The sequence below is a fragment of the Leuciscus leuciscus genome, assembly GCF_965113295.1.
Source record: "Leuciscus leuciscus genome assembly, chromosome: 12".
Taxonomy (NCBI): Eukaryota; Metazoa; Chordata; class Actinopteri; order Cypriniformes; family Leuciscidae; genus Leuciscus; species Leuciscus leuciscus.
The window spans coordinates 18,732,707-18,876,885 of NC_138736.1; the positions used below are offsets into that span (position 1 = coordinate 18,732,707).

The following is a 144,179-nucleotide window of genomic DNA, read 5'->3' on the forward strand; positions in this document are numbered from 1 at the left end:
CATTCAGAAGCTCTCAGGAATGCACTGCTCCTCTGCACTTTGACACCTTATGCTCCATAAGACTTTCCTGACCAAAACTGGGAGAGAGAGAGAGAGAGAAGGAGAGTCAGAGCAGCAAATAATGACATGCAAAATTGTTAAACAATGCAGGAATAATGATGTCATTGTTGCAACTTAGCTTTGGAATTGTGAAGTGTGCCATTCCACATAGACCCATTTTAAGACATCACATACATCAGTGACATATTAAAGGTATAGTTCACCCTTCACATGAAAATTCAGTAATAATTTTCTTCCATGGAGTCTATACCTCAAAGTAAATTGGTTTCCAACTGACCCTTCGCATGGAGTTTGATTGACAGGCGATCTGACCAATCATAATCCGCCATCCGCCATTTTTGTCCGACAAAGCAGTCAGGAGAGTTAGTAGATTAACGTTGGAGGAGTGTTAGGCCAACTGATGTCTTTCCGCAGTTAAAACAACATTCCTTCCTATGTTCATCCATGTTTATTTGATGCTACAAATTAACTAGATGGAAGAGATGATCGGATCACGAGCAGCTTTAACTGAGGCTGTACAGCGATCTGTCAGACACATTAAAGAGCCACAAAACGATATTTATTATTTAAATTTCTTTAAAAACATGACCAAATTTGAAAGTTGAGACTTTGTTTCATATCAAAAATAAGTTCCATGTCCTGTCTGTCAGCACGCTATCAGTGTCCTCTTTGCTCCGCAATGTATTTTTCACTGCGTGAGAACATGGTGTGTGGCGTGAGAGCGGCGTGGCTTGTCGGACATACCAACAGTAACTAAAGGTGGCGGGTCTTTGCGAACGGGGTCAATTGGGGTTCTTTTGCACCCCACTGACTTTCATTAAATGGACAAAAAGACTAAATTACTTTGTTTGACTTTATCACCGAATAAAGATTTGGAATGACCTGAAGGAGTAAATGATGACAGAATTTGTATTAGACTGAACTATCCCTTGTGAAAAAGAAGTGTTCTTAATTGTAGCCTCTTCGTTGTGCACAAGTGTACTTCAAATTTTAAGTTTAAAGGTATAGCGGAGGATGTTTTACTTCCTGGTGGGTAGTCTAAACTATTGGTCCTCCTAATTGTCAATCATTCTGGTGAATCAATCAAACTTTTCAAAAAGTGGAGAGGGCGGGTCTTATCTAAAATTTGGAAAGATCCTCCGCTATACCTTTAAGTTTTTTTTGGAAAACTATACTTGCAGATAACACTTTCAAGAATTGCACTTAATAGTGTTAATTTAAAACATTTACTTAGTGTATACATTTTAAATCATTATGTTGTGATGTTGACTATGACTAACATAGGCTACAAAGGACAAAGTACTTGTTTATAATTTTAGCTGTTTAATTTTATCCAATATTACATTTAAAGTTATTATATTTTTAATTGACTAAGTTGCAACTTCACCATTATCTGTAATTTCAAGTTTTGATAGAAATTAAGTTGAAGTATGTTGTAGTTTACCATAAATGCTTGTCAGTACATCTAACCACATTTTAAAAAATAAGAGGCGTAATATTAAATTACATATTCATATCTGAGTCCTTTTTAAATGGATAGTTCATCCAAAAATAGCCCATGATTTACTCACTCTGAAGCCATAGGTGTATGACATTCTTCTTTCAGATGAATACAATCAGAGGTATGCCGGAAGCTATTTTAGTCTAAAGTTTTAAATATGGATATGTTTCTTACACGAACGCAACGCTTCACTTCAGAAGCACTTTATTAACTCCCCAGAGCCGTGTGGAGCACTTTAATCATGGATAGATGCACTTTGATGGACTTCCAAAATCATATACCCATTCACTCCCATTATAAAGCTTGGAAAAGCCAGGACTTTTTTTTATATATAACTCCTATTGTATTCGTCTGAAAGAAGAATGTCATATACACCTAGGATGGCTTCAGGGTGAGTAAATCGTGGGCCAATTTTCATTTTTGGGTGAACTATCCCTTTAAGTGAGTCATTAAAGCACTCTTAAGTTCAGCTAGCTGCATTTAAACTGAAATCATTACATTCAATACACAGTATACAATTAAATAAGTAGTTTTTAAATAAATAAACATTGTTTTTCACAAGGGATCCCTTTACAAATCCCTTTTACAGAAATGTTAAAAATAAATGTTTTAAAAAAATTAAGATTGTTGTGGGAGGTTTCCAATGTGTTGTTATGTAGTTGCTAGGGCATTGCTAATGCAGTAGATGGTTGCTTAAGTGTAACGGTGCAGGATGAGCAATAGTTATGCTATTAATCTAGGTGTTTTAGAACACACCCTCAAAATTGCGAAATTCACCCTTATCACAGGCTACCTGAAGGTATAATCGCTTTGATGTTTATGCCCCCAGTAACAGAGGTGTTTGAGGAATTCCAAACAATGACAAATGGAATCACTTTCTTGGAATCCTGATTGAGATTATCCATTATCTTTTACCAATGACTATGAAGGCAATGACGGATAGGGTAGCCACAAACACGTCCATTTCCGTTTCCTGTACATTCCTCTGGTGTGAGCTATGACCTGCATCACAGTAAAGAACGCAAACATTTCATGATCTGCGTCTGGAAATCAAGCGCCATACGGGCCTGACTGAAAAACCCTCACTGTCTTATTGCAACATACATTCTAAATAAACATCAGTAATCAAATGTCAATGCTGATACCTAAACTCGTAACCAATGGTTGCTGAGCTCTGTGTGTGTGTGTGTGTGTGTGTGTGTGTGTGTGTGTGTGTGTGTGTTGTGGTTCAGGTAAACCCTACATTATGGGGACAAATTGTCTCCATGAAGATGGCAATCTCCGAAATCCTTGTCCTTCCCATTTGGAAAACAGCTTATAAATCTTACCGTTAGAGCATATAGAGTTTGTACAGTATAAAAAGCATTATGTCTGTATTCCGTGTATGCAATATACTGTTATAGGATTATATTGTAATTATTTTTAATTGAAAAATGGATCAGATCATTTAGTTCGTTTATCTGTACTGTACTATGTAGAGTCTATTTAGCTATCGATAACACTTTGAACACGTTGTCAACACGTTGACTTTAAGCATGAGAACCTTTCATTTAAGTTTCAGCGCATTTACAGCTCCCTCTAGTGACGAACTGAGAGTAGACACTCCATTTATTACATTAGCATTCTCAGTTCCTTAAGAAAAAAGAACGCTACAAATTAATGAGTGAAAAAGTAAAATAATAGTTATTAATGAAGCCTGATGTTCTAATATAAATATAGGGAGGCTGGGGTCATGTTGAGGCAATTATATCACACTTTATGGGATAAGTTGTCATTTTTCGGCATTTATAAATATATTCTTAAATAATAAACAAATTCTATAAAACACATGTGACGGTACAATTTGACAACTTTAGTGTGGTTTTATTGTGTTCACTTGTTTTTCAACAGCTATGACAATAATTATAAATAATGATGATATTGTGATATTAGTTTGTTAGTAAAATTCATTTAAAAAAAAAAAAATCTGATTTATGACTTAAATTAAATAAATAAAAACAGAACAACTATTCAATCAATCACGGAGCCATTCATTAAGCATGATATAAAGAATCAAAGTACATTATTTAGAAGTATTATCATGTGCCAGTAGGGGGCGTTATCACCAAAGTTCTATGGTATCCTCTAAGCATATTCATAAGGTCACACACTATACTGCCTTCAAGTGGAGTCAACAATTCATTATTTTAAGGTTAAGTGTACAGTTAAGGTTTTCCTGGTTAGCAGCATGACACTCTGCTGAAATATGCTGGTGTTATACAAGAACCTGCTCTCCCATTAAACACCAAGCCATTCCACTAGCGGAGACAATTTTCTAGCTACTCTATCCAGAAATGATAGAATATTGCTGTACATTGAACTTACCCTTGTGAAAAAGAAGTCAACTTTAACATACTTTTAATATATATAGAGTATTTATTACAGCTATAATATACTTTAATGACTATGTACTAAAGAATACTTAAATACTAAAGAATGTAATGTTTTCAGACTGCATAATTGTTTAAATTATTGACATGAAAATGTGGTTAAAATGATTGTCAATATCAATTAAATTAAATTTAAATGTTTGTAAATTATTATACTGTATAAATGCAATCAGTTAAAATTAAAAGAGCTTTTTAAAGCCTTTTAAATAAGACTTAAGTGCATTTAAATAAGACTGAAGTACTTAACATCTTTATTTGTCATTTCATAATTACTTCTAAATTAATTATTTGGTTAAAGTGTGCTGCCAAATTACAAGCTTAAACTAAAATACACTTTTATGTAATTTATATTGAAACCTATAAAGTATTTAAGTGACAATCTAGTACATTATATCATACGATACATAAACTTATTACAAATTAACATGCAGTTTTTAAAAGTGTTAAGTGTGTTAAAACAAAATCTAAGTAACATTTAAGATTTGTGACTTTTAAGATTTGAAGTAAACCACAAGTGTACAATTCAATAAAATTCAAGAAAAAAAGTTTTCTGTTTTCAGTTGAAAACTGTGTCGTGTAAAATGAATCAATTAAAACCGTACTTAAGCTGGACAATGACTTTCTTCTAGATCTGCTGTACAGCCAAAACCAATCTTTGTTGCGTTCATTTCCTGTTATCACTGTAAAGCTGTTTTGAAACAATCTGTATTGTAAAAAAGGGCTATATAAATTAAGGTGACTTGACTTGACTATATAGGTTAGGGTTAGGATTGGGGTTTAGTTTAGGGTTAGTTGCATGTAATTATGCATCATTTATAGTTATTACTACCGTAATTACATGTAGAATAGAATAGAATGAGCCATTTATATAGCGCTTTCATATTGTACACCCAAAGCGCTTTACAATCATATCAGGGGATCTCTCCTCAACCACCACCAGTGTGCAGCATCCACTTGGATGATGCGACGGCAGCCACAGTACAACGGCGCCAGTGCGCTCACCACACACCAGATATATTTATGTAACATGTGTAACAAGTCAAGTCACCTTCATTTATATAGCGCTTTTAACAATATAGATTGTTTCAAAGCAGCTTTACAGTGATAATAGGAAATTACAGTAACTGAGATTGTTTTGGCTTTACAGCAGCTCTAGAATAAAGTTATTGTCCAGCTAAAGTTAGTTTTGATTGATTGATTCACTTCTGTTGCAAAGATAATTAGTTAACACAACACAACACCATTCTAACAGGAAACACTCAACGCGCTCCGGCCCGCTCATCCGCACACAAACAGTGCCTGTTGGCTCGAGAACACAAACCCTGAAATAGATTCCAAGGTGCAAGCCTTGACATTTTTTGAAAAAAAGGTTATCTCTGTGTGCAAACTTCAAAAACGCAAACCTTTGTAAACGCTGAGGAGTGATGGAACGCTGTGGAAACACTTGTGAAAACAAGGACACTGCAAAATAGTGTTACCAGATTGTATGATTGTATTTAATTAAAATGACATCAGATTTTCATGAATATACATGAGTATAAAAATGCTATTAATAGCATTAGTTATCAGAATCCATACATTAACAATATCTTTGCATATAGTTTGAAATACAAGTATGACAGAACACATAATCATTTTGTGCATAGATTATCGAATAAATAAACATGGCCAAAGCAACAGCAGACTCTTGTAACATCATTTAATTTAAATTCATGTTACTCTTATATTTCTGATAATACTTTGTCCTGTCTGTAAGATTACACAAGAGATCTCCGTCTATCTGGATACATCACAACGGGAGGAACACCATACTGACATCTTCCCACATCTAAATAATCAACACCACAAGAACATCTGAACCATCAACCAGAGCTGCTCATCTTCTGGGTTTGACCATATTCTAGACTATTCACTGGAAATGCATGAGTGTTTAAAATGCTGGCCAAAAATATTCTACCGACCATCACATACAACAAAGAAAAACACATATACACTGCAATGCCATATAATATAGTATAAATGCATATAAAAACATACATTTGTACAGTAGGATTTCTATTAAGATTTACAGTAGGATATAGATATATTTTTAATGAGAGGATTTTTTTTCGTTCAATGGTTCCATGCAGTAACACAATAAAACGTGAAAATGGGAGTTGAATTTTATTGGCACCTTATATATAATTTTGTTAAATATATGTAATAAATGTTTTCATTTTATTACACACTGATCAAACACACATATTTGTGTGTTTGGTGTTTATGTAGAATGCAGACAAGAAAATATACATAGATAAGGAACATAATGTATCTACATAAGGTTAAACAAAGCAAAAACGACTCCGGTTATTCAGCAAAGATTTAGTCCCAGTGACTTGAATCATGACCTGTGACATTTTCTGTGGTACACAGAATCTGACAGACCTATAAAAGGATAGTTCACCCAAAAATAAAGTTCTGTCATCATTTTCTCACCCTCATATCCAAACCGGCATGCAAAGCAGAATGTTTAAGCAACAAAAAGGCATCTTAAAAATACCCTTAAGTGATCCATACAACACATGCCCTTTAAACCATGCCATTGTCATGAACTGCATTTTTGTTTTACATTTTATGTTTCCTGAGGTGCACTTATAATGTTATTTTTACATTAAAACTGTTATAATTTAGAAATATAAGGGCAATATGTGACCCTGGATCACAAAACCAGTCTTATGTTGCACGGGTATATTTGTGGCAATAGCCGGGTCAAAATGATAGATTTTTCTTTTATGCCAAAAATCATTAGGATATTAAGTAAAGATCATGTTCCATGAAGATTTTGTAAATTTCCCACCTTAAATATATAAAACATTTATTTTTGTGAATGGATGCAGCACTAATAGAAATGGACAACTTTAAAGGCGATTTTCTCAATATTTTGATTTTTCTGTACCCTCAGATTCCAGATTTACAAATAGTTGTATCTCGGCCAAATATTGTCCTATCCTAACAAACCATACATCAATGGAAATATTATGTATTCAGCTTTCAGATGATGTATAAATCTCAATTAAAAAAAATTACCCATAAGACTGGTTTTGTGGTCCAGGGTCACATATAAGCAATATGATTTGAACGCTCTGTTTTAAGGGGCATGTCTCCCTTAAATCTTTAATGTAAACGCCCACTGCTGTGATTGGGTAACATGAAATAACAAAAAATGGTAACACTTTAAAATTAAGGTTCAATTTTTCCACTACATTAAAGTGAACTAACAATAAATAAAAAAAAAGAAAAAAAAAATGTTTCCTTCTGAAGCATTTCTTGATCCTTGTTTATGCAAATTTCAGCATTTACTAATGTATTAATTAAATTAAAAGTTGTGTCTGTTAATATTAAATAATGGACCTGCAGTTGCCATAACCTAACAATGAACTTGAATGAATACTTTTTTATTAACTAACATTAACAAAGATTAATAAATAGTCTAACAAATGTATTGCTCGTTGTTTGTTAATAGTATTGAATGCTTCAACTAATGTTAACTATTGAAACCTTACTGTAAATTGTTACTGGAATACTGTAAGTATATGGAACTCTTTAGAATTTTTTTTAGTATACAGCTGCTGTTAAGGGAAAATCGAATTGCGATTTACAATTTAAAATGTTAATTAAAAACAGGGTTGCTTTGCTTGTTTTTAAGGGATGCACAATTTGGCCAAGATTTTGTGATTATATAATAATAATAATTATTATTATTATTAAGTTACAAGTAATTAATACAATTACTGAATAAATCAAAATAAGAAATGTTATATTTCACTGTAAAATTTAAATGAGTAGGGGGGAGTGGGGCAAGATGAGCCAGTGGGTAAGTTGACCCACCCCCTTTATCTTGGCAACCGTACACTTTTATTGTCATTTGACCATATATTTTGGAACCACCCATCATTTCTGACAGACTGTGAAAAGGAGAAGCACACGGGAGGAGTGGAAGGCACCCATTTACTTTAAAAACTGTTTTTGGCTTGTCAAAGTAAAAATGTAGCATAACAGATGTGGCCGTTACATCAAAGCAAGTTTATCCAGGTCTAAAAATATTTATGATCCATATTGGTGATTTAGCAATGTATAAAACTATGCAAATCATTTAGCTAAATATTAGTCTGAATTGGTAAGCTAGCTAGTTTTGCCCAAAATTGCAGCTATGGGGCAAAGTGAGTCAAATGTTGTGGGAGCCGGCGTTTTAACTTACCCCACCATAAGGCACAAGTTAAGTTGAAGTATAAACTGGTATAATTTCAATGTAATATTACACAAAATGGCTTAGTTTATACTTTTTAATTTATTTTTAGTTTGAGCTTATTTGATAGGAACAATGCAAGTACACCAAATCCTTCTCTGATAAGAACCAGAAGTTTCTTAATCATTAGGGATGCACCGATATTGATTCCTGATACTGAGCTCATGTACTCGTACTCGTAAAAATGCTCCTATACCAACAACAGCCATAAATAAATCAATTTTCGCCCCATTTTTAGGTATAAAATTTTGTATAAATCAGAATCTGAATGATATATGAACAAACCCCTCTGTAAAAACCTTAAGAATATAGATAGGAATACAACTAGAAAGTTTGGTGTATGTAAGTGCTGCTGAAGTGGATACAGAGAAAAAAATAAAAACATTTTTTGAGAAAACAGCCTTTAAAGATTTGTATTGTAAAAATGCATACTTTTTTAGTGGAAACAACTATTTATAGACACAATATCTTATCAAATCATAAGAGAGAGAGAGAGAGAGAGAGAGAGAGAGAGAGAGAGAGAGAGAGAGAGAGAGAGAGAGAGAGAGAGAGAGAGAGAGAGAATGCTCTGATTGCTAATCGTTCACTCAGCACGTGTTATTTGGATTAAAACTAAATCGTATATGTAAGTAAAACATGAACTGTTACCTGATTTATGTATAATGGGTGGTTCCCTACATTATTACAGGACGTTTGCAGGTCAAGAAGTTCCATGAACGAAACATACAAAGTGACCGCTCTGAAAACCTACGTCTTGATAGACAGCGCGCAAATACTGAACTGAATTGTCTTTCACGTCTTATTCACACTAGTTTATGTAGAAAGTAACAGAAGCTCATACAATGCATTTTAGCAGGCTTAATTAAGCATGAAAATAACTTTGATTAAAGTAAATATGAACATGAAAATAATTATGGACAAATTAAGCAGACTAATATGATTTATATTATTTTGGTTTATCTTTTAAATACAATTAGAAATGTTAGGAATGCAGTGAAAATACAGGTATCGGTTTTCAGTATCGGTATCTGACTCGTTCTGAAAAAGTGGTATTGGTGCATCCCAATTATATCTTTCCACCCGTAGTCCCTAACATTTAGGTAACATTGCAGAAAAACTACCATGCCAAGAACCTTTTGTTTTGACTAAAATGTTTATTAGTTTCAGTGACATTTATTCATTAATTCTAATTCAGTTTTTGTTTAATTTTACTCAACAAACTCTCTGTTTGGTCTGTTTTTTGGGAAGTTACAACTCTGATGTTAAACATACTATTTCAGAAATATAAACAATTAAAGATATTGAAATTACAACTTAATTTGGTTGGTTTTATGTTGTTTAAGTTAGCTTTAGAAAAGAAATATGACTTTGTAAAAGCAAATTTGATTTTTAAATTAGTTTTTATAATAGGTAAATGATCTTTAAAATTTCACATGGGGTTGATTAACATTCAGTTAGATGGTCAGTTTACACCCAGATGGTGCACCCTCTGACTCAGATCAACTTACCCCTATCCTGGGGTAAATTGAGCCACAGCAATACTTTTTAATAAGCAGCCATATTTTTAGAACCCTTTGTCATAGATGTATTCTAATTATTTAAAATTAGGAAAAAAATTGTTTACTTCTGCCTAATTTTCTCTTATCTTGAGGAACACACAAGTAAAAAAATGGCTCATCTTACCCCACTCTCCCCTATTTAAGAAAAAAAAACGTATTATTTTATCTAATTGTGAAAAGGGTTGATTACAGCATTACAGTATATTCATATCTACTCACATTGCATAAAAGGTTGCAGGGATGAGCGTTGTAGCCTATCACAGTAATGCGTAAAGAGCGCAATTTCTGCACTTTCACTGAAGCTTTCAGCATAACTAACACAGTGAAAATACAATGTAAATAATCCTGTTTTTATTTCTCCTGCCTGCATATCAAACACGCCAGAGGGCGGTGATGAAGATGCAGGTGTTGATTTGTGTCTATGCAGGCAGTCTTGTGCATTTTGGTATCATTTTTGCCCCAAGCCCGTTCATTTCTGACAATTAGACAATACCAAATGCCACTGTTTAAAAAGAGCAAAACTGAACATTCTGCCAAACATGCAGGTTTGGAATGACATATTTTACGCATGCATAAATGAAGAAAGAATTGTCATTTTTGACTGAACTTTTTCTTTAACACTTAGTGTCCATGGATGTTCTTGAGCTTTCTACCGGCTGAGCTTTCTTGGGACTTCGAGAATGCTTTCTGTTATTTCTTTGAGAGATACTCTTCCAGGTCGTCATGGGAACGCTGGGAACCTCCTTCTTTTTTGATACTAGCTCCGACTGAATAACTCCCCGGATTTTCTCCTTGTCTTCATCGGAGGAAGTGTTACTCTTAGAGCTCATCTCCACCGTAGGCTCCGTGAACACTATCAGCTGATTTTTACGATGAGGAACTTCAACTGTAGGACTCCCATCTGCCCCTTTCTCCTTTGTCAGTACAGTGACAGTCATCTGGGCCACACTGTGGTTCAGAGAAGCGCTTCGGAGGAGCATATTGGAGCGTGGCTGCACCATCTGGATCCCGCCTATAGGAATCGTGAGGCTGAGATTGGGAATCATCACCTGGGGCTGGGAGTGCAGTGGCAGGTGACTTAACACACGCTGGCCTTCTTTCGGCTGCATGTTCCTGGAGAGACGCCCATGTGGCAGAGGCCAAGACTGTGTCATGTTGGTCTTACTCTTAGGACTGTGTGTTTTCTCCTTGAGGGGAGCCAGAAAGACATTTTTTTAGTGAAATCAGCAAGTGGTCTGTTGGATATTGTAGAGTGACCACTAGTGCAGTCATCTTTATTCTAGGCAAAAGGACGTTATTTCTAAACAGTGTGGTTAATCTTTTTTTTGCAGCTACGGTCTTGACAGCTAAAGATAGTCCTGGTTCTTCCCAAATTTTTACTTCATACAGTAGATGGTAAACAGATGAGTATGCATTCATCATTTCATGGGTTACTATCTAAGGTTTTGGCTTTAATTGTATGTAAAGACCGGTGGCTTGACTTCTATTTGTAATAAAGGTGCGACACAAAAATAACACACAGTGTGCTTTTAGAATCAGGATATGTGTTTTTGGATGTTTATCTTGGATATATTTGGGTGTCTTTTTGTGCACTAATAAAAAAAAAATCTTTCTATAAGTGGAGTAAAACAAACTTAGACAAAGAAAGAAGCATCTACATATTTAGCTATCAAGACTAGAAACCCACAATTTACTCACAATTAAAACAAGGATGAATGGAGTCAGTAAAGCTAGCCAGTATGTGTTCTGCACATCAACACTGTTGTCAAGCGAGAATACTATTTAAATACAGTACATAAAAACAAATAAAAAATTCTATGGGTATAAGGGTAATAAAAGTGTCATTTTCTTTTAGAGAAACTAAACAAAACAGGTTTAAATGGGAAACCATTATTTTTGATCAGGCCAATATAAAAATGCACTAAATAAATGGCATGGTCGTTTAACTTTTTCTTATCAGCATTATGGTCACTTGTTACTTCTTACATTCAGTCAGAAAGATCTACATAAAGACACTTACCGGTTTGGTCTTGAGATTTAATCTGTTGGGTGAGGCTTTTGTAGAATCTCTGGGTCTATCAGCTTGGTACTGAACAGTCACGCTGGCCCCAACAGTCAACGCAAGTGGACAACTGTGAGACGAAGGCTGTATGGGGGACAAGGCTCTAATGGGGGACACGCGTCTCTCTGGGAACGATGAGGCTGGGTGTTCAGAAGGAGACAAAGAGGAAAGGCCAAATGATGGAAAGAGACTATGTCTCGGAGAGGGACAACGTAGAGGGGACATGTCTCGCTGAGGAGACTGCGGTAAAGCAGGGGACATTTGCAGGCCAGGAGACAGGCTGCGGATGGGGGATGAGCATTTCCCTGTAGTGGGTTCGAGGTGTGGAAGGGTTACTATAGACTTCGTGGTCTTCGGAGAGGCAGCTTCTCCATAGTGGCTCGGTTTTCGGGGGCTCATACTGACAGGCAGTTTGGGATGTTGTTCCCAGCCTGGGTTTGAAAAGCCTGAGATGTCACAGGAGCCAGAATTATCTCTGGAGAGAGACCGCTTAGATGATGAAGAGGAGCATGATGCTTGCTCGTCACCCTCATCATTATCATCAGCCTCATCCACATCTGTCTCCTCTGCATCTGAGAACTGGTGCTCCTCCACCAGATCCGTCTCAAGAAAACGCTTATCACTGTCACCTACAGCACAAGAGAGTCACTGTATCTTAATTATGCAAACAAAAAAGACAAATACATTTAACTAATTCAATCACTAGCTAAGTAACCATACTTAATCCAAATGCCACAATAATTCATAGCAAATGCATAATTTATTTCCAAATAATCAGATTAATCGATGTATCATATAATTGGCTTTGATAATTTTTTAAGTCAAATTGACAGACAAAGTTTGAATGCTTTCAACAAGCAGAACTACAAAAATAAGTTATTGAGTAACTAATACTTCAGACAGAATTTGTCTGAATTTATATAAATGATACATGTACATGGCGGCTGAAATTTCAGCTTTGCCATAACAGATATAAATTACAATTAAAACATATACAATTTTATATCGTTTTTTTATATTGTAATAATATTACTGCTTTAGTGTATTTGTGATTAAATAAATGTAGCCTTAGTGAGCAAGAAGAAGAGACTTCTTTCAAAAACAAGTTTCTCACCTCCCTCATCTGTCTCAAGCTCACACTGAACTGGTCCTGGAGCAGTTCCCTCTGGACACCTCTTCCCATGAGCCTTTGACTTCATATGTTTGGTTAAATTCCCTGAGGAAAACAGTATGAGAGCTTCAACATGGGAATGAAAAAAAAGAAACTTATTTATATCAAGTTCGTCCCTGTGAGAATCCAGGTGTAGACTTTGTCCATGTAAACAACCTCCGATGTCATCGAACTAGTGATGCAATAACATCTATTATAAACCTCTATTTTTGTTGTGTTGGCAATATTTCTACTACAGGACAGGGAGCATATTGATGGTCTTGTCCTTATCGTAAATTAGTTTAAATTTGCTTCTTGCAATTACTAGTCAGGGGCAGGTGGAGTTAGGTAGAGTGCCAATCTTATTTCACAGTACATTTTATTTGACCAAATATTTGCATTTGCCCTTGAGCAGGAGATGAAGTATTTTGGAATGTACATTTTAAATGTATATCTGCTAAAAAGTTAATATTGTCTTTTAGGTGTACACTAGCGTATAGTAGATGGGCTCAAAGTTAATATAAATATTAAATGTATATTTTACTTTATCAATAATATTAATATAATATGGACAGACATGAACTAAAAACCACAAATCTCCATTCATCGGTTGTGCAGCATACCTTTGGTTTTGAAGGCAAAGTTACAGTGCTGGCAGACGTAAGGTCGATCGTCCGTGTGTAGTCGAATGTGTTTGCGCAGCATGCTGGGTTTCTTACAGCGTATTCCACACTCTTCACATACATATCGTCCTCTCCCCCGGCCACGTACATACACGTATTCCTCACTTGACCTGTAGCTGGAAAACACAACATTAAAGCTGAAAGAATATGTTGTGTGAACATTCACCGGGCTTTTCCATTGATCAGGAGTCACTGACAGATAACAAACTGACCCTTATAAGTTGAACTACTAAAGGGAAAGACTATAGATAACCCGAAAATGTTGGAAAGAAAAATATTGCAGAATGTCGAGAGTGCTCTTTATCATAATGGGAATTGTGGCTTTCAAACTCTAAAGGTAACAAACCAAGCACCAGAGAAATATCATAAAATAAGTGATGAACCAAATGGAAACTTCATGGCCAAAGCTTAAAAAATCTGGACACACTGGTTTAAGAAACAAAACACAAATTTTGAATTACATACATGTTTAGAATAACTGAAGTTCTATTAATTAAAAAATCATCATCATAACATCACATATCTTGTGAGATCAATATACTGTATAATCACTGATGACAACCATGTGTTTAATTAGCGAATCAAACACATAATTAAATTAGCGAATAATTCACAAAAAATTGTTTTACAAACAAAGCTATCATATGGATTCAGAAGACTCGCACAAGCCGTATGGACTACTTTTGACATTTCTGGAGCTTGACAGTTCTCATTATAAAAATAAATAAAAAATAGTACTCTGGAACCCTTCTGAACCCTTGTGAAAAAGAAGTACTTATTACGGAGATTAAATACTGTAAAAGACTACACACAAGTACAAACTGAATGTAATGTTTTCTGGCACTTAATTGCATGATAATTGTAATTAAATGAAAATGTATTATAGTTTACATGTATGTACTTATAAGCAGTTATAAGCAGGACTTAAGTACATGTTTAAATACAAGTTCATAACTAATTCTTATTGTCTTTGAAATATGGTTAAAAGGTTCTGCTGATTGTATTGTAATTAAATTGATTATTAAAAAGTACACTTAAGCACTTAGTGTGTTAAGAAACAGTCATGAAAGTGCACTTCATTAATAATTTTTTTTATTTTTATTTATGAACTTTTGCTAAATTTGACGTACACTACAGTTGCACATAATTAAGTACACTTCTTTTTCACAAGGGAATCTCATTCTCATTTGGGTTTGGACAAACATGAGGGTGATTAAATAAAGACTTTGAACAAACCCTATAACTGGATGAAATGCGTGCAGCAAAAAGGTGAATCATATCAGACTAGCACTATTTTTTCAATGTTTAATAAGTTAAACAGAATGGAAAAGAAAAGCAGCACATTTACTGTAGGTTGACATTGACACTGCAAGTTCTCAACATCACCTTTAGGTTAATTAAAATACCAGCAAAGCAAAGCAAAGCCTCTGGGCTAAAATATGTGCATAAAGAGGCCTTTACATTGATCTCACAGGTCTGTGTGGGAGATCTGGTCTCCAATCTATAGCACCTGCATGGTATGCTTTTAAAGGTGCTCTAAAACAACTTGGTATGCTTGGCACAGACCCTCTTTCAGACACCACACATGCATATATATCCATACACACCCCTTCCGCCTACCCACAGACACACACACATGGGTAGTCTGGCTGGTTATCCACCCTGTTTGTGTCCAGAAAGTCCCAAAACGGGGCCTCCACTTGACCTCAAACAGAGCGCCATTTATAATGTCAAGAACTAGGGCCCCCCTCCCTTCGACCCCCGTCACCACCACCCCGGCTCAAACATGGGGATCTTGCAATGCCGCTCTGTGCCCAGAGCCCGGGCTTCTGTGCCAATGCAAACAGCTGAAAGGGGGGAACCCTGGACCCAACCAGCAGCTCATAACCAATAACATGAGTACAAATCAAGAACTGTGTTGCCAGCTTTCTTAAAAATAACAGCCATATTAGAGTAAAATTTTGGGCGATTTAGTTTTTTAGATTGACGCTGTACAGCTATTTAGGTTGTGATGCGATATATTCACAGTAACAGACTACTGTTCACCACAAAGTAAAGATGGAATTAATATGATCCAATAAATAACCAATTTCATTCTAAACATACCAGAATTCCCAAAATTTTAATTAAAGTGGGTCCAAAAGGCAGTGCATTATATAATAATTAGATTTAATCTGTTCTGAAGAAAATATGAGTGATGCTTGGGCATGCAAAAAAAAAAAAAAAAAGTATTTCTGAGCGTTTTTTAGCATGTTGCTACATAGTTGCTAAGGTGCTTTGCGTGGTGGTTAAAACATTTACACTTGGTATTAAGATGCATTTCCAATAATCCACAAGTGGTCAGTCAAGACACATTACCGTTTACACCGGGTCTTAAAATGCATTTTTAAATCTTCTGTGACCACTTGTGTTCGGACTTCGTCTAGATCCTGTGACGAGTCTCCAGAGTGCACTTCAGCGTCGCCCTGTAATTATTTCTCATCATTCTGTTACGTAAAGTATACGCGGATGCAAGATGCATGTAAAATATCTCTTTATTGGGAATAAACAACTGTAATCCCTGGTCGGACAGTTCCGAGATGTGTTTTCAGAATTACCAGGGCAGACCAACTTAATTTAGCATGAGATTCGCAATCCCCCTGGAACTATTGTCCGGCAGTGCTCCTACAGGGTCCCAGAGGCTCATCGACAAGCTATTGAGGAAGAAGTCCAGCAGATGTTGAAGGGTCATCGAAGCATCACAGAGCCCATGGTCTAGTCCCATTGTGATGGTCCCAAAGGCTGATGGAACCCTCCGTTTCTGCAATGATTTTCAGAAACTCAACGAAGTTTCCATCTTCAACAGCTACCCAATGCCCCGAGTAGATGAGCTCATAGAGCGTCTGGGTAGAGCCCGATATATTTCCACCTTGGACCTGATAAGGGGATAATGGCAGGTCCCTCTCACAGCTGCATCCCAGGAGAAAACAGCCTTTAGCACCCCTAGTGGCCACTGGCAGTACCGGGTTTTACACTTCGGGGTGCATGGGGCTCCAGCAACCTTCCAGCATATGATGGACATCCTGTTGAGACCTCATCAGGCCTTTCTGGGGATGGCAGTTTACTACAGATGTTTCATCCCTAACTTCTCCGCAATAGCTTGCCCCCTGACAGACCTGACCAAGAAGGGGCAGCCCGAGAGACTAGAATGGACATCAGATGCTGAAGCAGCCTTCCAAGCATTAAAGTCAGCGTTGGCCTCTTCTCCAGTCCTTTATGCCCCTGATTTTAACTGCCCCTTCACACTCCAGACAGATGCTTCCGACTCTGGGCTGGGAGCTGTCCTGTCCCAGATACTGCACGGAGAGGAACATCCGGTGGTGTACCTTAGCCGGAAGCTTACTCCAGCTGAAACCAAGTATGCCACAGTAGAAAAAGAAGCTCTGGCCATAAAGTGGGCAGTTCTGGAGTTGTGGTATTACCTGTTAGGGCAGAGCTTTACTCTGGTGACTGACCATGCTCCATTGCAGTGGATGGCCCGGGCAAAGGGTGCAAAACGAATGCCAGGGTGACTCGCTGGTTCCTCGCCCTCCAAGATTTCCACTTCAAGGTGTAACATCGGGCCGGGGCAGCAAATGGAAATACGGATCGATTGTCAAGGATGTGGGCAGGTTGGTGTGGTCTGTCCAGTGTCACTCCCCACCTACCCCTGTCTTCTCCCCTGTGTTGTTCCAGGATCAGGTCGACGCTTAAGCGGGGGAGTGATGACGAGTCTCCAGAGTGCACTTCAGGGTCACCCTGTAATTATTTCTCATCATTCAATCAGCAGCCAGGAGTAAGTGCTGATTGGCCACACCTGTGCTTCATTAACCCTCTGGGGTCGACAAATGCATCGGCGCATTTTGCTGGATTTTTTTTCACATAGCAGCAAAATAGGCTTAAAATACTCTGTCATTTATGGTCATACAGACTTAAAAAATATAAAACAATAAACTGTTAAATGTCAACTTTTTTATGCGTCCACTTGCAATCGAAACAAAACATTGTGCTTTTGTAAAATAAAGAAAATAAACAGGGTGTGCTTTCTGCCTCTCCGTCGCCGTGAGCGTTTTTTCTGGAGCACGTCTCTAAACTTAACCAAAACTCGGCGAATACTAGTCACACAGGCAAGAGCAATACATCTTTATAATCATTTAAGTGTCTACTTTTAAATGATCAAATTCAAAATGGAAACAAATATTATCTGTTTATGTAATCTGTATGAAAAGAGAGATATCAGTCGTTCTCATGGCAACTCATTATCTGCTAATGTGAACACGCCCACGGAGAACGCGTGCTATTGAAACACAAATGATCTGAGGCGATCCATGCAAACCTGTCAACGCCCACATCAATTCGATAAAACACACCAAGTTTAATCAGATTCATGTACTTTATGTCGCCTTGCGACGCTGTGAGGAATAATAATAGCGTAATAGTAATATAATCCTGGAAAAATATACCTTAAAAGTGCTGGTTTTGGTTTCATTTCGAGGAGCAACGGCTTAGGATTGTGAATAGTAAGGTCTTTATTCTTGAGTGCTTTGTTCTAATTGCAATATAGTGTATGTAAACCGCAAAAAGACTGTTTAAATATGAATCGTGTGTCTATGTGTGAACATGACCACATCTACTAGCAAAAAAAATCTTTTTTTTAAGATGTCTGAAAATTCATTATTTGATTTGAAAATTAGATTTTTCAGTCTCATTCATGTCTGTAGCATGGTGTGGGATGAGTTATGCACTGACATTTAATAACTACATCTAAGTATGAGAAATATTGACAGCTTATTATTAAAAAGGTAAGACATGGCCCGAAGAAAGGGGATCAATCATGACACATAAAGATGTGAAAATTCATGACATATACATTATGTGAGGATGAACTGTGCAGAAACCACATAATTACCATTCACCTGAAATGCTGGCTCAATCCATTTCCCAAACTTTCACGCAAAATCACTCCCCTCATTCATCAACTAAAACCTCAGAGCTTCCATTTTAAGACGCACAAACCACCTTAACCACCTTCAGTGTTCTCATTCTGGAGAGACATAAATGTCTCCTAAACTAAAGACCACACTTGGATGGAGAAACAGCACAGCCAAATTATGAGTCAATTTCATGGCTGCTGTGAAGAGTATGGTGTGTTAAAAATGCTATAATTCTTCAGAAGCGCCACAGGTGGTTGTTTTTAGGAAGACTTGTGTCTGTAAACTGATCTCAGTCACGACAGACTAAGTTACAGACTACATAACCTTGAAGAATTACATTTCTTTCAGTTCAGTTCAGTCAATCAGTTTGTCTGACTTCTTTTGTAGTTAACATAGGGCTTGAAACCAGACTGATTTATAGCTTTAATCCATAGCACAGATTTATTTATCTTTATTATATAGACCTCTCTCTTTTATTAAAAATAACCACTCACTCTAATAAGCATCTCTTAGATCTCAAAAGACGGCGGAGTTGACAAGTGTTTGTGTGAGGGGGTTAAGAGATACATGAAACTCAAGTTTAAACAGGTACAAATTAACGAGTTCACACTTACAAATAACCAGATAGAGTAAAAAGCAGCCAGGAAACGGTACTGACACCCCAAAAAAGATTGCAAAATACAAGGCTGATAGTGCAGTTTTTGCAGGGAGTAGGTTGGCCGCTGAACTGGGAGGGCTCTTGCAGCTTCCGATGGGAGTTCGATGGGTGTTGGGTTAGCCCTGCCGGCAGCTGAATGGAGATGGAGCTTAGCTGCTCGACTGGGAGGCTTTCACAGCATCCGGCAGGATTTCAATACTCACGGTGATCAGATAGGAATGCTCCAGCCGGCATATGGGCAGAAAATAGATTTCGATCGTGGAGGGCTCTCACGACGTCCGACGCAATACTCACAGCGTCAGACGGGTAAGCCTACGCCAGCTGGCAAACGAGGATGGAACTTTAGCCGTTTTGCCTGGGAGGGCTCTCACAGCATCCGACAGGAGCTCAAAACTCACAGTGATCTAATGGGTAAGCCCCAGCCGGAAGACGGGTGGGAAATAGATTTTGACCGGGGAGGGTTCTCATGGCATCAGATGGGTAAGCCCCGCCAACAGTCGAATGGTTACAGGCTTGGCTGTTTGACCTAGAGTTCAATACTGGACTGGAGTTCAATACTCGCAGCAATCGGACGGGTAAGCCCTTGATGGCAGTTAAGCGCAATTAAAGATAGGCAATTAAACAGGGATGTTCGCGTATAGGGGTGAGCTTCTGCTAAAGTCGGGGGATAACGTTGCTGTGGTGGTGAGAAAGGGGTTAAATGTAGAGGCAGGGCTCTTGAAAGCCTCTGATGGCCAACGACTGAGTGCTTGAATCTGTTGCTGGGAGAGGCCTTTTTGAGCAGCTGTGGTTACGGAACCTATGTGAAAAGAGTGACTTGAAAAGTGCTCTGCTAAGAGTAATTTGAGGTGTTTTTGGAACCAGAAACGCGTAACGGGGTGATTTGAATCGTCTGTGAAAAGCGGGTCAGAAGGGTATTTAACCTGTGAGTTTCTAAAATGTAAGTAACGTAGAGGGGTTTGGTACGTTTGGATAGGTGATGGGAGATTGAAAATGTAAATGAAATGGCCTTTTTTCGTCTGATCTGCCTTGCTTTTTTGATGAAGAGATTGTTTCGTTATCTAAGATTGATAAATCTGAAATAGTGGGATGGATTTAGGGTTAAAACTATAGATGAAATGAACATAGCGTTGAGTGCGAGCGGTATTAATGGAATGGTAGCCTAGGCGGAGGGTGGAAATGCATTTGGTGAGTATGTCTAAAGTTAAAGGTTGTCTGGCGTCTGGGTGTTTTTTTTTTTTGAATGCCTTTGATAAGCAGGGAAGTCTGTGAGTTGATTATTTTGGAGGAGGGTGAGCCGAAAGTGAGTTTATGGAAAAATTGGATTCCACTTTAATGTAGCCTTTAATGGAACCAATTTGAAGGCTCTTGACTGTGTTAAGATTGGAGATATACAACGTAATAGTGAGAAGAGAAAAGTCTGGGAAGGGCAGGTTGAATGTGAGTGGAAAAGTTTTAAAACATCTCTATGCTGTTAGGTAAGATTGGAGGGTTCTATGAGAAAAGGCCTGAAATATGGAGTTAAGATAAGAGTCGAGCAATGGACTCAAAGGGTGATTTATGAGAAGATTAACTCAGAATATTGAGGTACTGGGGTCGGGTTGGGGTCCGCTTCTTAAGCCAGCTGCCTGAATTTCTGAAAGGAAAAGCGAGAGAGAGAGTCAGTAATTTGGTTTTTGGACCCAGGAACATGCTTAGCAGTTATAATGAATTGATTGCAGGCTGCAATCCAAATTAGGACTCTTATGAGTGGGATCATTGCTGGGGATTGAGAACGTTTTTCATTGATGCAGTGCACGGTTGCTTCGTTGTTGCAGTAAACTACGATGTTGCTTGTAGACCATTCTTCCCCCATAGAAAGGCTGCTACGATGAGAGGATACAGTTCAAAGCTGGGAACTGCCTTGTGTCTAAAAACTGAGGTGGCCACATAGACACGAACCAGCAGCCTTGATAAAATCCCCTGAAGCCGATGGAGGGATATGCGTTGGTGAAAAGTTGGAGAGCGAGAGAAACCAGGTTGCTGTAGAAGAATGATAGACCGTTCCATTGTTTAAGGAAGGCTATCCATAAATTAAGCTCGTCACGGCACAAATTAGTTAGAGAGATTTGGTCTTCTAACGCGTAAACCGAGGATGCAAGGGAGAGAAGATGTGAGATGAAAGAGCAGCCTTGCAGAATTATGTGCAGTGTGAAGTTTAGGTGGCCGAGCAGAGATGGGAGTTTGCGTTCAGAACAATTTGGGCTGTCTAGTAGGGTGGATGCGACCAGAATTATTCTGTTGATTTTCTCTTTAGGCAATGAGACCTGGAATTTTACAGTGTCTAAGTTAATGCCTAAAAATTCAACGGACGTGGCTGGGCCCCTTATTTTGTTCTGGCCAATTGGAATCACAAGCTCAGTGAAAAAAATTTGGACTGTGAGGAAAATGCGCGGCTGGGATGGCATTGGGAGGCGAGATGAGGTGAATAAGGTAAGGAATTGCATAGTTGTTAGAGAAAATCCAGCAAATGGCTTTGGATAACATGTCAAAAATCTTGGAGCTGCTTTTGCAGTCGAAAGTTAAGCGGAAGGCAAAATAATATTTTTCTTGCCAGCGAACGCCAAATAAATGCCACAAATCCAGGTGGATGGGCATTACTTTAAATGCAGAAGTGATGTCAACTTTGCAAGCCAAGCTCCGCGACCAGCGTCTTTAATTCATATTTTTGCTTGATCAATGCTGTGATAGTGAAGGGAAAATTTTGGGATAAGGCAGTTTATGCTTGGGAACGGAAAATGTATGCAGGGCTGAGAGGTTGATTATTAATCGTTTTTTACCAGAAAAATTGTCTAGTAGCCACTCCAATGGGGCTGATGCGAACATTTTTCGAAGGGAAGAACATAAAATGGGTTGATCATGAAGCCTTAATTAACTTCCTTACTGATCAGGTTGTCTTCTGTGTCAGGTTCTATGAGGGCAAATTGAAGATTATCACAAATAATATTTTGTGAGGGAAGGCTTTCTACTCTGGGTTCAAAACCATGCTTGAGACCAGGCTGAAAATAGTTAGTAAAGTCAGGATTAGGGTGGCAAGACATTTCAGTAGACAAACGGAAAATATTTTCTGGAGTCAACAAGCAATTACATTTTTTTATTTGTATTAATAGATCTCATGACAGGGCATATTAGGCATGAGTGGCGCTGCTGTAGTTGCAGATGTGCAAAAACTGACAATGCTGTCTTGTATATTTCCCTGTATTAAAGTTATTGCAGACCTGTCTGCTGGAAGAAAAAGATGAGGGTCTTCTTCTGGAATCCGTACCAGAAAAGTCGAAGTTGGTGGTTGCTGTGCATGGGATGTAACTGGATGATTTTGTTTGGTTTGGAACAGGACATGGAGGAATTGAGGGATTTACTTGGGGACAAGCCGTGGTGGAATGGGAGACCGATCTACATACTGCACATGAAATGTTCAGACAGTCTAAGAAGAATCTATTGTGGAGGTCTGTGTCCAGCATGCCCCAATAGGGGCACTAATTCCATTGTGAGACTTGAACGGCGCATTTAGCTAAAAACAGCTTGTGACAGGTGTAAAAGTGGGTTCCTCCATATGATAAAACAAGCTCTGCTATTATCGCAAGATTCTCAATTCAATTCTCACCTCCTATGGGGAAAAGCAGCACAAATGATTCCGCTGTATCGACTGAAAGCGATACAGAATTCTGAGAAGGAAAGGATCCGGGATGGGCTATGAGCTGAATTTTTCTAGGTAACTGAAAAATCGTCACAATCAGTTTGGTGACTTGATTCAATAAGGGGAAGCAGGGAGAGTAGGAAGGATAAATCAATGTCTGCACCTGACAAAATCTGTGCTCTGATTTTGCTGGCGACAGGGAGCGGTTCCAAAGCGATGGCATTCGATGGTATGGGCATATGTGTTGCAGAGAAGAGGGAAAATTCTGACCTAGCCTGGGGAAGAGAGTTAGGAGGGAGAAGCTCCTGGGTTGTTTGCAGAGGCAGTCTCACACTTAGGTCGGCCCCTAGGGCTTTGGTAGTAACGGGGAAGGTAAAGGAAGAGGAAAGCTGGGTGGAAAATAGGCTGTCTGGGTCTGCGCCGCTAGCAGAGGCAGCCTCACGCTAGGGCCCGTGGTTGGAGCTGTAGGCAAAGGACAAAAAAAGAGAATTTGAGACTGATGACTGGGCCTGCGCCGCTAGTGGAGTCATCCTCACACTAGGGTCTGAGGGAGAAGCTGTAGGCCACTGGTAGGGGAAAAGGTTAGAGGCAGAGGGAGGAGAGGGAAATGTTATCTGGCCGTGTTTCACTAGCGGAGGCAGCCTCGCGTTAGGAGCTGCAGGCAAAGGACAATGGGGAGGGTTAGAGACAGCAGGATGAAATGGCTAAGATGGCTGAGCTTGCTCACGCTAGGGGGAAGGCATTTGTTGAGAGGAGCAGGCATTGTTGTACTGGGTGCAGCGCCGGGGAAAGCCGCGGTGTGTGGCTGAGCAGAGGGAGGACGAGAGTAGGGCCTGGCAGCGGCGGAATCTGGGGCGCAGCCCAGGCTCGCTGCAGGCCTGCTGCCGCGGCCCGACGCATGGGAGGAAGACTGTGTTTGAAAGAGATGTGGCTTTGGGCACCTACAGTCTTTGTTCACTCTACTGGCAGCCTTAGAGGGTAAAAAGGAGCAAGCTGTCTGCAGGTTTATGTACAACTGATATCACTGTGCTTTATTCATGTCTTAATCCCTACAGTGTCCATTTCTCGATTGCAGATATAGTTGGATGGGCAAGGGTGTACTAAGATGGCAAGGAGGATGGTGGATGTCCTACCTGTAGGAGCATGGCTCTGCATCTTGGGGTGTGGAGAACAAAACGGATGGGCTGGCAACCGCGCAATGGAGCCAGAAGCTCTGAGGCAGCACCCGGCGGAGAGTGGGTGCTGCTTAGTTCGGTGGAGTGCGGCGAATGATTTCGGGAGAAGAGGAATGCGTCATCAGACGGGAACAGCTCAATCTCTGACATAGCTGCAATTGGGCGGGTCCAAATGCAGAAAACTGTCGAGGAAAATAGATGAGTCGGCTATGTATATATAGGCCTCCTCTTGTACTGATTGGATAGGCAATATGAATGGGTTCCTCCCAAATGTTGTCAAGAAAAAATCATGACTTGTTTAATGGTCACAACTGGACACTAGACAAACATAAAAATTTTGAGTGTGTATGTGTCGCTAGTATACTCAGCGCATTTGAGCTTTAGATCAAAGTATTTGGTTTTTATGTGCTTTATGTACTCAAAGTGCTAAAATTTTGTCATCAACACAGCCCAATTTTTCGAACTCTGTAATTGTAATTTTTACATTCGTAAAAGAAATGGATGAGATGGAACAACAACAAACTACTAATGATGGCAACAACAATAGACGGCAACGTTGACGAGTGCTTGCATGAGGGGGTTAAGAGATACCCACAACTTTTAAAAGTTTAAACAAGTTTAAACGAGTACAAAGACATCTTTATCCCTCTTAACTTTTGAAAAGAAGTAGCACAGACATTAAATTAAATAAACATTGAAAGGCTATATATACATTTGTACGCATATGCTAGTGTTCGTGAACAAAACTTTTTAGGATTTATGCGTTCGGCTGTGTGCACACATTAAGCGCTTGAATTAAAACGGAAGTATACTTTGGGAATTACACTAGCGGTTTTCAACTGGTTGGTCGAGACCCAAATTAGGTCACAGGTCTGTTTTGACAGGATAGAGAAATGCTAAATACTTAGCATTGCTTTTTTTTTTTTTTTAAGTAGCTACTATTTGTGCAAAGTAAAAGAGCAAAATAAATAGGCTTATTAACTGGTTGGAAAAAACATTATACTGTACATATCTTTTGTTGCTCATGTTCAAGTCCATGCATCCAATCAAACTACGCCCAAATTCTACATTAAATATGGGTTCAATTGCAACAAGGGTTAAAATAAGCAGTTAAAATGGCCACATTAGGCTTTACCTTCCATTGTCTTTCATTCTTATGCATTCATATGCATTTATACATGTGCATGGCAGACCGGATACGCAACCTAATGCAAAGAAGTTTTGGTGAACTCTGACCTGCAAATGCATATGAAGTGACCAAAATTTGTGACCTACATTTCCAATTCAGCTGTTCATGTAAATAATTGTGGCTTTTCTTGGGCCTATGCAGTTTTCAATAAATATATTATTTACTTTTGTATAACAATCAATTTTGGAACTGTGTTTGGTTGCCACTTATAATTCGGATAATTTGGGTATTAAAGCAAATCCAGCTAAAAACCACTTAAATCTCTTAGATGTTTGTTTTTCATTCATCTGAAAACACCTCAAAATGTGACTCTACTGCCTCTTGGCCATCTCCATATGCCTTCAGCTCAATGACCAAAATCATTGATGCAGTATGGTGTAAATGGGACTCTGTGGGGTTCCACAGGAAGTGACCGCCAGGCTAGGTAGTTTCCTGGCTCGGGCTGTGTAACAGACGGTCCGTGTTGGCTCTGACAGCCAACTGATCTCCTGCAGCGGGGCAAGAACAACACTGCTCAAAATACTGACAAACTAGTGACAGAAAGCCACCACACATACAGTATGAGCAGGATGCACAGTGCAGGAACTACAAAGATTCTAGCTTTCATATGGGTGTGGAGAAGAGGACATTCATAGCTGCTGTATCTATGACAGTATTAAAAACGGCTAAAATGTGCTTAAAAAAAACAGTGCTTGCAAGGCAGCAAAAAAAAAACAAAAAAAAAACATATACATATATATGAAGAGTTCAGATGCAAAAGCCTCTAAGTGCCATCTGAAAATTTCTTCTAGAATGATCATTTTTATAAAGCTTGTATATTTAACATAAGTAATTTCACTTAAATGACAATTAATAGGTCATTTGCATTGCCATTTAAGTGAAGTTATTGAACTTAAATATACGAGCTTGATAAAAATGATCATTCTAGAAGCAAATTTCAGATGGCACTTAGAGGCTTTTGCATCTGAACTCTTCATATATATATATATATATATATATATATATATATATATATATATATATATATATATATATATAGGTTCGTTTCTGGTTTTCAAATGAAATAGTATATAAGAGTATAGCTTGCTTATTATGATGCTCACACACATCTGGTTTTCTTACATCTGTGTACAAGAATCAACAGCTAACCTGACATCATATTTGAAGTGTAAAATAAATAAATAAATGCATGAGAGAAAAGAACGAAGACCACAATTCAGTATGCAAATAAATGCAAAATAGAACATGAATCACAAATAAGTATGCAAATTGTACAATGACATTATCACTCTGTGTTTCATTTTGAATGGCCAAATGCTAATGATATAAGTCAACACTGATTAACTTTAAAGGGGTGGTTGATTATGATTTCACTTTTTTAACTTTAGTTAGTGTGTAATGTTGCTGTTTGAGCATAAACAACATCTGCAAAGTTACAATGCTCAAAGTTCAAAGCAAAGGGAGATATTTGCTTTTAAAGAAATCGCTTTTTACGTACTGCAACAAACGGCTGGTTGGGACCATATATATATATATATATATATATATATATATATATGTGTGTGTGTTTTTTTTTTATGCCAAGGTATCAAAAATATAACTTGCATAGCAAAAATGTGCAAATTACATACAACAAAATAAAGAAAGCAAAGCAGCATATATATATATGTGTATATATATATATATATATATATATATATATATATATATATATATATATATATATACATACACATATAGCCTGTACATATGCTCATAAAAAATAAAATAAGAAACAAAACAGAAAGCTTTAATGAAATAAATTAAAAAGTTGAAACAAGTTTATTGTCTTAAGAGCTTTAAGATTCTTAGATGATGAAATGCTTTGGATGTATTGTTGGACCTCTCTTCTAAAAACAATGAATAAGGGATTCTGCTGAGTGAATTTACTACGGTGAATGTGAAATTTTGCAAGGAACAATAATAGATTAATAATAAAATACTCATTAAATTTTGCTTTTTGTACATTAAAGAAACCAAACAGTACATCCTTTAAAAGCAAAGAGAAATCCGGAAGCACATTGTGCTTAATAAAATTAGAAAATTCAACCCAAAATAACTGTGTGTGAGGACAATCCCAGAAGATACAAAGAGCAGTTTAATCAGGGGCACCACAAAAAGAACAACTTGTGTTTATATCTGATTTAAACCTTTTCAAAAAAGCTTTAGCAGGGTAAAATTTGTGTAATAATTTAAATGAAATTTCTCTAACCTTGTTAGTTATAATGTATTTCAAAGGCAGAGTCCATACTTTCTTCCAATCAATATGATCAAACAAATTCTTCCAATATGAAGCCATATATGGAATTGTTACTAGCGCCTTTTGAAAGAGGGATCTAATTCTATTATTACGTGATAAAGGATGTGACAAAAAGCCCAATTTTCCTATTGGGAGTTCAAATGGGTCTAAAAAAGTAGGAAAAATGTTAGATGATCTAACAGAGTCCTTTAGAAGCATAACAGCTCCTTTAGGGATTGCGTCCATTACAATGGAAAATTCATTGGGAGTTACTGGGAAATTAAATTTACATAACAATTCTTCATAATTTAAAATAAAACCTTCTGAATTAAACGGCTGGTTGGGACTACACAAGCTTCCTCCCGGGTTAGTGACATCATTAACCCTAAAATGTACATAAACCCCGCCCCCGAAAAACGATTTATAGCTTATAAAGACAGAATATGCTAATCAATGACTAGAAGATAACTACACTAAGCTACATAAATTCATCAACTAACCATTCAGAAATGTCCTGTGGCTTCTACATGTTTTCACTTCTTTTTGAGTCTCTCCGTCATTGTCTGAAATCCGGTTTGAACATAAAAGTCTAAAAGTTTTGGACATTTTCAGTGAATGTCTGTGTGAGTGCAAACTGTTGAAGCTCCGCCCTCTGTGCCACAAGCAGCAGGTCATTTGCATTTAAAGGAACAGACACAAAACGGTGCGTTTTTGCTCACCCTTAAAAATTTACAATTTTAACATGCTATATAAAAATATCTGTGAGGTTTTTTGAGCTAAAACTTCACAAACACACTCTGGGGACATCAAAGACTTATTTTACATCTTGTGAAAAGGGCATTATACCACCCCTTTAATTTTACATTTCACAAGTATAATGTTTACAAAAGCAAAACTAGACAGCACTTAGACTACACTGAAGAATAAAACTATCTACAAAGGTATCTATGGAGGTTTAGGCTGAATTTCTTGCAGAAAAGTGTGAGGAAAATAAACAAATATATATTTCTATACAATGCTGCCTTGCAAACACAGTAAGAATTATTTACTGTAAATTGTGTAAAGCATTCATTATGCTTTTACACTTTATTTTCGTTGCATTTATACAAGTGTTATGTATTATTATGACTTACCCTCCCTCACAAATCTGTACCCGTGAGCTGTACTTGGAGGTAGATAGTCGGTCCTCCTTCTCCACTGCGGTTTTCTTTTCTACCTCTGTCAACTCAGCTTGCTGGGCTTCTTTCGGTTCTGTGGGCTGAGTGGCATGTACCTACACTCGAGAGAGACACGGGCAAGTTCACCAACCCTATTCCGGGAGCCCAGGGAGACAGAGATGGGGGGGGGAGTCTCATTCAACATTTTAAGTTGACTTTGTATACTTTTTATAAGTAAAATGTACAAGTTTACATTTATGTTGTCTTGTGAAGATTAAGTTTAATCACATTTTAAAACTGTGGAGTGGGGACTGTAAGTCACTTACCTTAGTATTACTTAAACCCTCATATGCCTTTTAAAATACTGAGCTAAAAAAAACATAATCCCTCAATTTAATAATATCAATGTCAGCTAGCATAACAGTTATTCTCCTAACTGAAAAAAATAGTTTAAAGTGGACAAGCTGTTTTGGGAACATGGTAGCTGGTTAACCAACTAGTGACCAGCTTGGAGAAGCTAGAAACCAGCTACCATGTTATAAAACACAGCTACAAGCTTAAGCAGATTTTCCAAGCAGGGCAGAAATAATTGACGTGATGAATGCAAGAGTTGTTACATTTACCTCAGTCACGTTAGGCTTTTGGGACTCAGGTGTCTCTTGTTTCCTGTCTAGAGGGGGTGACATGGCTGCCATGGTGTAGATGAGTGGTTCTGGTCTCTGCCTGCAGTGCAACAGGGCTAGCATTTCCTTGCTTGTCAGGCCAGGAGGGTTTGGATTGCGGGTACTTGTACACCATGAAGAATAGACTGAGTTTTGTTGTTCACTCTGTATAGATGGATTGGGCTTTATGTAGTTTAGATAGCACCAGGTAAAAGTAAGGTTAGTGTTAAGAGTCAGAAATGGTGGTTCTTTGTGTTCTGTTGGTAAGATGACACTTTGCTCACCCAGTCTTTCATCCTTCTTGCATTCAATCAAAACTTCATCATTTCCCCTTTCATTTTCCTGTTTAATCTCCTCCTCTTTCACACGTTTCTGCTGTTGCTCACTTTCTGGGCTGAGCTCCTCACTGCTTGTCGGGGATAGCACACGTTTGGTTGCTCCAGCACTTACTGATTTGGATCCATCAGATATTGGTTGCTGGTCCATGATTTCAAACTTTGAGGCCACTTGAACTGAACTGACTCCAGAGCAGCAAGGTTCCTGAGGCCTTGAGGCAATTGTTTGTGAAGCTGTAGTATAAATAGAGCCTGTAAGGTGTGGAAGGTGTGAATTAAGACGGACTGGAATTCTCTGAGCTGGTAAAGGTCTCAGTAGTTCTGTGTTTGAAGTAACATCAAAACCAAGATTCTGATGGTGGTGATAATGAGTGAGGTATGGTTGGTTGACCCTTGTATCAGAATTCACCAATTCATTCTCCATTGGAATTTCAAGCTTGAGTCCTGTCGACATTGAAGAATAATGAGCTCTGGCAGCACCTGATGGACAAAGCAGACTTCCCATTGTTGTGGGCTGGTCAGTATGAATCAATGGTGTCAACTGCAATGCATTCTGCTGGGTATTCTCTGATAAAACATCCTGTGATTGAATTATCTGCTTCTCACTAAATGTGTGTACAGTATTGCTTAAAGAGAGAAGATGGGTGGTGGTTGGACTGTAAGAGATTGCTGGGCTATGGCTAGGTGATGTGCTAGTCCTTTGAGTTGGAGAACTGGTGTTGAAGACTTTAGAAGATTGATCCTCCTCCTCAGGTTCCCTCACTGCACTATGCCTCATTAGAAGGCATTTCCGCCTTTCTCTCCATCCTGCAGGGGTCCGATCTGGAGACAAACTGCTGTAGTCAAAAGACTTACTGCGAGCTTCCTTAATAAGGTTAACATGTTGAGGAACATGGGGTGCCTGCTCAGATGCAGAGCGCCTCATTTCTCTGTGAGAATTTGTGGGAATTGTCAAAGTATGAGTGGCTCTTGATCTCCTACTTGGTGTCATATCTGCATCAGCTTTGCAAGCCTCTTCAAATGAAGTTGATCGACTGGAGGTGTGAGATACACAACTGTCTTGACTTGGACTGTGAGGCAGGGACATTGATTCAAAGCTTGAGTCCCCTGATGACTGGGCAGCTTCTGCAAGACGGAGACGTTTCTTTTTAGGCGGTAACTTCTCAATTGGAAGTTGGGCTAAAGTTGGACTTCTTTGGGGCCATTGGAACTCACTGACCTTTTCAGCGTCCTTGATTTTAGGTACAGTTGGGGGGTGTGATGCTGTCAATGTGTTGGTGTTTGAATCTTCAGTGACCAGAATCTCTGGCACTTGGACATTGTGTTGCCGTACAAGTTTACGGAAATATGGTTTAATTGACTGCTCCTTTGATTGTGAGCAAGGAGAACAATGGGAGACATCATGAGGGTGAGAGACTTCATCTGGTCCAGGATTTTTTAAAGTACTATCATGTTTCTCAAATGAACTAGTGTGTTGTATGACAGATATTCCTTTCAAAGCACATTCTGTGCCATGTTCTTGACCTAATTCAATGGTCCCTTTAATAGGCTGTTCACAAGATGACATATATCCTTTGAGTGATATATAAGAAACTGAGGGTAAAGAAGGATCGTCAAGTTCTATACTCTCTTCTTTTCTTCTTTTTCTAAATGCAAAAGCACCAGGACGAGTTGTGAATGTTCTTTTGTGTTCTTCCACTTGATAGACTGGAATTGCAGTTTGTTGAGAAATATGAACCATGCAGTGTGTTTGATATCTCTCCCAGTCATTAAAAACTATACCACATGCATCACACTCAAGTGTATCTTGTTTCTGGCTGGGATCAGGCACTGCAGGAACTGAGGGATGAATTGATGAGCTGGAATAGGGATGTCTGTCTATGGTAATTTCAGCGCCGATGGGCAATTCAATGGCAGGCTGTCGTCTTAGCATACCATGACGCCGATTATGAACTGGTTGCTGGTCATCAAAGGATTGGCTAAGGCGAAGACTAAGAGAAGTTTCAGACACATCACTAACGCTTGCATCTGAGGGCATGGAGTGACTTCTCAGAAGAGGAGCAGTTGATGTTGCGTCAGTTTGTTCCACACTGAGAGAATGGTGCTGAAATTTCTCACAAGGTACACCAAGAGTAATTGAACCACTGCTCTTTGTACTCACATCTATTTCTTTTGGACTGTGAAGGAAAGGCTCTTTAGAAGAGGCTGGCTTCAGTTCTGTGCTGCTTCTCCTAGAGAGTGAGAACCTTCTTGGTTTGACACTGTCAATCTTACTGGTGTCTACCACAGCCTCATTGATGGTGATGAGTTTTGTTATGTGGTCAATAACTTGCTTTTTTGGCACAGAGAATGGAATTCGTTTACTTTCTTGCCCAGCAGGATGGGCATGTTGCTGATGAGCAGTCCTCTGTAACTGACCAAGACGTCCAAACTTTCCCAGGATGACCTCTGCATAGCTTTTGGCACTTGTGTTTGGTGGACTATCTTGAGAGAGTTCTGTGCTCTCAGATCGAGAGAAATAGCCTGACTCTGTGCTACCTTTGCTACTTAGACCAAATGATGAGGATGTTTCATCAGATGATCCTATAGGTGTACGTCTTCCTCTGCTAAGTCTCATTGCAAGTCTCTTTTTAACTGCATGAGAATCTTCTGTACCTTGTAACTGTTTATCAGAGCACTTTTCTGTGGTATTTTGCTTTTGAATGGACATCCTTTGTTTTTCTAAAAAGGAGGATGGTTGGCTTTCATCTTCTGATTCTGTAAGTGGCTCCTCCGAACAACTTATACTTGGTCCTTCCCTGTCTGCAGTCAGACCAGCTTTCACCCTATGAGTATGTGATTTTCTGTGCTTGTACAGGTTACTTTTAGTCTTGAAGGAGAACCCACATGGTGCACATGGGTAAGGTCTCTCTCCAGTGTGGGAACGAATGTGTTTTTGAAGCACACTGGGCTTGGCACAAGCACGACCACAATATGAGCACACATACTTTCCGGGCTTTTGAGGTTTACGCTCACGTTTTTGTCGAGGTGTACTTTCCAGGGCCTCATCCATGGAACAGGATGGTATAGCTGATACTGCTGAGGATGAAGCTCCAGATGGCATTTCACTAGGCTGCCTCATGTTATCATCAAGATATTCAGAACTACCAGATGCCCTTGGTGGCTTTACCTCTTCAACATTGTCTGTCTCCTGAGCAGTTTTCTTCTGTAATCTGAGACGCTTTCTCTCAGGATTAATACGTTTTTGCTTTTGTCCATGATGCTGCAGGGTGCCAACCTTGTTCTGTTCATGATACTGTGGGACTGAATGTGGCTGGGGGCTGTCCACTGGAGTCTCATTCTGCTTTTCTAAACCTCCAGATTGCTCCCCTGTGGTCAACTGGCTATGCAAGGCCTCCATAAAATTTGATGAAAGCCTGAAGTACTGTTTATTCCAGACTACGAATGACCAATTAATTTAATTAATTCAGAGCATCGCTTAATACATTGCTTCATTCAACATATGCATGGATCGTCACAACTGTAGCATTCTGTATACATCATTGCTTGATGTGAGAATAGCTTTTTCAAATTAATTTTGTGGAATACCACTACAACTTTTTCAGTTACAGATAATTCTGCCTCTTCTGTTTCTTGTCCCTTCTTGTCCTTGGAAATCCATGGCAACTATGTTTTTCCATGAGTGCCCTGTCTGGTTTTCAAGTCCCTGTGTTCTGCAGATGTTTTATGTTCTGCCTGGTTCAGATGATGATCCACTTCAAAGATTCAAATTCTGGGAAATACCAGAAGGCAACAGAATTAGTCAGACTGTCAATTCTACATTATAATTGTTGATAGAATATCATACACAATACACCCTATATTCATGTGTGTAGCAATGCTCAAAGCCTCCAGACCACACAGAGCATGCACACAAAATAAATATGTGAGCATTTGAAAGCAGTAGCCTGACAGTCAGACAGATCGAAGTTATCAATCTGAGTTTGTACTTGCTATTTCCAATACTGCAGAAAGACTGGCATGTTACTTTTTCTTTTTTAATTTAGTTGACTTGGTACCAAAGTACAAAAACTTCTGAAATTTCTAAATCACTTAATGAACTACATCTAATGGGATCGTAGCTAACCTTTTTCCAGCTATTAACATACAGTTGTTCAAGTACTGTAAATTGGTCAAATAAAAGCTGTCTAACTGGACTTAAAGTAACACTAAAGTGTCTGTGTACATGTATGTGCATATAAAAAAAGAGTAATGTATGTAGTAACAAAGAGTGAATACTACAGGTTCTTTGGTATTCTTAACAAAAGCACAATTTCGGACAGCACTCACTGAATCTGACACTACTTTCACTAGAACACAATAAGGAATTAGGCATCCCACTCACTGACCAGCTGGTATTGGCACCCACGCTTTGCTTTAGGGGGCGGTTAGGTGTGGAATCACAGGGGATCCTGCTGGTACATATCAAAATCCCTGCCAATTATACATTCCAGCACAATTGATGAGTGTATGATTTAAGAATGCTATATTGTGGAAAGTAGAGAATTTGACAGGTGACAATTATATTCAGTTACCCAAAATATTTGATTCATGGAAAATTAATTGATAGCATTGACATACTAAATAAAACTTTGTTTTAACAAAAGGGCACTGTGATTTGAAGACTTCAAATAAAATAAAATAAATTAAACAATCTGAAAATTTAAACAAAGCAAGATAAAACTGCCTGGGTTGTATTCACATGTCATTCTGTGGCTCATGCTCTTTAGGTTTGATGAGTATATGTAGGTCGGACGGATAGTGTAGGAGGCGTAAAACATGGTGGTTGTCTGGACTTGGATGTGAGTCAAGTAAGCATTCATCTCTCTAGAACCACCTGTTCTGTCCTCCCACTCAAAAACACTGGCGACCTTGAATCACAGACTGCAGTGGCACATCATAATGACTCATTTTAGCTCAAACACAGTTCTATAACTGTTACACAATTCCGTATTAAAACTACACATATTGCTTCTACAAGAGAGACTAAGCTGTTTTTCCAAATATGTTCTTGATTAAGAGAATTAGGGCTGAACGATTAATTGCATTTGCGATAATATCGCGATATGATGAAACACAATTTTGTAACCGCAAAGACTGCGATTATACTCTGATCACGAGACACACGAGAGTAAAGCAGTCCGCAGAGGAAGCATCAACTTGGCACGCTACGCATATAGGCCTGGCCTACAGGAAAGAACAGTTTATGTTTATATTATGTGATATTGTGTTATAGATTCTCTCTCTCCAACGATTCTGGAACGATTCAGAGAATTTCAGAATCGATTCTATAGTTAGTTAACACAGATGCGTGATGACACTGCGTGTGTTTTATAAACACCTGTATTCTGCTTGCTTCCAATTCCTCACACACACCACTCGAACCTTCCGTAAAATAATCATTCATAAAGTTCGGAAAGGTTGAAGCGAATTACGATGACATTCGCGAGCTTAAAGGTGCTCTAAGTAACTTTTTTTACCTTAACTGAACAGCTTCGGTGTCATTGGAATGGTTATATTACTTATTTCGGGTTGAATGGTGGTCGTTTCGCACCCCCCTGGTGCCCGTGAGCGGAAAATACGCACTTGCAACTTTTTCCGGCCGCTGCGTCAGGAAGTCTCGCGTGATATCAGGTCTCGCGATGTAAACAATTGCTTTACGGCCAAAAGAAATCTGCTAAAATGCTGTCATTATTGCGCTCCCTCACGCTGTCCGAACCCAAATGAAGAAGACGTTTTAAAGAACGTCCCATCTGCTTTGATGTCGTTGATCTATAGCCTCTGGTGTCTGAGAATCAACAACGAGTTTTTACAACAGTGTTGTCAAATATCTATTCCGAAGCTGTGGGGGGAGCTCTAGAGAGAAACCTGCGAGCAAAAAGCGAGAATACAGCGAAGAAGTCCCGAAGCTACTGAGTGCTGCTTTAATTGCACAGGATATGCGCTGTGAGAAACTCACGCTTTCCTCTATGTTACTCTTGTAATGCGCGAGTAATGTAATAAAGCTCGCGAAATTATGCTCTACAAAGGCATCATTTATGTCTTTTGGAATGCAGTGGGCTTATATATTAAAAATACGAAACTCACTGACTTCACTACTTTCAATTTCAATTTCAATTATGAAATGAATGTAAACACAGTCAGTTATATCTTAAGGGATTAAACAGACAGGACAAACAATCTTATATTTCAAAAGAGACCTGTGGATTAGTGTGAATGCAGCTTATCGGATCTAAACTGCTAAAGAAAAATCACTCACAGCTCTTGAATGGAAAACGTTCAGATAGCCTACTCTTAAATTGCCTACTGAAAGCACTCTTTGTTTATTGCTTGTAGCCTAATTTTTTTTTTTTTTATTGTTATTTACTAGGTTTTGTTTTGAAGCTATATAGTTTATATAGCCTATTTAAAGTTCTTAACATTGTTTTAATAAAAAAATGTAATGTGTAATTATTTTTAAAAGTACTTATAATTACATGCAATTAAACAAAAAAAGATTTTAAGTTTTATTAATAAGATTAACAAGAAAAGTAGATCAAGAATCGGTTTAGGAATCGGATCATGAGGTGCCTAAAGATTCCCATCCCTACTGTACAATGATTTATTACTTGTCTTTTTTGAATAATACAGAAGATAAAGAGCTTAAAAAATAATTGCATATTAAATCACAATCGCAATATTGGTAAAAAAAAAAAATATATATATATATATTTTAGATTATATATTAGATTATTTTCCAAAATCGTTTAGCCCTAATTAGAATTTAACTTGAAACACACAATAAAGTATTTTGGGGAGAACTCATAAGATCTCTGCAGGTAGCAGGGTTCTTGCAGGTTTCAGTAAGTCAAATTTAAGACCTTTTTAAGACATTTTAAAACCATAAAGATTGAAATTTAAGACCTACACGACGCATTAACCAGCAAATAACAAATAAAATTAGCATCAATATGCACTTTTTGTTTACATAAACATTAAAATAATAACATTAAAAATGATGGCCAGATTTTAAAGGTGTCTTGCAACATATTATCTACTAACAGTTACAAGTTCAAATAAAGTTTTGACAAAAAAGGTTTAATAAAAAGATAAACCTCACATATTTCAGCCTTTAAATATTTTTTTATAACAAGAATGAGTCAAAAAAAGATAAATTACTGACATTTACAATGCACATTAGCTTATCTTTTATTATTAATAGTCAAATTCGATCCGATTTTCCCGTGGCGTCTGTCGTTGCTATGCAACCAAGCACTGCGCTCTCCACAATGACAAAGAAGTTTTAGTAGCTAATGGATTTCCACCGGCGAGAAACGCTTGCTGTAACTCTGCTACAAGATTTATTTACGGAGAAGAGAAAAACACCTGTAGTGTTTGGGTGCACCCCCATCCTTCATGCTGACTGAGCTTTCAGTGTTGTTACGGAAAGGGTGAAGCTGATCGGTTGGTTCTTGTTCTTGAAAAAAAGTTGAGATTTTTTCATCTCGCTCCGCCTGGAAAAAACGGCCGCATCGCTTCTAAGTTCTATTATGAGCGCGCTTGCCGCCCGCCTACATTTGAAATAACGAACTTGAGCGTGCAAAAGAAGACGCGATATGTGAACGGCCTCTTGGCGAGCGACCTCCAATCAGGCCACAAGCTACTGGTGTCTCGCGAGCGACGTGTTGGTGAGACCCCTGCTCTAGAGCTCCGCTTTGTAGGCTACGACTCCATACTTTTTTGCTACTTTGTAATAACTTTCTACTTTGTTATAACTTTCTGCAGCCCGCGTTTCTGGAAATGAACGAGGGTAAAACCTTTTTTAGACCTGATCTTTTAAGGCCTTAAATTTAAAGTTAAGAATTTTAGACTTTTTAAGACCCCGCGGGAACCATGGGTAGCCTAATCAAGTCAAATGATGTTCTCCTAGACCGCAGACAAAATGTATACTAAAAGGGATTGTGCCAGCAAAAGGGAAGAACTATGGGCAATGTTTGTACTGAAACCATGAGAACATGCAAACATTCAATACTGTATGTGACAAAGAGAATCATCCAGCTGCACTGTGTATGGTCACTGGGCACCTGTGAGCATTTTAAGATATTTTATAACAAGGTCAGTGATGAGTCTTACCAAACCACAGCATAACCCTGCCAGGCTCAGATGGTTAGAAACTGGGAATAAAGCTTCGTCCACTCTGTTAAAACCCCAGCCACACAAAACAGAAGCTTTACACTGTACTTAACCAAATCTAAAATATGTTGTTTAAATACGTTTAAGAAACCTCGCCAAAATTCCCTTTCGCTCACTAATGGGCACCCATGGTGGTTCCTATAGCAACGGCCCTAAACCATGCAATGGCAGATGGAAGCAAAGCTGGAGGGCTAAATTTATCTCCCAGCATCCTCCCTGACTACAGAGTGAGCGCCTGACAAGCCAAGGTGCCCCCCTTCCCTCCAAAAATCCCCATCTCTCAAGACAGGAGGTGATGGACAAGGAAAAACAACTTTTCACTGTTTCCTTTAAATAATCAAATAAAACAAATTTCCAATTCAATTTCAAAAGATGAGTGCAATAATAATAATAATAGGATTACTTTCATTTTAAATTAAATACAAATGATCAGCCCAGGATTAGCAAAGTCATTGCACTATTGTGGCTCTATAAAGTGATAAATAAAGCTTTAAAAATGCTCACAAACATTGCCATTATAAGTTAAAAGGATCAAGACAGATAAAAAGCATATTTTAACAATATTGGAGAAATTCTGAGATATCAGAGCAACATTTGTTCTGTTTGCAGTTACTGCATGCTAATAATGAAATCTCTCTTTCTAACTTTACATTACATAAACATAACTCATGCAGACATAGATAAACTACACAAAGCATATATGCTAAGCAGTCAATCTAAATCTGTTGATGCACTAAACACCTGTGTCAGGCATTCCAGATAAGCAATCTTTTGGCTTTCCAATGCATTTATTCTTCCAAGTTTTTTTCTGTACACCTTACGCTTATCATTAGCAAACAATCAGCCCAATCCCAATGACTTCATCTAGACTGTAGTTCACGTCCATCTCCCGGGATTTAAATTTCCCCTCCCTCCAGTGAAAGAGCCCTGGGCCACCCCCGGCATCCATCCGCCCCGAGTCTCATTCATACGGCAGCAGCGTAGAGGAGGACACATACACAGTACAGTCAGTCCATTCATTCTCTCTTTGCTAGCCTTCTGTACTGGCAGCCATTTGAAACACACACACACACACACACACACACACACACACACACACACACACACACGCACAGCACACTACAGGCAGCACACAGCCTCCCAAACTCAACGTCAGTTGGTACATACTGTACAACCAGACATATGACTCTCACAATTCAGCATAACACATAATACGAACTATACAGATAGCTTAGAGCCCTTTAAGATAAGCAGCATCAAGATCCTGTAAATGTGAGCTCTGCAGAAGTGGAAGTGTGTGAAATCTGGTAATCAAGCAGATTAGACTAGTAATCATCATTGTTTTGGTTTTTACCTGGAAGCTGCAGGTCTCCTCTTCAGCCCTGCTAATATGTGTGAGCAGTCAGGCTTTGAGTGAAGGCTGCGAGGCTGAGAGCGAGTGAGTCATAGCGAGAGAGCCAGGGAGAGAGAGAGGCTGAATGTATGAATGAGCTGCCGTAGTCTAGCACGGTAACCGTGAGGCAAAGGGGAGGTGAGATTATGCTTCATGTACGGTGGATTGACAGTAAAGATTTTCTATGAGTGAGGAGGCACAGATACCACTTATCAATGCCAAAATGTGTCATATATTTTCAGGGAGGGGTGGGGGGGGATTGAAATTTCAATTACAAATTGAAATGGATTAGTAAAAAGACTTTGACTAACCGCAAATATGAACAAAACAAACTGTGATTGGTTGCATTACATGTCAGTCAGTCCTTGGCTGATATTTTATATTCTTAAATACAAGTGAAAGTGTTTTGTCATTTAAGAAACCTTTAAAATGATCATGATTTATGTTAGTTGATGTACAATGGGCGCCACCATGTTAGTATGCACTGCAGTTCAGAGAATTATCTGTCAGATTTAGGCTACAACACATCAATTCATCCACACTCCCGAAATAGGCTACATGAAAGTAAGTGGGCAGTGAAGTGTGAGAAGAATAGAGTAAATTGTATAGTTACCTACACAATGTGTATCTAAATCAATTTATAATTGAAAGGATTGTTAATGCCGCTTCCATAGACATCAGTGTGTATTTTACAAACTATCAAGGTATTTTTTTGCTAGCCTAGTACTTAAGTGTATTTAAATGTCTGAAACCTAAAATAAACCTGGTTGAAAACACTAAATAGTTGTGATTTATGACAGCGCTGAGCATCTGTCTCTGGCTCAGCGCCAGCCAACACGCAAACGCAGATTTGAATTTAGAAGTTGATGATCACGTGATCTGAACGTTTTAATCACTGGTGTGATCGATCTTACAAAGGGTTAACTAGCGATCACATGCGGTGATGATGCTTCTTACGTCCATTTCGGAGAACCAGAGGGCAAATATTTCATCCGACAGCTGAGGCATTTAAGTGGGACCGAAATGAGGCACTGAAATCTGCGTTTTGATTCGGCCGGTTACCGGTTCCATATTAGTACCGGGTTTCGGTACCCAACCCTAGGCGTGACCTAGGAGTAGTCTTTGGTAGAAGGAGGCTGGGTAGGATCAACTGAGAACTAGGAGACTTGGAGCTGGATGGGACCAGTGGAGATAAAGAAGGCTTGGAGCTGGGCGGGACTAGCAGGGACAGGAGACCACAGGGAATAACTTCTTCTGCTTCCTCGCATTATAATTCAAATATTTTTGGTAAAATTATAGTAGAAGCTGAATTTCCCACGCAATCTTCAACAGCACTAACTGAAAGGTAATTTTGTATAATGCATATCTAGTGTCTGTTGACACATTATTTAGAAGCATTTTTAAGGATTCCCTCATTCATTCCGGACAGAACTGGACATTTCTAGTTATTTTTTAAATGTTGCTTTGTGTTTTCTTTTTCTAGTCTGGAGAGAGTGAGGTGACACACTTCAAGCACACTTTCCCATTGAGCTTTCAGCACCCCCTACGAAAAAGAAGTATACTTCAAGTTCATTTTACAAGTAAGTACACATAAGTTTACAAGTTTACAAGTACACGTAAGTAATGTCCAAGTATACTTTATGTAATAAGTATACTAATATCAATGTGTACTTGTAGTAAACTTGTAAGTGTACTATTTCAATACTGCTTGGGACCACTTTTAGTATATAAAAGTATACGTTTAATTGTTCTACAAGTGTAACAGTCGTAAACTTTAAGTACACAACTAGGTTTCTCATTTGTAATGCATCTGTACTACAAGTGAAATTATAAGTATACTAGTAGTTTACTATTTTAATACAAGTAGTTGGCAACATTTTTTAGTTTATGAAAGTACACACTGAAGTGTACTCTCAGTAAACTACTAGTTTAGTAGTTTATACTGCAAGTATACTTGTAAGTTTTCTTTAAGTGAACATAACATTATACTTATAGTTTACTATTTATATATTATTTTTGTACTTGCAGTATACTACTATGTTCAAATGTAGATATTACTTTTTATACTTGAAAAATACATTTAACTGTACTTCAACTCATTTTAAAAACATTTTATTAGCTTCATGCATCCTTTTTTATCAACACTTGAATGTCGGCAAGTTTCATAGAGAAAGGCAACAAAAAAGTTGAGAAAATCCAATTTTTGTCAAAGACTACACCTTGATTAGATTCAGAACGATGATCAAAACACAGATGGAGTAGATTGAGTCCAACAAAGCTTAACAGTCGTTTTCTCGACATTTCATTTGGTAACATTAAGCAGTTTTGATTTACATGCAGTTTAAAGTTTGATGATCACATTATTTTACATTTGCGTGAGCAATCTTCTATCACTTGTTTCAGCTTCTTCTCCTGTGTTTTGATCCAGAGATTCTGTACTAGAAGATGTGTCATAGCGCCCCCTACCGTTTAACAGTGAAAACATGGCTAGCTGAAAAATTCAGTCTATGGTGGGGAAAGAGTAAAGTAGAATTAAAGTAAATTCCTATGTACACTTTCAGTGGACTAGCCTACACAAAAATTCAGATACGCAGAATTAGAAACATATCTGTTTTATATCAATATTCTAATCAATATTTTCAAACAATGTAAGTTTCATAAGACTGTATATGAAAAACTATGTAAAAAAAAGTATATTTAATAGGCTATTCGATCAAAAGAGTTAACACAACTACAAGCCAAGTATACTTTGAATACTTAATTATACTTAAGTCTCAATCAAAAGATTGAGTACAAGTACAGGCCAAATATACTTTGACTTTTCTCTCAGTATAAGTCAAGTACACTTAAGTGTCATTTTAAGAATATTTCTGAGAAGTACATAAAGTATATTTCTGAGAAATAAATAAAATGTAGACTGAAAGTATACTTTCTTATTTTTAGTTTAAAAGAACTATACTAATACAACACTTGAATAAACTTCTTTTTCATAAGGGACAAGATGGAAAGAATGGAAAGAATGGAAAGAATGGAAAAATGGAAAAGAATGGCCGCAGGTGGAAAAAAGGGGGTCCAGTTAGAGTGGCTCTGGAAATTGTCCTCTGCTCCAGCTGAAATAGGATCAGGAGCTCTGACATCACCAAAGTTTTCTGTTTCTTTCCATTCATACAGTTTGAAGGAATCTGAAGCTCAGTGTGCAGTACTTTGTGCAGTACTAAAGGTAATAGGCTGCTGGGTGAGAAAGGGCAAACTTGAAACACATCAGTGCTGAAAAGACCAGCTTAGATGAGAATGAGCTTCAATGCTGCTTCAGGGTGTTTTGCTGCTTGTTTAGCTGTTTGTAAATTATTTTTGTATCTCTGAATACTTTGCATACATTTTGATTTTGATGTTGATTTGAATAGGTCAATGTATGCTCTTTTTAAAGATATCTATCAATGTAAGCAAATATCATTTGGGAATTACCCGTCTTTTGAATATCTGGGTACTGTGTTAAAAGGTGCTCCTCGCATTTTACTTATTATTTACAGGCCTCCAAAATATTCTCCAGCCTTTGCTGAGGACTTTACAGAACTGTTATCAACAATTACCTCAGAGTTTGACTGTTTTGCCATTGCTGGAGATTTTAACATTCACATAGATAATGCAGAAAACAATATGGCAAAAGAAATCAAAACTGTTTTAAAAACTTTTGATCTGACTCAGCATGTACATGGACCCACACACAATCATGGACACACTCTAGATTTACTTATCAGTAAGGGTCTAAACATTTCATCGATTTTTATTAAGGATGTAGCACTGTCTGATCATTTCTGTATTTTCTTTGATATATTGATCTCTCCTGCCACTGAAGCTAAATCTGTGTCTGTCAAGAAGAGATGCTTAAATGAGAACACTAGTGTACTATTTATGAAGGCTATATCCTTAACACCAAGTATATCTGCTGACTCTGTTGATTTTCTCCTTGATTCTTTTAACTCAAAAGTTAAAAATATAATTGATGATATTGCTCCTGTTAAAGTCAGGAAGAAGAGTGGCAGACAAAAAGCACCTTGGAGAAACTCAACAGCAGTGCAACATATGAAAAGACAATGCAGAAAAGCAGAGCGCATGTGGCGGAAGACAAAACTTGTAGTCCATTATAACATCTACAAAGACAGCCTGCATGCTTTCAATATGGAACTAGGCAAAGCTAGACAGACTTTCTTCTCAAATATTATAAACAGCAATTTAAACAACACACGCACTCTTTTTGCTACTGTAGAGAGACTGACAAACCCCCCAAGCCAGATTCCTAGTGAAATGCTCTCAAACAGCAAGTGCAGTGAGTTTGCTTCTTTCTTCTCTGAGAAAATCAATAATATCAGAAAGGTGATCAGCACATCCTTGAGTTGCACTGAGGTCAGACAGATCAGACCACCTGAGAAAGTAGTTACTATGTCTGACTTCAAAGAAATTGATGGCAAAATTTTGGAAGAAACCGTACAACACCTTAAAACATCAACATGCGCCCTTGACACACTTCCCACATCTTTCTTCAAAATTGTGCTAAACAGTTTAGAAGCAGATCTTCTAGAAGTGGTAAATGCCTCACTTCTCTCTGGGAGTTTTCCAAACTCCCTGAAAACTGCAGTTGTCAAGCCCCTCCTGAAAAAGAGCAATCTGGATAAGACCATATTAAGCAACTATAGACCGATCTCAAATCTTCCTTTCATAGGCAAGATCATTGAAAAAGTTGTCTTCAATCAGCTGAACAAATTCTTAAGCTCGAATGGATACTTTGATAATTTTCAATCTGGTTTCCGACCGCATCACAGCACAGAGACAGCGCTCATAAAGATAATAAACGATATTCGCTTAAATACTGATTCAGGCAAATTATCAGTGCTGGTACTACTCGACCTCAGTGCTGCATTTGACACTGTCGATCACAACATACTTCTTGACAGGCTGGAAAACTGGGTGGGGCTTTCTGGGATAGTCCTAAAATGGTTCAGGTCATACTTAGATGGGAGAGGTTATTATGTGAGTATAGGAGACCATAAGTCTGAGTGGACATCCATGACATGCGGAGTCCCTCAAGGCTCAATTCTTGCGCCACTCCTGTTCAACCTGTATATGCTCCCAATGAGCCAAATAATGAGAAATAACCAAATTGCTTACCACAGCTATGCAGACGACACACAGCTGTACTTAGCCCTATCGCCTAACGATTACAGCCCCATTGACTCCCTGTGCCGATGCATTGACGAAGTCAACAGTTGGATGTGTCAAAACTTTCTTCAATTAAACAAAGACAAAACTGAAGTTATTGCGTTTGGAAACAAAGATGAAGTTCTCAAAGTGAACGCATACCTTCACTCTAGGGGTAAAACAACTAAACATCAAGTCAGGAATCTTGGTGTGACACTAGAGTCAGACCTTAGTTTCAGTAGTCATGTCAAAGCAATAACTAAATCAGCATACTATCATCTGAAAAATATTGCAAGAATTAGATGCTTTGTTTCCAGACAAGACTTAGAGAAACTTGTGCATGCTTTCATCACCAGCAGGGTGGATTATTGTAATGGACTCCTCACTGGCCTTCCCAAAAAGACCATAAGACAGTTGCAGCTCATACAGAACGCTGCCGCCAGGATTCTGAGCAGAACCAGAAAATATGAACATATCACACCAGTCCTCAGGTCTTTACACTGGCTCCCAGTTAGATTTAGGATTGATTTCAAAGTATTATTACTGGTATATAAATCATTCAATGGCCTAGGACCTCAATACATTGCAGATATGCTCACTGAATATAAACCCAACAGATCACTCAGATCATTAGGATCATATCAGCTAGAAATACCAAGGGTTCACTCTAAGCATGGTGAGTCTGCTTTTAGCTATTATGCCAGCCACAGCTGGAACCAGCTTCCAGAAGAGATCAGATGTGCTCCTACAGTGGTCACATTCAAATCCAGACTCAAAACACTTCTGTTTAGCTGTGCATTTACTGAATGAGCACTGTGCCGCTGTTCGTCCGACTGTTTGTACTGTACTGTATTTTACTCTATTTTTCTAAACTGTTTTAATTATTCTTATTTCTTTTAATTATTTTAATTTCTCCTATGTCAGCAGGGCATTTAGCCCGAAACTGTAAATGCCCACTCAGAAGGTGATAATGTGAAAGTGATTAATGTGGGTTTGAAAGTAGAACAGTATTTAAATGACGATATTAAAGTTTTCGTCTGAGAAAGAATGTGAACGCAGTGCTAAAGTGCTAAAGAAAGTGAAAAGAACGTGTGAGTAAATGAGGGAGAAAAGAAAGTTAAAGGAAAGTTGATAGATGGAAGTCGTAAGAAGATTGAAGGTTAAAAGAAGGTTGAAAGATTTAAGTCTTAAGGGAATCCTTTGAAAGAAAGATCTATAATAAATATTCTTTTTTATTTTTTAAAAGTACTGTATTTTATTTTATTTTTCTAAACTGTTTTAATTATTCTTATTTCTTTTCATTATTTTAATTTCTTCTATGTAAAGCACTTTGAATTGCCATTGTGTATGAAATGTGCTATATAAATAAACTTGCCTTGCCTTGCCTTGCCTAGGTAACAGCTACAATTTTTCATATTGAGAATTTTAATGAATAGGAAAAGTTTAAAATTAAGTGATGTAAATGGACAACACACTTTCATGTGCTATCCCATTTTCATATGGTTAGAAAAAAATATGACCTCATGAAGGCAAAAATGCCCCCTAATATCATCAGAAAAAGTAAATATCACAATAAAAAAGTTCTGACATTGGTTTAATGTCTTCTCCTTTTTCACTTTTAGTCTTATTTTATTTATTTTTTAACTAGGTGAACATGATTTCACCAAGGAATCTTGACATAAACTGTAAACTTCCCTCAAACCTGATTGGTAAAACGTACTCGGTTACTAACGTAACCTCGGTTCTCTCTAGAAGAGGGAACGAGTACTGCGTAAGATATCTTACGCTAGGGGAAAATCCTTTTTCCGCGAGATATTGAAGCCAAAAATTATCCTTAATTTTGTAATAATGCAAAACGCGTTGCGGCAGCATGCAGACATAGGCGAGGCAGCTCGCACGCCTATTGGCTGCTCTGGGGCAACTGCAGCAGCCTATCGAGCGAGGCGATTTCATCATACAGACAGGGCGGGGTACGGCCTGAACTGATGGGGAAATGTGGGTCTTACACAGTTTGCCCAGGCACATCTCGTGCTGCTGCTTTTCACTGTCGATCATCGAGCTGTGCTCAGTAGACGCAGTATTCTGAGCTGATAGCATCAGGTCAGATAATACTGGTTAACTTAGACCGACAGCAGCCTGGCCTGCAGGGCGGGAACCTCTAGGTTGTGGAACCTTATAAATGTAGACGGGGAGGCCCAGCCTGCCGCCGTACAAATATCTTGCAAGGCAATCCCACCCGACCAGGCCCACGAAGAGGCCATGCCTCTCGTGGAGTGCGCTCTGACACCCAACGGGCACTGCATGCCCTTGGAGGCGTATGCCAGCGCTATAGCATCAACTATCCATCTGGATAGGCTCTGTTTCGACGCGGCTAGTCCCTTAGAACGCCCGTTAAATGAAACAAAGAGCTGCTCCGTATGTCTGAAAACAGACGAGCGAGACACATAAGCTCGTAATGCCCTGACTGGGCAAAGGAGGCCCGCGTCTCTTTCCTCATCAGGGACCGGTAGGGCTGACAGGGAGATAACCTGCGCCCTAAACGGTGTGTTGAGGGATTTTGGAACATAACCGTGCTTAGGTTTGAGTATAACTTTCGAGTCATTAGGCCCAAACTCCATGCACGTCGCGCTCACAGAGAGCGCGTGTAAGTCCCCTATGCGCTTCACTGAAGCGAGAGCCAGCAGAAACACAGTCTTGAAAGACAGATGTTTCAAATCAATTGACTGTAAAGGCTCGAATGGCGCACCTTTCATGGCTTCCAGAACCGTAGAAAGGTCCCATACGGGGACTGCAGGAGGTCTGGGAGGATTCAGTCTCTTAGCCCCTCTAAGGAAGCGGATGACTAAATCGTTCCTTCCTATTGACTGACCAAGCGTTGTTCCTGAGAACGCTGCTATAGCCGCCACATAAACTTTGAGCGTGGCGGGGGCCCTGCCCTTGTCCAACGGCTCTTGTAGGAAGGAAAACACCTCCGTCACTCCACAGTCTGTGGGTGACACGCCACGGGCTGTGCACCAGCCCGAAAACACTGACCATTTCGAGGAGTAGAGCCGTCTCGTAGACGGAGCTCTAGCCTGCGTGATCGTGTTTAATACTCCTTTAGGGAGTCCAACATGTACCCGTTGATGGCCCAGACATGAAGGGACCATAATTCCGGGTGAGGATGCCAGATCGAGCCGTGGGCCTGTGAGAGGAGGTCTCTCCTCACTGGTACTGGCCACGGGGCAGTACTTGCTAACTGCATCACGACTGGGAACCAAGGTTGGTTTTCCCAGAACGGTGCTACTAGCAATACTGAGCATCCTTCTTCCCTGATCCGCTCTATCACCTGAGGCAGGAGAGAGACGGGGGGAAAAGCATAGAGCGGGCGGCGGGGCCACACATGGGCCAGCGCGTCCCTGCTCTTGGAGAAAAATTCCGGACAGTGAGCGTTTTCTTGAGACGCAAACAGGTCTACTTCCGCTCTGCCGAATTTCTTCCACAGCAGTTGGACTGTCTGTGGGTGTAGAGACCATTCGCCTGCCGGAACATTGTTCCTGGACAGTCTGTCTGGTCCTATATTCAGGAGCCCTGGCACGTGCGCTGCTCTGAGCGAGCGCAGGTTGCGCTGAGCCCATACCAGGAGGCGTTCTGCTAGCCTGTACAGGTTCTTGGACCTGAGGCCGCCCTGGCGATTTATGTAGGACACCACAGACATTTTGTCCGAACGAACCAGGACGTGGCGTCCTTTTATTTGGGGACAAAAACGCGTCAGCGCGTTGTTTACTGCCAGCATTTCGAGGCAGTTTATGTGCAGGCGCTTCTCCCGTTCCGACCACTGGCCGAAGAACGGTCTGCCCTCGAGCAGCGCTCCCCATCCCGAGGTGGACGCGTCCGTGGACACCACTTTCACCCTCGAGGAAGTCCCCAGGCTTACACCTGACTGGTACCAGTCGTTCGCTCTCCAAGGTTTCAGAGCTGTGACGCACTTCTGATTGACCCTGAGGCGAAGCAAACCGGATGCCCACGCTCGGCGTGGGACTCGCGCTTTCAGCCAAAACTGCAGCGGGCGCATGCGGAGCAGGCCCAGCTGGAGCACTGATGATGCTGAGGCCATGAGACCCAGCATCTTCTGAAAATTTCTTGAGCGGGACAGACGCGCCGCAGCGGAACGAGTTCGCTGTGCGTTGAATGTCTACCGCGCGCTGTGGTGATAGTCGCGCTATCATGGACAGCGAGTCAAATTCTGTGCCCAGGAAAGATAGCTTCTGACTGGGGGACAGAGAGCTCTTCGCCCAATTGACACTGAGACCCAAATTCTCGAGGTGATCGAGTAAAACGGTCGTGTGTTCTATGAGCACTGAGCGAGATTGCGCTAGAATCAGCCAATCGTCCAAATAGTTCAGTACTCGCATGCCTCTCATTCTGAGGGGTGCGAGTGCCGCATCCATGCACTTCGTAAACGTACGGGGTGCCAGGGACAAACCGAACGGCAGGACTGTGTACTGATATGCCTGGCCCTCGAAGGCGAATCTCAAATATCGCCTGTGACGTGACGCTATCTGTATTTGAAAATACGCGTCTTTCAGATCTATTGACACAAACCAATCTCCTTGGTGAATCTGCACAAGGATTTGTCTGGTCGTGAGCATCCTGAACTGTCGCTTCACAAGCACTCTGTTCAGTTGCCTCAGATCTAGTATGGGTCTGAGACCCCCGTCTTTTTTCGGTACCAGGAAGTATCTGCTGTATAGCCCTCCTTCGCTCTGAACTTGAGAGAGAGGCTCTATGGCCCCTTTGTTCAATAGTTTCGCCACTTCGGCTCAAAGTAAATGTGCTACTTCTGCTTTTACCGTGGTCTCGACACGCGCCGCATAGCGATGAGGGCGTCGGCGAAACTGTAGCGAATAGCCTCTTTTTATAATGTCCAGCACCCACTTCGAAACCCCGCAGCTTTGCCCATGCGTCTGCATGAATAGCTAGGGGTTGAATACGAAGCGCGCTCCGCTCGCTCAGCGATGGAGAAGCTTCGGCGTGCTGTAACACAAGCGTCGCGCTCGTGACATTTGAGGCATGGGGCGCGCTGATAACAGCGGGCAGATTGCCCGCGCTCGACTCCTCTGCGGTGGTCAACCGCGAGGGGGAGGGCTGGGCGGTTCCCGTAGGAACTGTCATGTCTATGTGTGGATGTGGGCGCGGGACAGCGGGCACATTTACCACACCGAAAGCATCGTTCGCTTGAGTGAAGCGAATGCACGTTGGTTTCGTTTTTACAGAAACCGTGAGACATGCATAACGTGGTGTTAGTGGGCACTGGGTAGTGGGCACATTCACCATGTTTGAAGCGCAATCGATCGGAGTCGATTCATGTGCGCGAGCCCTGTGTGACGGGCTGTGCTTGTGTGTAGAGATGGGCACTGGGCAGTGGGCATTCTTTCTACACATAAAACACCATCGGCCGTGGCCGGGACACCAGAAAATTCACACTTATGGGATTTATCTGGGTAGCCGTAAAAGCGGCGTTTGTGTGCAGGCAAGCGTGCTGCGTCGCCGACTTGTTTAATGCAGAATACACTGGAACAGTCACATTTACTGGAACTGAACGAGCGAGAAGTTGCCATAGAAACAGAGAGCGTCAACATGCTGGCGTTTATTGCAGGCCTGCGTGCATTACAACAGGCTCGTTCACTGCAATATTGACATTTCCAGTCGCCTGAATTTCAGAGGGGAATGGGAAATGTATAGGAAAAAGGAGGTCGGTCCGTCCGCAGCGGGACCAGAAAACTCCCTTTTTTCCTTACGCCAGTGACGCACGGAACACCATAGAAACGGTGTTTGGGTGCAGGCGAGCGGGTTGTACAACGCGCTCGTTGGCTGCAAAATACACATCTGCAGTCGCCTTTTCAGGGAACTGACAGAGCGAGCATTGACGGCATAATTAGTATTATCAGAGAGCGTCAACGTGCTGGCGTTTGTTTGCAGGCATGCGTGTATTACAACAGGCTTGCTCACTGCAATACTGACATTTCCAATCGCCCGAACTTCAGAGGGGAATAAGAAATGTACGAGAAAGAGGAGGTCGGTCCTGGGCGGAGGAGCAGTCTCGGAGAAGGATGGCAGGTGAGTCCTCAGAGTCACCATAGGCAGTAACTAGCTCGCAGTGAGGGCAGTCGCCGTCAGCGAGCGCGAGAGCTGCGTGATCAGGAAAAAGGGGCGTCTTCAAAAAGACGCCCAGCTCTTTTAGTGCAATGAGAGTGTGTGTCGCGGCGGCGAGCACACACACACATACAGAAACACAGTAGCAGAGAAAGGATATAACGCAGGATAGCGCAGCAGGAAGGCAAGGAAGGCGGCGCGGCCAGCGACTTCAGTGACTCGTCCCGCTGAAGGTGCTCTCTTTCAGACGGCGCGGCTTCTTCTCCAGCTCCAACGATGCGTGTGCTTCGCTTGAAGGATGAAAAATCAGATAATAGCTGCCTGCGAGCGGTATTTATAGGTCTAGACCACGCCCATTTCGGCGGGACGTGACGCAGCAGGCGCGAAGTGCCCTGATTGGGTCTGGCGTCACGCCAGGCCTCGCTCAATAGGCTGCTGCAGTTGTGGCAGAGCAGCCAATAGGCGCGCGAGCTGCCTCGCCTATGTCTGCATGCTGCCGCAACGCGTTTTGCATTATTACAAAATTATGGATAATTTTTGGCTTCAATATCTCGCGGAAAAAGGATTTTCCCCTAGCGTAAGATATCTTACGCAGTACGAGAGACCTCTCGTAAGAGAACATGTAACACAACATGTTCATTGGTACAACACCAAGTACAAAATGTTCCTGGATCATCTTTGTTGATCCTGAAACAACATTCCAATCAACCAATCCGGTTTGAGGGAAGCTTACAGTTTATGTCAAGTTTTGTCTTACAAGCAGGATTAGTTGTTTCTACATCAGTGTTATTCATCTATCATTTCTCTCTGATTTTAGGGATAAGTTATTGGTAGGGGTAGGTTTAGGGGTAGGTATAGGGATAGCGTTAGGACTAAATTTGCATCCTGAGTAAATATTTACCATTTCCACTCAAATTGTGCTGGTGCTTATTAGGGCTGGGTATTGACACACATTTCACAATTCGATTCGATTTCGATTCACAAGCTTGCAATTCGATTCGATTTCGATTCGATTCGATTCAATATTGATTATTTTGGATATCAGGTACAATACATGGCAAATTCTCTCAAGGAAAACAAATCTCTTAACTAATGCTGTAAACTATGGGAGTCAGTGGTAAACTATGGGAGTCAGTGGTAGCCTACTAGGCTTCATTAGCCTACTATAGTATTGAAGGTAAAAATTTACTGATTTGTATACAAACACTTAAATTACACTTTTATTTATTTTTATAATAATAAAGTTATTTGAAATATAAACATTTAAATGGTGGCTGTCATAAAAACCTGCCAGATTTATTCAAACATGCATAAAAAATGGAAGAATATTAAAAATGATAATGAATATGTAATATGGTGCATATATTTAGCAAAATGCTCCTCTCTACAGTTAATTTTTCTAGCTGACTAACGAGTTTATGGTCACTGAATATGGTTTTTCTGAGGTAAATGTGACGTTACAATACATGACATTGTTTACAAGCTGATTTACTGACGTCTTTCCACGGTTGAAACACTGATTGAGCGATTCCATGTCACATGATACGGATTTCGATAAGTTGTACTCTACCTTTTAACACACTTTCAGATGCTCATTCATGTTTATTTTGCGCGGTAACTGGTATTAAGGCGGAAGAGAAGATCACGTGCGCTCCACGCTGCTGCTGCTCTTGAGCTGAGCTGCGCCAGAGCGATCTCACGCCACAGCGCCAAAACGGTATTTATGTTTTTGAATTTCGTAAGAAAATGGACGTAATTTGAAATCTAAGAATTTGTTTCATATCAATAGTAACAAAGCACAAAGATTATTACGATTTATTGGATGGGATGCGTGCTACAATGTTACATTCATTCATCAACTGAAAACAGGATGACTAATCGATTCTTGGGATTTAAGAATCGATATCGGTTCGTAAAAATGAGAATCGATTAAAATCGAGAAATCAATATGTTTTACCCAGCCCAAGTGCTTATGCTGGTACTGGACTGGGGAAACTACAAACCTCTCTGAATGATGACATGACACAAATAATGTTACTAAACAAGCTTCCCATAAACAAACATGACACATTGTTTACTCTTAATTTTAAGAATACATTTTAACTTTGAAATTAATTTGACTCCGCATAAGAGAGTAGGAGACTTGCAGGCCCTGTCAGTAGCCTCTTCCTGCTTAGACTTTTCTCCAGGAGATGTCAGAGCTATTCTGCACCTCAGACCGGGCTATATTTCAAAAGTTCCTTCTATGGCTGGTCAGCCAGTGGTTCTCACCTGTTATGTCCGGTCTGTGCTCTGAGGATCTATGTCCACAGCTCAGGCCAGTGGCATAAATCCTCTCAGCTTCAGGTCTGCTTTAGGAGCCACAATAGAGGGAACGTAACTCGTATTAGATCACTGATACGATCTCCCTCTCCTATGAGGTGCACGGAATGGCTTCGCCTCTAGGGGTTAGGGCACACTCCACTAGGACTCATTAGGGGTGCATCCTTACAAAATGTTTGTGCTGTAGCAGGATGGTCGGCAGGTTTTATAGTCTGGATGCAGATTTAACCCCAGGATCTCAATTCCTTAAGGGTTGATCTGGGACTAAGCCTGCACTGAACAACTGCCTCTGCAGATCCATAGCCTTGTTGGGCAGGCACTATCCTGAGGCACTGTCACTGAGATATTTTGTTTGCCATTTGGGGAAACCACACCAGCAGCAGCACATTGTTGGTGGAAAGGGGACATGGGGTACCTCAGGGATCTGTCCTGGATCCCCTTTCTTTTTCCCATTACTTTACAGCTACAATAGCTGCTTTCAGACATTAAAATAGGTAAATTGCCTATAATTTCCAGATTCCGGTAAATGCACCATATGCACTGTGTATACACAAGCATTGGCCCATTCACAAAAATACCATTCACACAACAACAACAGCAAAAAAAAAAAACTGTAAACTCTGTGGTACAAATCATTGGAAATCACCTTTAAATACAGCACTTTTTCTTTGAGAAGTGCTTTAGTTTCTGTCTAATCTGACAATGTCGTTTTTAACTTAAAAGTGACAGGCATAAGGAGCCTTTAAAAATGCAAGATGCCAAGCAACTGTATCTTTAGTGAAGAAGGGATTCAAGGCGTGTTTTTAAAAATGTGTGCTCACCTATGAGATGTGGTGCAACGGTCAAATTTACGAGTCATTTTTCAGAAACAACAATATATTTGAAAAACTGAAATGTGCATGAAAGCGTAGTCACTTCACATTAATAAAAAAAAAAAATTATTTATAAGACCTGTACCAGCTCTCTCCAAAGAAAGGATAACAGTACAGCAGATAACTATAGACAGTATGAATGTACCCAGAAATACTCAACATTCAACTTATCCTTGCCTGTCATGTCACATTAGACTAGAATATCAGACACTAGGTGAGTCTCTGTCTTACCAGTGTACTCCAGGTGGGTCTGTCTGAAAGTCCTGTTCTTTGCACCAAACGAGAAAACTCTGGGCTCAATGTCACCTGCAAAACAGAGAGGGACAATCACTCACTCACATATAGTCTAAACCCAGGGTTTTCAATTTTTAGATGTCACTCACTCACATAATCTAAACCAGGGGTCTTACATTTTTAGATGCCATAGACCCCCAATATGATCATCCTTTTGTGAGGGACCCCATTCTAAAAAAGGGGGTTTATAAACTGAAAATATAATAAATCTGATCTATTTTAATTAGGGCTGTCAACGTTAATGCGTTATTGCATGCAATTAATTCAAAATTCTTAACGCATTAAAATTTAATACAAATAACACAAATAAATTACTGAAGCGCGTGGAATTGCATCATTAACGTAATTTACGACACACAGTTAAATGATCTTAGAAGTCAGGAGTTTATCACACTGAGCATTTACAATGCCACAAACACCTTTATCCCTGCTAGTGTAACGGATCCACTGGAGGCAAGCTTATTGAGAACCCAAGTGCAGTTTATTTAAACAAAACAAGATTAAACATAAAACAAAGGCACGGCACGGCCCACAAAACCGTGGACATAAACGCGAACATAGACTTACACAATAGTGGACTACAGGAAACAATACTTGACAAAAGACATGGCAAACATGAGGGCTTAAATACACAAGACTAATGACCTGACAAGGGACAACGGTGAACAATGAACCAATGAACCAATGACAACATGACACATCAGACAAGGGAACACATGGCAGCATCACATGACTTTGAACAGGGGATCACATGACAAAGACATGAAACGTGACCATGACGAGACCAAATCGTGACAGGTAGGCAGAAATTTATATTCTAACCCTTTAACCCAATTCCGCTTCTCTGTTTGCGATCAGATAATTTTAAGCCGCTAAAATACGGGAACATTTTCAACCCAATGATTCAAACAATCAGTCCAAAACAGTGCTAATGTAAAGAAAACTAGGCTTATTACATCAGAGATGGCAGAGAGAACAGTGACTCACATTTCCAGTTTTCAGTTAATTATTCATTCCAGTGTCTGTTTAGCTTTAAAAAACAAGCTTGTCATTGTTACTGAAGAGCGCAATCGTGCTGAGTGAAATACACTCAACGGAACGTCAAAACACCCCACCGATGGCAAGATGATACGCAAACTACGTTCCTCTGCTGGATAAAGCAAACCACTGTATCACTAGTAGTTTTAATGGATGCAGATTGTAATCAAAGTAAAGACGATCAGTGACGTACAGGAGTCGTACAGTAAGCACGCGTGAGTCCATTATATTTGAACCACAAACAAAATGTGTATGTGTGCTTTCGACGCACTGATGCAAGCAAAATGCAAGCAAGACGCACATTCTACTAAAATGCTATTGAAGTTAGAAATGTGTATACCAATGTCGTATGTAACTTTAGAGATGGTCCCTAAATTTGTGAATATCGAACTAAGCATTTTCACATAAAGAAAACTCTTAATGTGGTTTATTGTGATGATAAAATACCAAATTCGGTATAACATACTATGTACAGTTAAGCAGCTTATGCCCAGAATATTAATGCAATGCGTATCCTCTCATAGAAAACCATTATAAAGAAAATGCTAAGCGTGCAGTGTAGCATGTTGCATTGCTCTGGTCTCATCTGCTTGCATGACCAAAATAGCGAGTTTGGTCTTTTTATAGCCTACATGCATTAAGCCAAGTTAAAGTTTTTTGTGTGTGTGTGTGTGTGTGTGTTTTTTTTAAGTGATTTAATTATTTTCTATGGCAAATAACTTTCTGGGCTCATCTGCTTGTTGTATATGGTATATGGTATAAGGTATATAGTGTTGTGTATTGTACATCAACGTGTATACTGAGTTTGATCTTTTATTACTGCATTAGTCTAATAAGCCATGTTAAGCATTTTCTTTATAACAGTAGTATTACAGCACAGCGTTGCACAAGCTATAATATAAGTTAAGAAAACCTAACAACAGAGATGTAATTGTTACAATAGTGGTTGCAGCAGAGACAAAACAGGATCTAAGTGCAGCAGTCTTAATTTACAAATAAACTAAAATCTATACCAAACAAATTCTCAGGATCAGGAACAAGATCGGGAACAGAACAACCAACAAAATGCAATGTTAAGAACTGACAAAGAACAAGACAGAACACAGTGTTTAAACAGACAGAGCAAATTAACAAGACACACCTGAACTGAACTAACAATCAATCAGAAACTATAGAAACAAACAGGCAGGGGGCGGAGGAAGACAGAACTGAACTAATTGACAGATTAACCAAACACAGACCTTTGTTGCCTTTGGCTTGCTCAGTTGGGGATATTTTGGGGATATTTAATTTAATTTGATCAATCAATAAATTCCTCTTGAAACAAACTTTGTTGTATTATTTTAATTTAATACTGTGAAGCTGCTTTGATACAATCTGTATTGTGAAAAGCGCTATACAAATAAACTTGACTTGACTTGACTTGACAGACAAGAACAGAAATCAAAATAAACTGACATCATGACAGAACGCCCCCCTCCCGGAAGGCGTGTCCTCACGCCGCAAAGACTTTATAGGGGTGGGAGGGGGGTAGCCCTGGAGGCCGAAGAGGGTGAGGCCTAGCGGGACAGGGGGCCTCCAGTGGCGGCAGCGGCAGTTCAGGGGGCCAGGGCGGATCCGACAATTCAGGAGGCCAGGGCGAATCCGACAGTTGAGGAGGCCAGGGCGGATCAGACAGTTCAGGAAGCCAGGGAGGATCCGACAGATCAGGAGGCCAAGGCGGATCCGACAGTTCAGGAGGCCAGGGCGGATCCGACAGTTCAGGAGGCCAGGCAGGAATTCGACAGTTCAGGAGGGACCAGGGTGGATCCAACAGTTCAGGAGGCCAGGGCGGATCAGACAGTTCAGGAGGCCAAGGCGGATCCGACAGTTCATTAAGGGCCAAGGCGGATCCGACAGTTCAGGAGGCCAGGAAGGATCCAACAGTTCAGGAGGCCAGGGAGGATCAGACAGTTCAGGAGGCCAGGGCGGATCAGACAGTTCAGGAGGCCAGGGCGGATCAGACAGTTCAGGAGGCCAGGGCGGATCAGACAGTTCAGGAGGCCAGGGAGGATCCGACAGTTCAGGAGGCCAAGGTGGATCCGACGGTTCATGAGGCCAAGGCGGATCCGACAGTTCAGGAGGCCAGTAGCCTGGGTTTCCCCATGCTGCCTTGAGCGCAGCGCGATTTTATTCACGCTGCTAGTCAGCATGGATTCCATGGACCAGATTTTCGCCTCAGCTAGGGAACCAATCACAGAACGGGAAGGGAGCAGCAAGACGATGACGACATCTATGCGACACACCGAAGCAGTTTGTTTATATCTATGGATCCAACATGACAGACGTAAAAATATATGCATATTTTTAGGAACACATAGATCTACAAAAATATGCCTGTATTTCAAGTTGATAAAATAATTTAAAATCCACATCAGTTTATTTGTGTCGACGCGCCACACCCTCCCAGGATCTATAACGTTACCTAGGCTACTTTCAGTTTTAAAAATTCATCATAACCGCGCGCGCGATCTGCTTGCAGTTGTCGAGATGGATGCTGAGGAGTTGAAGAAAAGAATAGCTAGTGGAGATTGTAAAGTTGTCGACAATACGTCATCAAAAATCAAGTCCAGTGTGTGGGAGAAATTTGGAGTTATCTTAAGAAAATATTGTGAAAGGCTTTGCTGCAAACATTTTCGTGTTGGATAGCCGCAAATGTGGAACTTCATCACTGAGGAAGCACGCAGAAACTGGTAACAAAGCAGTTCTATCGAACTGTATTTTTCATATTTAACACTGTTAAGTATGTGTGGTGTGCAGGGCGTGTTTGAACCCAAAATGGTCAGATGTAGGCAAGATGAAATTGCGTGGCATATAGTGTTGTAGCCGCGACTGTTCGATTGGTAAAATGTTATAAGGCTACTCAGTTTTGTGGTAACGTTAGCCATGTTCTTCATGTATCGGCCTTTTGACACCTTCGGCTGAAGTTGTCCTTGTGTTAATTGTCGTGTAATAACTTCTGTATGACCTGGCAATAAACATTTTTGTAAGTGTGTCTATAATGTGATAGTCTAAACTGATTTTATTTCGGGTGCGGGGCGGGTGTCGGTTCTATTTTAAGCGGGTCGGGTGCAGATTTTAATTAGTGCTGCTGTCGGAAAACGGGTCGGGTGCGGTTTTAAGCACTGCGGGTACGGGCGGGTGCGGATTTACAAAATCGGACCCGTGCAGGACTCTGGTGTACACATACTGTAAATCTCTGACCCATCGTCGTCTTCTTCGTTGAATATCTGTCGCTCTACATACGTCATCTGGTATAATTGAAACGATTGGCTATGAGGTATGTACAGGCGCATTTGATAGACATTTGTAGCGCCCAATAAACGGCTCTGGGCATTCGTAAACCACGCCTCAAATACGAGAAAATGAACATGTGGTTCCCAGACCACGTCTCAAAGAGAAAGAGGTCTGACGTTAGCCAGGCTAGGAGGCCAGGGAGAATCCCACAGTTCAGGAGGGACCAGGGAGGATCCGACAGTTCAGGAGGCCAGGGAGGATCCGACAGTTCAGGAGCCCAGGGAGGATCCGACAGTTCAGGAGCCCAGGGAAGATCCGATAGTTCAGGAGGCCAGGGCGGTCCGACATTTTCTGTCGAATTTGAACCACTGAATTTGTGGAAGCACATTTGTGGAAGTGAAATAAAATGGACCGAAAATTTCGTGTAAAATTGACAGAAAATATTATAGGTTGTATTTTTAAACAGACCGAATATTTAGGAAGTGAAATGTGAAAGATGAATATGGTTAATTGAATATTTAATAATGAAAATGTGTTTGAAATGTTTTGAATTTAAATTTTCACAGCTTAAATATATAACCATGTTGAATTTCAGCCCATAAAAATGCAATTCCTAAAAAATACAATGCATTCAAATGTAAGCATGGTTAATGCAATGCATATTTTTTCAATTAGTGTAATTCATCAAGCTTTCTTGTTTCAAATACATTTGGCATTCATTTTCTTCCATATGTTCCTTATCTAGCTGCCTTTGTTTGTATAGTGTATATATACTCCTGTGCTTTAGTCACTCCTTGTTGGTTCTCGTTTATGTATTGTGTGGTTAATGTTACTGTGATAATTGTAGTGTTCTTCTGAGTGTTTAAGTTTAATAAAGACTGTTATTTCTATCGTTGTCTCCTTCATGCACTGCAACCACCTCACATCTAACATAAAGTGACAGCAGCATAATATACTTGTCATGTTAATTAATCAGTAAAAGACAACTGCTCTTGACTGAATAACTTTTGTAGCTTTAATAAGAATCTGTGTATATTTAATTCAGTGTTATTTTTACATTTAATTATTTCATTTCTTACTTTAATACCTAAAAAAAAACATAAATCACAGTTTATTTCATTTGAAGCCTTTATTATTGTATTTTTCCTGTTATTTGTAATTATCAAACTTGAGTTTTCATGTATGCTTGACACTTTTTTGGCAAAAATGACCTTCTTTGTCTTGTCCAAGATCTTGAGAAACATATATTCAGTTTAAAGCAACACTAAGTAAACATTTTTACCTTAAAATAATGTTTCCAAAATGGTTTCAGTGGTTCATCAAGTCGTAACAGGGTGAAAGGCACTTCTGGATTCGCTTTGCAGCCCTATATCTGCTATAACCACACTATGCAAGTTTGCCAAACCGGGTCACCTTTCTGTAGTTCGAATGAGACATAAGAAAACTACAATTTGACTTACTTTACGTCAAGCGTTACAATAGTCATTATTTATTTTTTCTTCGTTTCTGATGTCGAAATACATCATACTTTCATGAAATCATGCAACATACTCTACCTTGTCTGTGGACATCGTTCATTCCAAAGCCGGTGCTAGATAAACAGCGAGTGTGCGTGCGACAGTAGGCTAAATTATTTAGGACAGCGGTAATTGACAATTCCGCTTCCAACCTGTAGGGGGACCGAAGAGGAAACGTTCCTTAGTGTTGCTTTAATGTGTCAGACATCTTAACTGGTAGTGTCAAAGAAAATGTGTATGTGTATGTGTATGTGTATGTGCCATTTATTTACAATAAATGAAGGTCTTTCATTTCCCTGTAAGCATCCAGAGGGACACCTGAGAGGGCTAAAAAAAGAACTCGTCTGGGGTGGGGACCAGTCACACCCCTTGTCCATAAACTCACATAGGCTACATACACTAATACATGAAAATATGTACACGCACTTAAACAAACAGCCCTAAAACTAAAGCTATGATGGCCTTCCCAGCTAATGTAACAAGAAAACCATAGACTGGACCACTCCTTCAAATAAAAATGTGATCTGAAAAAAGGTACAGAAGTACATGCAGAGACCCCTGTACTTCAAACATATATTTGTAGCCACAACATATTTTGTGGTGGGGCTTTTCTGGAAGATGTGTTATTAACTGTAAAAACAGCCCTGTTTACACAGTATGTAACACTGCCAATATTTGTCCAATAGTAATATAGTCTCTCTTGGAAAAGGTGAGCCCAGCATATTATTGTCACTGCTGTTAAAATGCTGTCACAGCACAAGATCACAAGTTTGGACCTTGGCAGATTAAACCAAGATGGATCAAACCAACTGTATCCAACCAGAAAGCGTAGGAGAACTCAAAGAAAATTCATCACATATGAGTCACCTTACTTCCAGTAAAGAGCCTCACTGAGCACCCTAACAGTCTCATTCCTGACTTACCACTCGCTATTACTGTTTCTTGTGTTGCTTACTGGAAAAGCCCTCATTATTTTACCAAAAGATGATCAGCATCTTTACAGTGTATAAAGTTAGTGTAGTGACTTGTAGGATGAAAATCATTAAAATGTTTTTGGAAAAAGTTGTACAACACTGTTAAATGGTAGTTCACTAACAAAGACAGAGATGTTTTAGATGGAAAAGAGGCAATCACTTGAAAACAAAAAAAGTGTGGCTGAGGATTAGAATGGCGGCTTTGTAATGGATTATAAATATAAAAAAGAACATGTTTGCACTTGTTTTAGAAAATCTAAAGAAAATCCATCCTCCACCAACAGCATACACAGAACATACAAAACCATATAAACAGTATATATTGGGTCATTCTCATTTCAACCCCATCACAGAACATTTGGAAATAATGTTATAATATCAAATATTTTATATTTAAATTGTGCTTGTAAATGTGTTAAATGAAATATATATATATATATATATATATATATATATATACACAACTATATACTAATAATAAGATAACAGAGTTAATTCTGGCAATGTTACACAGTTTTTGGTTGCCCTATAAGTAAGTAAGTAAGTAAATAATTAAATAACATTTCTCAGGAATGTCAAAATGTTATGGCCTTGAAGATCAGTGCAAAAAATGTCTAGTATCAGTCTTAGAAAGCAATAGGCACATACAGTACTTAGTACTAGAATAGTACTTATGCACTATACTAATGAGTAGTGTGTTCACACTGAAAATTCCAAAAGGAAAAAGTGCATTTTAAATACTCTGATGATGTACTTAAAAGCAGGGTAGCTGATTTGTTCTAGAATATTTTTTTTTTGTTATGCTGGTTGAAAGTCTCTTCACATCTTGATAGCAATCACTAAGGTAAGTGATCTAAATGTATTTATATGTGTATATAGTCTGTGGAAGGCGTAGGACCATAACATGTTTGACGTCAGCGCGAGCACTGCAAACGAAACAGCAGCCAACTTTTACAGTTCCTCCTGAACCAAAACAAGCTTATGCTGCGTTCACGTAGTAACTACTGTAGATTGAATTCTGTGACGTTATACTTGGAGCGGTTTGTGACTCGAATTTATGCATTTATATGGAAATACTATCGCTTGTCTTGGTTAAGCCAATCACATAACGTTTGGTTATGACGTGTGTTATGCGCTGGCTCAGCCGCATCGAACTTCCACTGTAAACACATGTATGATGCGAAAACAAAACCATCGAGCGAAATACCGGCGTGAACATGGCTGTGAACGACTTTTGCAGATTATGTGAAGTAAATCTACGCATCCACGGTACAATCAGCATCTACGTCACGGCTCTCAGCCCGCCCTCTGTTCGTTGATTGGCCGGCTGTTTTGAGGCCGGAGGAAAACTGGGAGATAGGTCGCTATCTCAGACTGAGTACAGAAGCGAACTGAAATTGAGCAGAAGTACGAAGTCTGACGTAGTCAGGCTAAGGGCTGTCACTTTACGTTCGAAAATCGATTGCACAATCGATCAGACCAACCAACACAAGTTTCGAAAACAAAAATAGGGAATCGATTTTACCGGTCTTTTCTCTGAGCGTGTCCAGCTCGTCACGATACGCCCGCAGCGAACGCGCGTCACACAGCAACTGCAGGCTCTGACAAACACACATAACAGCAAATTATACTTCTGCATAATGTGTCTCTTTTTACTACAAAAATGTGAATTCTGCCAGTATTCAGACAGTCTCATGCATACAAATACAGATTCGGGCTACGGTCTACAATCGCCTACGTAGGCGAACTTTGTTTGACATTTCTAATCGTAAACACAGCCATGTTGAAGCCTGCAGTAATGTTTTTCATTGATGTTATAGCAGTCCACTCTGCTTATTGTTTTTCGAGAATGTTGCACTCCTGTTTGTCATTGTGCACGAAACTTCACGCCAATAAATCATCAGGAATATTGCTGACTTGTGCGCGTCTCAAGCGCCCTTTTTACGTTCGTCCTAATGCCTAACTAGTTTACATTTACATTTACATTTATTCATTTAGCTGACGCTTTTATCCAGAGCGACTTACAATTGCTATATATGTCAGAGGTCGCACGCCTCTGGAGCAACTAGGGGTTAAGTGTCTTGCTCAGGGACACATTGGTGTCTCACAGTGGATTCGAACCCGGGTCTCTCACACCAAAGGCATGCGTCTTATCCATTGCGCCACCACCACCCCTGCCTAACTAGTTGTCCGTGGATTTGCCTATATTTGCCGTTTAAAATGGAAACGTCTTTAGACATGGAAAATTGATTTTACAATCGATTCAATGAACACTTATGTCTCAAAAATTTAACAGGATTTTTTCACAAAAGTGACAGCCCTAGACATCACGTCTTGTTTTTGGTTCGTTTAGATGTCTTTGGTACATGTTGCGTTCACATTTCTGTAAAAGCATACCAGAGTTCATTTGGAAGCGGACCGAGACCCACCTTTTCAGGGGTCTCGGTCCACTTGTTTGGTGTACACCAGGGTTCAGCTAGCAGCGTTCACACTTATTCAAATGAACCGCACTAAAAGAGCAATCGCAACAGAGGACAAACCTGTGTGAACACACCCTTAGGAAAAGAGAACATAGCGAATGCATGATTTTTTTCAAGTCAATCAAATCAAAATTTTGGCAGAACTAGCAGTGGCATCACTGGCTCTTCATTTCTAGTAGGGCTAAATCAATAAGATGCCCTGCACAACACAAGGGAACATACAAGCGTCCCTATTTTCATATTAAGCAAAGATGCACAGAAACCATCCACACCAAATGGCCTTATTATCTCAGACAACTCAGGTGAACTAAAAGTATAACAAATCTACTATGCAATAATGTGAATTAAAAGCATAACATATTCCTCATACAGTTTCCAGGACAAAAGGCAACTCCCTTTGTCAAGCTTTTCCAATCTACATTTACCTGAAAATCACAAGCTTATTGCTTCACACATCATATCAGGCCTGCACACACTTTTAGTACACACATAAAGAAATGATGGACATGTGCGGATCACCTACATAGTATTGTCTTGTCTTAACTGCTGAGTAAGTGGTTGAGCTGAGATGAGATGAAAGCATTATGTGATGCGATTCATAAAAATATAAATGTACAACAAGATTGGAATATATAGGCAACTGCACTAGCTAATGGTGTCAGGCAGGATATTAACACTCAGCTAATGTTAAATAGCTAATGTTGTGTCATACAGACCCAAGCTTGAATCTTGATGTTCACTGTGTAATTTCCAACCCAGGAACATTGGAAAAGCATGCCTGAGGCAAATCGTCTGCAAAATCATATTACGTAGCTTCTTGAGCATTTTGCGACACTTTCAAAGTGAAATGTCCAGTAGAATGGCGCTAAAAGCATTTTTATCCAAGTTTTATCCACAACAAATGAAAGTGAATCTTGCAACGTTTTATTATGTTTGTTGTTGCATACGTATTGCGAAAGTTCAGAAATTAAATGTTCGGGAAGTGGCGATAAAAGGTTAATGCTCCTTTGAAAATAGCATACCTCTTACACTAAACACATCCTAAACCTAACCGGTTGTGTGAACAAAACAAAACAACATAACATGAAATACAAATGCATGTGCTGACCTAACCATGCCATTTTAGCTTGCTTCTAAGCTTTTGTAGAGCTCAATGCTGCACCAGGTGAGCTACCGGGAAAGTTTTCTACACCAGAGAAACCATACATAAGGAGCTGGTTATTTGATGCAAATGTGAAAATGTATCAATTTACAAAGTATGCACTATTTTAAAAGTATTTTGAGGTCATAACATAGTATCATGCAAGGAATAATCGATAATCTTGTGTAAAAAGTTGTTGGGGTTTTAATGCCAGTAGTGTTCATTTCAGCTGGAAACTGCCGTGAATCGTATGCACATGTACGATTTTGCAAAAATGTAGGTAGAGTTACATTTTCCAGTGAGCCTAGGTTGTTAATGCCACAACTAGTGTTACCAGCAACAATTTAAAATGAAACAAAGCAGCTAAACATCTGTGGTCAAAAAAAACTAACAATTCCAATTTTGACTATCCTGGATTTTTGAGAGCAAAGAAAATAGTAAGTGAGGAGAGAGATTTATTATGAAAGGGACAATGGCTGCACCCCATGAGAGCAGTGCAGACAAACAGATCAGTTCTGATAGCAAGGTGATGTCATGCGGAGAGGGACTAGACATATGTTCTCTCATTTCACCCACACTGAATTAAGAGACAGGCTATGGCACACTTCCAAATCCCTCCTGCCCTGAAATCTATAGCATTCATAGATAGATAGACGCAGCGTTATAAACCACGGCCCTCAAGATTTAACAGCACATATGGCCTGTTGAGGCATCTGTGACTTTGTTCATATGGACATCTGACAGCTAAGCAGGTTTATTTATTTTTTTTAGGAATAGTGTACACCCTTTAATGAGAAAAGGTCAGGAAAATAATGTAGATGAAAAATCTATACATGTAAGTGCATTTTGTGCATTTGTAAGTGTGTTTGTTTTTTCTACTTGTTATTTTGCACTTTTTGTTAGCAAAAGTTTTTTATTATTTCAATATTATTATTGTGTTTTGACACTTCATATCCAGTATCTAAATATTCTTAAGAGTAAAGTTCATTGTCATTTTAAATGGTGTAGGCCTACTTGCATTATTATTCTGTTATATTATGGTTATATATTCAGTGGCATAAAATAGTCTTAAAATGACAATAATATTGCATATCTCAATTATTTCTGGGACAATATATATCGCCCAATGAAAAGTAGTTTTCATGACAGGCCTAGTCAAGCCCCAGCATTGTTCTGGGTTCCAAACAAGATGTGCTTCAGCACCGTGGACAGGGGCAACGCAGGCGGGCCAAGGACACAACATGCACATTAACCCACTCATCCAAAATCACAACAGGACGTCAAGGAGCACCAGGCATCCCACTTGAGTTTGGATTAAGTCAAAGGGCATTTTGAATGAGGTCCTCAAACCTTTATAATTAATCTTGCTTTAATCTTATACACAAAACTTGTCCTATACAACAATGCAACAATAAAACAGATGGAAGGAGGGATCCAGCAGCAGATCTAGCTCAAAATCTGGACTGGATTAATAATCTGCATTAAATGCCTCTTAACCCTTAAAGACCTATACCCGCCGCCGGCTAAAAATAACAATTATTCTTAAATGTTTACTAACTTTTGAACCGCTAATCCAATCTGTATGCTTTAAAAAGTCATTTAAAGAGGAGATTCGCTGCTTTTATGATGATATCAGGTTTTTCGCTTTTGGACATTCAGAGAATCCGTAATGAATGTGATTGCGTCATCAAGTTTTTATCAGCATTGATTCGTCAAAGAAACCCAATACTTCTTATATAGTTTGTGAAAATCATTTGTATTTTTGTTGATAATTTATAATTATATTATATTACTATTAATATAAGTCACTTTTGCTTCAGTGTTCTATTATTATATAACAATGTTTCTATTTATTTTACTTCCTGAACTTTTTTGGACACATCTACATTGTCAGTAAAAAACAACAACAAAAAAAACACCAACATTTCACTGAAAATCGCCTGTAATAATGTTGTAATAAATGGCTATAAATTGCTTAGGGATTGTTACATGTAGACAAAATTTCATCTGGAAATCTAGAATATCCAAGTAAAACTTTCTAAAGGAAAAAATCCAAACTTCAGGAGGTTTTGTTTGAATTGAGTAATAAAAAATAAAAAAAATCGCAAAACACACGTATTACGTATTTACCATGGACCACTGGTAGGTGTTTACATATTATAACACAGTATTGTAAAAAAATAATAATAATAAAAAAAAAATAAAGTAATAATATCCATCAATTGTAAAGGCTTAAAGGTAGGGTTGGAAATTTGTTTTATAAACACTTTTTGTTTTACTGGTTGAAACTCTCATCACATCCTGAAAGCGATCAATAATAGAAGTGGTCTTAATATTAAAACATATACATACTGTATATCTTCTGTGGAAGTCCCAGGACCAAAACATGTTCATCCAATCATTGCTTTCAGTCCATATGCAATGATACAATGTCCTACCTGCCTGTACGTATCTCCATACCTCCGTGCTCACGCAGACATCACACATCATCGGCGCGTTCCGTAAGGCTATACAGAGTTGTAGACAGACAGTCACTGAGCGCCACAAACAAACATAAATCACCTTTTACATTTCCTCCTGAACCAAAACAAAGAGTTTATACTTTGTTTACGCTATGTTGTTACTAGTGCTGGGCGGTATGACCAAAAATCCACATCACGGTATTTTTCTAAATTACACCGGTTTCACGGATATGACGGTTTTTTTTTCAAGCATGACTGGATGTAAAACACATTTTTCACTGAGTGAGAGAGGAAATACTGCAGTAGATTGACTTAGAATGCCCTATTTTACAGTCATGAGTGAATATTGTAGAAAAAAATCCACACTAGTATTAATACAGGTTTGCAAGGCTGTTTACAAAGAGGTGCCAGCAGGAGGCGCTTTAGGAGCGGCAGAAATAGCGGTTTCCCCGGTAACGGCTGTACACAAAGCAGCAACGCTCATAAACGCTGCTTTATCAGGAAAGATAAAGAAAGATTCAATCATAATAACAAAGAAACTTTTCTAAAGACCGTCAGTTCACTTCAGATACATTCATATAAAAACACCCGCACCGCGTTTTGATTTTGAAACGTGCAGTGCTCATGTGTATTCAACGACGTCAATGCCAACCACAAATAGATTTTCCAAAAGGCTGTGTTGATATTGAGAACCAATGTATGGGAAACACTGTAATATAATTTGACAGCTATCAATTACAGTTTAACCTATCCATCTTCAAAGTCACGCTTTACGTGCATCACCACAGTGCAACAGTGAAAAAGGACCCTCTCAAACAGTGTCGTGCCACGCCGCGTTCCGATCGTTATTAAAGCGACATACACCGGTATTGCGGTATTTAAAAAATTCATATCATAACAAAAATAAACACCGGTATTCGGTATGAACCGGTACACCGCCCAGCACTAGTTGTTACCGTAATTACGAGATGGCAACCAACCTGGAACTATTCACGTCCTAAGACTCGAATCTATGAGTTTCTATGTCAACACTATCAACGCCAAAATGAAACTGCAGCAGTCAGGTGGTACAAGTAAGAGCTCTGCAAGTTGTTTACATTCATTATTATTCTAATGTTAAGTGGTTTGAGGTAATTTCCTCTCATTTCTCGTGATGCTTTGCAGTCTCTGCTCTGGCTGTGTGAGTTCATGTGGTTTGGAGAAGCCGTGGCTTTGAAGAGCGCTCCGAAGGGAGGGTGGGATCTCATGCTTTCAAAGCTAACTTGCTATTGCTAACCTCTCCGCAATAATTGCCTACCCTACCTTCAATTGTTGTGTACAGTGTTTTAAGAATGATTACTCTATTTAAGTACCTATAACTACAGTTTCCTTTCCTATATACCAAATTCTAGCCCTTGCATATTGAAACTCTCAAATATTTCATCTCTGATTACAGTTAAGGGGTTAAAGGCAGGGTTGGGGAGTAACGGAATACATGTAACGGCGTTATGTAATCAGGATACAAAAATCCAGTTACTGTAATCCGTTACAGTTACGTCAAAAAACGTAGTAATCAGATTATAGTTACATTTTGAAAAAAGGGGGAATACTTTCAGGATTACAATGGTTTAATTTAAAACTAAATAAATAAGTATTTTGGCATAATAACACTATATTAAGCGCTGCTTGATTATACAGTAGTTCCTGGTTCTGTTGCCAGAAATGACTCACGTGTGCCACCCGCTGGTGCATGTGCAAATAACAGCTTTACAATCTCCTCAGACGCAGATTGAATCACTGCTGCTAGTAGAAACGATGCTGCCTGCGGGTAAAATCGCTTTTAATTCATGGAAATTCCGCTGCTATTTTGTAGAAATTAGGAGAGTAGCTTTTTTAGTACCCAAAATGTCCTTTCTTAATCTTTTCTTGCGTAACAGGATGTTCGCTGTCTAGGTAACGTAGGGGAACTCCCACTGCCAACGCCCCAAGTTCAGTCAGGCAAATTAAGAAAGATCACGGCTTTAGTCAACATGTGGGCCTATTTTAAAATAAACTAATGTGTAGATTGTGTACAATTTTTAAATGTTATGTTTTTATTTTTTTGTTAAAAATTAGTTAAAAACAAAACAAAATAATCTGTAATACCATACATTAGCCACTAGATGTCTGTATATCCCTTTACATAAATATATATTCAGGCCTGTGTGCATATTTTGCAAATATTGTACACTGGACCAAATTCTTAATAAATAAAAGTTTTTTTATTTATTTATTTATAATATTTCTTCTTGCTTGACTTTATTTATATACGTGACCTTGAAGTAATCCAAAAGTAATCAGTTACATTACTTTCATATTATAGTACTTGGATTACGTTACTGAATACTTTTTTTATGAAGTAATTTGTAACTGTAACGGAATACATTTTTAAAGTAACCCTCCCAAGCCTGGTTAAAGGTTGACAGCGCAGCTGGATATTGTTCTTGTGCACTGCTCAGGTGGGCTGGACTCCAGTCCAAGTCCCAGTTCTCCAAAGGGTCCACCTGACTGACAGCTACTCAAAGTGTCTACATGTAAATGAGACACTGATATCAATATGGACTTTACTGGAGTTTGCTGATGGCTGTACACTAAAACCTTTGAAATCATATACAGCCTGTAATGTTTACATAATTCAGTGGCTTAGCACTGCTTTGATTTGAGGGGAAGCTGTGGGGAATTTTACAGTACAGAGAAATGAATGCATCTAGGGATGCAAGAGCCAGTACTTCAGTACCAAGATGATGCTAAAATCATTGTTAGTATCGGTAGTACAGACACACCGAAAGAAACCTAAAAAACTTCCTCATGTCCTTCTCATGCTTTCTATTTATTTAATTATCTTTATCTAATTATTTTTCTTAATAAAATAATCATTTACGGGAAATTTGCTGTTTTTTATTACCTAGTCATTTTACAAAATAATTAAGGCATTTGAGGCTTATTACAGTTATGAATACATAACATAGTTCTGTAAGTATTGTAAGGCTAGATTTGGTTGTTTTAATTTAATTTGTAACTATTTACAATGCAGTTCAATAGTGTGTGTTCAATGGTGTTTTTGTTTTGCTGTGGTATTAAAATTAGTACAAAGAAGAGTGAAATTTCACTGGCATCAGCATTGACTGCTGACATTTTGGTATCATGGTAACCCTAAATTCAACATATTTGGCCAACTTGGACTTACTGTAATCTCCTCAAGTTTTAAACTTTGGCAGAGTCAATATCAAAGCCAGAGCTTCAGCATGGTGCACACCACCAAATATGAGTCATGTTGTCATCCCTCTCATACACTTATCAAACAGCTCAAGCACTAAAGCAGATTTGGTCCTTGTTTGGCTCTTGTCTGGATAGTATGGGTTTAATTCCTTCTGAACTGTGCCTGTATCAGGTATCAAGAAATCAAACTCCGTATTGGCTCTGATGACACACCTTCAGAGTGCCATTTGGGCTCTGGGCCTATCAGTTTCACAATCGAGGCTTTATTCCTCTGGACTATAACGGCTGAGGCTTTAAGTATGATTACAGAGGGATTGTCTTAAATAACCTCAGAGAGAAAAGGCACTGTGAGCTAAACCTTATGCTGGCAGAACACATTTAGCAAAGAGGAGAGCTGAGTTACGGGAGTTACGGGAAGGACAGTTAAGCATCAGGTTTGAGTTTAAGGGAATACTTGGGATTATTTGAGGTAGCTATTGAGCGATGTAAGAAGTATCTTTATATTTGGTTACATAACCAGATACCATTCACTTTACACACAATATAAGGCTGTCATTATGAAACCAGTTTCCTTTCCTTTCCTCTGTTACTTTAATGCTGGACTCTGTTGAACATGTAAAGTTTACCAGTCATTTATAGACTGAGGCCATGACTCGGCTGGCATATTGCATGTGGATTTGAGCTGAGAACTGCAGGCCAACTGGACAAAAAGGAGAAGCTCAGTGCCGTAGACAGAAAGTAAGCTGTGTGAGGCAAGATCCCGGTCGTTCTTGAGCAACATTGCGCTTACATGCTCTCTTAGAAAAAGAAGTGAAAGATAAATATTGTCACAGGCTTTCCTGGACACCACTGGGGAGATTCCTATGGCCTGTCCAATGCAACCTGAAAAATCCCACTTCTTCATGGAAAGTCATTAAGACTGCCTTATCAGTATGTCAGTATGCCAGGTCATCTGAAACACAAGGAAAGGTGCCTTTGTGGGCCCTGCGTGAAAGAACTGATTCCATCACAACACATTCCTGGCTAGTGGCTCATATGGGTGTACTTGGTTTGATTAATAACTGGAATTTATTGGATGGTCCATGAATGATTATTATTATTGACATTAATAATAATAATTATATGCTATTCATTATTCATATGATACATTAATTCCTAATTAATTGGGCAATTAAGCCTTTATCTGTAGTGACAATAGCCAATGGCGCGTCTCATACACACACATTTACTTTAAAGGGACAGTTCACAAAAAAATTAAAATCTACTACTCACATTCATGTCATTCTGTATGACATTTAGATGGTTTTTTTTTTTTTTTTTTTTTTTTTTTTGCAAAACGAAGGTCAGTGAGGATAATGTGGTTTTGAATCCCACTAACTTTAATTGTATAGGCAAAAATAGCTGAAAATTATTCTTCTAAAATTATTTTATGTTGGGTGAGTAAATAATGACAGAATAAAAAAAAAAAGTGAAATGTTTTTTTCAAGTCCTTATGGAAAAGATGTACACTTACAGGCAAAACAGTGACAAAGCAAATTATGACTAGAAACTAAACAAGACAATGAAACTAAACATGACAGTGAAATTGTATAATTACTTCTAATGTATTTGAAATATGGTTAAAGTGTACTGCTGGCCCGGTGAACTAAAATAATTTACTTTAAATGTAATATTGAATAAAACATTACAGTAAAAAGTATAATAAAGTAGCTTACATGTGCTTCAGTATGTTAGTCAAAACATTAAAACAAGTGTAGCCTACTTATGTAAAGCATGACACAAGATTTTCTTAAAACAAAGACTTAAAAAATAGGCTACTTAAAGTAAAACTTTTCATTTGACATTAATTGGACTTTTAAAAAGTGCACTTTTCAAAAGTTTACTTTACTGTGTTAAGAAACATATTAATCAAAGTGTACTCTTTTGAAGTACACATAAGTTACATTTTATTTAATTAATATTATATTATCTGCAAGTACAGATCATTTTTTAAAGTTTTTAAAAATATATACTTTTAAGGTTTGAAGTGCACTACAAATGCACATTCAATACAATTAAGCACACTCCTTTTTCACAAGAGACTAATCCATCTATGATGAGAATATTAAATAAAGGCTACAAAAAATGTAACAACAATCCATGATAATGTGGTGCATCGTACTACTTACATTTAATGTGTTGCATACTTTGGTCACATTTTAAATTACAGAAACATCTGTCTGTGTAACAATAATAAACTCATATTACATTAGCCTATATTATAATAATAGTGTAAGTGAAATTGTCAATTTTATCCAATTCCCTGTCAATTAGTTACTAGAATGGTTTGAGACTGTGTGTTCTTGTGGTATCATCAGCCAATCAGTGCTTATGACATCATTTTTCTATGACTCCAGAGTTATTACTCACATGACATTTTATTAAACCACAACATTTTTTTTTTTTTTTTTTTTTTGATTTACATCACAACTATGTCTCTGAATATTTAAACATCTCTCAAACACAAGAACCACACAAGAATACTCTTGTACTGTAGACAGCCCATGCGTCTAGGTTCCTGGGTGATGATGGGTAATATCAGTTTTATAGGTAAAATCTAAACCCCTTGATTTCATTTTTCAATAATCTCATTTGCTCAAATTGTTTTCATTTTATAATGTGCCTTTGGCTTATTCAGGCAGAGTATGGCTGGAAATGACAAAAAGGTGGACTATAATTAGGCCACATTAACATAAATCACATGAGCAAGAAGACTAGCGTCATCCCATCGACAGCGCGAGCGACGCGACAAAACTACAACGCTCCTTTTTTATCACCAAAGCGTATAGCCTACTATTAGGGAGCTTTCACAGAGAACGTTCCATTTAGAACAACTAGACAGAGCGCTGGGTTATCGAGACAAAATCTGAATTGTTAACATTACACCTCGTCTAAAAAACGACACGATAATGTCACAAAACGCGACGCCTGGGTACAGAGAACAACGACTCAAACTAGCGCGGTGTGAAAGCTCCTTTAGCATCGAAGCTTTTGTCGCGTTGCGATTAGGACGCTCGCCTCGAATTCTCGTGCAATAAAGAAAAGCAGAATCACTCTTTTTTTCTTTAGGCTAATGTAGACTAATGCTGCCCTACTGCGCGTACATGTTAACAAAGGCGATGAACAAACGACACTATGGACTGCTAGATTGATAGACTAATCGTCATTATGAGGTGGCATTTCGCATCTTTCTAGGATTGACACGCACGCAATGACCCCCGTTTAACCCAATCCCGCATTCTGCGATTATGCAACATTATTGATGATTTCATCGCGCTCTGGACAATGCCGGGAATTCTGTGTGCCTACAATACTCCAATAGTTCAGTCCGGCGTTTTAGCGACAAAACGGCATAATACAAAGATTAACGCGTTGACCAGGCGCTATACATTCAGTAGGCTATATTAAATTAGTTTTAATCTGCATTTGCCCTTCATTATATATTTAATGCTTCAAGTTCTCAGTGCTGAGAGTCTGGATTTCCTGATGACGCTATAAACTGCACTTGAAATCAAAAACGGTAAGAAAATAGCGATGATGTCATTTTACTTCAGTTCCACTATATTAACGTTTACTCCCGCTAACAAAGAGCTTGCATGTTAAAATGGCTATCAACAAGAGGGCAGCTGGGAAACACATGACTGTAGTCTTACCGAAGCCACTGAACATGTTTAGTGACCCCCTTTACACCACTGACAATGCAACATATACCCACCCTGTGCCTTGGCACCTAGATTGGTGTGCCCTACCTAATGAGCCCTACGGCTCATGTGACTTCACTGCAAAGACATTAGAATATAAATAATTGACGCACTGAACGTTTGCATTTGGCGTCGTTCTAAAAGATCTGGCGAATAAAGCGTATTTACAGACCGCATGGGGCAGACTTGGGTTCTTCGGATGTAATGTTCTGTTACTGTACCCTGCAGGACAGATCTGTGTACACAATAAAGCTCACTAAAACAATGTCAGAAAAGACGTTTACCTGAAAGCGTGGCCATTCCCTCACCATCTTTAATTCCACGATGACTCGGTCAACCGATTGCCTTGTAGCATTTAGGTCCGGAGAGGCAGGTCTGTTAGATGCTGGCACATGTCTTTCCTCTCGTCCAGGGCAGGCTGGCACAAGCAGAACTGCAATCTCGCGCAGAACACGCTGCTTCGATGAGCGCAAGCGCCGCGCGCCACGCTATCCCGCACGAGACCATTGAGCGGCCCGCGCCACGCCCCCTTCAATGAACTGTCAGTGGCAGTGCACCCGCACGCCTGTCCCACTGCATGCTTTCAAATCGTTTACAGTGAGTTTGTTTTCCATGCAGACCTACAGTTTCCCCAAAACACGTACGTTAGGATACTTAGATCTCACTTAAAATGTCTGAATGTTATTAATTGTATTAGATAATAAAGAAACGCAAGTGGCGTACTAACTGCTGCTCGAGCTTTAATCAGAACTAACTTCACTTTTCTGAGGCAAACTGACTTTCAATCAACTTGGTTTTATTGGATGAATGAAGTCTCCTAAATTTCACTAGTCTAGCAGAGCAGCCACATGTGTATAGAATCACATTGATCAGTTCATTCCCACTACACAGTACACAATGCTTAGATTCATTTTGAGCAGATGTGATTTTTCAAAATTAATCGAACTTTTCTGTTCACAAGAATCATTTTAAATAAAACTGCTTTCACCATGATATGCTGTTTATTAGGCGTCATTGGTCTGTGTTTGAGAATTATAATTCAGACAAAAAATACTTTTTGTATCTTTATTAGAGCTACAATTAGCATTACGCTACATAAGACAATTAATTAATTAATACTATGCTTTTACTCAAAACCCACTTTAAACCACAATTGAGTGTTTGTAATAACTTCCAATTATTCTAAGCTGGTTCAAATCATACCTATCTGACCGCTACCATTTTATCTATTTAAATGGAGAAAAATCGATCATAACTCCAGTAAACTATGGAGTGCCGCAGGGATCTGTGTTAGGCCCTCTGTTATTCTCAATATATATGATGCCACTTGGAAATATTATAAGGAAACATGGAATTAGTTTCCATATATGCTGATGACACTCAAATATATATTTCATCACGGCCGGATGAAAACGCTAAATTTTTGAATAATAAAATAGTCAATAATGAGAAAAATGTAGCCTGTGATTTGAGTTTTCTAGTCAGAAAGGATTGGATTGTGAAAGTGGGAGTTAGGAAGCCAAACAGGAATGTTGTTTCGGAGGTGGTACAAGTTATTACATTTTGATAAAAGAATGGCAAGATAAAGATGTGCACCATTTTTCTGATTTCATGTTGACTCAGAGGTTTCTCCTGAGAAAAAGACCCCAGTAATCTCATACATGTCTAGAGTTTCAGACAAAATCTCAGCAATCTCTCAAACTGTCCTTAGATTTGCCAACCTGTAAATATTCTTTACAGCTGGTTCAAATCATACCTATCTGACCGCTACCATTTTGTCTATTTAAATGGAGAATCATAACTCCAGTAAACTATGGAGTGCCGCAGGGATCTGTGTTAGGCCCTCTGTTATTCTCAATATATATGATGCCACTTGGAAATATTATAAGGAAACATGGAATTAGTTTCCATTGTTATGCTGATGACACTCAAATATATATTTCATCACGGCCAGATGAAACCGCAAAATTTTCCAAATTGACAGAGTGTGTTAAAGATATAAAAGATTGGATGACGCGTAATTTTCTTTTAGTAAATCCAGACAAGACAGAGGTAATACTTATCGGTTCAAAAAACCGCCCACAAAACCTCGCACAATACAACTTTAACATCATAGGATGTCCTGTTACTTTATCCGCTACAGTAAAAGACCTGGGTGTTATACTCGATTGCAACCTGTCTTTTGAAAATCATTCATATGTTACAAAAACAGCCTTTTTCCACCTTAGAAACATTGCTAAGCTACGTAATATGCTATCAGTTTCTGATGCAGAAAAGTTAGTTCATGCATTCATGACCTCGAGACTGGATTACTGTAATGCTTTATTTGCTGGTTGTCCTGCATCCTCAATAAACAAGCTACAGTTAGTCCAAAATGCCGCCGCTAGAGTTCTTACTAGATCAAGAAAATATGATCATATAACACCGATTTTATCATCACTGCATTGGTTACCTATAAAGTTCCGTATTAATTACAAGGTATTGCTACTGACTTATAAAGCCCTAAACGGCTTAGCTCCAGTCTATTTAACGGATCTTCTATCGCCCTATAATCCATCGCGCTCTTTAAGATCACTAAATTCAAGGCTTTTGGTCATACCTAGGATATCCAGAACCACCAAAGGAGGGAGAGCATTTTCACATTTGGCTCCAAAACTCTGGAATAGTCTTCCTGATACTGTTCGTTGCTCAGACTCGCTCTCCCAGTTTAAAACTAGATTAAAGTCGCATTTCTTCAGCCAGGCATTCATATAATCCCACAGTTCAAACTACAATCCGGCCTCTAGCTCATAAATGCCAGAGGAGAACTGGCCCCCGACTGAGCCTGGGTTCTCCCAAGGGTTTTTTTTCTCCATTAGGTCACCTGATGGAGTTTTAGGACACCATTAGGTCACTTGATGGAGTTTTTCGGTTCCTTGCCACTGTTGCCTTTGGCTTGCTCAGTTGGGGATATTTTGTGGATATTTAATTTCATTTTATCAATCAATAAATTCCTCTTGAAACAAACTTTGTTGTATTATTTTAATTTAATACTGTGAAGCTGCTTTGATACAATCTGTATTGTGAAAAGCGCTATACAAATAAACTTGACTTGACAATTACGATCGAATGTGGGTTTTGGTCATATAATGTTGTTGAAATATGTTATTTATATCCTTATACAATAAGCAGCTAGTCGCTGCACCTGCTTAGCATTTCACACAGGATGTACACATCCTTTATTCTGAAAATAACCCAAATCGTATGAAGATCACATACAAATCACATACATATGTGATTACACAACTTGAGCGTGAATAAAATGACAGTTTTCATTTTGAAGTGAACTAAACCTTTAACCGTGTCATATTTCATGTGTAGAATCGTTTCTCTGGGTTTGTTGTGTACGGAACAGAGCAACAGACAGAGGATGAGTGATGGAAGTTCGTCATCGGTAGAGAATTTCATGCTGACTTTAAAAAAAGATCCACTAAACAGCATTTCTAAAAGATTTATCATAATGAAAGCTTTTTTGCCTCTCCCCGATCACTATCCACACTGTAGGTCCTAAATGAGCTCCAATGGCCAACACAATCAGACACCATTAGGAGCAATTACTGTTGTTGATATGGAGCAGGTGTAAACCGTTGCTGTTTTTCCAGCTACAAAACCATGGCAGCCTCCCTACACACCACACTTGAGTCTCAGCGGCAGGGCAGCTGAACCTTTAATTACCCTGACAGCTAACACACATATCTAGTCAGTGTAATAGGGTCCCTAGCCAGTGCATCATCCTCTATTTGAGTCAGTCCCTTAAGAGGGAGTTTGATATTGCAAAAAGACTGTTTTGGGCTTTCAGTTTCCCGTGCTGACATGATGGCAGCCACCTTACTCAAGCAGACACAGTCCCACTTTAGACTATGTTGTGGTGGTGTAGTTACTGGTTATATAACAGAATTAGTTTTGCCTCCTGCTCCCTGGAGTGTGTGTATGCACCGCTGCGCTGACATAAAACCATCAGGAATAACGACAAGATAGACAGGGAGATACCCGCAGTGGGACAGCCGGCGGGTGGAAAGTGAGAGAGCACAATTAGTGAGGTCAGCGCAAAGTGATGCGTAAAGGGAAAAGGATTCCATGGTGTAGCACCATCAGCCACGTCACACAACCAAGCGGTACACTTTAGGATCTCACTATTACATCACTAGCAAATTACATTCTTCAAGGATAACGACACATATCGCAACATTGCAGGGTTTGAACAGATGCAAGTTAAAAAATTAAATTTGTTTGGTTGTCATTGATCCAATTTTTTTTTTTTACATTTCTAAAATTATAATAAAAATATGTAACCATATACAACAACACTTCCATCTAGAGGGAATAACTTGCTGTATTACAGTAGCAGGCTTTGAATAAATGGATTGATGAACCATCATTTCTTGTGTACATTTTCTTTAATAATCAGTTTTATAAGAATGAATAAAGTACAAAAACAGAACTAGAATCTTTTTGGTCAGGAAAGTCATCATAAAGCTTTGAAAGTGTAAATGGATACAGTTCTTTAGAAAAATGTTTCATCAAAATATTGACGATCTTCATTTTCAACTGAACATTCATCTTTGATTTGATCAAACGTAGTGCAATTTGTAACAAAATTGGACCCAAGACAGATATAAAGAACAATAAAATATCCAGAAATGGATGTATAAAATAATGTGTGATGTCAGAATATGTGAATTGAAGTATACATAAATTCACAAAGAATTCTAGATAATTTTTAAAACAGAAAGAGTTATACATCAAAGTGCCCTATTTAGTCTTTACCTAGATCGAAGCATCATTTATGACAGGTGTATTGTGGGTACAGTTGAAGAGGTTTGATAAAGGTTTTTGATTATGTAACAACAACAATGTAAATGAAAAATGTCATATGAAGGTTTACAAGTCTGCATAATTCAAGGGCTCAAAACATCTTAAGAAACAAAAACTTCTGTAATTTACTAAGTGAACTCAGCATAAGTGAACTCAGCATAAGGTAATATGTATCGTATGTACCACTTGTAGAATCGTATGGGCGTTTAGCTGAAGTCTCGGTCGGCCAGGATTACTGGAGCCACAAGAGTCCAGAGGTACAGTGCCAGTCCCAGCCAACTCGAGCAGATCTTCACCCACACAGATGGCATAGTGGTTTTCATGGCTGCATAGTCGGTTTCAGGCCTGAGAAGGAAAGAGAAGAAAAAAAATGTTTTTAAGGAATAATTATCGCTCAATCCCCAGTTTTTTCACATTAACATATACACAGAACTCAACTCAAAAACGGCATCATGTAAATTGGGACAATTTGTTTCCAAAAGTAAAAAAACAACAATTTATTTTCTCCATACAAACTGATTACTGAGGATTGAGGCCCTGTTTTGAAATGCTTATGGACAAAATGAAAGGGAAAATACTGGGCGATCACAGTTGTGCTGGTTTAGGATATTCTAGACCAGGCATATTCAAACCGCGAGACATAATGACAACTGTAGCATCATTTTACAGTTTCTACAGTTTAAAGTGAGCAGCTCATCAAAACAACGGAGCGGTACACAGCACAAGTGCTCAGGGTCATTTATGGTAATGATCTTTCGGCACTATTTCCTCTAATATTTTTGTCTAGAGCCAAACACGCTTCATTCAAGCCCTTTCCGTTCCATCCACATTAAGAGCTGCAGAGGACGTAGTTATTTTAACAACACAGTGTTGTTGTAGCAGAAACATAGTAAAATAGATTGATACTTTTGCTAAAACACTGCAGAAAACAATGCTGCAAATATAGTTATTTGTATCTGTCATACATACATATGACAAACCAGGATTGTGACCATTTCTTTTTTTCATCTACATTTAGCATTATTATTCAGCATGTTAAGAACATTTCATAATAAACAATGTTATAATTTGGAAAAATATTAGTAGATGGCAAGGAAAGACAACTTAAACTTTGAAATGTACTAGTCAACTTTGCTCTGCTCATGATAAGGGCATTTGATCTGTCACATGGCCTTCTGCCTTTCATATGCATCTAAATGTAAAGATAATAATAGCTTGATAAAACACCTGATAATTGGGACTCAACTGATGAAAGTTTTATCATATATATATATATACACAGTGCTCAGCGTAAATGAGTACACCCCCTTTGAAAAGTAACATTTTAAACAATATCTCAAACAATTTCCAAAATGTTGACAAGACTAAGTTTAATATAACATCTGTTTAACTTATAACATGAAAGTAAGCTTAATAATATAACTTAGAATACACATTTTTCAGTTTAACTGAAATTAGGGTGTTAATTTTACTTTTCAAAGGAGGTGTACTCATTTACGCTGAGCACATATAGAAAAATTCTCAGATGCCACTGCTTTGGCTCTGAGGGCCCAATATCCTCATCTAATTATATATATATATATATATATATATATATAGTCCGGACCTCCGCTGGGAAGGAAATATAGAGACCGGACCTCTTGGAACTTTAACTGAACACCCCTGATCTAGACACTCACTGATACCAGTTGGTCAAGGTCATCATGATGTAGAGGGAGGCAAGGAAGAGGGAGAAATGGAAAAACGAGTAGCTGTATGTGACGCTGTCCTCTTCGTTATCCACAGCTCGTCTCACGCCATCCTCAGAAACCTGCTCATCATTGCTCGCCAGCCCCTGAACTTCCTCTGTCTGCATGAGCTTGTTCACCTGGCTGTTGTTTGAGGAACGAATGCTATAAAAAGAGAAGAAAACATGTCAAATGTGGCATGTAGTTAAGCATTTTACAAAAAATAAAAATGTAATATTTTTGGCGGATATACTGAACATTTAGGATATACTGAATATGATTTGACGATGATATATAGTGCCATTCAAAAGTTTGGGGTCAGAAATATTTTTTTAATTTTTTTATTCATTTTTAAAACAGATTTAAATGATTTCTGAAGTATCATGTGACTAAATTGCTGATGAAAATTCAGGCATAAACTACATTTTAAATTAAATTAAAAAAGAAATGTTTTACTTTAAATTAAATAATATTTCACAATAATGTTGGTCAAATAAATGCAGCCTTGTTGAGCATAAGAGACTTCTTTCAAACACATTTAAAAATCTTAAAGGAGTAGTTCACTCCAGAATAAAAACTTCCTGATAATTTACTCACCCCCATCTTCCAAGATGTTCATGTCTTTCTTTCTTCAGTCGAAAAGAAACTAAGGTTTTTGAGGAAAATATTCCAGGATTTTTCTCCATATAGTGGACTTCAACGGGAACCAACGGGTTTAAGGTCCAAATTGCAGTTTCAATGCAGCTTCAAAGGGCTGATCCCAGCTGAGGAATAAGGGTCTTATCTAGCGAAACAATCTGTCGTTTTCTTCAAACAGTCATACTTTTTAACCACAAATGCTCGTCTTGCACTAGCTCTGCGATGAGCATCCACGACTTCACGCATTACATAATCATGTTGGAAAGGTCACGCGTGTAGCAGAAGTACTGACCCAGTGTTAACAAAGCGAACGTGCAAAGACTAGGTCAAATGCCCTTTACAAAAAAAGGTTAAATGTTAAATGATTTTGGAGAAAATTAAATGGAGTTTTTCGCCTGTCACACGTGACCTTTCCAACGTGATTACATAATGCGTGAAGTTGTGGATGGGCATCGCAGAGCTAGTGTAAGATGACCAATCGTTTCGCTAGATAAGACCCTTATTCCTCGGCTGGGATCACGTAGAGCCCTTTGAAGCTTCATTGAAACTGCAATTTGGACCTTCAACCCGTTGGTCCCCATTGAAGTCCACTAAAAGGAGAAAAATCCTGGAATGTTTTCCCCAAAAACCTTAATTTCTTTTTGACTGAAGAAAGTTAGACATGAACATCCATGTAATCCATGGGGGGCAGAAAATGATCAGGACATTTTAATTCTGGATTGAACTAATCCTTTAATGAGCCCAAACTTTACGCAGGAATGTAAAATAAAGAAATATCATGAATATAGCAATTATTTCAATGTGCTTTTCATTTGGACATTGTATTTCCTACAAATCCTGTCAGTAGACAAGTAATAAGCATGCGGGCATTAAGGTAAAATGTTTTTCATGCTTTGATTATAATTTATTTGTAATTGTTTTTAAGCCATTTGGAAGCAAATTCTACAATACATATTTATTTGAATACAATCAAAAGGTTAATTTTAAAAAAAAAATTGTTATATTAGATATACTGCTCAGCATCACTGGTTTTCATTTAACTAATGATATTAAATAGTCCTTGTCTGTTGCTAGCAGTGGTAAGGATGATGGTTATAAGCTCACCTGGCATACAATGTGCACAGGAGGAAGATGACCAAACCCACAATGCTCTGAGCATCCCACCACTGTGTATGGATACCGGGGGCACTGGTGGGAGTGGGTACTGTTGGCCCGCCATTGACTAGACTCAACAGACTGGGGTTGCACTTACGATCTGTGCACAGAGAGAAAAAGAGATGTGTCATACATGTTAATTTATGAGGAAACAACAGCATACTGTAATACTTTAAAATAGATACTGATCCTGTTATTCATTTTACACATGCTAACTGGCTATAATGCAATTATTCTGAGTTAATGATTGAGGGCCAATAATTGGGACAATTTTCATACTGTGCTCCACAGTAAAAATGCTCCTTTAAAGTTTAATTGCATTAAATCCTATTACATTTGGCCTGGAGGTTGCTGAGGTATGTCATTTTTTCCATTCAAGCAGCTCCGTGTGTTTATGTCTTATTTCCCAGCATTCACTTATGTAAACAAACAACTGGCGTCTGAAATTTTCCGATGTCTTTCCAAGAATTCCTTTGTTCTGGTATAGCTTTTATGAGCATGTGATTTCTATCTTTTGTAATGGAATCATGTAGTGTGAGAAACCGATTATTAAGAGACCATCAGACAATGATATAAACTACTGGTCAAAGGTTTGAGGCCATTATATATATATATATATATATATATATATATATATATATATATATATATATATATATATATATATATATATATATATTTATTTATTTATTTATTTATTTGAAATTATTGCTTTCATTCAGCAAGGGAGCATTTATTAGATCAAAACTCATTGTTACAATTGTAATGCTACAATAGATGTCTTTTCTTTTTTTAAATGCAGTTCTTTTGAACTTTAAGAAACAAGGAATCCTAAAAAAATAATGTATTACAGTTTACAGCTTATTAGAATGATTTCTGAAGGATCATGTGAAATGGAAGACTGGAGTAATGATGCTGAAAAATCAGCTTTGTCTCCACACGAATAAATAGAATTTTAAAAAATATATAAAAATAGAAAACAGTTTTTTGGAATGGCAGTGGTCAGCCAGCGCTGTTAAGTAACCTCATCGCCTGGGGAGAAAAGCTGTTCTTCAGTCTCGTGGTCCGTGCTTGGACACTTCTGAATCTTCTTCCAGATGGCAGTGGGCAGAACAATCCAGCAGAGGGATGGGTACTGTCCTTTACAATTCTGGTTGCTCTCTTAATGCACCGGACTTTGTATATGTCCTCCATAGATGGAAGTCTGGACACAATGATGTTCTAGGAAAACTTTACCACCCTCTGTAGGGCCCGCTTGTCAGTGGCAGAACAGCTGCCAAACCAGACTGTGATGTTATTGGTCAAGATGCTCTCCACTACACATCTGTAAAAGTTTATGTCTGTAAAAAAAAATCTTATTCATGCCAGCTTTTTTTAAGCCTTCTCAGGAAGTGTAGACGTTATTGGGCCTTCTTTACCAGGAAAGTGGTGTTCTGGTTCCAGGAGAAATCATTAGTTATGTGAACCCCCAGGAAATTTCCAACGCCGCTCCATTAATGTGCAGTGGAGGGTAAATAGCAGATTTTCTGGAGTCTACAATCACTTCTTTCGTCTTGTTGAAGTTAAGGGACATATTGTTTTCTGTGCACCACAGCTCAAGGTCTCTTACCTCCTCTCTGTACTCTGTCTCATTATGTGTGAGATTAGGCCCACCACTGTTGTATCGTCAGCGAACTTGATGTGATTGTTCTGATGCTGAGCAATACAGTCATGGGTGAGTAGTGTGTGAACAGTAATGGACTGGGAACACAGTCCTGAAGGGCTCCGGTGTTCAGAGTGAGAGAGTGTGATATATTCTCGTGGATCCTTACTACCTGAGTTCTGTTAAAGTGAGGAAGTCCAGAACCCAGTTGCAGAGTGTGGCGTTAAGTCAGAGTGAGAAGAGTTTACTGATGAGTGTCTGTGGGGTGTTTTTGGTGTTTTTTTGGTACAGGAATGAAGATGGAAGTTGAGGCATGCTGGAACCACAGACAGTGTTAGAGAGATGTTAAAGATGTCTGTAAGGACATCTGTCAGCCGTAGAGACATCTGTAGAGTCCTTTTTACCCCAGTTGTTGTAAGGGACAGCACCTGCGTTTGGATTCCTCAAAACGAGCAAAATAATTGTTCAATGCATGAGGCAAAAGGGATCATTAACAGAAGCATTGTTGTAGTTTTTGCTCTTGTAGTCAGTAAGGTCCTTTAGCCCTTTCTACATTCGCCGGGGGTCATTAGTCTCCAAGTGTTCCTGGATCCTGTGGGAGTATGTGCCCTGGGCTCTTTTTATTCCAGCAGTGAGTTTGTTCCTTGCTTCCTTCAATGCTGCTTTGTCACCTTCCCTGAAAGCAGCATCTCATAGTTTGAGGAGCGAGCAGACATCTGCATAAAGGTTTCTGGTTTGGGGGATCTGTTATTTTCCTGGAGGGAGCAACATCATCTACACATTTGTTGATGTAACGTGTAACAGATGAAGCATATTCTTCAATATTTTATGACACCATCAGATGTGGCAGCCTCTTTGAACACATACCAATTGGTGCAAAAAAACAAAACAGTGCTCCAGAGCTGATATAGCTCCCTCTGGCCATCTTCTGATGACTTTGGTTTCTCCTGTTTCTGAAGTGGTTGATAAGAGGGCACTAGTATAACAGAAGAATGGTCAGAACTACCCAGGTGGGGGCGGGGGAAGGCTCTGTAAGCACCCTGTGCATTTGTGTACACATGGTCTAAAATGTTGTCTACTCTCGTGAGAACAGTATAAACAGTATACTGATAACATTTAGGTAGGACTTTCTTGAGGTTGGTTTGGTTAAAGTCGCCTGCTATCATAAAAAAGCCCTCAGGGTGTTTTGTGAGTAACCTGCTGACCGAGTCAGGGTTAAATATATTGTCATTATCAAAATATATTGTCCAGACACTATCCAAATAAAGGTGAAAAACAAACAAAAAATTTGGATAGATGCTGAACATTACAGCTACTGTATTTAAACATAATATACTTTTAACTTATGTAACCACCATAGATCGTTGTTTTAGAACGTTTAAACAAAACCTGATAAATCAAACCTAATTTTTTTGGATATGATTTACTCTGATTTCACTTTTTTTAAGTGTAAATCACCTCAATGTCAAATTCTTAATTTATCAACTTTTTATTGTACATGTAAACACCAGACAGTGTTTTTCTGAAACTTTCTTTTAAAGAGAAGGCCCCACATACAGTAGGAACTAAATTAGTAATTCAATCCAAACATCTATTAAAATCAACAAAAGTGAAACAGCATTAAAGAGGTTAATGTTGGTATGGACATGTGATCTGGTTGTGAGACTTACTGGGGTTGTTGCTCATAGCAGACCATGTGAGATACATGGTGTAGAGAGAGATGACAGACGGCTGGAGCAGACCAGAACTCGGCTGAGATTCCTGTAACACATATACAATGCAAATGTTCACATTTTGATTCTACACACTCCCACAAAACCCAAAACACCCCAATGCAGAACAGCTTTAGCCTTTTGAGCGTAGTCTTGGCGCTGCATAAGAGTGATAAAGATAGAGAGAAAAACAGGAAAACAAATGAGCACAAATAGATCAAATGAGTGTGGGAATGACCTGCACTTTTGGAAGGATGGCCACCACAGACACAATGATACAAAAGATGAAGTTGAGGCTGATGAAGACTTTGTGCTCTGTGCAGTCATCTGGCTGTGTGTAGAATACATAGAACAAAACCACAGCAGCGAAGGCACAGATATAGTGCACCAATGTGAAAGAGAGCAGGGCTGTGGAGAAAACACACATCTGTCAATATTCACATTTCCGGGGTTCTCCGAAGCGGAAGTCGTCATAGTTGGCTAAACTTCAATAGTATAAATATAATTTTTGCATTCTCATTTACTCAAATAGCCAAAGGCAAACTATGATACCATTTCCATGACTTTACAAAAGAGCAAAAAAAAAAAAAAAAAAGTAGTGAGACTTATCTAGCCGCATTGGTTATGATAAAGAAATATGTCAAACTCCCTTAGCCTTCAAGTTCAAGTTCAAGTTCAAGTTACTTTATTTATACCCGAAGGTAGATTTTGTTTGCAGTAGAGTCACACACCATCACATTTCACACATCATCACATTACCATACATCATCAAAAAAGTTCTTATCGGTCAAGAATAAAATAATACATAAAAATACGTAAAAAAAAAAAAAACAACAAACCGAATGAACACTTGTGCAAAATATAGCTATAACTTATTCCTCAATGTAATGGCTGCAGGAACAAAACTATTCTTGTGTCTTTTTGTTTTACACCTGGGGATCATAAACCTACGCCCGGAGGGTAGAAGCTGGAACTCTGTGTGCAGTGAATGAGAACTGTCGTTTAAAATTGAGCTAGTTATGCGCTGTACCTGTTTTTTGTATAAGGTCTCCACGTTAGGCTGTTGCTCACCAATCAGCCTGCTAGACCACTTTACTATTTGGTTGAGTGAGTTTTTATTTTTCAAAGTGAGATTCCCAAACCAGGCTACTAGTGCAAATGATAAAACTGACTCAATAAAAGCGTGATAAAATAGGGTCATGATGGATTTATCAACCTGGAACTTACTCAATTTCCTCAAACAAAACAGGCGCTGATGCCCTTTTTTACATACCACTTCACAGTTAGTTCCGAATGTGAGTTTGGAGTCTATTATCATTCCCAGGTATTTATATGAATCGACACATTCAACAGTTTGACCATTGATTGATGTAATTTCTTGTGTTTGTTTTTTTTTTTTTCTAAAATCAATGAGCATGTCATTTGTTTTAACTACATTTAGTTGAAGGTGAGACGCCTCACACCATTCAACAAAGTCATCGATGACTGGACCATGGCCTGTTTCACTGTCTTGGAGCAGACTGACAATTACTGAGTCATCTGCGTATTTAATTATAGTCCTGTTTTCCCACCTGCTCTGGCACATATTTGTGTACAGGATAAAAAGCAAAGGCGAGAGTACACATCCTTGTGGAGAGCCTGTTGATGAACAGACTTTTTCAGAAAGATTGCCATTCACTCTCACTCTTTGCGTCCTGTTTGTTAAAAAGTTAAGGATCCAGCCTACCAGGTTATTGCTCAAATCAAACTGTTCTTGCAGCCTTGTGGTTAAAATATGAGGTTGAATTGTATTAAAAGCTGAGGAGAAGTCAATAAATAAAAGTCTGGCATGTGAGCCATTATTATCTAAATGCTTAAAAAGTAAATTAAGTAAAGTGACTGTGGCATCTTCCACCCCCCTACGGGGTCTATACGCATATTGCAGAGGGTCAAGTAGATGCTCCGTTTTCCTCAATATTTCAGACCTCACCAATTTTTCAAATACTTTCATCACTATTGATGTGAGTGCCACTGGTCTAAAATCATTCAGGGTTTTAGTGGTGTTTGATTTAGGAACAGGGATAACCACAGCATCCTTCCAGACCTCAGGTACTAATTGTGCCTCTAAAGACTTGCTAAAAATGTGATGGAAAGGAATACTCAATTGCTTTGCACAGGTTTTGAGTATGCGCCCACAGATGTTATCTGGACCATGGCTTTTATTAACTCTTACAGAGAGGAATGCTTTTTGCACTTCTGTTTGCGTTATATTAAAATGTTGAACGTCTACAAGCTGGTTACTCAAATTGTCAATCTCATTGCTAAAATCAAAAATATTAAAACGATTGTAAAACTGAATAAGAGCACTGGCCAGCTCAGTATCTGAACTGAAACCATCCAGTGTGACTGGGCTGCTGCTCTTTAGATTCTGGAGGCCTGCTATGGTTTTCATACTGTCCCATGCTGACCCAAGGTTGTTTGTTGCCTTTGTATTGTAAACACTCATGTTGCAGCGTTAAAGGTTGTATCAGTGATTTCAGGCCCAAACATAAATGATCACATTCATCTAATCTTTCCTAACGATCCGCTAGCTGCCCGCCCCATAAGCAGGCCGTCAAAAAAACGTGTCTCTGTAGGCCGCCTAGGCTCTGAGATCTGCACACAAAAACAATTGGTTTCACCAACCACTCAAAACCAAAATAAATAGTGTTCCAACCAATCACAGACAGGGGTGGGTGTTGTGAGGTTTTTCGCGTGAAGCCGTCATGGGCAGCTGTGCAAGAGCGCAAAACCTCACAACACCCACCCCTGTCGGTGATTGGTTGGAACACTATTTATTTTGGTTTTGAGTGGTTGGTGAAACCAATTGTTTTTGTGTGCAGATCTCAGAGCCTAGGCGGCCTACAGAGACACGTTTTTTTGACGGCCTGCTTATGGGGCGGGCAGCTAGCGGATCGTTAGGAAAGATTAGATGAATGTGATCATTTATGTTTGGGCCTGAAATCACTGATACAACCTTTAACTAGTTCTCTGCAATTTAATGTCAAAGTAATATAACACAAACTATAGTGCTATAAAACACATCAAATGAAAAAATAAAAAATGAAAAAAAGATAAAAAATAAAAAAAGATTCCTAGATTTACGATGATAGTAACTGTGGAACTGCATCATCATAGTCTGTGAAAAAAAGTCCATTGCTTCTCAATGCTGCAGCTGGTTAGGACAAAATAGATTTTAATGCTTGTGACTCTATCGTTTCACATGCTTTCAGCTTTTACCGTCATCAGTTTTAAAGCTTAGTCATGGGGAAACAATGTTGCTGAACATACCTGCAAACCAGCATTTACGGTTCCCGTCCTCTGCGTACTCCACCCACTTTTGGTTCCAGGTGTGAGCAAAATCCACCAGCAGAATGAGCTGAATCACAATGAAGATGAAGGACCCAACCACACCAAAGTAGTACCACACTGCAATGGACAACATTTAGGTTTTACATCCATTCCTTTTGACCCAATAAACTGGCATGACTTTACCAGCTGTCCATGCCACCTTGAAGTGACTTAATTTATAGAGACTGCAATCACAAAGAGCAATTCTTTTTTTAAATAAATGATTTACAGCTAAGCATAACTAGAAGACTTTTTAAAGGGGTCATTGTACTAAAAATATATCCTGTAAGTTTCAGAAATCAAAACGTCCTTGTGTTAGTCAAAAAACAGCTTTTATTGAAACCAAGCCAAAATGACTTGTTTTGGATTTTGTCACATTATAACATAAAAGTGCGACGACAGACTGCCCCTGCAGAAGATCAACGCCTACTTCTACATTATTGCCTCTTTAGCCCCGCCCACCGATTCACGCATGGGAACTATGAGTACTGAAAAAAACCTACATTGCTGTGAATGACAATAAAGAGTGATTTATCTTTAATAGAATAGCTGCACAAAGATCACACTGGCCATTTACCATAACGTGTAATGAGTGGAAAAATATTGAAAAAAATATTCAACAAAGAATTTTTTTTTTTTTTTTTTTTTTTACATGTAATTACTTAACTATAGTCTTTATTTTCTTATTTATCACTTACCCGTGTTGAATGCTCCATCTGGAATGAAGAAAGCTCCCACAGTAAGAGCGACCAGAATCAAGAACTTGAAGAACCAGAAACTGAAAAAGAGAAAAAGTCACATTGGCATGAGTCATTATGTAAGGCTTCCTAGACAGAAACTATTGTGCAAAAAGGAATTTCACATACATCAACAACAACAAAAACCCAGCTTTCAACAGTAGAGGGCAACACTTGTTAGTGAAATTTTTTTAGTTAATAAAGATTTTATGAGAATGCCAGCTGGAACAGCAAAAAAATATATACCCGTTTTGAATTGAAGCTCGTGGATCCTTGCTGCTTCTCACACGGATCATGATGATGGAGAAGAGGAAGAAGAAACAGGCCATGGCAAAGCACATCCTGTAGACAGACTTATAGCCAACAATGATCTCACAGTTCACCTTCCCTTCAATCCCTGGTATAGAAGAGCCTCCTTCACAAAAACCAGGAATCTGTTGATAAATTCACCAAAAAAGAAAAACATCTGCAGTTTTACACAGTGATCAAATAATGCATTTTAATCACATCCAGAATGTGTTTTGACATCTTACTAACATATTGTGGGTGTTTATACATCCTCAAAAAAAAAAAAAAAAAAAAAAAAAATATCAAAAGTTAATGAACAGAACAAAACATTTTACATTTAAGATAATGATTATGTATAACCCACGAAATTGTATAAAGTAATACTGCAAACAGAATGTCTCAGCTGCCTCTCGTAAGCTTGCTGTGTTTTCATAAAGCTACTGAAGCATAGCACAAATGAGAGAAGGCAAACAAACCAGCCAAAGAACTGTTTATGTAAAAATAAAAAAATCTGAAAATAGGATTAACTTTCTTTTAATAAACATGAAAATATAAACATACAGATTTGTGTTTATTCCTGTGCTCAAATGAAGAAATCTTCAAATATTGCTCTTTACTAAAAACAATTTCTGGCACTGGTCTATATGTTTTTTAGGACTGGAATGCAGAGAGAGGAAGTGGGATCATCGGGACAGATTCAAACTTGGATCCTCATGAGCACATCAGCTATGCTGTGAGCCCATGCACTACCTGTAGAATGACACCAGCAGTCTGTGTACCTTCTTTAGCTGTGTCTCCATGCCTGGCAGGATCATGATGATGGACACTATAGTGCCCAGCAGCAGAAAAAAGGAGAAGGCCAGGCGGGTCACAGTGGAGTTGTATGTAGAAGGGCAACATCCTGATAAAAGACATGGCGCAGAGCCGCACAGACAGGACGCCTACAGGACAAGAACACTCACTCAACTTCAACACAACAAATACACTCATTTCCCTGTCATACAGGGGGAACAACCTACTATATGTCAACTATATGAGTAGCTTGGGTCTGTATGTTAAACATTTATATTAAACTGTACTGATAAAATGGAAATGTTAAGTCTGAAAAGGAAAGTGTCAAATCAAATGTGGCCGAAAAACTCGTGAGGAAAAGTTAAACATGGTTTGTAAAGTTTTGAGATAACATAAAGAAATGGCTATACAGTCAATTATTTATATTTTCTCAAAACGTTATAGTTTAACGTTATACGTAAACAAAACAAGGAAACAGCCTTTACATCTCCGATATGAAAAAGACAATTAAGAATGCGTTGCTGTCTTTACGTTACCCGTTGAAGTTTGACAACATAAAGTGAGAAAAAAAGTAGGCCAAGCCATTTTAAAACAATATTTTGAACTTACGCAGCTCGCCAGCGAACACAAGGCCATACACGCACCCATGATGACGGAGAAAATACCAAGACTAAAGCAAAAACACGGAAGTCAATCTTTCCTCCTCATTCTGGTTACTAATAAATAACTCAAAAAGTGAGCAATGATTGGCTGGGAGACTCATCGCAAAACTATTGGACCAATCAGACGACGGTACAGAAAAATCGCTGAAGTAACAAACCAATCAGATGTAACTAAGCGCAGTAACTGTGAGCATAGCGGTGGTTGGGTTTGCATTTTGCAAAGACCCTTAACTTTGCATGCGTCTGATATCCACATCTCAGTTTATAGAATTGCATTACATATTTATGGTTTTGATTAAAGCAACCTATGAGATCAGTAAAAGTCTCTGTTCTTACGATGCACTCTAGATGGCGCAAAATCCCATAATATGGATTGTCATGGTTTTGTGATTGCAATATATCGAAACTTAAAAAACCTTCCCAATTTGCATAGGGGAAAATTTGGGGAAGATATCCTCCTTAAAACAGTGCATTTACTGTTAAATTGTAACATATAAATACGTGTACGTTTAGCACAGGATTTAACATTTATTGGTTATTGCACAATATTTAAAAGATGATGTAGGCTATCCTTAAACCACTTATAATTTAAACTTTTCTGAATATATAAAATGCATCTGATATCACTGTGCAATACTAAATTAAATATTCAGATATATACATTTATTGAATGATAGATTAATAGTGACAGGAAAATAGAAATAGCACAAGGATACTCTAAGCATATTCTGCAAATAATTGTTTATTAAGGAATTTAAATAGATTATGATTTTTTATTGGATAGGATTCCGCTCACTTAACCTAGGCTATGGTGATCAGCAATGCTGATGTAATAGCCTAGAATTATTAAATAATAACTCCATGAATTATAATAATTAGTAAACTAAGTAATAAAAACACCAGTAGCTGCCTTCTGCCCAAATTCTTAGGAAGCAGGGTTTCACAACTTTTGACTTCAAAATAAAAACAATGTCTTACCACACCAATCTAATGTGTGGTCCACAAATTCCACATTAACAAACAGACATAACTTTTAGTCAACATAAAATAAATTCACAGATCACTAACAAATTATAACAAATTATTTTATAAAAAGGGGGCGCGGCAAGGCATACAGCAGTCAGATTGTTATGCAACAAGAAATAAGACCCCACTCCGAAATTATATAAATTATTATGCGGCTTACTCGCCACACAAGTAAATGATTGAACACAAAATATTCATTTGTTAATTAATAATCAGAATTGAGTATTGCAGGGAGCCATGTAAAAAACATGAGTTATGCATGATGGTTAGGCATGGACAACTTTGTAAAAGGACTGCCAGTGCCAAACATAAAGCAGATCTTCTTCAATCATATGAAGAAGCTATACATCAATCTTGTAAGTAGACCGTTCTCTTTGTGTCATCTCATCTAAGTCACTGTTTGCAATTTATAGGCTAGCATCTAAGATTAATGTAAATCACGGAGTACAAATATTTCAATAGAGAAAGAGACTGGCCTAAATCCTTATTTGAGAAACAACTTCATCTAATCATCATAAAAAAACTTTTCTTTCTTTCTTAGCCTGACCATAGACCAGATCCACTTGAGGTGGCCCTGAAACTCATGGCCAATCAAGGCCTCAGCTGTCACCACATCATAGAGTTGCTGGACTGGCAGGACAATCCAGACCAGTACATAATGGTCTTAGAGCACCCCACACCCTGCGTGGACATTCACCACTTCTGGCAGTATCATAGCAACCTCTTCAGTGAGAAGTTGGCACGTCATTTAATGTGGCAGGCGATTGGCGCCGTTGTTGTGTGCTGTTCCCGGGGGGTGATCCATCGGGACATCAAGATGCTGAACCTCCTAGTTAACACGGAGACCCTTGAGGTCAAATGGATTGATTTCGGGTGTGGTACTACTCTGGTATGTAATATCTCTCAAACGTGTTTCACCATTAGACATGTCACACTAAAGCTCTTTTAGATGAGTATTTGTCATAACCAAGTTATGTCAACTAAGATTCTGAAGACAATGTTCATTGATAAATTATTTTATTTCACCAATGATGAAGATGAAAAAAAAAAAGAAACTTATTAAAATACTGCTGACAAAAATATAAAATGAAAAGAATACAGTGGTATATTAACAATGCACTAACTACATACTCAGAAGAAGAAAAGCCAATAATAATATTGTTTTCAGTGACTAAAATAAATGCCATTTAAGTTAAAGTAGAGAAAACATGCAGTGGTAAAGCAAACTTACACATGAGACAAACTCTTTCCTCCAGGGACAGCAATATACTGCCCTCCAGAGTATTTTGAGAAGGGTCGAGTACCACAGGAAGCAGGCAACTTGTCCCAGACAGCAGCAATATCAGTTTGATGGATGCTAATGTATTACAAATTATTTATTTTAGTCAATCTCTATTATTAACACTACATTCCCAAATTGTTGGAAAACTGGGCTAGTAACCCCAGCTTTCAAGGCCGGTGAACCGACTAATGTTGCAAATTACAGGCCGATTAAAATTTTATCAGTAGTGTCTAAAATAGCAGGGGAAAAAAGCAACTGAGCAATTTGTGAATTTTTCAATACACAATTGTCACAATACAGTAGCAAATAATAGTAAGACAGGATCTAAGTGCAGCAGAAAAAGGTTTATTAACAAAAGAACTAGAAACAAAACACTCTTCAAACAGAACAACCGGTAAAACGCAACGATAACAGACAACTGAACAGAACAAAACACGGTTCAAATCTATTTCACAGGAAAACCAAGGATCTAATGAGATAATTAATGAGACACACCTGAACTGAAACTCAGATCAATCTGTAACTTGACAGGCAGGGAAACAGAAGGAAGAACCAATTAACACTGAACTCTAAACATGAACAAAGAAACTCAAAACGTGACAAAAATATTGTCCTATGCAATTTGGGTTCCGAAAATTGCATTAGACGGAAACTGCTGTATATTATTTTATTCAGCAAGTAAGGTCAAAACCAGACAAGACACGGAGGTGCTGTGCTCCTTGAGCTACAAAATGCATTTGATACGCTAAATCATAAAATACTCTTATCTAAATGATCATATTTTAGTTTTTCAGTCAATACAATGAAAGGGATTTAGTCTTTTTTTATAGGAAACAGTGCACTCGGATTTAAATGCATATATCTTCCCTAAGAGATTGTTCCACAGGAGTTCCTCAGGGCTCTACCCTGGGGCCCCTACTTTTTAGTTTGTACCTGAATGACCTCCCTGAAGTCTGTCCTGATGTACAAATTAAAATGTATGCAGATGATACTGCGATTTATGTACATGACAAAACGAAAGAACAGGTGGCACATAAATTATCTTTTGCAATGTCCAAAATTTCTGACTGGCTTTCTCAGTGCTGTTTAACATTAAATGTTCAGAAAACTGCATGCATTTTAAAATGAAAAATAAGGAAGACGTCCAACCAGATATCATATGGTGAAAAATTACAAATTGTGCAGGATTTTAAATATCTTTCAAATTATTTTAGACTCTCACCCATATGAAAAGCATGTTAAAAAGTCAGCTTTCAGCAGAAGATGTGAGAGTGCTTTTGTATTCTATGATTTTTCATAGACCGAATAGATATCTCCATTGACAAAAATTAAACAGCAAATTGTTTTTACTTTTGACAATTTTGTTATATTTCACAATTGTTATTTAATAGGGGTGTAACAATATATTGTGTCACAATATATTGCAATACAAAAATGCATCAATATGTATTGTGGATAGTTCACCCAAAATGAAAATTACTGTGTGTGAAAAAATTCAAGTTTACAGAGTTTTAGTGTCAGTACTACATTAAACTACTATATAATGTAGAATATAATATATAATAATGCAATAATAATGCAATGGGGAAATATTTGTGGGCTCTGATAATGCCAAATGTCTTATGTTTCTAGTAAAAAGTGGCCTACATTATTTTAAATGTATCTAGTCAGCGACAGAGTGCAAGCATATTCATCTTAAATAATTCTGTATTTTCAGCTTCAGACTCATCAATATTTTTATTCTGGTGTCACTATTGTCCTGTGCATTAGGTTATCAGCACCAAGTCCAAGCCTATTAATTTACACCCTCAATATAATATAACATTTTGCTTTTTAATCAACAGTACGTTTGTTGTTAACCTTTTTACCATATGTATTAGAATATCACGATAATGTTGTATCTTGAGTTCAGTATCGTGACATGAGGGTATCGTTACACCCCTATTATTTAATGTACAAAACTGTTAATATTCTTGCACCACCACCCCTGAAAGAATTTGTCTCTTTGTGCACTGAGAACACAAGACAAACGAGCTTCATCAAAAGGTGATTGTGAAGTGCATTTTATAGTTACTGATTTTGGTTGTTCAGCTTTTTCTGTAAGAGCAGTTAATAACTGAAATAATACACCAACCAATATCATATGGTGTCCTACTTTTTCACAATTTAAGTTACATTTGAAAATATGGTTAAAGATGAGTCAAACATGGGCTCATTGATATTGTGTTTTAGAAACTGGTTATATAATCTTGGTAGTTTTTGTTTTGTTTTTTATTTTATTTATTTTAGATGAAATATTCATTATAGGGTAATATTTTTGAAAGTATTGTTGTACTATATTATTTGGAATGTATTTTTCATTTGTTAGGTGAGAAGTTTATTGTATATGTTATTGCTGATGAATGTTTTAGTTATGTTATGCTCTTAAGTATTTCCTGCCCAGGGACAGCAGATGAAATATAGCTCTGTAGCTAATTCTGGGGCTGTCATTGACTATCCATTGTCCCTGTTAAATAAAATGTAACTAAATAAAATAAATTGCTGAACTACTTGCTTAGGGATGTGTATTGTAAATAGTTTAGTTTTAGTTAGTTAAGTTAGCCCCTCCAACCCTCCAGCCTTAGCATCTTGCGGGGCTGGCAGGCCTTGTTGCATCTGGCGCCTTGGGCTTGAAGTGGTAGTTTTAGCATCTTGCGGAACTACTCACCTAGGGATGTGTATTGCAAATAGTTTAGATTTAGATAGTTAAGTACTCCATCATCCAATCATATTTTTTTAATAATGGAGTCACCCAGAGCTCACTGTCAAGCCTGCCCCACAAGTGACCTTGCACTGCCACTCCAGAGGTTCCTGCCATTGGTGTACCTATTCTTAGTTGTCTTGGGGCTTGAGATGCTGTCAGGGCAGCTCCAGAAATCCCTGTGAAGGCCACCCAAAAGGTTCCTGAAGCTGCTGCTCCAGAAGAGGGTCACCATACATCAGGTCCCTGTGTCACCTGGAGGATACTGCTATGGTTCCACAGCTTAGCAGCTCCAGTTGCGCCGCTTTCCAAAGGTTCCTGGCATGACTGAACGGGTCACACTGATGCCCGTCATGTCCACCACAAAGGTTTCTTTCATGACGGCTGCCAAAGAAGTTCCTGCCAAAGCCTCCCCAGTGTCGCTGTCGCAGCCTCAGCCAGAGCTGGAGTCCAAGGCTGCTCTAGTCCCAGAGCTCATCTCTCATCCTCCTTGGCCCAGAGTTTCCTGCTGAAGCTGCTCTGGTTCTTGCATTTTCTGTCTTCAGATGATCCTCTTATGGCCCCAGCGTTTCTTGTCACTGGTGTGATTCCTCCATAAATATATTACACCTGTGTGCCACATTAAAAACACAGTGTTTGTCAAAATAAATACACTACATGTTGTTTAACATATGATATTGGATTTGGATCTGGAAAAAATTGGATTTGGATCTGTAATGTTGCTGTTTGAGCATAAAAAAGATCTGCAAGGTTGCAAAGCTCAAAGTGCACTCCAAAGGGAGATAACAGAATCCACTTTCCAAGAACTACAACAAATGACTCCAGATCTTATGAAGTCACAATATTCCTTATTTAAATAATCTCTGCCCACGGAATACGCAAAAAAAGTGGACGAGGCCTGGTTGAGCTGTGTTAGAGAAGACAGTGTTGTCGCTATGCCAAAGAGACACTGTTTTTTCCAGCCCGTTTACAAAACTCATTTGTTTGACCTTCCTAAGGCTGACGAACTTAGAGTGGTTAAAATTTATTTTAAACTCTGTTCCTGAACATTATAACCCCAATGTTTGTCTTCCAGAATCTAAGACAAACTTAGCTCTTCAAGTACAATGCAGGCTACGCTCAAAAACTTCTCCTGAAACAGATCAGTTTCCACTTTGTTGGGACAATCTGTTGATTGTGGGTCACAACTTGTAAGTATGTCTTATTATATCTAGTTGCGTTTTCTATTAACAGTTCCAATTCTAAGTTGAATGTTGTTGCCTCAATGTAAACAAAGGACGAATATGTTTGGCTCCGCTCGCCTGCTAGCCAACATTAGTGTTGACATAGTATTTACTGTAGTTTTTATAAGCTCTGTTCACCGCCCCAAAAACAAAATCAAGACTTTGTAAAAAGGGCATAATAGGACCCATTTAAAGGGGTTACATCATTTAGCTTTGAATGCAGATCAGATCTGTCTCTGAAACTATGTGTGAATTGTTGTTTGAATAAGCAGTGGAGTCTAATTCCTCACAGTTTTTGACTTAAGAATATCCTCCCTCAGAATCATGAAGTGAGACAGGGATGTAGCATGAGTCCCTCGCTATTCAATATACTGTATAGATATCACTGAACTAGCGAGAGCTCTGGAACAGTCTGCAGCACTCTAGAAACTCTAAAGTCAAATGCCTCCTGTTTACAAATGATCTGGTGTTGCTGTCACCCACAAAAAAAGGTCTATAGCACACTGTAAATAATTGCCAGGATTTTACAGGATTAAAGAGTATTCTTTTACAATAAATGACTGTAGTAAAAAAAAATACTGTGAACTCAATGCATGCTGGGTCATTTTCTTACAAGTAACTGTAAATCAACAGCATGATGCTAACATCACAGTAATCTACTGATCTTGTTTTACTGTGAATTCACATTTTAAAGGTTCACTCTAAGAAATGTAATTGTTTACTATACTGTAATTGTTTTGAAATCACAGTAATTGTGATTAGTGTTCCATTTGCTTGGGATCTTAGACCTTTACATTTCTGATCTAGCCAAGTCAGAAGTGTGACAAATGAAAACATTTGTTAGAATATGAATTAATTGGAAGTCAAACTATTCTTAGCATGAATGAGAACATTTTATTCTAGCATTAAGCATGAATATTAACAAAACTGTTTTGAAAACATATTCATAACTGTTTGTAGATTGATCTGTCACAATAGTGTAGCAACTGCTGAGATACAGCTTTGAAAGTTGCAACATCAATTTTCGACATACAAAACACAACAATGGTGACATTCAACAAATAAAAACAAAATAAACCAACATTACAAAATAAACCAACAACAAAAACTGCTAAAGTATAGCAGCACAGCTAAAACCAACAAGAGTAAAAAACTTTACAGCATAATCATGCTGCATTGCATGCTGGGTATACCTTCATATTATGCAATGTCGAAGCACAGTATGAGACTGTTTGTTTACAGTAATTTTTGTTTTCCAATACTGTAAACTCACAGTAAAACGAAGCTTACTTTTTTGCAGTAGAGTTGTAAAAAACTTAGTCTGCCAGTAAAAAAAAAAAAAGCCAGTAAAGTACTGAAGATTTTACAAGAAATGTCAGAGAGAACAGTTAGATACATCAGAGGGGAAAGTGTGAAAACTGATTTTCGAATAAAATTTTGCTGAGAAGGAACACAGCAGTGCTCAGCTGTTGTTCTCACAACACTTAAATTTAAACTATTACAGTATTACTGTTACAAACTATTACACTATTGATCCTGTCAAAACTCACCAGCAAGTGCTGTTTCACTGGAAGTTTTCCAGCTGGCTTATATTATTGTGGAAGTTCGTAAGAATGTTCCATGCATATAGCAGATTCAATGTATTACTTGCCTTTTTTTGTGCTTTTTTTTTCTTTCATTGTAGGCCTTTTTAACAATTATGATTATAGGCAGATGATCAAATCATAAATTCACACAGCTCCTTGCACAATAGTACAATTATGAACATACCATAGACCATAGTTTGTAAACTAACATTTTGAGTTCTGACATCTGCATCTAGGGGCCACAGGAGCGAGAGAAGTGAGAGTATGGGAATTCAGAGGATGAACCGACACCGGCCAGGTCTTGCCATGTTTCCCATGTTCCCCTGAAGTGGTCTTGCCCATTCCATTTTCATGCACCCTGCTGGTTTGTGACAGTGGCTTCTGACAGTGAAACCTGGTTACATTGGTATCGATCGAGATGTGTTCCACCGCGTTCCCCATGACAACCTCCCGGGTCTTCCCAGGGAGCACCCATGCCCTGTTGGAGTGAGAGGGTGTGTCCATGGAGCACTGAAGCTTCCATAAGTCCCTTCTATCTCTTGTTTTTACTCATTTTAAGATTTATAAAAAGAATAAAAAAAAACACTGCCTTTAACTATGCTACTATGTTTTCAAGGTCCTTTATTTAAAATCGTTTTATATTTATATTTTTATATTAAAAAAAAATACACCATTAGATTTAGTCTAAGAAGCACTCATTAAACCTACCCAGCATTGTACAATTATACATGTATCTATTCCCTCAACAGGACAATGTAGGTTTGTGTCAGACACCTCCACAAAAACTATGTGTGGAAATTGACAAGAAGATGCAGCAGAATCTTAAACTGAGGAGCTACAACCATCAAGTCCCTCAGATAACCACTTCACAACTGAACCAGAAAACTCAGAGCAGCCTTCAGCCCAGGTCCCAGCTGACCCAGAAAAGAGCATTGGTTAGACCCTCCTATCTCTCAATTTTACTTATATTTAGAAATTATTAAACACTTTAATAATTTAATCTGGGACAATAATCATATCCTTTTCAATTCGGACCCCTCATATTGAAAAGGTAGTTCAGTTTGGCTTAATATTTTCTTTAAGAATCACTCATTAAATCTGGTCAGCATTACAGTATTATGTCTGTTCCTTCGACAGGACAATGCAGGTGTGGACAAGTCAACCCCACAAAATAAGCAGCATCTGTCAATCAAAGTCAAGGACCAACAGTCGGATCCAGGCCGCTTAGAGCGGCCTTAGAGCTTATTTATGTAGAATATTCACTAAATTCTGTGTAATTTCAAATATTTAATATTTAAATTGTGCTTGTAAATGTGTTAAATGAATGTGTATCTATATATATATATATATATATATATATATATATATATATATTATAATAAAAAAATAAATATATAAACTGTGTATTTATTTATTTGTTATTTATTATTTTATTTGTCATTAACACACATTAATGAGCACTGGTGTTATATAAACAGATAATTTTCATCTGCTGTCACTGGGCTGATTAAATTCACACACTAAGCCAAAGGATAGCATTGTAACAACATATAAAGACTTAAGAAGCAAAAGCCTCTTAAGTCCGTCTAACGTAATATTAATATTAATTTTTTTATCAGGCTCCTATGTTTCTACCTAAGTACCGACGTTTCTGAATGGGCTGAGGCTGGGATTTAGTGAGTTTGAAGTGAAAGTATTTGATGAACGTATACTATGTACGGAGAGCATTCACTCAATATTATTATCAAATTTTTGACAGAGGTGGCTTTTAGAGGCATCGGAGGTCTTCATATATAATTTCTATTTTCCACAATATATGGGTATATATTACAACTGATTCACTATTCCAGTATATAAAAACATTTTTGAATAATATTTAATATTAAAATAATATTAAAATAATATTTAACTTTAGGGAAAAATATATTTCACGACTTCCTGCTCAGCTACTGTTCGGACGCTCTTGCTAACTGCTCCGCGCTTTGCTCAATCGCTTTTATATTTTTATATTTTATCTCCTTTTATCACCTAATTTTAACTTCAGCAAATCAGCAGTGCTCAAACGACAAAGCTTGGATTACTACAAAAAAGCAGAATTCTTTTATCCGACCAGCTTCCCACTGAAAGCCATCAGCTTACATTCCGGGGAAGGGAAAACACAACTGCCTACATTCAAAAGGATAAGAGAGAAAATGCCTCTTTTGGTTCAAGAATCTACTTGCTGCACAAACTGCCACAGACTTACAAAGGATTGCAATTCTTGAAACAAAGTTACTTGCGGGACCACCAAACCAGACAGAACACACATCAGAGCTTCGTCATGGTCGGTGACGACCTCAGCATACAGCCGGTGAGTCCCATGAATCTAGTGCTCCTCGACAGGCCATACTGAGTGTAGAGAAACAGGCCGTAACTGATCGACATGAATGCTATACATGAATAGCTACTGATCTGAATGTCACAAACAGGGAGCGAGACCCAAAGGCACTCGAGACATCAGATTGTCACAAGCATCACATATTGCCGCAGTAGCATCTTCAACCCTATATACGGCTCTGACAAGGATTGCAAACACTGGTTTGCTACCACCGCCTATACATATTGAGAACAGATTTGAAGAATTAATGAATGTAGATGAGTATGATCAAATAAAGATCGAATCAGCCAGTAGCTAACACTGATGCTAACTGGCGCTCAAAGCCGAGCAGAGAGCGAGCCCTTGAACAATCTCAGCTGAGTCCTGCCCACAGAGCTCACCACAGACAGACTGTGACATATTAGAACTGCTCCAAGATTCAGCACCCAAGGACGACTTCCCGGAAAACAGCCAGGGAAGCCAGGACAGCATATTACAGCATCCGATAACACCAGAGCAACAGCCCCTCTCACCAGACACATTATCCCTCTCTCCAGCATCTCCACTTCTGTGCTTCTCAGAGAAAATGGAAGAACTGGTGTATGCTGGAACCAAACTATCCCACTCTTTTGCTGCGAGCCACCAGATATCAACCAAAAAACGTCAGGCCCCACAACCACCAAAGCCGGCGGACCCAGCTCGCCCTCCCCCTCCTTCTGTGGGAGCTCTTCGGCCTCTGCCACAACTCCAGGGCCCACACCCTCCTCCATCTGCTCGAGGTGAACCAAAAACAACTGATACCAGCTCTCAGTGATATGTGTCGGGTCCCAGTGTGCCTGTATATTTCTCTATTGATGTTCTACATGATAGAAAGTCTAAGGCCTTCAAACGCCTCACTTAAAAATAAATCACTTCTAGTCAATGACTTAACCACAAACAACCTGGATTTTATGTTTCTAAATGAAACATGGCTAGAAGACAGCTGCAGTGCAACAGTCCTTAATGAAACATCCCCTCCTAACTTTACTTTTATGAGTGTCTGCAGAGCGGGAAGGAGAGGTGGGGGTCTAGCTGCTCTTTTGAAAGATGTCTATCAATGTAAACAAATATCATTTGGGAATTACCCGTCTTTCGAATATTTGGGTATTGTGTTAAAAGGTGCTCCACGCATTTTACTTCCTCCTAAATACTCTCCAGCCTTTGCTGAGGACTTTACTGAACTGTTATCAACAATTACCTCAGAGTTTGACTGTTTTGCCATTGCTGGAGATTTTAACATTCACATAGATAATGTCGAAACCAATATGGCAAAAGAAATCAAAACGGTTTAAAAAAAAAAACGCTTGATCTGACTCAGCATGTACATGGACCCACACACAATCATGGACACACTCTAGATTTACTTATCAGTAAGGGTCTACTCTAAACATTTCATCAACTGTTATTAAGGATGAAGCACTGTCTGATAATTTCTGTATTTTCTTCAATATATTGATCTCTCCTGCCATTGAAACTAGATCTGTGTCTGTCAAGAAGAGATGCTTAAATGAGAACTGTTACGTGTTTAAAGATGTAAACGGGATGATTACGCAACATTTGTGTGAGGTACTGTTGTCATGTGTGCGAGCAGCAAAAACAACCAGAAATGCCAGACTTAACGTTGAAGACGTTTAATTTTACCAGGACAAAGAAGCATTATAAATGTAAAAGAAAATAAATAAATAAAGAATCAAATACAAGAGTGTCGCCAAATCAATGAAATAATCAAAACATAAACACCATAGCTAGTTTACCCAAAACATCTAAACTATATCAAAGAAAAATGTAGAAACAAACCCGAAAATCTTCAGCGGATTCGCCGCCATAAATAAACTACTCTAACTAAAAACAGAAATACAATAGTGGCGAATCACTCTCCAGCTATCAAACAGAGAAATATTCTGTCTACCGTTGGTTTTAGATGTAAGGGTCCACAATCAGTAAACAAACTCAGAAACCAAATCTAAATGCTCTAGACAAGTTAATACTGCATTAACACGTTCGGTTTAACAGGTATCGATCACACGCACGAACAAATGCAGCATCAAAATTAACAAACCCGAAGGAGTGTTACTCAAAAATCACATAGACTAGGCATCTCACAAACGTTAACGATAACATGTTCATGGCTTTGAAAGGAATCGCTCAGTGCACGCGAGTTGGCTGAGATCTGGCGAGGATCTCCATTCTTCTTCTTCTTCTTCTTCTCAAGTTTAATGGCAGTTGGCAAACCAAACTTAAATGGTGCATTCCCGCCACCTACTGGATTGGAGTGTGGATAACGTTATGGTAGTACTGACCTAAATCCTATTACTTAAATGAGTGTTTTTTAAAAAATGAAATACTTCTTCATATATTTTAAATTGCTTTGGGCCATTACCTAATAATGCTTTGATAGAAAAAACTTCCATTTCCATTTCTCTTAATGCTTGAAATAATTTAAATCTTTCTCTTGCATAAGCCTCACATTTTAATAATACATGTTCTACTGTTTCCATATTTTCGGAACTACATTTGTCACAATACCCAGTCTGGTGTTTCCCAATCCTGACCATACTTTGATTTAGTAGACAATGACCAATGCGCATTCTTGAAATTATAACATCCTTCCTCCTATTTCCAAAGTTTCTTCTTTCAAAACCAACTGTTCCTTGAATTTTGTATAAATGTCGACCCTTATTTCCACTGTCCCACTCCTTCTGCCATTTCTTCCTAATTTCCTTTGCTATTATACTTTTTATCTCAGTCTTACTCAATCCAATTTTAATATCAACTTCTTGAAATTTTATGGCCTGTTTGGCTAAACTATCCACCTCTTCATTTCCTGCCACCCCCATATGAGCTGGTATCCAAAGAAAATGAGTAATGATTCCCAATTGTCTGATTCTAAAAATACTTTGTAATATTTCATAAATTAAGTCCTGTCTAGCTGTAGAAATACCACTTGCTAGACTTTCAATTGCAGATAAAGAGTCTGTGCATATAACTGATCTGATTGGCTGAACTTCTTCGACCCACTGTAATGCTATTATAATTGCTATTAATTCTGATGTAAATACTGAAATGTGATCAGATGTTCTTTTCAAAATGTTGACTTTAAATTGAGGTATAAATACTGCTGCAGATGTTGTACCAGAATCTGGATCCTTTGAGCCATCAGTATATATCTGGATGGCGATCTCCATTCTTCTTGTGAATGGGCCTTTTAAACCCGGCGGAGCGCCAGCGGATTGGTGGAACGTCAGCTCCGACACGTAACGTAGTGATGTCACGTACTGCGGAACAGCCAATGATCATGACCTACGGGTATGAATGGAAACACAAACACAATAACACAAGAGTGAAAAAAATACACAAGTCCACGTGGAACGTAACAAGAACACTAGTGTACTATTTATGAAGGCTATATCTTTAACACCAAGCATATCTGCTGACTCTGTTGATCTCCTTGATTATTTTAACTCAAAAGTTAAAAGTGTAATTGATGATATTGCTCCTGTTAAAGTCAAGAAGAAGAGTGGCAGACAAAAAGCACCTCGGAGAAACTCAACAGCAGTGAAAAATATGAAAAGACAATGCAGAAAAGCAAAGCACATGTGGTGGAAGACAAAACTTGTAGTCCATTACACTGTAAAAAATTTTAACTTAAAATTGGTTGAGATAACTTAAATATCCAACTTAACTAAAGTTAACTAAACTTAATATTTTAAGTCAAGCATGAACACATAGTTTTTAAAGTTGAAACAATGTTGGATTTTAAGTTGTGATAAATAATCGCAGCAATTTTTTTATTTTTTTTTACAGTGTATAACATCTACAAAGACAGCATCCATGCTTTCAATATGGAACTAGGCAAAGCTAGACAGACTTTCTTCTCAAATATTATAAACACCAACTTAAACACACGCACTCTTTTTACTACTGTAGAGAGACTGACAAACCCCCCAAGCCAGATTTCCAATGAATTGCTCTCAGACAGCAAATGCAGTGAGTTTGCTTCCTCCTCCTCTGAGAAAATCAATAATATCAGAAAGGTGATCAGCACATCCTTGAGTTGCACTGAGGTCAGACAGATCATACCACAACTTGAGAAAGTAGTTACTATGTCTGATTTCGAAGAAATTGATGGCAACATTTTGGAAGAAATCTTACAGCACCTTAAAACATCAACCTGCGCGCCCTTGACGCACTTCCCACATCTTTTTTCAAAAGTGTGTAAAAGGAACCGTATGTAAGAAATGTATTTCAATTAATCATAAAATGGCCCTGATATGTTACTAGACATTAAGAAATCATGTTCACTTCAAATACTTATATCACTGACAACAGTAGTCCGGCCAGGATATTGTGAAGTAAGTGTGAAGTGAAGTTGCAGCCCTCAACTGATGTTGATGTTGTCATGTTGTGTTTTGGCCTGATGCGCCACCCTCCACCTATCTACTAATCACGAAGTCAGTAGTGTTTCGGCATCCGGGTTGCCAGCTCTGCTCTAGCTACCACAGCTGCAGCTACAAACGTGTCCGGAAAAAAACGTACTGTGTAGGACTCGTCACTTGCCATTGAAAGCTCCTTGTAGCAGCCTACGTTCCTGCTGGATCCTGCAGCCTAACTGGCAACCTCGAGTCAGGGGGGAGGGGGAGGGGATACACCGCTCTACAGTAATTTGAAAGTGATTGCAGTACCAGTTTTGGCCACAATCTAACATACGGTTCCTTTAAACTGCTTAGAAGCAAATCTCCTAGAAGTGGTAAACTCCTCACTTCTCTCTGGGAGTTTTCCAAACTCCCTGAAAACTGCAGTTGTCAAGCCCCTCCTGTAAAAGAGAAATCTGGATAAGACCATATTAAGCAACTATAGACCAATCTCAAATCTTCCTTTCATAGGCAAGATCATTGAAAAAGTTGTCTTCAATCAGCTGAACAAATTCTTAAGCTCAAATGGATACTTTGATAATTTTCAATCGGGTTTTCCGACCGAATTTTTCACAGAGACAGCGCTCATAAAGATAATAAACGGTATTCGCTTAAATACTGATACAGGCAAATTATCAGTGCTGGTACTACTCGACCTCAGTGCTGCATTTGACACTGTCAATCATAACATACTTCTTGACAGGCTGGAGAACTGGGTGGGGCTTTCTGGGATAGTCCTAAAATGGTTCAGGTCATACTTAGAAGGGAGAGGTTATTATGTGAGTATAGGAGACCATAAGTCTGAGTGGACATCCATGACATGAGGAATTGAGCCTCAAAGCTCAATTCTTGCGCCACTCCTGTTCAACCTGAACATGCTCCCACTGAGCCAAATAATGTGCTCCTACAGTAGTCACATTCAAATCCAGACTCAAAACACATCTGTTTAGCTATGCATTTAATGAATGAGCACTGTGCCACTGTTCGTCCGACTGTTAAATACTGTATTTTATTTTATTTTTTTATTCTAAACTGTTTTAATTATTCTTATTTCTTTTGATTATTTTAATTTCTTCTATGCAAAGCACTTTGAATTACCATTGTGTATGAAATGTGCTATATAAATAAACTTTCCTTGCCTATAGGAGACACACTCCCTGGGCCTTTTGGCGTAGAAAAAACTACCGTCTTTACTAAAGATTAGGGTGTGCACAGGCTTATTTTTGCGGCTGTACGAGTTTCCCTTTCAGATGCAAAATGTATGGGATTATACAATCTATCTTTAAGTGGATTTTGCATATGCCCATGAGAGATCATAAGTGAAAGCTTTAAAACCAAGCAGGATCTTTTGTCGGCTGATCGCTCCTGTGTTTATATATCAGTAACGATTGGATGAACAACGTTATTATTGTTCACGAGCCCAACATCCAGCCACACAAGACATGTGTAACCCAGGTCACTAAAGAGATTCTGTTGATGTAAGGAGAGAGAGAAAAAAAAAGACTAACACTTGTGAATATATATAAAACAGTTATTTTATTAATGTCTGTGGGGAAAGAAAAAAAATAGAAAGTTTAAGATTCTAAGAGAAAATAAGAAAATGCATAAACTAAAATCATAAAACTCATTTAGAAAATGTATCCAATTTAGCAAGACAAAGATTGGTTCAATTCAACGAGTGGGAGTTAGCCCCGCCTTAATAGGTGGACTCAGGGCAAGGGTGATGCAACACTTTTTGCGAGACACTGAAGCGGCTAGTTCAAGTTACAGAAGCTGCTGGTGCGATCCTAAAGAAAGAAACGAGAATTAGAACCAACAAACCAAGATTTAAATCAGAGAAACAATAGAGAAACTTTTAGATTAAAGTGCGGATTGAGATTCATCAGTCAAACGTTACGAGTGAACGTGATATTGACTGCTACGAAGAGAATACATTTTCCAAAGTTGGAAGTTTTGCCCTTCATAGCCGATGAATTGAGTTCTTTTGGTGAGTGTTGTAATTAAATAATTCTTTTTGTGTGTAAAATACTTGATAAATTGTATTGAATTACTAAATTCTGATGTAATATGCTGTTGTATGTAAAAGAGTTGACCCTTTCGTTTATAATGGGAAGAGTATTGCATGTATGTGTTGAATAATTAATGTTTCAGAGTTAAAAGCCACCTCGAGTGGTTAATAGAGGTTATTTTAACGAATTTCGTCGTGTATTTGAGCTATGAGTTAATGCGCGGTCATGACGCACATGTAATACGGGCAGATGAGGCCTAAGTGCGTCATCGGAAAAATAGCTCTTTGCACATACAAACTATATGTGCTAAAGTAAGACGGAATTGCAGTAAAAGGAAAAAAAAGTTGAATGTTGTTTATATGCAGGCTAACTGCTCTAATGATGTATATTTTTTGAAAGGAATGTCTAATTGTATTTTTGGCCTTGTCTTTGCAAGGTTGGGTCTTTTTCTTTCTTTCCTTTTCCCCTTTTTTCTTGTTTTTTTTCCTTCTTTTCTACTTTTTGTCTTTTCTGAGTCGGATGCTGCACATTTCCTGGACACCGGACGATTTTGGAGAATTGTATGTGAATTGTCCCTGCTTGCTTCACATCGGAAAAAAAAACGTTGCGAGCGGGAACTGGCGAGCCATTTGCCCATATAAGGAAGGACCGAGTTTGTGAATCAAGAAACGAACGGAGTGGTATGATTGTGCACACATCTGAATTGAACTGTGTTGATCCGAGATACATTGCGGAAGAAGGATCTCGTGAGAGCGGCATTCGAACTGGAACTGAGAATTAGTGTGTATATAAATTATATACATATAAAAAGAGGAATCTGAATTGTATTGAATTTGAGACTGCTAATTAAGCAGTAAATTTTGACCTGTATTTTATTTTCTCTACTGTTATTTTTTTCTTCAAATTCCATTGTATTTCATTTCAATTCATTTTGATTTTATATTTTATTTTTATTTATTTTTCTTGGAGAACGAGAGTAAAAAGGGTATTCTTATAGGGTTATCATTTGGAAGGATTGCATTTGAATTTAAACGTTTACTTAACCTTAAATAAGCCAATTAGAAACAAATTGAATAAATAGGTAAACAAATAAATTATATACATATATTAATAGAATAAGGGTCAATTAAATTTATTAGCTTGAAACTAAATAGGTAATAAAAAAAGGAGAGAAACAATAATAATTATAAACTAAATAGGAAATATAAATTAGGGTTATATTAAGGTTACATTTATTTGTTCCACGGCAAATCTTTGCTGTTCTCCTGGTCATTATATATATATATTTTTTTTTTTCTTTCCCTCCTGTGTGATGTGATGTTTTAAATTTCACTGCTTTATCATTAATTCCTTAATACATCATTCCAAATTTTGAAGCGGTGCACTTCACGCTCATTTGCATATTTCGCTATTTGTAAGTGAGGGTTGTATTGTCGCCGCGACGCAGGTTACAGAAAGTTGGCGAGCCAGCCAGGAGACTGTTGCTTAGCAACAAGGACAGTAATAGGAAAGGTAGGAAGCGAGCAAATTTGTGAAAAAAAAAAAAAAAAATCCCCAGAGTGTTGACCCTACATTGTGATAATGGAAATCATTGAGAGAGAAAGTGTGAACATTGAAAATGCGCTTATAGTCAAAGGCCTCACGTTGACCGAGGCGGATGATGAGCTAGTAACTTTCTTGCAAAAGTTTGGCTCAGTTAAACGTAACTTGATAATTGATGATCAAACTTCTGAGTTCCATCAGCATGCTATTGTGGAATATGTTCACAGCTCTGCGATGCTGAATTTAACGCCAATGTTACCCTTAACCCTGGGAAGCCTCTTGAACCCAAGTGTCACATTCCAAGTACGAGCTCTGGCTAGCGTCTGTAACCGGACAGCTAGTGATGAAGTCACTGAGGGGTATATTGAAAAATTGAAGGCCCTTGCTAAAGAGAGTGAGAGGCCCCTCTCAGATGTGCTTCAGGAGGAGTTGGAAAAACTCCAAGCTCACTCTGCTAACTGTACTCCAGAAAGAGCACAAAAAGCTTGCGTTGATGATTCCCTTAGTTCAGAGGCGTCTTGTTCTCCGATACTCTTATCGACCAATGCAGAAACTGTAGGAATGCGAATCCCAGAATCCAAAGACCCAACCAAGAGACGGATGGCCCCAATGGCCTTCCCAAATCCAGAAACCACTGTTGATGGTGTCACAGTGACTACCAGCCCTGGTTTCCCTGTGAACATTGCAGACCCACCGGGTATTCAAAGAATGGTAGTAGAGCACATAGTAAAGACAGCTGATGCTGCAATGGTGCAACAAACCTCAGTTCGCCTTAGGATTTTCTCAGGGAGGTGCCCACGCCCTCCAAATGAACCTGATTTTGATACTTGGCGAGCAAGTGTAGACCTTCTGCTAAGTGACCCGTCTGTTTCAGATTTACATAGAGCACGTAGGATCTTAGACAGCTTGCTGCCTCCCGCTACAGACGTAGTGAAGCATGTGCGACCTCCAGCCTTGCCTGTGGTATACCTAGAGTTACTAGAGTCAGTGTACGGTTCTGTAGAGGATGGTGATGAACTGTTGGCCAAATTCATGGGCACCTTACAGAACCAGGGTGAAAGGTCATCTGATTTCTTGCATCGGTTGCAAGTTCTTCTGAGTTCAACGATCAGGAGGGGAGGTATTGCGGAGAAAGATCATGATCGTTACCTCTTGAAACAGTTTATGAGAGGGTGTTGGAACAATGGCCTCATTGACAGCCTTCAGTTAGGAAAGAGCGAGTCTCACCCACCCACTTTTGCTGAATTGGTTGTGTTAATTCGAACAGAGGAGGGTAAGCGTGCCTCCAAAGAGGAGCGAATGAAAATACACCTTGGGTTGTCAAAAACTCCTGTTGCTTCCCCAAGGCCACGGTCTGCCACTCAGCAAGTGTCTGTCTATTCACATGAGACATCAAATTCTAGCAATTCGGAAACTGACTTCCTAAAGAAACAACTTGCAGAAGTACAGGCCCAAGTTGCTACTCTAGGTCAAACTCCAAGCCAGAAGCGCCTGAGTGGGTGTTCTGAGAAGGCAGAGTTGAACACTTTGAGGAAAGTAGTGGAAGAGTTGTGCACTCAGGTAGCCTCTATGAAAGCATCCATGGCTCAAGAAGTGAAGTGTGGAAATTCCGATGACTCAGAAGTCGCTAACCTGCGACGACAAGTTGCTGAACTGCAAGCTCAGAGTGCTGCTCAAAAGAGTTATAGAGACCACTCCCGAGAGACTGCTAGTCCCCGAGTTTTTCCGCCACAGAATTCGTTTGAGACCGACACAGTTAGAGGTGCTAGAAGGGCCCAACCAATGGCCAATCGGCCTCGCCCTGGGTATTGTTTCCGTTGCGGAGAGGATGGCCATTTGGCTGTTGCTTGCGATAATCCTGCAAATCCCCCGAAAGTTGAGGAAAAGCGGCGTAAGTTGAGGGAACAACAGGCCCAGTGGGACTCTCTGCATGGGAATTCCTCTTTGCCTTTAAACTAAGGGAAGTCTCTGTAGCGGGGCATACAGAGACAAGGTGTAAAAGTAACCGCCCTAAATGTTATAGGCAAGTGCCTGTCGCTAGCAATCATGAGTCACCCTTAAAGAATCTACCGAAGGGGTTAGTAGGAGTAAAGTGCACTGCGCAGATCAGTATTGGTGGTAAAGAGGTAGGCTGTCTCCTAGACACGGGCTCTCAGGTTACTACGGTTCCCCAGTCATTCTACGAGGCACATCTGTCTAATCACACGCTGAAGTCGTTAGAAAATTTGTTAGAGGTGGAGGGAGCTAATGGGCAAGCCGTGCCATATTTGGGTTACATCGAGTTGGCCTTGAGGTTTCCGAAAGAGTTTGTAGGTGTTGAAGTCGAAGTCCCCACTTTAGCTTTAGTAGTTCCGGATCTAAAGAGTATGTCACAAGTTCTTGTCGGTACAAATTCCCTGGATGTACTTTATGGCCACTGCATTAGGGAGAATCAGAGTAACCCTTGTTCGAGCCTCCAAGGATACCAGGCAGTGCTTAAAGTCCTGGAGGCAAGATGGAAGCAAACTAGCAGTGAAGCATTGGGGCACGTGAAGCTGATAGGGAATTTACCTGAAGTCATACCTGCCGGGAACACGGTGGTCCTGAATGGTTCAGTTCAGCTTAGGGAACCTTGTATGGAGAAATGGGTGACTCTTGAGCAACCATCGGCCCCATTCCCAAGCGGTCTCTTAGTTGCAAGCTGTGTGCACACATTGCCTTCTAGACGACCTTCTCAGCTGTCCGTCTTACTTAAAAATGGTACTCAAACAGATATAACGATCCCCCCTAAAGCTGTACTTGCTGAGATCCATGCTATACAGAGGGTTATAGAGAAAACAGCCCAGAATTCAAGCGAAGTTGAATCATCAGCACCTACCCATGCTAACCTTACCTTTGATTTCGGAGACTCTCCTTTGTCTTCAGACTGGAGGGAGCGGATATCAAACCGGTTAAATTCTATGCCTGAGGTCTTCTCTTTACATGATCTTGATTATGGCTGTACAGGTCAAGTGAAACATCAAATCAGATTAACTGACGAGACACCCTTTAAGCATAGGGCACGCCCGATCCACCCCCAAGACATTGATGCTGTTCGAAAGCATCTTCAGGAACTAATGACTGCTGGAGTGATTCGTGAGTCTGAGTCCCCCTTTTCTTCACCCATAGTGGTAGTCCGAAAGAAAGATGGCTCGGTGCGGCTCTGTATAGACTTTCGGAAGTTGAATTCCCAGACGATCAAAGACGCATATGCTCTGCCCAATCTAGAAGAGGTTTTTTCTGTACTTACCGGCTCAAAGTGGTTTTCGGTGCTTGATTTAAAGTCTGGGTTCTATCAGATTGAGATGGATGAGGCCGATAAGTGTAAGACTGCTTTCGTATGCCCTCTTGGATTCTGGGAATTCAATAGAATGCCCCAGGGAATCACAAATGCGCCAAGTACATTCCAAAGGTTAATGGAGCGGTGTATGGGTGACCTCCACAGGAAACAAGTATTAGTCTTCATTGATGATTTGATAGTCTTTTCAAAGACCTTGGAAGAGCATGAGTCGCGGTTAGTACAAGTCCTCGATCGACTTAAAGAGTACGGATTGAAGTTGGCGCCTGAAAAATGCCGTTTCTTCCAGACATCAGTCAAATATTTGGGGCATGTCGTCTCGAGGGACGGGGTAAAGACTGACCCGGCTAAGATTGAAGCTCTAAAAACTTGGCCAAGGCCCACAAATTTGAAAGAGCTAAGAGCTTTCTTAGGTTTTGCGGGGTACTATAGAAGGTTCGTGTGTGACTACTCGAAGATAGCTAAACCTCTTACAGGACTCACTGAAGGGTACCCTCCACTTCGTAGGGGCCGCAGCGGGAAACGAGAGAGGGGAGAGTACTTCAATACCAAAGAGCAGTTTGGTGATCGGTGGACTATTTCATGTCAGAATGCTTTTGACGTCATCATTTCTAAGTTGACCTCTGCTCCTGTTCTGGGCTTTGCTGACCCCAAGCTCCCATATACACTTCACACCGATGCCAGTACTACGGGGCTTGGTGCGGCATTGTACCAGGAGCAGGATGGGCAGATGCGGGTAATAGCGTTCGCCAGCAGGGGACTGACAAAGAGTGAGGCAAAATATCCTGCACATAAGCTTGAATTCTTGGCGTTAAAGTGGGCTGTTACGGCCAAGTTCAGCGATTATTTGTATGGCACAGACTTCACTGTTGTAACAGACAGTAATCCTCTGACATATGTTTTGACTTCTGCGAAGCTTGATGCTACCAGCTACCGCTGGTTGTCTAGCTTGTCGACCTACACCTTTAAGCTCCAATATAGGGCTGGGAGTCAGAATCAGGACGCAGATGGTCTTTCCCGGCGTCCGCATGGTGAGCCCTTGGATGATCTGATCTCTCAGAAGGAAAGAGAAAGGATCAAGCAGTTTACACTTCACCACCTTGCGGAGCCTGGAAACGGGTCTGATTTTCTCATGGCAGATGTAGTGAAAGCCATTTGTGAGAGACATGAGGTGATTGGTTTGCCCGAAGGGCCTGGTTTGGCACACTTTTCAATTACATTAGTCGAGTCCCTCACTCATTGTGTTGATGCCTTGCCGAATGAGTTGCAGCACGAAGCTGAGCATGGTCTGCCTGATCTCCCTAATCTCTCAGAGACCGCATTAGCAGAATGGCAAGGGAAAGATCCAGAGCTTGAGATAATAATTGAGTGGATGAGGAGTGGGACTAGGCCAGGTACTCTGAGGGGCCAGCCACCTGAAATAGTATTGTGGTTGAGGGAGTGGAGTCGACTTGAGCTGAAGAATGGGCTGTTGTATAGGAGGAGGCAGGAGCATGGGGTCTCTCGCTATCAGCTTGTATTACCAGCAGGGCTAAGGGAAATGGTATTGCGCAGTCTACACGATGACATGGGGCACTTGGGTATTGAGAGAACCCTGGACTTGGTGAGGTCCAGGTTCTTCTGGCCCAGGATGTCTCAGGCAGTGGAGGAGAAGATCAAGACATGTGAGCGTTGCGTGCGCAGAAAGAGGGCTCCAGACAGAGCAGCTCCACTGGTCAACATTCAGACCAGTAGACCTTTGGAGTTGGTCTGTATGGACTTTTTGTCGTTAGAGCCAGACCACAGCAATACCAAAAACATATTGGTCATAACAGACCATTTCACGAAATACGCCGTGGCGATACCGACCCAGAACCAAACAGCTCGTACGGTCGCGAAATGTCTGTGGGAAAATTTCTTGGTTCACTATGGCTTTCCTGAGAAGCTACATAGTGACCAAGGGCCCGATTTTGAATCCCACACCATCAAGGAGTTGTGTCATATTGCGGGTATTCATAAGATTCGTACCACGCCATACCACCCCAGAGGTAACCCGGTAGAACGTTTCAACCGGACACTTCTCCAAATGCTGGGAACATTAGATAATGAGAAAAAGTCCAGGTGGAAAGAGTTTGTGAAGCCCTTAGTGCACGCATACAATTGTACGCGCAACGATACAACCGGGTATGCTCCTTATGAGCTCATGTTTGGGCGGCTGCCTCGCTTGCCAGTTGATTTAGCTTTCGGGTTGCCAACAGAAGCTCCGGGCAAGTCTCATTCCCAATACGTGAAGGATTTGAAAGATCGGTTGCGAGAGAGCTACGAGATAGCTAAGAAGAACTCTGTTAAATTAGCAGAGCGTAACAAAGGAAGGTTTGATAAACGCGTGGTTGTTTCTACCTTGGAGGAGGGTGACAGAGTCCTTGTGCGCAATGTTAGATTGCGAGGGAAGCATAAGCTCGCTGACAGGTGGGAGCAAGGTGTCCAAGTAGTAGTCAAGAGAGCGGGAGACTTACCAGTGTACACTGTCCGACCAGTTGGGCAGAGTGGTCCTTTCAGGACGTTACATCGAGACTTGTTGTTGCCCTGTGGGTTTTTGCAGTCGGATCGAGATGAGCAGCAGTCTAAACAAAGAGTTCGCAGGCCCAGAACTAGAGCCTGTGCTAATAAGGATGATTCACAAGAGTCAGAGTGTGAGTACGAGTCTGAGACCGATCAGTTCTTTAGTCCTGTACTTGGGGACATGTTGGACTTTGAAACTCGGGTTCTGGTGAGCCCTGAGCAATTACCCTGCTCAAACCCTCAGAAAGTCCCAATTGACTTACCTGCTGTTGAACCTGCAAGAGAGAGTATACCTACCTGTGAGTTATTAGAGGAGAATTCAGAGGAACCTGTAAGGGAAAGCTTACCTGAGTCTGGAGAAGTAGAAACTCCTTATGTTGAGCTGGAATCTGGTCATAGTGATCCAGGGGTTTCGGTAAGGGAAGAGCCAGGATTGGATCTCTGTCCTAAGTCTGTAGGTGAATTTCCTTCTCAGGAGGTTGAAACAGACGTTGATAGTGAGGTTGAGAACATAACTATGAATGCTGGAGTTGATGAAAGTGAACGAGAGAATGACCCGGAGTCCGAGGAAGGAGTTATTCCCAGGCGTTCGCAAAGAGAGCGAAGACCTGCAAAAAGGTTTGAGTATCCCCAGTTAGGGAATCCACTTACCGTAGTGATTCAATCTCTGTTGCAAGGTCTAAGTATGGCATTCAGTACTTCTTTGGAGGAGGTGAATGCTTCTACTATTGACGATGTGCCTGTAGTTGTGGCTCAACCCAAAAAATATGCAGATGCAGCGAGGACGTGCATGTATTCAGGAGGGGAGGGTGTAACCCAGGTCACTAAAGAGATTCTGTTGATGTAAGGAGAGAGAGAAAAAAAAAGACTAACACTTGTGAATATATATAAAACAGTTATTTTATTAATGTCTGTGGGGAAAGAAAAAAAATAGAAAGTTTAAGATTCTAAGAGAAAATAAGAAAATGCATAAACTAAAATCATAAAACTCATTTAGAAAATGTATCCAATTTAGCAAGACAAAGATTGGTTCAATTCAACGAGTGGGAGTTAGCCCCGCCTTAATAGGTGGACTCAGGGCAAGGGTGATGCAACACTTTTTGCGAGACACTGAAGCGGCTAGTTCAAGTTACAGAAGCTGCTGGTGCGATCCTAAAGAAAGAAACGAGAATTAGAACCAACAAACCAAGATTTAAATCAGAGAAACAATAGAGAAACTTTTAGATTAAAGTGCGGATTGAGATTCATCAGTCAAACGTTACGAGTGAACGCGATATTGACTGCTACGAAGAGAATACATTTTCCAAAGTTGGAAGTTTTGCCCTTCATAGCCGATGAATTGAGTTCTTTTGGTGAGTGTTGTAATTAAATAATTCTTTTTGTGTGTAAAATACTTGATAAATTGTATTGAATTACTAAATTCTGATGTAATATGCTGTTGTATGTAAAAGAGTTGACCCTTTCGTTTATAATGGGAAGAGTATTGCATGTATGTGTTGAATAATTAATGTTTCAGAGTTAAAAGCCACCTCGAGTGGTTAATAGAGGTTATTTTAACGAATTTCGTCGTGTATTTGAGCTATGAGTTAATGCGCGGTCATGACGCACATGTAATACGGGCAGATGAGGCCTAAGTGCGTCATCGGAAAAATAGCTCTTTGCACATACAAACTATATGTGCTAAAGTAAGACGGAATTGCAGTAAAAGGAAAAAAAAGTTGAATGTTGTTTATATGCAGGCTAACTGCTCTAATGATGTATATTTTTTGAAAGGAATGTCTAATTGTATTTTTGGCCTTGTCTTTGCAAGGTTGGGTCTTTTTCTTTCTTTCCTTTTCCCCTTTTTTCTTGTTTTTTTTCCTTCTTTTCTACTTTTTGTCTTTTCTGAGTCGGATGCTGCACATTTCCTGGACACCGGACGATTTTGGAGAATTGTATGTGAATTGTCCCTGCTTGCTTCACATCGGAAAAAAAAACGTTGCGAGCGGGAACTGGCGAGCCATTTGCCCATATAAGGAAGGACCGAGTTTGTGAATCAAGAAACGAACGGAGTGGTATGATTGTGCACACATCTGAATTGAACTGTGTTGATCCGAGATACATTGCGGAAGAAGGATCTCGTGAGAGCGGCATTCGAACTGGAACTGAGAATTAGTGTGTATATAAATTATATACATATAAAAAGAGGAATCTGAATTGTATTGAATTTGAGACTGCTAATTAAGCAGTAAATTTTGACCTGTATTTTATTTTCTCTACTGTTATTTTTTTCTTCAAATTCCATTGTATTTCATTTCAATTCATTTTGATTTTATATTTTATTTTTATTTATTTTTCTTGGAGAACGAGAGTAAAAAGGGTATTCTTATAGGGTTATCATTTGGAAGGATTGCATTTGAATTTAAAACGTTTACTTAACCTTAAATAAGCCAATTAGAAACAAATTGAATAAATAGGTAAACAAATAAATTATATACATATATTAATAGAATAAGGGTCAATTAAATTTATTAGCTTGAAACTAAATAGGTAATAAAAAAAGGAGAGAAACAATAATAATTATAAACTAAATAGGAAATATAAATTAGGGTTATATTAAGGTTACATTTATTTGTTCCACGGCAAATCTTTGCTGTTCTCCTGGTCATTATATATATTTTTTTTTTTTCTTTCCCTCCTGTGTGATGTGATGTTTTAAATTTCACTGCTTTATCATTAATTCCTTAATACATCATTCCAAATTTTGAAGCGGTGCACTTCACGCTCATTTGCATATTTCGCTATTTGTAAGTGAGGGTTGTATTGTCGCCGCGACGCAGGTTACACATGCAATCTACCTGATGAAAAGGGAAGGTGTCTTTCCCTGTTGTAAGACAGCCTAATGTTGTTAAATAGAGAAACAAATTTACATTTAGCATCTTTTAGCATATCCCTATAGCCTTATTATTGTTATTGTCTTTTTGGTAACACTTTACTTGAAGGGGTGTGCATAAGACTGACATGACAGCTTCATAATCATGACATGACACTTGTCATGAATATGAAAGAGGTTTTATGCATGTTTATGACAACTGTCATTAAGTGTCATTCACTCAATTATGTCATTTTTAATGCAAAGATAACATTGTTTGAGATGTCTTTGTCATGACAACTTGACAGAAACCAATACATCATAACCTGTCATAAATGTGTCATAAACATGACATAGCAGATTAATCATCAAACTTAAGAAACTACTTAAAAATGTATAATCAACTGTATGTTTTGTCAAGCAAATGAGATGTTTGCTTATTATGTATTTACACTAGTTGTGGAGTTCAGAGAGATATGGCCTGCCGCCTGCACAACTGTCAATATTAATTATTAGTTGAATTATTATTTCTAAAGATTTAGAACATTTCAGTAATACTTAACGGAATATTGAACAGAGGGCAGGGTTTTACTTTAGCGCTCCTCCTCTGCATCTCTGTTCATAGCAGACTAACGGTTTGAGGGGAGTTGTTAAGTGTTTTCAACCAAAACTGACGTCATCAGAAAAGGAACGCCATTCCAGACCGTAAGTAACTTTTCAGATTTTGATTAAAGATTACCACAGCAAAAAAATAAAAGAATCTGTGTATTAACTTGCACAGATTAATTGTTCACCACAAGACTAGTAATATTCGCTAACAAAGTACATAGGGTAAATTTTGATTTCATGTCGACTTTAAATAACAAATATATATATATAGCGGAATTTACTTAAACCAGGTTTTTGTTGGTCAATGGTGCAGTCTATTTCAGTTGCTCAAAATAGCAATGCGCCAACAATGCGCCTGAATAGACAAATGGGCGCAAATGCATTTGCTATTTAAACAACGTGGCGCAGGACGTGAAAATGATAACTGCGTCGGGCTGAAAATAGCTAAAAACACTTGCGTCGCGCCTGGCACCGCATTGCACTGAGTGTATAATAGGGTAAAAAAGCACAAAAACACCAAGGATACCCTAGCAACGCACTAATCACTTAGAACATCGTGGCAACCGCATAGCAACTATGCCTGCTAAAGCACCTCAGAATGATCAATCCTGCAAACCCTGCAATTTCACATTCTAGACTACAAACACTGCTAGCACTAAGTTTGTGTACAATAACGTTTGAAACAGTAGTGCATTGCTGCATTCATTTGAATTGTTTAAAAATCGAATTACCAGAAAGGGCTATTAGGCTATCCATTCATAAATACAGTCGTTCGCTAAGTAAAATAAATGACGTTTGGCTATTATGAACGAATCGGTTGAATGAAGGATTCAACTCACTCTTTAAAGCAGTGACTTGCTGCCACCTCCTTTGTTTTTCATGTAAAAAATTATTATTATTATTATTATTTTTACAAGCCTCATTAACACAACTTTTATTTGGGCAAATTCAATTGATTTACTTTCACATATAGATTTAAATGATCACATGAAGTGTGCAGTCTTTGACTCTGAATAAGACAGTGTAAAAAAATATGTATATATATACACATACAATTGTTGCCAAAAACAACAGCAGACGAGAAACCACATCTGAGCGAATATAATGATCTGTGAACTCCACTGTTATGAACTGCATTGAATGACTTACTTTCTGCTGCTGTTCTAGCTAATTAGTTATTCAAATTAGTTCAAATTGATTCAGTTCATATTACACTTGTTTTAATTGTCAGGAAGGGTCATGGATCTTTCAACTTTAAGTTTGCACACTTTTTTATTTAAGTGAGCTTAGGAAGGAACATCTGACTGTAACGTTAGTAGGCAGAGGTTTGACCTCCACAAGAACTGGCATTGGCTTTGTGATCTTCCGTTCTTTACGTTTTCTCCCCCATAGACATAATAAATACTATTGGCCGCTTTGGAACGTTGCTGCGATACGTCAACGCGTCCGCCATTTTGCGGAGGGCAAGACTGCGCTGTAATCAAATGCAAGTAAACAGGTGAGCTGCGGTTTTTCTGGATAAAAACCAAAAAAAATTACATTTATCAACCGATTTCAGTGGTATGTATGTGGTGTACAAAAAAGTTCCATCCCTAGTTATTTAAAATCTCGATAGTTAGACTTTTTTAATAAGGAATGGCCAAAGCTCACCCCCATACTGAGATATAATTAAATTTTCACATTAAATTAAATAAAGTTTTCTTATTGTGGAAAAAGCATATTCTGTCATTGACCCGATTTTAGCAACAACAAAGATAACTGATGGATCCTTTATGGTAATACATATGATACAACTACAGTGCAATGCAAATAGTAAATTTAAGATAAAGTGAGAAGTAGGCTAATAGTAAATAGTTTAGACAAACAGTATACAGCAAATAAAATAGTAATGAAAAGTATAATTATATAATATAAGTACTATAATATAATAATAATAATAATAATAATATATTGATAATAGCATATAGTTTATGTATAATACTATAATAATAGCAATAGAATATTAAATATCAATTACAGAATATAGACAATAAAAAATAATAAGTTAAATAGTTACTATGAATAGTACATAGGGCTGGGATAAACGATTATTTTTTAAACGATTAATCTAGCGATTATTTTTTCGATGCATCGATTAATCTAACGATTAATTTTTCCGGACCGATTCGATTTCGATTCGATTCTCGATTATCTCCCCATTAATTGACTACTAACAATTTATACATGTTGATTTACATATCTGAATGAAAAAACATGAATTCCTTAACATTGCAATATATGTTTATTGCTCTTAAAATTACAAAATAAAAGACTATACAAGTGCAAAGTAATGCATTCTTAGTCAGAGATAGCATTCAATAAAACCTTGAAGCCTTGAAAACACATAGCTTACTGAAACAAGCTTACTGAACACATAGGGCCTAACTTACTGAAAAAAAGTTCTTTCAGATGAAAATAACAACAACTTGATGACTAGCATTCAATAAAAAAATAAAAAAGGTCACCCAAAATACTTGTTTAGAGCAACTGAAAGAATACAGTAGGCTAACCAATGTAAACTTGAGGGCTTTAAGCTAATACAGAGAGTGCTTTTCCAACAAAAAATAAATAAAAATTAACAGTGGGAGCCAGCAGCCTGTCATGGAGAAAAAAAAAATCTCCGAATGCTCCACGTGAAACTTTGGTGTTCCGCCCTTTTTCTATCGTGTCTAATGATTTTGGTTAATATGCACGAGGGAGAGAGAGAGAGAGCAAGACAGCGCTCGTGTAGTTTGAAGACTGTGAGTGCGCGAGCGCGCGTGAAACTTTGGTGTTTCGCCCTTTTTCTATCGTGTTTAATGATTTTGATTAATATGCACGAGGGAGAGAGAGAGCATGCAGCGCTCGTGTTGTTTTAAGACTGTGAGTGCGCGCGCGCGGCCGGGGCTCTCTCTCGTACGCGCCCCAGCAGTCATTCTATTCTACATCACTCACCGATCAAATAAGGCTTTGACAGCCGCCAAAAAAAAGATCAATGCAGAAAAACCCCTGGATTGGTTATATACGTTGGACAGAATGTTGATCCGGCCATCGCGTATATTCAGCGCACATAAGGTAAACGTTTTGCAAACGTTTTTTAGAGAAATAAAAACAGGTCGATGAATCGAAGCGCATATTTTGCGTCGACGTCATCGATGACCTCGACGCGTTGTCCCAGCCCATTAGTACAATAATTGAACAGCATAACTATAATAGATTGATAATCGCAAGTGGTATATTATTATTATAACAATAATAAATAATGTAAATTTATATATTTTAAAATATTCTTGCATAGGCTATATAAAATAAAATGACTCAACCCTGTCTCTTTTTGTTAAATTTCAGTTTTTAAAAGGTATAAGATGGCATAAGATGGTATACAAGTCAAGAAATAAAGTAAACGATTCAGTCAAACATACAGCAGGCTACAACATTAAAGTTAAATAGCTTAAATATATAAAGTTATGAAACTTCACTTTGCCCTCAGCCAAAACAATTTGCCAAGGAACAAATGATAGATTAATGAGACCAAAGATCGACCGTTAGATATACACAAGACGAATTATTCTCATGTTTAACCACTAGACTAAAGAAATCAGATCCAGCGGAGAACGTCAGAAGCACTAGCCGAGGTAAGGCTATTCTCGGCGGGGTACATGAGCGCTGAGCGCCCGGTGATCGCTGGATCTCACAACTCCGAAACCGTCAGATAACATTTTTAAATAGGCGCTATCTTTATAAATAAACCACAGATTTGAGCTTTAAACAACTACATTGTTGACTGAAAAACTCTTAAAACTACATTTCGTGACACAATAACAGTAGTATTTTTAAATTTCGCGGCCTTTCTCCTCTGAAAATAAAAATAGTAAATGAAATACAACCAGAAACAAATTTTCAGTTTTGCTTGTGAAAGGTAATTCCCTGAGACCTGTTTTCAATTGTGTGGCGATTTGTAAAGCCCCAAGCAGCACACAAAATAGGCATTTTTCTCAATTCTCGTTATGAGAGGTATGGGAAAGTTGCCCTCCGCAGTATGGCGGCGCCGTTGACGTACGATCCAGCGGCCAATAGGGCGTCTATGTATTTATTATGTCTATGTTCTCCCCTACCTTTTCTTTTCTCTAGCTCCCCTAAGCTCACTTCCTCCCTCCATTAAAGGACCCGTATGTAAGATTGTGGCCAAAACTGGTACTGCAATCACTTTCAAATTAGAGCAGTGTATCCCAGGGGGGCACGGTTTTATATTATTTTGAAGTAGCCCCGGGCGCCGCCATTGGCTAGCGGACCCCCACCTGCTGTTAGCATCCCATTGACTCCCATTCATTTTGGCGTCACTTTGACAGTGAATAACTTTACAACTGAGGCGTTTAAAGACTCCATTTGTCCATTATTTATTTCTAAAGAAACACGAAAATTTATAAAAGGCTCCATTACCTTGTAGCTTACATTATGGCCCCGTAGAAGCAATTTTTGTAAAAATAGGCAAACGATTGCGTTATAACCACGTGACTCTCTGTCGCACAGTAGAGAATTACCGTATGGACAGGAGGAGAAGCTCGCGCGCAATCGGGGGGACGTGGAGGCAAAGTGACAAAATAATTAATCAGAATACATAGCAAAAGTTTCTCCTGCTCCAGCTCATGGACATCTCCTACTCGCACTCTCCGTCTCTGCAAGTTTCGGAAGGGAATGATTCAGATTTCTCTTGGCACAGCTACTAGAAGACAGACGGGTTGCTCACGTCACATCTACGTCGTCAAGCTCAGTTTGAGTCTGCGCAGTACGCTCGACCCCCAGGAAGTAAGAGTTTCTAATTGACTTCACTTTGTCTCCGTTGAATCCAATGGGGTCGCTGTGTCCATTTCTTTTACTGTCTATGGTGGTGTGTCCTGGGGCCTATACCATGAAGCCGGTTTAGGTGGCTAGCCAGCTATGTTTCAGTTTAGTTTCCGCCAACCCTGGGTTTTAGGTACTATGAAAGTAGCTTGGCTTTATTCCGTGTTTGTCGCCATGGTATCTTACGCCGCACGGCTAACCTGCTCCGGGGCAGGTTATGTTCTGGATTCAAGATCTCAGACTGAAGTTTGACCAATCAGCTGAGAGCAAAGAAACATATAGGTGACGTAACTTATTCCCAGTGTCTGTTACAATGACTTCACCTTTTCTTCCAAATCCGGTGGACATCTCAGCGCAAATTGTTAGACGAGCACTTCGTAGAGAAAGAGTTTTTAGCCAGACAAAATCCCCTTGCCTTTCCTGATAGTTACTTGTATGAAAGATACAGATTTTCCGCGGAAGGAATGTCTTATCTTTGCAAACTTCTTGAGCCGCACATAAAGAATTTAACATGTCGAATTTATGCACTTACTGTACCGCAAATATTGCGTTGCGTTTTTTTGTTGTTGCAAGTGGTACATTCTTGTACGGTGGGTGACGCACAGAAGCTAGGGGAAAACACGGTTTGTCGAACCATTCGTAAGGTGGTCCTCGCTCTGCAGGAGTACATGAATAGTTTCATTAATAGTGTTCCCCGGACATTTATCGGCCATGTCCATAAAAGAGGGCTTTTATAAAATTGCCGGTAAGATATATTGATAGGGTGACATCACATGAACACTTTTTTTTTTTAAAGCAAATTGCACAAATGTACTATGCAATATAATACATGTTAAGAATTATTTTAAATCTTTATTATTATTCTGTTAATCTTATGATAGGATTCCCTAGCTTTCTTAGTACAAATACGTTCTATATTTATGTAAAATTATGTATATGTAGCCTATGTGTAATATAACCAATAGCCTATTTTTATAATATATAAAAAATGTGCATTTATAATTTTTTATATATTATAAAAATAGGCTATAGGCTATATTACACATATAGGCTACACACATCATTTTACATAAATATAGAACGTATATTTGTTTAACTTACACATTAACAATCAGCAATCTTTCTCCAACAGTCTTCTCTTGCTTTGGCAGCAGAGACCGTATTGTTTCGAGCTTGAAATACATATTTAAATTCATCGTAATTCTGAATGATTATCTCTTGCTCCTCCGCGGGAAAATATATCGCTCTCGCTCTACCCGCGATTGGTTGTTCAGTGTCGACGTCACTCTTTTATGTGCACGCGCGCGTGGAGTAATCATAGCTTAACCCAGGGGTCGGCAACCCAAAATGTTTAAAGAGCCATATTGTACCAAAAAAAATAAAAAAATAATCTGTCTGGAGCCGCAAAAAATTAAAGCCTTATATAAGCCTTATAATGAAGGCAACACGCTGTAAGTGTCTATATTAGCTTTATTAGCCCCCTAGTATCAAAGTGATAAGTAGCCTAGGCTACAAATACATAATGAGCATTCATGATTAAATGTTTATTTTCCCTGCAGCGACGCACCACGTGACTACTCTACGATGGTGCTTTAAGTTTAACTTCCATTATAATTTTAATGTATTACGTTTTATTTATTTGTGTATTATTTTTACAACGTTGAAAAACTTTAACCCTTTCACACGTAAGTTTAAAATATTCTGACTGACCCCCCCAGCGTGAGTTTTTCAAGGCGACCGTTATTTAGAATGTGTCACTTTATCGTTTCCAAGGTGACGCGTCATTGCGTGTCACGTGACACACCGCAGCAACAACAGAGCTGAATGAATGATGATCTGCTTTTATGTCATTTTTCCTTTTTATTCAAAATATTCACACATTTGTTAGATATGGCATGAAATATCTGATATTCCGATTGTCAATTATATGCAAGTGGAAGTGTTTTGTTGTTTAAACACCTTTATAACGATCGCGTTAGTTGAGCTGTATGCGCTGCCATCTTAGTTTGTGCCGCAGACGCAGTTCAGAGAATCGAATCTGTTGGATTTACAACACGTGAATTCATCCACTTCTCCCGAAATACATCAAAGTAAGTGGCTGGTGAACTGGGAGAAGAATAGAGTAAACTTTAAAGTTACTTACACAATGTATATCTGATATGAATAAAACGTGTCTAATTATAATGGAAAGGATTATTGCCTCTTCCTTTAACATCAGTGTGTATTTTACAAACTCTAAATGTATTGTTTTTTTAGTACTTATATGTCTGAAACCTAAAATAAACATTATGTGGTTGAAAACACTGAAAAGTTGTGATATATGACAGCTCTGAGCGCGCCTGTCTCTGGCTCAGCGCCAGCCAACGCGCGAAAGCACATTTGAATTTAGCAGTTGATCACGTCATGCACTGACTGTTCTGATCACACCGATGCGATCGTACGTGCGAAAGGGTTAAGAATGTTTGTCATGTTTTTCCTCCTACAGAAATTATATTAAAACAAAAAATATTTTTTCCATTTTCATATTTTTTTAAAAAGCTCCAGGGAGCCACTAGGGCGGCGCTTAAGAGCCGCATGTGGCTCCAGAGCCGCGGGTTGCCGACCCCCGGCTTAACCCCTCATTACCCCTCATTTATACTGAACACGTCTGCGGCGCGCATTACGGCTGCGACACGGCTACCGGAGCTGATCGCGCCCATTCTAGTCAATGCTTGTGTTTACACCGGCCGTATGGCAAGCCAAGAGGCTCAGAAATACGCCATAGATTAATCGCGTTTAAAGCCAAACGCCGTCAAATACGGCGTTTTAAACCGTATTGGACGCCGTAAAATACGCCGTTTTAATTACAAACGCCGTAAAAGACGCGCGAAATACGTCAATGACGCCGTATTTGACGGCGTTTTAGTGTGCATGGAAAGCGCCGCTTTTTACGCCGTTCATCTCGCCATATGACGCCGTAAAAAACGCCGTTTTGGTTGCACAGAGCGCGCGCTATTTTACGGCGTTTTGCTTATAGTATAATGAGACACGCCCGCTGGTTTCCACAGCCAGTAAGTTTGAACTGTTATCTCCCAATCAATGATGAACTGAGTCAGACCAGACGAATTCAGCACGGATCATTTAATCCAATTCTTATGCTCATATATGAGGAGTTATTAAACAAGGAAAAGAATCCAGGTCGTATTGGCTTAACTCGGCACATTTCCATCTAAGTGCTGAATAACACAAAATATTATAACCCATAGAATGCCCTATGAATTTGTGTGTTTTAAATAGGCCTATTTGAAAAAAATAAGACGAATGTATTTTTTGCTATTTCTAAAAAATGTGGCAGGTTTGGTATGTCTATAAGCTTCTCCTTTCAGAATTAAAATAGTGTTCCGATTTTTGTAGGCTAATTAAATTCGTGTTTTATTCATATTACATTGATTATATATTCATTAAATACTTAGCATTATTACATTTCGTTATATCCAATATATTTGTGTAAAATGAAGATTCAAATATTTTGCCCTTTCGATCGTCCAGTTCATAGTGAAATAAACGACTTGGGGGGAAAAGTCAACCGTTTGTGGGTATAGAAGTTCAGTGAGTAAAGCCGTTTTTAAAATACGAATTTTGAAATAATTTCCGTCATTTTAAAAGATAAAACATAAGGTGCAAGGGGAGGAAACTCAGCAAATGACAATAAATAAATAAATAAAAATAACATAGCCTAGTTATTTCTTTCCCACATTTGAGTCATTATTCTTAAAAGAAATGTAAATTATGCTTGCAACAATAGCTGTAGGTTAATTGGCCTGGGCTGCGTTTCCCAAAAGCATCGTAAGCCTATAGTTCGTAAAAACGATCGTACTACTGATCTTAATATTACGGTCTGTTTCCCAAAAGCATCGTAACTTAAGTAGCACTTAAAAATCATCGTAGATCTACTACGAGTGCTCTGGAGTAATCGTAAATCCCCAAGTGCATCGTAAGAAGACAGAGTTATGAGGACACCTGCAGGAAAAACGGCAGATTACACTTTTATCTAGATTTAATAGATTACACTGCAAAGTGAGTACAAATATAAGGTTTTGATTGTACTTTTTTATTGTACACTTTATTGTACTTGTTTTTTGTTTAAATGAATGTATAAATTAAATAATAAAAAAGGGAAGAAAAAATACACATCTAAATTAAATGAATGAACAAAAACAAAAAAATCATAAAATAACGAAGTAATGTGGGAAATATGCTTCAAAGACTGGGCAAAATATGGATGAAAAAATAAATAAAAAAATCTGTCAATGACTTGCTGACGTGCACGAAAACCAGCCATGTATTGGGCATTTCTTGCAGACCACATTCCCTGATCTTTGAACACACTCAGTTAGTTTGCAATGTCTACCCAGATGTTTTTTTTTTCCTTATTTGTATGGAGTCCTTTAAATCTGTTAAAAATAACATCTTTGTTTCGCTCTATCTCCTGTAAAATTAGGCTTACATTAATTTAATCTTTTTTGAAAGGTATCTTTTCTTGTTTTGTTTTTTTTTGTTCATAAATTTTGTCAGTAGGCTATCTCCGCCTGAATGTAGACTTTAGACTTGTCTTGATTGCTAATCCACAGATGATGATTATTAGGTTAAATCTAATAATTAAGGCTAAACGTTCAGAATACGATTCCATATACGGTTATATTTCAGCACTTCGCGAATGGACAGCGACTCTTAAGTAGCACGTAAAACGCGTTCTCGCGCGTTCATGTTAAGTGCATTTTTGGGAAACGCTCGTGGAATTGCTGCGAGCGTTCGTAACCTTGCACGTAGAGAGCGCTCTTAAGAGCTAAGATACATCGTTATCGGGAAACCCGGCCCTGGAGTAGGCATATTGTACCTCTGATTATGTAATCCATTATGTGCATTTCTCTCAGGCGCGTTCACTACGAATATGGAGATCGTCAACTTCATCTTTGCAGCAGACAGTCAGAAACACTAGTTTATTAATAAAAATCAATGCACGCGTCACCGGATTTACAAATGCACATCTTGCTTGTTGCACACACACATATGTCGAAATAACGAGATATTATGTTGATATAACATTATTATTAATAATAGCCTACATCTTTTAGAATATTTGATTGTGCTGAATGCTGAATGTTGCGCTTGTCGTCACCGGATTGTTCAGACATTGTATCAGAATTATGGATAGAGTATAGAGTTATGGATGTTATCCTGTTTTTTCTCCGTTCACAGAAGAATGAATCCCCCTATTCTGTTGCTGCTATTTTACATGCAGGCTAAAACAAAAAAAATATTTTTGGTATTTTTAATGGGTCACAGTCACTTATTCATTCTAATTTAATTCAATTTTAATTTAACATAATCGTGTCGGTTAATGAATGGAAGATCGCGTCGGTTGAAGGTGGCAAAAAAAACTAAACAAAAAACCGAAATGAATCCAGTTTGTTGATAAAAAAAAAAATTTAAAAAACATTTCTCATTTCCGTTTAGTTTAAGTTTTTCAACTAATAGTTATATTTTCCTTTATTTCAGGTTTATTTCGATTAGCATTTAAATGTTTTTAATAGGTTTAGTTTTACTTTACTAACCCTACCTGGGCAAAACATCGACAGAACTGTCAATTTTCCAACTCTTTCAAGTAGTGTTGTCACGATACTAGAATTTCTAACTTCGATACGATACCTTGAAAAATATCGATATTCGATACCATTTTCGATACCACGGAGAAAAAAACTGCCACAATATTAAGGGGGTATTTTTTTTATTTAAAGCTAAATATAACAAGTCTAGAACATGACAATGAGGGATATTTTACATGAACACAAATGTCCTGAGGTAGTGCACTGGTTCAAAAGCATAAATGCTGGTTAATACATTAACGTTATTTGATGAACAGATTTAAACGCAAACGTGCATCACACGCGAACACATGCTCACTGGATCGACATGAAGTCAAGTCACCTTTATTTATATAGTGCTTTTAACAATACAGATTGTGTCAAAGCACTTAACTGTATCAAATTGGAGGATAGCGTGTCAGTAATGTATAATAATAAGATTAAACATTCAATTTTCAGTTAAAGGCATTTCATTATTGAATTCAGAGATGTCATTGTCTAGCTCAGTTTAGTTTAATTAGTATCTGTGTAATCAAATTGATGATAATGAAGGCAAATTGCAGAATTAAATAATCATTTTTTTGAATAAAGTTAAATAAGCACAAGTTAATTTACATTTGACCACAGTTAAAATATTTACTTGTCTAAGATTCCTCAGTCAGATTATATTAACTTTAAAGGTGCAATGCGCAACATTTCATGTTAAAAATACCCGTTTTTCTAACCCATACATGCTTAAACAATTGCCTGATGGGCTGAATGAGCCCTTCTCTGATCATTGTGATTGCCTCTATAATCCTGTACAGTAAAATAAATAAGAGGGATTCGGGACGGAATGAGCGTGCACACCTCCGGTTGCAGTTTCGCTTGTCGCCAGAGGGGGCCTAGTTCTGCAAAAACTCAGAGACTTGCGCATTGCACCTTTAAGAATTACGGTGAAAAAACGAGACCACACACACTCATATCAACAACAATACTAGGCCATCTTATCTGGTTAATGTTCCAGAAATGTTAAAATGAGAAGAGTTACCAACCTCTCGAAATTATTTATATAGATCTGGGTGTCGGTCTTTCAGGTGCTTGCTATATTAGCCCCGATCACACCTAACGCGTTTTTCAGGTTCGAAAACGCGAGGTCACACAGAACGAGCAGTGCGCTGTGTTGCTAGGCAACCACTGAAACAGCTGTCCTGTCAGTCAAGTAAACGTCAAATCAGCCTTTTATTAACTTTATTTACTTTCTGTTAACATTGTGGTAGTTGCAGTTCGTGAAGTCGTTATAAGCTCCTGGTAACCCGCGAGAGCACCACAAGTTTATCCTCCATCATCGCACTCTCCGGGCGTTCAAGCAACTGTAGCTTTCATGACTAAAACGGAAGGCTCGCCTCTCCATTCAATCGATTGGCGCTTTTTCCGCTCTGAGTTGTTTTTGTTTTTTTTTACTTCAAAAACGTGAGGCGCAGCAGGCCCATAAACAGCGCGCAGAACGCTCGCTGCCATAGGAACCCAATTGAAAATAGACGCCTCTCAATGCAAAAAAAGCCGTCAAGTGTTATCGGCCCCATTCACTTCACTTTTGCTATTTAACCAGAGCCAATGAGACGAGTGCGCGTGTGGTGTTTGTCAACGAGCCTTTGGAGAGAAGTGAAAGTGACAGCTCGGCTAGTATCGATACTTCGGGAAATTAGTATTGGTACCGTTCAGGTATTTCAGTATCGATATTTATCGAAATATCGATATTTTTGACAACACTACTTTCAAGCCACGAATTTTTACAAATATTCACGAATTATTTAATGCCGGTCTGGGACACAATATTAGGCCAATCACACTCAGGCTACGTCTACATTAATCCGGATACATTTGAAAACGGCGTTTTCGTTTATAAACGCTCTCCGTCCACACTAGCGTTTTCAAGCGTTTTCGGACGTTTCAGTGTGGATGAGAAACTTTTGAAAAACGCCTGAAAACGCTAAATTCACCTTTACTGCGCATGTGTAAAACCCCACAAAAGCTCACTGATATGATTCAGATGGAAACTAAATAATGAAGTTATCGCGCAATTCTTCTGACAGGATAATTTTATTTAGTAAAATTTCTCACCATTCACTGATGTGTCCAGGTCGCATGCAGACACCATATGTTTGGTCTAAAACGAAACTGCTCATGTATTACCGCAGGACAGCAAATGTGAGTAAATTCTGTCATCTTTGCAGAACTGTGATATGAAGAGTGTGCAATGTAGAATATTTTTAGCAACAGTGTGAAAGTGAATAGCACATAACAGGCACAATACTGGTATAAAAATGAATATCTAGAGAGTAGCCTTTTTCTTTTCTTTTTTTTTTCTTTTTCTTTTTTTTGAATTTTGAATTATTTCGTTTAAAGACATTTCAAGCTTTGTGTATTTGATGTATTTATCATGTCTGTGTGAGGCATACACTGAGTTTCGTTAAGTTAGGATGAGATGCGCTCCAGTTCACGTGCAATGCAAGTGACAGCGCGGGCGCCTCCATGATTATATTGTCCATTATATTTGCTTATTCATTAAATCCAGACAATTGGTTGATGAAAAATTGATTAAAATTAAGATACAATTTATACAAAACGAAATTCACTTTAAAGAAAAGATTTCTACAAAACAAAACTTAATGAAGTGGTCAAAATCATGTCTGACCCATGCACTGCATGTCTCATATTGCGCATCCTATCTTACTCGTGCTGTTCACTTTTCATAAATCAACATAAATGGAAAAAAATAACATTATAATATTTTAACAAATATGAAACTAAATGCACTTATTTAATGGCTACAACAGTATAGTAGACCTACAGACTCTCTATTTGTACAAATTGCTGCACATTCATTTAATTCTGAATTTTGCACACACAAGTTGAAAGGCATTTGTTCAAATCAAGTTCACGGATAATTGTGCGTGCATTTATTCATCATTATGATACTAAAATCATAACAAAGTGGGCTATGCTATGTACAAAACAAATCAGATGAGCCCAGAACGCAATTACACGTTAAGTATTTTCCCCCCATAGAAAACCATTATAAGAACGCTTAATGTGGCTTATTGCAGATTAGAATGTCCCCTTATTATGTCGAAATAACAAGATATTATGTCGATACTACAGCTGTGTCCACCATGGTCTCCACATTCTTGATCAGCGGAAACGATTTTTGCTTGTTTGGGATCTGACTGGCCAGCGTAGGCTATTTGAAAAAGTTAAGCAAACTTTGTTGTCTTTTTGACATTTTTTCCCTGAGTGAAACGATCGAGGCTAACAGCAATCTCAACTAGCACAACAAGCGCGCAAGTCATGTGTCACCCATGTTCACTTGTTCCGGCGTGTTCCGGCTCAAATTAAGCCCTGTGTGACACCCTTTTAAAATGTGAAAATCCTATTAATTTTGCTTTATTGATTTGAATGTTCTTTAATATTTTCTTTAATTTCAGTTTATTATTTAGCTTGGATTATTTTAATAGCCTACATAAAATGAATAATTCCTTGGGAGCATACGAATTGGATTACCACAAATGATCCGTGCTGAATTCGTCTGGTCTGACTCAGTTCATCATTGATTGGGAGAGAACAGTTCAAACTTACTGGCTGTGGAAATCAGTGGGCGTGTCTCATTATATTATAAGCAAAACGCCGTAAAATAGCGCGCGCTCTGTGCAACCAAAACGGCGTTTTTTACGGCGTCAAATGGCGAGATGAACGGCGTAAAAAGCGGCGCTTTCCATGCACACTAAAACGCCGTCAAATACGGCGTCATTGACGTATTTCGCGCGTCTTTTACGGCGTTTGTAATTACAACGGCGTATTTTGCGGCGTCCAATACGGTTTAAAACGCCGTATTTGACGGCGTTTGGCTTTAAACGCGATTAATCTATGGCGTATTTCTGAGCCTCTTGGCTTGCCATACGGCCGCGACGCGGCGCGTTTCAGAAGTATGGAACGCCGTTGGGGACAATACCTATTTTATGCAACGCGTGAAATTTGGACGCATTAACACGCACAGTTTGTACGCGTAAATACGAAGTATATGTTCGGGTGTCGCGTCAGACCGCACAACAGCCAATAGCGTACGTTGCTCTATTTAGGATTTCATTTGCATTTGTGATGCGATGGCACGTTGTTGTATACATATATAAACATCAGACGACATTTCTTTCCGTGAGGGATGATGTGCTGTTAGGTAAGCAAATACCTATGCAAACGTCACACGTAACATTTGTTCGTGAATGAGATCGTAATTTTACGTTGGCATGTACATAGGCAAGCGTAAAACTTTGAAGCGTAGAACTGGTGTTCAAATGAGCCGTTTTATTGGTTGGCACCAATGAAATGGGACTTTGGGTAGAAAGCCGCATGCACTGAAACGATAACATGACTGATATTAAAAGAAATAAACGATATGATCAAACTCAGTAAACACAATACTAATAATGAATACTACAGAAAAGCAGATGAGCACAGAATATGACGAAAGAAAGCAAATGTGTGTTCAGTGCAAATAAACTTGCTGCCTGTGTTTTATTAATAATGTAACGAATTATGTGTTTTTTATTTTATAACTGTTGGTCCATTAAGCCTCATTAAGAAATAAACGATATATCAAACTCAGTAAACACCATTTCTGCCAACAAGTAGGCTATTTGCAGTGGTCCAAATAGACACCTCGAATGCATTAACCAGAGGGGAAATATGGTCGTTGGATCACAGAGACCACTCACTTTTCCTACAGGACAAATTCCTTTAACGTTACAAAAGAATATAATGTTAATTCATACAGTCATTGAATGTATTTAATCATTGACTCTAAATTATCACCAGTTTAACTAAAACAGAAAAATTTGTATGTCGCACATCAAATAAGACTCAGAAATATTACACGTTCAAAAATGTCATGTTTACACGACGAAAACGTTCGTCTAGAAACACGTAACAAAAATACACGGCCAAAAATGTTGCGTTAAGGCGATACAAACGATCGTGTCTTTAAATAACACGACAAAAACCTTCGCGTTTAGACGTACAAAACGTTCGCGTTTACACGGACCAAAAAGACGCGTACAAACTGTGCGTGTTAATGCGTCCAAATTTCACGCGTTGCATAAAATAGGTATTGTCCCCAACGGCGTTCCATACAGAAGCGGCTCTCCGCGCCGCTTCGCTAAATTAAGTTAATAGGCGCCTAAATTAATAGGCGCCTAGTCTATTTTTGACGGACGCGCGTCCAAGTCGCACCGGGAATACAAAATAAAAGTCAAAAAACATTGTCAAATTCAAAATAAACACCCTGTGCAAACTCCCAAACGTATTACACACCAATATCCTTGGTAGAAACCATAGACTATATGGTAGAAACTCAAAATTCAAGAAAAACCACGTCGGACAGGCAAATCACGTGGTCTCGCGCATCCAGTCGCTCCGCTTCTGAAATGCTCCTGAGTTGGCACCGCGTGGAGGACGGAATAAAACCTTGTCGCAGACGTAATGCGCCGCAGATGTGTGCAGTGTAAATGAGGGGTAAGGATCAAAGCCTGAGTTGACAGAGAAAGTTGATGAGCGGCATCGTGGTACCAATAAAGCCTGATTGCATCGGTTTGGTTTTGTCAACTCAAAACTAATCCTGTAACCTCGAGTTTGTTCAGCTACCTTCATGGTACAGGCCCCAGGCCAAAACACAACATGACAACATCAGTTGAGGGCTGCGACTTCACTTTTAAATGACAATATCCTGGCAGGACTACTGTTGTCAGTGATATAAGTATTTGAAATGAACATGATTTCGTAATGTCTATAGTGACATATCAGGGCCATTTTATGATTAATTGAAATACATTTCTTACATACGGTTCCTTTAACTTTTCCAGACTGTGGACTAACGTTACCTTGCGGCGTCTCCTCCTGCACTTCCTGTCATTGGCAGTGGTGTCGAAGGTTTCACACTCTGGAAGTTTCTCTACTGCCGCTAATTCTTGCGCTGCACACTGCTGTACTCTCTCTGAGGTGTCCCCTCTCTGCGCAAGAAGTGAGAAAAACACTCAAACTGATGTCTAAAAATACACTGCTAAACAGCGCCATTATGGACACTGAATGCTGCAATTGAATCCAATGTTTTTTTAGTCTATGCAGCAACAGACAGACAACCGTAACCACGAGTAGCTGAAGTCTCAAACTGCGAATGCGTTCAGGGTTCAAACTGCGCACGCGAAAAAAAAAAAAAAGCGAACTTCATTGAAAACGATTTCAAAACGGTGTTTTCGTTTATAAACGCTCTCCATCCACACTAGCGTTTTCAGTCGTTTCTGCAGAATCACTGGTATGCATTAATACTTTTTTATAATCGACTGTATGTTATTTGTCATATACGATGTATATTGTGCTCTTCCCAAACTGATGGGCTGATCTAACGTTAATTCACAGTGCTGCCGATTTCGCACACTTTTGGGTGCTTTTGCCAAAGCTGATGTTAACTAGCGGTGTCCTGCCTGTGCAATCCAGCGTTTCTAAAGAGTCACTGGGATGTATTAACGACACACTGAAGGGAATATTGTTCTTTGTGTTGTTTACTCTATCGCTTGTTTATACAAGGGGCGCTCTCTGGAAGACTACATTACCCATCACTGGCTAGAACCTGCTAGAACTACAGCAAACTACGGCAACTCAAATAGTTCCTTAGTTTTTTTTCTTCCTCGTGGTGACTCTCCCTGCATTACCAATGGCATAATGTTATGTATTTAAAAAATAAGACTTTTTTATTGTGAATAATAAAACATTTTTTTTATTCATTAATGATTTAAGTATTAAATTAGACATTTTTGAAGTAGAAATCCGTTTTGAAAGTTCAAAACACTGTTAATTACAATAAGTAGGTTAGCTGAAAGAAATAATGTTAATAAAAGGTACAAAGACTGGACTTGGGCTCGGCCTTTAGGAACATGTCTGGTATTAATCATTTTTATAATCAACTGTATGTTTTGTCATATCAAATGAGATGTTTGCTCATTATGTTCAGAGAGAGATGGCCTGCCGCCTGCACTTTTTCTAAAGGACGAGGTAAACCATTTTATAGCAACTGTCGATATTAATTATTATTTTAATTATTATTTCTAAAGATTTAGAACATTTTAGTAATACTTATGGTAGTAAAACTTTGTGGTGATTCCAATTGACTTTTTTATTTATTTATTTTTTTACAGATCTCCATGGAGTTTTCGTGTATCTGTAACGTCGACCTCCTGTGGAAGTTCTACATATCCCTTGGAAAAGTACACAATACCTCACCTAAAACTCTACAAGAATAATGAATGCATTTAGAGAAGAAATTAGGACTCTTTTGGACAAGCTGGATGAACAGGTACTCTTTTAAGATCCTTTAATATATTCAAAACACTGCAGTATTAACAGCTTTCTGAATAAAACCATTAATGCAAGTTTGCATATTGTTTCTATATAATTACATTTGTTGTCCAATTTAATGTTATTATGTTGCAAGATTAATCACATGTAAAATATCACTTTAAGAAAACCTATTACTAAGCCAATTTTTTTAACTTTAGTTAACCCTGAATTTATGTGTATAATATGTATACTGGCGTTTTGCAGTATTTCAGAGGTTAAGCAATAACCAGTTGTTTTTTATTCAGCCATGAGAATCTACTTTGAATGAACACGTATAGAGAGGAAAATAGTCAGTAAATAACTTTATAATATCAGTTATCAATATCATAAACTTCATACTGACATCAGTCTTTGTTGACAATTTTTTTTGATGCCACTGTATGTAAAAGAGCAATCTGTACATTCTTTAAAAAAAAATGGTTCAGGACCAGGGCTGGGAAGCACTATCATAGGCTGTGTAGTAACAATAATCCTTTGTAATTCTTTCGGGTAAAGAATTGACTCTGGTCTTCATTCAGGTTTCAATCGTTTACTGAAAATCTGTGCACAATCAAAAGAAACAACTCCGGTCAAAAACTGTGTTGTTCTGTCTTTCTTTCATTCTTAAAGGAAACGTCCCTATCTTAACAGAAACGCCAATTCATAAAGGAAACCATTACAGAATAAACAGAGGGGTGCTCAAACAATATACATAAATAACATAAACCTAAACTATTTTAAATATCTACTCAAAGATTTATGCTTTTAGTGTCACATTTTAGTTATTCAAATTATGGCTCTTACATCCCCAGCTCCTAATAGGCAGAGAAACTATATCAATTACCAAATTATCTAGAGCCACAAAGCTTTAGAGTCTTTTCCTTTTAATCTACTGTCAGACAGCTTCTTGTAGAAGACATATCTTGGAGATGGGTCGATTCAGTGTCTGCTTTTTGTCTTAACAACACATGTTGCAAACATTTCCCTTAGAGTCTGGCATTGTCTTGATGATGTGACCTATCATCCATGAATTCCAAGGTGCATTGGAATCCACAATCAGAACTGTGCCTCCAATCTCAAAGTTTCTTTTCAGCCTGGACCAACACTGACGTTCCTGCAGGAGAGGTAAGTATTTCACTGCCCACCAATTCCAGAAAAGATCTTCCAGGTATTGAATTTGTTTCCATCTATGCCTTGCATAGACGTTATCTTAGATAACGGGTAAGGCTGGTTGTTTCCTCATTAAAAATAGATGGTAATGGGTCAAGGCTTCTAGGTCGTTAAGGTCATCAGAAGTTTTGGTAATGGGTCTATCATTGTTGATTGATTCCACCTCACACAAGAGAGTATGTAAAGCCTGGTTCACAAGGGACGATTTTAAAATTGTCGGCCGATTTTCCAAACCTGAGAGACCCCACACACGGGGATAAAAAATCACGGGTCTAACAGTTTTGGTCATACAGTGTGTGGTGTGCAGCCACACGGCAAAATCAACACATCACACACGAACCGATTTGACTCCCGAGCATTCCCAGATCAGACGGGAAATCGCGCAAAATACCTCGAGATCAAACGTGACTTCAGAGTAAACAATCATGGCGGACGAAGAGGATGCAGTGGCAATAGTTTGTAGTTTGTTTTTAACCGAAAAAAAAAACGTTATCAAAAGAAAAGGCGATGATCTCTGACGTCCACCGGACTTTCTGGTGCGCCATGCCGCCGGCTGTTTTGATTATATTTCCCGGTGTTTCCTCGCCGCCTCGTCACCTCGCTTTCTGATTGGCTAAACTCCACAGTCCACAGGCTGCGTGCTCGGGGGACACCACACACGAGAAGAAATTGGGCCAAATAAATCGTTGGGAATTGTTTTAATTTGGACTCTGTGCATGCTCTTTGAGGTGGTGACCACAGACCTGCATTATATGACTGACAGACAAGAACGGTTTGACCTAAAAATATCAAAATTGAAACTACTGCGGAAAAAAAGACACCTACATCTTGGATGCCCTTGAGGTAAGCTAAAACATACCAAAAATTTATTTCAAAGTGAACTATCCCTTTAAATGAAATCTCTTTCTCTGTACACCAGCGAATTCTTAATGTTCTTTCCATGGGAAGCAACTCTTGGCTTGTTCTTCTTCAGGTATGGATGAAACTACAGCTCTGCTATTACTATTCAATTTTGTCAAATGGAACCCACCTTGCTTACAAAGCGCTCTGGTATCCCTAGCAAGAGTAACTGCTTGTTCTTCAGTTGCCACTGATTTAAGACAATCATCAACGTAAAAATTCTTCAAGAGTCTCTTGAGCTGCTTCTAGAGTAGTGTCGTTTATTCCATTTCTGCTGTTCTTTGAAGTGCGTAACAAGAACAACTTGAAGAGATTGCATCAAACAGGTGTACACACATCCTTTACTCCACTTCATCTTATGGGAGTCTTTCTCTGTGTTCTGTTTCTTTCGTTGTGAGTATTCTGCTTTGTCCTTGCCAGCCAGCGAGACTTTTGTGGCAAAAAACCTTTGAAGCCACTCTTCTTCAAGCTCCTCCCCGCTGGAGAACTTGACTTTCCTTTTCTCTCCACTTTAACATCCTGGATATCTCCAAAGAGTGGGTCATTCAAAACTTGAGCATTCAAGTCAATAAAGTTGACCAAATCTTCAAATGTGATAGTTCTTCCATTTCGTTGCTGGATATCAACAGCTGTGTTCCTCTGCGTTCCAGCATTTTGAAATGACTATTCTCATGTTTGTTGGGTTGTTCATCTCATCCATGAATTCAACATCAGCCATGTTATTTCTACATCTTATAAGGAATAAGGTATAGGTCTTCATTTGCTTTGATCTGTGCATTTCAGAGCTTTTTCAAGGTAAGCTGTTGCTATCTTCAGTTCATTGCCATAATACTGCTGGAGGAAACGTTTAGCTTCTTTGTATCCCATAGCAGAACTCATGTTCACAACTGCGAACAAGAGCTTGTGGTTCCTCACTTGTGAACTGTTCAAGATAGTATAACCTGTCTAGTTGTGAGCTATTAGTCTTGTTCTCAATCGCATGCTCGAAGGCCCTTGAGATAAGTTCTGCTGCTTGACCAACAATTTAGTTACTTCATTTTAGCATTGCATCACTTTGAACAGATCAAACATATCAACTGACTGTTGAGAATTACCATGATCTGTAATTTCCGCCATTCTATTTAATTAGAAAGCTGATCTTCACGCAAGCCATTTTGAGTCTTCTAAATATTCACAAACTCCAATTGTGAAAAGACTTGCAATATGAAGAAAGCTCCCTCTGTGAGAAATCTTCACAAATGAAGTGACTAATAAAGGTTCCTCTTTATGTGGAATTCTCCTCTTAACAGCAACTAGTCGGCACCTTTAATCTTTTTGTAACATGATAACATCCTATAATGTTTGATGAGGTGTAGTACCAAAAATCCTTTGTTATTCTTCCAGGCAAAGAATTGATTTAGGTCTTCATTCAGGTTTCAATCATTTACTTACAATTCTTGCACAATCAAAATAAACAAAAATAAACTCCAAACAAAAACTGTTGCTCTGTCTTTCTTTAGTTTTTGCCAATCTTAACAGGAACACCAATTCATTAAGGCAGTCCAATAGAAAACAGAGCAAACCATTACAGAATAAACAGGGGGGTGCTCAAACAATGTACATAAATAACATAAACCTAAACTAATTTAAATATCTACTCAAACATTTATGCTTTTAGTGTTAAGTTTTAATCAGTCAAATGATGAATCTTACAAGTCTTTCCTCGTGAACTTCACTCAGATGTACACCGTTGCTTACGTTGCACGTGTTCCCACTGTAACCGGCGGAGCCCTTGCAATATGTTTAAATGGAACACCCTAAGCCTTTGATAACTTGGAATCAGATATGGAGCTGATTTTTTATTTATTGTCTTGTTTTCTTATAAATTGGTTTACACACCATTCTATAGGCCTGTTAAAAAATAAATATAAACATTAAATATTAATATATTAATATTAGATATAAAATAAAATAAAATAAAATAAAATACACAATTTATAACAATACAAATACCATAACCCTATATAAACAGTCAGGTCAAGATGGCGCTGTGAGCGGTTGTGGTTTTGCAAGCTGAGAAGCAATATCGGGTATTTCCCCACAAATGAAGATACAGTTCTTGTAAAGTTAATAACTAATATTTATAGGTTGTGAATGGTTGCTGCATTTGATTAAATATTGATTTTGGAGCGGTGTGAACATTATTAAATTACCAAAGCATCAGCTGTTTGTTATGAAAAAATGGCTGAGGATGCTAATCTTGGCGCTGAGAATGGAGGTTGAGACTCCATTCTCAACCTCCATTCTCTATTCTCAAAGAGAAGAGAAACTTCAGTGATACCCAGTCGTATGCCTGTAAAGTAAAAAACGGAGGAAGTTGTGATTCGTGTCCAAACACACCAAGCAAAAATCAACCTTCCAAAAGGCATAACAATGTTGTGGCCTCCTCTGCCAAAGAAAGTGAACTTTCTTTAAGTGAAGTGCAGGAGAATATCATCTGAATTCTCTCTGAGAAGATTAACGAGAGATCCGACCTGATTGAAAGAATGGTGAAAGAGAATTCTTCCAACATTGACGCTTTGGGCAAATCTCTCAGTTCATGATGATGTAATGGAGCTGCAGAAAGAAAACAAAATCCCCAAAAATGCAAATGCCCTCCTAGGAAAAAAAGTAGAGGAAATGAACACGAAAATTCATGACCAGGACCGTTACAGCCTCAGATGGTGTCTGCATTTATATATACTGTCCGAGCAATCCAATGAAAACGTGAAAATGAGAGTCATAGAAATATGTAAAGAAGTGTCCGCTGACACAGCAGACAGGCGTATGGTTGCGGATGCTCTGGATGTGGCACATCGTCTTGGCAGACTTAAAACCTTGGATGATGGCAGAAGAGTTCAACTAAGACTGGTGATCTTGAGATTAATTTCCCACACAGCCAGAGATTTAATCTGGAAAAATTAAAAAAACATCGAGTATCTGACCACCAAGGGGATGCGGTTCAAGGAGGACTTGACTGCTTTTGACATTGAAGCACGGAATCGTCCTTGGCCGGCTGTGGAGAGGGCGAGGAAGGAGGGCAAAAGGGCATACTTCAGAGGAGCGAGGGCTTTCGTTGCTTGTAAAGAGATGCATTCTGAAGAGGGCAATGGAACTTCATAGACTTGTGGTCGTTTGGTAGGAGTCTGCAGTTGGCGGTATCCTGAAAATCAAGGTTAATCTTCTCTTTTAGAGACAAGAAGTGGTTGCTTCTAAGTTCTTAATCAGATGGTTAAATAACGGGTGCACTTTAAGGTTTATTGAAATGTTTGCAACTGTTATAATTTTTGAAGATCGTTTGTGGGAATCCCATTATGTTAAAGTTTAAAGTCTAGGCCATTTACCTACTCTTGTGGTTTATTTTTCAGTAATTGGCTACTTTTGACACTTTGTCTCTTTCTTTATTTTCTATCAATGCCAGAGGTATTCATGATATCCTAAAGAGAAAAGCTTTATTTTTGTATTGCAAAGGGAAATGTGTAGATTTGTTTAATTCAGAAAACGCATGCATGTTCTTCAGATGCCATGTTCTGGAAAAATCAGTGGGGAAAAGAGATTTGGTTGTCATTTGGCAGCAATCGATCAGCGTGGGTTGCTATTTTACAAGATAAATTAACAGGGCGGATACTAAATTATGAAAAAGATGATTGTGGTAGATGGATATTACTTGTGATAGATAAGGATAATGAACAATTTGTATTAGTCAATTGTCATGCCACCAATAACAACATGAACAATGAAATACTCTTTTTCCATACTGAATCTAGAATTCAGCATTTTCTTTTCTTATATCCTTTAGCTAAAGTTATTTGGGGAGGAGATTTCAATACTGTTTGATGCAACCATTGATTGCCTCCTAAAAGTAGGCCTGGCCCTTCGAGTGAACTAGTTAAAGGATAATTCCGGTATTTAACACCTTGAGTCTATTTTGTAGTTTGTTTTGGATGAACTAGAGTGGTGGACACAGAAATTTTGACGATGGGTCCTGTCTCGACTTTTTGACTCTTTTAGAATCGCCTTTGACGGCTTCAGAGTGGCTGTCTATGGACATGCATGAACATGTCCTTAAAACAACCCTTAACGTGTGTTTTCAAAACTGTGCAACTCACCGAGTGGTTAGTGGTGTTCGTTGATGATTACAAACAAGTAGCGTAGCGAAATACAGTTTCTGTCGTGTTTTATTTATCATTTTGTAAAATCTCATTGATTTCTGTTGGAGGACTCATTGCTCGTTGATATTACTGCGCTACCGTAAACGGAAAAGGAGGCTGTTTACATTTGGTTGTAGTCTTTTTGCTCAGTTCTCCATCTCTCAGAAGGCTAGTGTGAGCAGAGTAACTGTGCTCTATGTGCTAGACACCGAGTTCCGTACAGCCTCCTTGTACGGCAAAGTGGTTGTCGCCATCAAGTGGTCGGGAGTGTGCTAACGCTTCAGACTCAAATATCGAGCGGAAGTTTATACGCGGTTGTGAGGTATCTAAAAAAAAATTGTTCCACTATAGCAAATAACACGGATTGAAATCATACATTGCGCCGATATATGCTTTAAAATGAATGTCTAAAGAAAAAAATCCAACATATTATTGAAAAATGTAGGACAATTGCAGCTAGAAAAGACGTATGGAAAGTACAGGTAATTAATGAGGTTTGATATCAGAACGGCATCCTTTAACCAAGGAAAATTGGAAGCAAAAAAATTAAAAAAGGAAAGAAATTTCAATTATTGAGGAAATATTAAATTCGAATAAAAAGAGGAAAGAAGCCTTGACTGATAAAAAAAGAAAAAAAGTATTACATACTGAACTAGATAATATCTCTGAGGATAAAGCAAAAGGAGCATTTAATCGATCTAGACTTAAATGGTTAGAAAAAGGGGGAAAAAAATACAAAAAAATGTTTGGCCTCGAAAAAAGAAACGGTGATTTTCCCTCAGTTTCAAAACGTTCCAAATTGTTAGGTTTTGGAGATGTATTTTTTGAAAGCAGTTAAAACATT

The 144,179-nt window shown here is 38.7% G+C and overlaps 2 protein-coding genes and 2 long non-coding RNA genes across 6 annotated transcripts; 2 read left to right on the forward strand and 2 right to left on the reverse strand.

The window, feature by feature from the left end:
• Positions 1–6,150: 6,150 nt before the first annotated feature.
• On the reverse strand, positions 6,151–75,480 carry hivep3a (HIVEP zinc finger 3a). Of its 3 annotated transcripts, XM_082186680.1 has the most exons (8): positions 74,384–75,480; positions 54,172–54,246; positions 29,438–33,583; positions 28,791–28,930; positions 13,670–13,845; positions 13,011–13,112; positions 11,855–12,525; positions 6,151–11,021 (listed from the first exon to the last, which is right to left on the reverse strand). In XM_082186680.1, the coding sequence occupies exons 3-8, from the start codon at positions 33,209–33,211 to the stop codon at positions 10,449–10,451; spliced, it is 5,436 nt and encodes a 1,811-aa protein (XP_082042806.1). In that variant the 5' UTR covers positions 33,212–33,583; positions 54,172–54,246; positions 74,384–75,480; the 3' UTR covers positions 6,151–10,448. The 3 variants fall into 3 exon arrangements, with proteins under 3 accessions (XP_082042806.1, XP_082042807.1, XP_082042808.1); XM_082186681.1 differs by lacking the exon at positions 54,172–54,246; XM_082186682.1 differs by lacking the exons at positions 54,172–54,246; positions 74,384–75,480 and having other exon boundaries at positions 29,438–29,641; positions 29,761–29,918.
• A 3,036-nt stretch (positions 75,481–78,516) lies between these two features.
• On the reverse strand, positions 78,517–91,729 carry serinc2 (serine incorporator 2). The gene is made up of 10 exons (XM_082186039.1): positions 91,624–91,729; positions 91,002–91,163; positions 90,181–90,368; positions 89,896–89,975; positions 89,138–89,275; positions 86,067–86,236; positions 85,787–85,877; positions 82,424–82,574; positions 80,633–80,845; positions 78,517–79,298 (listed from the first exon to the last, which is right to left on the reverse strand). Exons 1-10 carry the CDS (start codon positions 91,660–91,662, stop codon positions 79,160–79,162), a joined length of 1,371 nt encoding a protein of 456 aa, XP_082042165.1. The 5' UTR covers positions 91,663–91,729; the 3' UTR covers positions 78,517–79,159.
• Positions 91,730–107,841: 16,112 nt separating this feature from the next.
• LOC309510313 lies at positions 107,842–109,224 on the forward strand. Its single transcript, XR_014210306.1, has 2 exons — positions 107,842–108,327; positions 108,786–109,224. It is a non-coding gene; the product is annotated as an uncharacterized lncRNA (long non-coding RNA).
• A 7,796-nt stretch (positions 109,225–117,020) lies between these two features.
• Positions 117,021–117,997, forward strand: LOC309510862. Its single transcript, XR_014210451.1, has 2 exons — positions 117,021–117,100; positions 117,559–117,997. It is a non-coding gene; the product is annotated as an uncharacterized lncRNA (long non-coding RNA).
• The last annotated feature ends 26,182 nt before the right edge of the window (positions 117,998–144,179 follow it).

Coding starts and splice junctions, on each gene's coding strand:
- hivep3a (XM_082186681.1), bottom strand. CDS start 33,211: ATGGAGGCCTTGCATAGCCAGTTGACCACAGGGGAGCAATCTGGAGGT. Junction 13,846..28,790: donor GTACAGATTTGTGAGGGAGG/GTAAGTCATAAT, acceptor TGTGTTTTCCAG/CTACAGGTCAAGTGAGGAAT. Junction 11,022..11,854: donor TAAATCTCAAGACCAAACCG/GTAAGTGTCTTT, acceptor GCTCCCCTCAAG/GAGAAAACACACAGTCCTAA.
- serinc2 (XM_082186039.1), bottom strand. CDS start 91,662: ATGGGTGCGTGTATGGCCTTGTGTTCGCTGGCGAGCTGC. Junction 89,976..90,180: donor CGAGCTTCAATTCAAAACGG/GTATATATTTTT, acceptor TCTCTTTTTCAG/TTTCTGGTTCTTCAAGTTCT. Junction 79,299..80,632: donor ACCTTGACCAACTGGTATCA/GTGAGTGTCTAG, acceptor TTTCCTTCTCAG/GCCTGAAACCGACTATGCAG.